The sequence below is a fragment of the Phocoena phocoena genome, chromosome X (genome assembly GCF_963924675.1).
Source record: "Phocoena phocoena chromosome X, mPhoPho1.1, whole genome shotgun sequence".
NCBI classification, from domain to species: domain Eukaryota; kingdom Metazoa; phylum Chordata; class Mammalia; order Artiodactyla; family Phocoenidae; genus Phocoena; species Phocoena phocoena.
This window is the reverse complement of record NC_089240.1, coordinates 128914414-129051060: the sequence shown is the minus strand read 5'-3', so window position 1 is coordinate 129051060 and position 136647 is coordinate 128914414. Positions and strand designations below refer to the sequence as shown.

The 136647-nt window shown below is 56.2% G+C and overlaps 8 protein-coding genes and 1 pseudogene across 16 annotated transcripts; 6 read left to right on the top strand and 3 right to left on the bottom strand.

The window, feature by feature from the left end:
* The first annotated feature begins 12249 nt into the window (after window positions 1-12249).
* Window positions 12250-14754, top strand: LOC136141987 (sodium- and chloride-dependent creatine transporter 1-like). Its single transcript, XM_065900110.1, has 8 exons — window positions 12250-12350; window positions 12439-12563; window positions 13196-13308; window positions 13440-13577; window positions 13657-13759; window positions 13851-13951; window positions 14041-14211; window positions 14614-14754. Exons 2-8 carry the CDS (start codon window positions 12518-12520, stop codon window positions 14752-14754), a joined length of 813 nt encoding a protein of 270 aa, XP_065756182.1. The 5' UTR covers window positions 12250-12350; window positions 12439-12517.
* A 371-nt stretch (window positions 14755-15125) lies between these two features.
* On the bottom strand, window positions 15126-18821 carry LOC136142323 (olfactory receptor 10V1-like; annotated as a pseudogene).
* Window positions 18822-55968: 37147 nt separating this feature from the next.
* Window positions 55969-73618, bottom strand: IKBKG (inhibitor of nuclear factor kappa B kinase regulatory subunit gamma). Of its 6 annotated transcripts, XM_065900470.1 has the most exons (10): window positions 73560-73618; window positions 69888-70089; window positions 66353-66564; window positions 61647-61765; window positions 59205-59357; window positions 58603-58699; window positions 57503-57646; window positions 57076-57218; window positions 56846-56907; window positions 55969-56557 (listed from the first exon to the last, which is right to left on the bottom strand). In XM_065900470.1, exons 2-10 carry the CDS (start codon window positions 70072-70074, stop codon window positions 56415-56417), a joined length of 1260 nt encoding a protein of 419 aa, XP_065756542.1. In that variant the 5' UTR covers window positions 70075-70089; window positions 73560-73618; the 3' UTR covers window positions 55969-56414. The 6 variants fall into 6 exon arrangements, with proteins under 6 accessions (XP_065756542.1, XP_065756543.1, XP_065756544.1 ...); XM_065900471.1 differs by lacking the exon at window positions 73560-73618 and having other exon boundaries at window positions 56415-56557; window positions 61647-61762; window positions 69888-70074; XM_065900472.1 differs by lacking the exon at window positions 73560-73618 and having other exon boundaries at window positions 56415-56557; window positions 58624-58699; window positions 61647-61762; window positions 69888-70074.
* An 837-nt stretch (window positions 73619-74455) lies between these two features.
* G6PD (glucose-6-phosphate dehydrogenase) lies at window positions 74456-86267 on the top strand. The gene is made up of 13 exons (XM_065900097.1): window positions 74456-74537; window positions 75104-75231; window positions 82467-82504; window positions 82585-82693; window positions 83217-83434; window positions 84238-84396; window positions 84484-84609; window positions 84862-84955; window positions 85234-85420; window positions 85508-85743; window positions 85832-85908; window positions 85988-86080; window positions 86177-86267. The coding sequence occupies exons 1-13, from the start codon at window positions 74456-74458 to the stop codon at window positions 86265-86267; spliced, it is 1638 nt and encodes a 545-aa protein (XP_065756169.1).
* A 5292-nt stretch (window positions 86268-91559) lies between these two features.
* FAM3A (FAM3 metabolism regulating signaling molecule A) lies at window positions 91560-99006 on the top strand. 3 transcript variants are annotated; one of them, XM_065900629.1, is made up of 10 exons: window positions 91560-91914; window positions 92032-92104; window positions 94185-94298; window positions 94900-94923; window positions 96900-97023; window positions 97127-97185; window positions 97530-97580; window positions 97902-97986; window positions 98063-98189; window positions 98911-99006. In XM_065900629.1, the coding sequence occupies exons 2-10, from the start codon at window positions 92092-92094 to the stop codon at window positions 99004-99006; spliced, it is 693 nt and encodes a 230-aa protein (XP_065756701.1). In that variant the 5' UTR covers window positions 91560-91914; window positions 92032-92091. The 3 variants fall into 3 exon arrangements, with proteins under 3 accessions (XP_065756701.1, XP_065756703.1, XP_065756702.1); XM_065900631.1 differs by lacking the exons at window positions 91560-91914; window positions 94185-94298 and having other exon boundaries at window positions 92092-92104; XM_065900630.1 differs by lacking the exons at window positions 91560-91914; window positions 97530-97580 and having other exon boundaries at window positions 92092-92104.
* Window positions 99007-103907: 4901 nt separating this feature from the next.
* SLC10A3 (solute carrier family 10 member 3) lies at window positions 103908-107292 on the top strand. Its single transcript, XM_065901171.1, has 2 exons — window positions 103908-104284; window positions 105506-107292. The coding sequence occupies exon 2, from the start codon at window positions 105644-105646 to the stop codon at window positions 107051-107053; it is 1410 nt and encodes a 469-aa protein (XP_065757243.1). The 5' UTR covers window positions 103908-104284; window positions 105506-105643; the 3' UTR covers window positions 107054-107292.
* Window positions 107293-107980: 688 nt separating this feature from the next.
* On the top strand, window positions 107981-110581 carry UBL4A (ubiquitin like 4A). 2 transcript variants are annotated; one of them, XM_065900899.1, is made up of 5 exons: window positions 107981-108077; window positions 108252-108357; window positions 108573-108787; window positions 108902-109008; window positions 110428-110581. In XM_065900899.1, exons 1-5 carry the CDS (start codon window positions 108030-108032, stop codon window positions 110537-110539), a joined length of 588 nt encoding a protein of 195 aa, XP_065756971.1. In that variant the 5' UTR covers window positions 107981-108029; the 3' UTR covers window positions 110540-110581. The 2 variants fall into 2 exon arrangements, with proteins under 2 accessions (XP_065756971.1, XP_065756972.1); XM_065900900.1 differs by lacking the exon at window positions 110428-110581 and having other exon boundaries at window positions 108030-108077; window positions 108902-109012.
* Window positions 110582-116133: 5552 nt separating this feature from the next.
* Window positions 116134-117191, top strand: LAGE3 (L antigen family member 3). The gene is made up of 3 exons (XM_065900314.1): window positions 116134-116342; window positions 116716-116844; window positions 117077-117191. Exons 1-3 carry the CDS (start codon window positions 116134-116136, stop codon window positions 117189-117191), a joined length of 453 nt encoding a protein of 150 aa, XP_065756386.1.
* Window positions 117192-123534: 6343 nt separating this feature from the next.
* Window positions 123535-135969, bottom strand: PLXNA3 (plexin A3). The gene is made up of 32 exons (XM_065901318.1): window positions 135373-135969; window positions 134498-135037; window positions 133913-134095; window positions 132812-132940; window positions 132642-132742; window positions 132252-132375; window positions 132010-132166; window positions 131833-131932; window positions 131539-131653; window positions 131199-131399; window positions 130899-130995; window positions 130581-130771; window positions 130356-130501; window positions 130149-130269; window positions 129897-130033; window positions 129644-129814; window positions 129346-129439; window positions 129021-129260; window positions 128799-128942; window positions 128487-128721; window positions 128258-128400; window positions 127911-128167; window positions 127677-127743; window positions 127435-127581; window positions 127190-127349; window positions 126925-127028; window positions 126604-126700; window positions 126118-126308; window positions 125641-125810; window positions 124908-125120; window positions 124605-124755; window positions 123535-123630 (listed from the first exon to the last, which is right to left on the bottom strand). The coding sequence occupies exons 1-32, from the start codon at window positions 135967-135969 to the stop codon at window positions 123535-123537; spliced, it is 5619 nt and encodes a 1872-aa protein (XP_065757390.1).
* Window positions 135970-136647: the final 678 nt, after the last annotated feature.

The window sequence follows — 136647 nt, the reverse complement described above, 5'->3', positions numbered from 1 at the left end:
AACTCTGACAGGGAGCCCCTTGGAGGGTTTGGAACCGAGTTGAACAGAAACAATCAAAAATATCCACATTGGCTTAAGCCAAAGGGAGAATTTCTGGGTCTGTGTAACTGAAATGTACAGAGGTAGTTCCTGTCTTCGAGCATGGCTGGATCCAGGACTCGGTTCTCTGAGATCTGTCTTCTTGCTCTAGCTTCCCCTCTGTCCATTGCCAGCCTGCCTCCCCTGCAGCCCCAAAAGTGTCACTGGTTGGATGGGATCACCGCGGCCAGAGGAAAGCAGTGCTCCGATTGGCCAGGCCTGAGCCACATGCCCACCCTTGGAATCAGAGGTGACGTCAACTCTATCAGAAGCATAATGGCCGAGAGAAAAAGAAAGGGGAGATTTTCGAGGGTGACATGAGGATACCAGTACCAAGAGAAGGGACACGGATGCTGGGTGACAAAACCCATAGATGTCCTCTACAGTGGTGCAGACTTTTCATCAAATTGAAAATCCATTTCTAATGTTTTTTTTTTTTTTAAAAAAAACCAAGACTACAAAACATTCTTCTCGTAATAGACCATGTGCCCTGTTACTGGCCCTCCCATCAGCTCCCATCCCCTGACTCTGGGCTTCCACATCCACTTCAGGGGGGTGTCCTCTGCCTAATCCTCCCACACAGAACTTTGCTGAATTTAAGTTTGTTAAGTAAGTGCTTTTAAAGGGAAAAGAATGGAGCAGACTATTGTTTTCCAAAGGAAAAACATTTCAAACCTAATAATTCCTTAGGAAAATACTTAAAGAACATGGAAATCTAAAATCTAAATAGTGAAAGCTTTCTTCCCTAATGCCCAGTGATGACATGGAAAGCAGGGTGGCTCATTCCAGGTGGTGACTCTGCCTTTCCCCACATGGTCATATGGTCAGAATGTATTCAAAAACAGGAATATGCCATACCCAGAATTCTGCAATTTGCTTTCATCTCTTTCCATATTAGTTCCCAGCTATCTACTTTGCTCTGACTGCCGTATGGTACTCCACCAGGACGGACTTGCTGTGATTTACTGAACGTTTCCCCTGTTGAGGTACATTCCACCAAATTTTCACAATGACAAACAATGCTGTAATTAACACTGTGGTCAATGCTGCCTTGTTCACATACACAAGAGTTTTTCTGTGATAGATTCCCAAAGGTGGGTCAAAGGATATTCATATCTTAATATTTAAGAGGAAATGCCAATCAAGTGTCCAGATAGATTTTACCACCACTCTGATAGTGTATGAGTCTTTGTTTCTCACTATAGCCTTCTCAAACACAGAAGATTTCAGTTAATTAAATTAATCTAAAATGTTGTGGCACATATATACAATGGAATATTACTCAGCCATAAAAAGAAATGAAACTGAGTTATTTGTAGTGAGGTGGATGGACCTAGACTCTGTCATACAGAGTGAAGTAAGTCAGAAAGAGAAAGACAAATACGGTTTGCTAAAACATATATATGGAATCTAAGGAAAAAAAACAGGTCATGAAGAACCTAGGGGTAAGACGGGAATAAAGACACAGACGTACTAGAGAATAGAATTGAGGATATGGGGAGGGGGAAGGATAAGCTGTGACAAAGTGAGAGAGTGGCATGCACATATATACACTACCAAACGTATAACAGATACCTAGTGGGAAGCAGCCACATAGCACACGGAGATCAGCTCAGTGCATTGTGACCACCTAGAGGGGTGGGATAGGGAGGGTGGGAGGGAGGGGGACGCAAGAGGGAAGAGATATGGGAACATATGTATATGTATAACTGATTCACTTGGTTATGAAGCAGAAACTAACACACCATTGTAAAGCAATTATACTTCAAAAAAGATGTTAAAATGTATTAATCCTACAGTGAGACCTGCTCTAGTCCCAAAAAGAAACTCTTATAAAACTAAGACTCAGGGGCTTCCCTGGTGGTGCAGTGGTTGAGAGTCCGCCTGCCGATGCAGGGGACACAGGTTCGGGACCCGGTATGGGAAGATCATACATGCCGGGGAGTGGCTGCCCTGTGAGCCATGGCCACTGAGCCTGCGCGTCCGGAGCGTGTGCTCCGCAACGGGAGAGGCCACAACAGTGAGAGGCCCGCGTAACGCAAAACAAACAAACAAACAATCAAAAAAACTAAGACTCAAGAGGTTCAAAGTGTTTCCAAGTCACTTAATAGGTTCCCAGAACAAAGCTTAAGAATAAGTTCAGGAATAGAAACACATCCAGCACCCAAGGGAAATCTTATAATGCCTAGCACCCAATCTAAACTTACCGGGCATGCAAAGAAGCAGGAACATCTAAACCGTTATGACAGAAATCAGTTACAATGCATCGATTGGGAAGGAAGAAATAAATGTGCCTTTATTTACAGACAAAATGACTGTATATGTAGAAAGGCCCATGGGATTTATAAAAAGAGCTTTTACTATCAACTGGTGAGTTTAGCAAGGTTGCAGAATACAAGCTGTCTTAGAGGGAGCTTATCTCCTCACACCAAACACTTAACCAACTGCCCCAGCACTCTTTTTTGCAGACCGGAAACACGGTCGGTAAGCCACAATCACTTATTTAGTATTCTGGCATTATACGTTAATATAAAAATGTAACTATAGAACTAAGAAAATATTCCAAAATTAACACTGAATGGCAGGACACAATTTTATTTTTGTTCCACTTCTGACATTGTCTTCAATTAGGTGTGCTCCTTGAATAGCTGAATCCCAGACCTCCCCTCCAACCTGAGCACAAATGCAAGAATATTAGGAGGTGCAGAAGCAAAAGCTAAACTCAGACACAAAACAGCAGCTCAGTTGTATTTTCTGCAGTTACCATTTAATCACCAAACAAAATACGTGGACCCTGAGCGCACAAGGGCCAGTACAGACAAAAGACGAGGCCGCAAGAAGTGGGGACCACTGAAGAACGCAATGCCCTAGGGAAGGACGCCAAGGACACGACACATAAGGTAGGGTTAGCGCCCTGGGGCCTGCTGACGCTAAACGAAAAACTGGGTAAAAATGTCCAGCAAGATGTGAACCACCGAGCAAAGCTGGTCCACACAGAACATGATGGAACTTCGGAGTTGGCCAAAGTCTTCAGCAGTCAATCGGCTAAAAGGCAGGGAAAAATAAAATTCAAGTATGAGGAGGCACACGTCCCTCCCTGTCCCCCAACACTGACAATCCCAGAGCAGCACACTTCTTCTTTAGGCTTAACCCTCGCTTACAGCTCCACCTGGCCTGAGCCTGGCTCTGGCCACCTGCCACCAGCCCCTCCCTTGACCCCTCTAGAACCCACATGACCAGGACGCGGCCCTCCACAATGAGCTCCTTCTGAATGGGCTCTGGGACTAGAAAGTATACACTCAGCAACTGGTGGGCGACCTCTGCGTCCATGGGCGATGGGAAATGCACAGTAAGTGTGCTGGAGGAGATATGGTTAAGGCACCACCAACACTACTGATTTCGCCTGTGCCTCAGGCTTCCTCCTCACTGAGACCAGCCCTTCACCCTCCCACCCACCGGCTTCCCCGCCAGACCACCCCTTAGGCCGTCCACAACCTCCCACCCTATACACTGAGGCCACCCTGGACATCACCACCCCTACCCTCTGGTTTCCCTCAGGTTGGTTTGCCCCACCACCATCCCGTCAGCCCAGACCACCCTTGGCCCATACCCTCCAGCCGCCCAGAGTTCCCTCCTTCTACACTTCAGGCCCCACCGCCTGCAGCCCCTCCCCACAAACCACCTGCAGCCCAGACCCTGGCCGCCCGGCCTACCGGGGCTCCTGCAAAAGGATACCACTGTAGCGCCTGCGGACCCGGACCTCCGGCCCCGGGTCCTGCGTCTCCACGTGGCCCTGCTGCGTGGGCTGCCCACTGGATCTGCACAAGGCCACCGGCTGCGCCACCTGCCTCTCCTGCGACACCAGGGTTGCCAGGGTTTCCAGGGTCGCCCGGATCAACCGGGTCACCGGGGTCACCCTGGCCACCACGTGCTGCTCCCACTGCAGCGGCCGCAGCACCTGCGCCTTCGTCTGCTGCCCTCACGGCTCCTTCACCATCTGCCTCAGACTCCATCTAGAACCGCTTCCACCCTCCCTACGAGCGGGGGAAGAAAAAAACGGTCCCTCACAAAACCGACCTTCTAACGGCCACTCAGGTGGGGATTCCCAGAGCGCCTGCGCAAACAGACCCTTGGTAATGCCTCCTGACTCGTGATTGGTTCCCACGACAGAGCCTGCAGGCTCTCCAGCCAATGGTCGCCCCCTTACGAAGCTTCTCACCGCAGAGAGCTTTGTAACCCCAAAGAGCCTTGGCAGACAGAAACCCACATCTTCCGGTCCCTCTAACCGGCCTACCTCGGGCCCAGGCTCCCCGTGAGCGGCTTAGCCATGAGGCCTCCACGTGACGCTCCTCGCAGTAGTGTGGCTGGAGCTCCCCAGTGCGCATGTGCAAACAGAGCCCCGCCCCACCTCCTAAGGCCTCTGAGAACGTAAGTTTCCCTGCCAAGCCTGCAAACCCCAGGCGAGCCCCGTGCACTTCGAAGTCTGTGTCAGTGCCAGCCTGGCCAACTTCACGTGTGACCAGCCTGCTGAGCGCAGGTCCCTGTCATCGAGGTCTGGAAGGGAGTCGGGCACCTGTGGGCCAGGCCCGGCCATCCCTCTGGTCTCCCACACGTAGCTCGAGTCTGCATGTGTGTTCGTGTGCACGCGTGCGTGTGTCGGGGCCCAGCCCTTTCGGGGATGAGGCCAGGGATGCAGAGCGGGCGGTGCCTGCCCGCCTGGGGAGGGAAGCGTGGGGCTGCTGCTGGGCCCGCTGGGGACGGCGTGGGGCCGGGCCGCCAGGGGCTCCAAGGCTCCAGGGACACAGACTGCAGGGGCTTCAGGCTGCAGGCTTGGCCCGGGCTGGCCAGGTGCATGGAGGAGACAGGCTGGACGGGACTCTTAGAAATCAGTACATAAAAGACAAACAATCCAATAGAGAATTGTACAAATGAGAAGAACATGGCATTCATGGAATAAGAATTATAAACAGCCAAATTGGTACTTGATATGATCTTATTAATGTCAAAAAATATTGTAAATGCAGGTTAGCATATCCTAGGAAAAAATCTGGACGAATACACATAAAACTGCTCCTAGTGGTTAGTGCAGACACATTATGAGAAAAAACTTTTATTTATTTATTTATGTATTTTTGGCTGCCTTTGGTCTTTGTTACTGCACTTGGCGCAAGCAGGGACCACTCTTCGTTGCGGTGCACGGGCTTATTGCGGTGGCTTCTCTTGTTGCAGAGCATGGGCTCTAGGTGCGTGGGCTCAGTACTTGTGGCTCGTGAGCTCTAGAGCGCAGGCTCAGCAGTTGTGGCACACGGGCTTAGTTGTTCCGCGGCTTGTGGGATCTTCCCATACCAGGACTCGAACCGGTGTCCCCTGCATTGGCAGGGGGACTCTCAACCACTGTGTCACCAGGGAAGCCCCCTATGAGAAATTTTAACTTTCTAAGAATGCACCTTTATGTAAAGCAGAAATGATTTTATTTCATTAAATTTTTTTTAACCATTTAAAAAATTGAAGTACAGTTCGTTTACAGTGTTGTCTTAGTTTCAGGTGTATAGCAAAGTGATTCCATTACACACACACAAACACACATATTGTTTTATATATATATATATATTCTTTTTCAGATTCTTTTCCACTATAGGTTATTACAAGATATTGAATATAGTTCCCTGTGCTATAGAGTAGGTCCTTGTTGTTTATCTATTTTATATATAGTAGTGTGTATGTGTTAATCCCAAACTCCTAACTTATCTCTCCCCCTCTCCCTCTGCTATCCTCTTTGGTAACCATAAGTTTGTTTTTTATGGCTGTGAGTCCATTTCCGTTTTCTAAATAAGTTCATTTATATCGTATTTTTAAAGACTCCACATATAACTGATATCATATGATATTTGTCTTTCTCTGTGTTACTTCACTTAGTATCCTAATCTGTAGGTCCTTCCATGTTGCTGCAAATGGCACTGTTTCATTTTTTATGGCTGAGTAATATTCCATTGTATATATTCCCACATCTTCTACATCTGTTTATCTGTCAATGGGCATTTAGGTTGTTTCCATGTCTTGGCTACTGTGAACAGTGCTGCTCTGAACATAGGGGTGCGTGTATCTTATTGAATCATAGTTTTGCCTGGACATATGCCCAGGAGTGGGATTGCTGGATCATATGGTAGTTCGATTTTTAGTTTTTTAAGGAACCTCCATACTGTTCTCCATAGTGGCTGTACCAATTTAAATGCCCACCAACAGTGTAGGAGGCTTCCTTTTTCTCCACACCCTCTCTAGCATTTATTATTTGCAGACTTTTTTTTCTTTTGCTGCGTTGGGTCTCCATTGATGTGCGCGGGCTTTCTCTGGTTGCGGTTGTCGGGGGCTATTCTTCGTTGCGGTGTGCAGGCTTCTCATTGCGGTGGCTTCTCTTGTTGCGGAGCACAGGCTCTAGGTGCACAGGCTTCAGTAGTTGTGGCGCGTGGGCTCAGTAGTTGTGGCTCGCAGGCTCTAGAGCCCAGCCTCAGTATTTGTGGTGCGTGGGCCCAGCTGCTCCACGGCCTGTGGGACATTCCCAGACCAGGGCTCGAACCCGCGTCCCCTGCACTGGCAGGCGGATTCTTAACCACTGCGCCCACAGGGAAGCTCCCCCAGCAATGCTTTAAATAGTCCCGCCCCTGCTTTCTTGTGGCTCTGTTTGAGAGAACCACTGGCTTCAAGTACGACCTATTCATTTCCTCGTGGTTTAAACTATTGCCCCAGAGGAGGAATGAGAGAAGCAGCAGACACAGACACTCTCCACACAGACCTTTGCTGAACTAAAGTTTGTAAAGTAAGTGGTTTTAAAGGGAATAAAATGGAGCAGACTATCGTTTTCCAAAGGAATATCATTTCAAAACTAATAATTCCTTATGAAAATATTTAAACAACATGGAAATCTAAAATCTAAATAGTGAAAGCTTTCTTCCCTAATGCCCAGTGATGATATTGAAAGCAGGGTGGCTCATTCCAGGTGGTGACTCTGCCTTTCCCCACATGGTCATATAGTCAGAATGTATTCAAAAACAGGAATATGCCATACCCAGAATTCTGCAATTTGCTTTCATCTCTTTCCATATTAGTTCCCAGCTATCTACTTTGCTCTGATTGCCGTATGGTACTCCACCAGGACGGACTTGCTGTGATTTACTGAACGTTTCCCCTGTTGATATACATTCTACCGATTTTTCACAATGACAAACAATGCTGTAAATAACACTGTGGTCAATGCTGCCTTGTTCACATACACAAGAGTTTTTCTGCGATTGATTCCCAAAGGTGGGTCAAAGGATATGCATATCTTAATATTTAAGAGGAAATGCCAATCAAGTGTCCAGATAGATTTTACCACCACTCTGATAGTGTATGAGACTTTGTTTCTAACTATAGCCTTCTCAAATACAGAAGATTTCAGTTAATTAAATTAATCCAAAGAAGATGTGGCACATATATACCATGGAATATTACTCAGCCATATAAGAAACGAAACTGAGTTATTTGTAGTGAGGTGGATGGATCTAGAGTCTGTCATATAGAGTGAAGTAAGTCAGAAAGAGAAAAACAAATACAGTATGCTAACACATAAATATGGAATCTAAGAAACAAAAAATGGTCATGAAGAACCTAGGGGTAACACGGGAATAAAGACACAGACCTACAAGAGAATGGACTTGAGGATATGGGAAGGGGAAAGGGTAAGCTGTGACAAAGTGAGAGAGTGGCATGCACATATATACACTACCAAACGTAAAACAGATAGCTAGTGGGAAGCAGCCGCATAGCACAGGGAGATCAGCTCAGTGCTTTGTGACCACCTAGAGGGGTGGGGTAGGGAGGGTGGTAGGGAGGGGGACGCAAGAGGGAAGAGATATGGGAACATATGTATATGTATAAATGATTTACTTGGTTATAAAGCAGAAAATAACACAGCATTGTAAAGCAATTATCCTCCAAAAAAGATGTTAAAAAATATTAATCCTGCAGTGAGAAATGCTCTGGTCCCAAAAGGCAACTCTTAAAAAACTAAGACACAGGGGCTTCCCTGGTGGCGCAGTGGTTGAGAGTCCGCCTGCCGATTCAGGGGACACGGGTCCGTGCCCCGGTCCGGGAGGATCCCACATGCCGCAGAGCGGCTAGGCCCGTGATCCGTGGCCGCTGAGCCTGCGCGTCTGGAGTGTGTGCTCCGCAACGGGAGAGGTAACAACAGTGACACGCCTTCGTAACGCAAAAAATCAAACAAACAAGAAAACAAAAAACTAAGACTCACGAGGTTCAAACTGTTTCCAAGTCACTTAATAGGATCCCAGAACAAAGCTTAAGAATAAGATCAGGAATAGAAACACATCCAGCACCCAAGGGAAATCTTATAATGCCTAGCACCCAATCTAAACTTACCGGGCATGCAAAGAAGCAGGAACATCCAAACCGTTATGACAGAAATCAGTTACAATGCATCGATTGGAAAGGAAGAAGTAAATGTGCCTTTATTTACAGACAAAATGACTGTATATGTAGAAAGACCCATGGGATTTATAAAAAGAGCTTTTACTATCAACTAGTGAGTTTAGCAAGGTTGCAGAATGCAAGCTGTTTTAGAGGGAGCTTATCACCTCACCCCAAACACTTAACCAACTGCCCCAGCACTTTTCTTTGCAGACCTGAAACAAGGTCGGTAAGCCACAAACTCTTACTTAGTATTCTGGCGTTATACGTTAATATAAAAATGTAACTATAGAACTAAGAAAACATTCGAAAATTAACACTGAATGGCAGTACACAATTTTCTTTTTGTTCCACTTCTGACATTGTCTTCAATTAGGCGTGCTACTTGAATAGCTGCATTCCAGACCTCCCCTCCAACCTGAGCACAAATGCAAGAATATTAGGAGGTGCAGAAGCTAAAGCTAAACTCAGACACAGAACAGCAGCTCAGTTGTATTTTCTGCAGTTACCATTTAATCACCAAACAAAAAACGTGGACCCTGAGCGCCCAAAGGCCAGTGTAGGCAAAAGACGAGGCCGCAACAAGTGGGGACCACTGAAGAAAGCAATGCCCTAGGGAAGGACACCAAGGGCACAACACATAAGTTAGGGTTAGCGCCCTGGGGTCTGCTGACGCTAAACGAAAAACTGGGTAAAAATGTTCTGCAAGATGAGAACCACCCAGGAAAGCTGCTCCACACAGAACATGATGGAACTTCGGAGTTGGCCAAAGTCTTCAGCAGTCAATTGGCTAAAAGGGAGGGAAAAATAAAATTCAAGTTCGTGGGGAGGCACACGTCCCTCCCTGTCCCCCCACACCGACAATCCCAGAGCAGCACACTTCTTCTTTAGGCTTAATCCTCACTTACAGCTCCACCTGGCCTGAGCCTGGCTCTGGCCACCTGCCACCAGCCCCTCCCTAGACCCTTCTAGAACCCACATGAACAGGACGCGGCCCTCCACAATGAGCTCCTTCTGAATAGGCTCTGGGACTAGAAAGTATACACTCAGCCACTGGTGGGCGATCTCCGCATCCATGCGCGATGGGAAATGCACAGTAAGGGTGCTGGAGGAGATATGGTTAAGGCACCACCAACACTACTGATTTCGCCTGTGCCTCAGGCTTCCTCCTCACTGAGACCCGCCTTCACACCCCCACATCCCGGCTTCCCCGCCAGACCACCCCTTAGGCCGTCCACAACCTCCCACCCTATACACTGAGGCCACCCTGGACATCACCACCCCTACCCTCTGGTTTCCCTCAGGTTGGTTTGCCCCACCACCATCCCGTCAGCCCAGACCACCCTTGGCCCATACCCTCCAGCCGCCCAGAGTTCCCTCCTTCTACACTTCAGGCCCCACCGCCTGCAGCCCCTCCCCACAAACCACCTGCAGCCCAGCCCCTGGCCGCCGGGCCTACGGGGGCTCCTGCAAAAGGATACCACTGTAGCGCCTGCGGACCCGGACCTCCGGCCCCGGGTCCTGCGTCTCCACGTGGCCCTGCTGCGTGGGCTGCCCACTGGATCTGCACAAGGCCACCGGCTGCGCCACCTGCCTGTCCTAAGACGCCAGGGTTGCCGGGGTTTCCAGGGTCGCCAGGAACAACCGGGTCACCGGGGTCACCCTGGCGCCCACGTGCTGCTCCCACTGCAGCGGCCGCGGCACCTGCGCCTTTGTCTGCTGCCCTCACGGCTCCTTCACCATCTGCCTCAGACTCCATCTAGAAGCGCTTCCACTCTCCCTACGAGCGGGGGAAGGAAAAAACGGTCCCTCACAAAACCAACCGTCTAATGGCCCTTGAGGTGGGGATTCCCAGAGCGCCTGCGCAAACAGACCCTTGGTAACGCCTCCTGACTCGTGATTGGTTCCCACCGAACAGAGCCTGCAGTCTCTCCAGCCAATGGTCGCCCCCTTACGAAGCTCCTCACCGCAGAGAGCTGTGTAACCCCAATGAGCCTGCGCAGACTGAAACCTACATCTTCCGGTCCCTCTAACTGGCCTACCACGGGCCCAGGCTCCCCGTGAGCGGCTTAGCCATGAGGCCTCCAGGTGACGCTCCTCGCAGTAGTGTGGCTGGAGCTCCCCAGTGCGCATGTGCAAACAGAGCCCCGCCCCACCTCCTAAGGCCTCTGAGAACGTAAGTTTCCCTGCCAAGCCTGCAAACCCCAGGCGAGCCCCGTGCACTTCGAAGTCTGTGTCAGTGCCAGCCTGGCCAAGTTCACGTGTGACCAGCCTGCTGTACGCAGGTCCCTGTCATCGAGGTCTGGAAGGGAGTCGGGCACCTGTGGGCCAGGCCCGGCCAGCCTTCTGGTCTCCCACACGTAGCTCGAGTCTGCATGTGTGTTCTTGTGCATGCGTGAGTGTGTCGGGGCCCAGCCCTGCGGGAATGAGACCAGGGATGCAGAGCGGGCGGTGCCTGCCTGCCTGGGGAGGGAAGCGTGGGGCTGCTGCTGGGCCCGCTGGGGACGGCGTGGGGCTGGGCCGCCAGGGGTTCCAAGGCTCCAGGGCCAAAGACTGCAGCGACTTCAGGCTGCAGGCTTGGCCCGGGCTGGCCAGGTGCATGGGGGAGACCGGCCGGCCGGAAGGGCTGTGGCGGTGGGGGGGTGGAGGTGGGAGGGGAGGGGAGGAGGGGCTGGGGGCGCCACCCCAGGACCACCGGCAGTCTCCTGGCCCTTTGCTGGCACAGCCCTCATTGGCATTCCCTCCCCCAGGAACAAAGTCTTGAGGCTCTCCGGGGCCCTAGAGGTTCCGGGGACCCTCAGCTGGGAGGTGACCCTGTGTCTGCTGGCCTGCTGAGTGCTGGTCTACGTCTTTGTCTTGAGAGGAGTCAAGTCAACAGAAAAGGTACAGCCGGGGTGACGGCAAGCCCGGTGTCAGCACTGCCTGTGGGGTGTGGGTGTCTGCCAGCAACCACTGCTGCCACGGGAGGAGACGGCACCAGGGCCAGAGCCCGAGGAGGGGCAGGGACTTCAGTCCGGACCACTTGATCCCCACCCCCTGGCTGGAGAGTCCTCTCCACCCTGCGCCTCCAGGCCCGGCAGCCTTCCCTCCCGAGTGGAGGTGGAGTGGGCCCGGCAGTGGCTGCCCCTTCCCTGGGGTGGGGGGCATCCCTGGCTCGCCTTCCCTGGCTCGCCTTCCCTCCCTTCCAGTTTCTCTCGGTTCTGGTTCTGCGTCAGCTTTTGACCTTCTCGGTCTGTCTCTCTCACCTGCCTGTCTGCCCTCGGGGACCCAGCGGGGAGCGTGGACCCATCCCTCCCTCAGGGGCTCCCTGTCAGGTTGTGGGGACAACTGTGTGAACAGACACACAATACGACAGCCTGCCGGTGGTTGCGGGACACGCGGGACACGGCCAGGTCTCTGGAGGGCGGGAGCGTTCCAGCAGGGTCCGCAGAGCAGCCGCTTGGCGCTGCTTGCGTGGGAGGCAGAGGCCTTTGCTGTCGTCTTGATCTTGCCTCTGTCTCTGGCTAGCTGAGTTCTAATCCCCGGCACCAAGGACCCCCGCCTCTCTGCAGACCAGGACCTGGAGTCGGCACGGGAGGCGTGGGACCTGCCTGCGGGCTGCGGCCTCGCTCCCTGCCAGGGGAGGGCCCTGCCTCTCCCTCCCTCTGCAGCTTACCTGTGCTCGCCGTGGCTCCTCACACCTGCTCTACCCTCGCTCATCTCCAGGTATGGATAGATGCCGGGACCCAGATTTTCTTTGCTTACGCCATTGGCCTGGGGGCCCTCACGGCCCTGGGCGGCTACAATCGCTTCAACAACAACTGCTACAAGTAGGCACTACAGCCCTGCCACCCCTGCCCTGCCTGCCCGTGGGCAGCAGGCAGTCTCACCAGCCCACACGGTCCCCTCTGCCCCCAGGGATGCCATCATCCTCGCACTCATCAACAGCGGGACCAGCTTCTTTGCTGGCTTCGTGGTCTTCTCCATCCTGGGCTTCATGGCCACAGAGCAGGGCGTGCACATCTCCAAGGTGGCGGAATCAGGTAAAGACGCCCCAAGCCCCAGCCCGGCCTCCGGAGCAGCGGCAGCTGTTGTCGTAACGGACCGTGTACGCGAACGCACACAGAATGACGTTCTGAGAAATGAGAACAATTCAAACTCAATTTGTCCCATCACTCTGGGCCAGGAGGCCTGGCTGAGCAGCTGCGAGGCACAGCTGTCCAGCCACCTCAGGCCAGGCCACGTGGAGCCCCGCGCCCCATCCGTCTGTATCCAGGGGCCTCGGGGTAGGCCCTCACACTTGCCTGAGTGTTGTAGAGGGAAAGGTCGGCCTTTTCTGGGTCAGTGGTGATCTGCGACCACAGTAGCTGCCGGAACCCAGGTACAGAAGGCTGAGCCAGACACGCCACTCTCATGGGTACAGGTCTACCAAGGGCTCGCGGGAACCTTCCAGCCCCTGGTATGGCGCGCACACGCGCGCGCACACCCACACACACACACACACACACACGAGGGCTCGAGTGGCCCGGCAGTGTCTTGACAGAAGTCGAAAGGCCCTTGGCCACAGGGTGCCCTGGCATCGTCCACTTCTCTGGTACCGTGGCGCAGGGTGGAGGGGGACAGGACGTGGGTGGGGGGGGCTCCAGGTGTCCACACCTTGCCCCTTCCCCCTCAGGGCCTGGCCTGGCTTTCATCGCCTATCCCCGGGCCGTCACGCTGATGCCTGTGGCCCCGCTCTGGGCTGCTCTGTTCTTCTTCATGCTGCTGCTGCTTGGCCTTGACAGCCAGGTTTGAGAGGGGGGACGCAAGAGAGGGGGCTGGGCGGTGGGGCGGAGGGGTGCTGGCGAGCAGAGGGCACACTGGGCGACGGGAGATGGCAGGTGGTGGGGAGGGGCACAGCCTGAGTTGCCCGGCCACAGTTTGTAGGTGTGGAAGTCTTCATCACCGGCCTGCTGGACCTCCTCCCGGCCTCCTATTACTTCCGTTTCCAAAGAGAGATCTCCGTGGTCCTCTGCTGTACCCTTTGCTTTGTCATTGATCTCTCCGTGGTGACTGATGTGAGTGGGGACAGAGTGAGGAATGCCCCTGGCCTCAGGCTGCCGGCTGCCACCTTCCCTGACCTGGCTCCATCCCCAGGGCGGGATGTATGTCTTCCAGCTGTTTGACTACTACTCAGCCAGCGGCACCACCCTGCTCTGGCAGGCCTTCTGGGAGTGCGTGGTGATCGCCTGGGTGTACGGTAGGTCTGGGCCGACAGGCAAGCCGGGGGTGCGGTGCGGTCAGGGGTGGTGCGTCTCTAGCCCTGGCCCTCTGGCCTCACGTGACCCCAGGAGCCGACCGCTTCATGGACGACGTGGCCTGCATGATCGGGTACCGACCTTGCCCCTGGATGAAATGGTGCTGGTCTTTCTTCACCCCGCTGGTGTGCATGGTAAGGGCCGGGGGAGGCTGGGCAGAGCGAGGGACACTGAGGGCTCGCAATGGTGGCTGCCGGCTGAGCGCGAGGCTTCTCGCCCGCAGGGCGTCTTCATCTTCAACACGGTCTACTACAAGCCGCTGGTCTACAACAACACCTACGTGTACCCGTGGTGGGGCGAGGCCATGGGCTGGGGCTTCGCGCTCTCCTCCATGCTGGGTGTGCCCCTCCACCTCCTGGGCTGCCTCCTCAGGGCCAAGGGGACCGTGGCTGAGGTCAGTTCCCCGCGCCCCGTCTCCCGCACACCATCCCTCCCTCCCGTTGGGTGGAGACGTGACCTCCAGAGCGCCCTGCCCCTTCTCCCACCCGCCAGGAGGGACAGACCGTTGTGCCAGAGCCTCTGGGCCAGCTCGGAGGGGGGTGTACGGGAGGAGAGTTGGCCCTCCAGGGCCTCGCTCAGGTGGTGGCGGCGGAGGAGAGGCCTGTCCCTGGCCTCTGTTCTAGCAGCCACTCGGCCCTCCACTGAACCCCTATTTCCCTAGCGTAGGGAGCGGGGCCTGCTCAGGAGGGGCGCGGCCCCGGGCCCCAAGTTGGTGGCAGGTGGCAGGAAGTGGAGAGAGGCCAGGGACAAGCAGGTGCCCCTCCCCAGGGACCCAACGTGTCCCTCTCTCCCGCAGCGCCGGCAGCACCTGACGCAGCCCGTCTGGGGCCTCCACCACTTGGAGTACAGAGCTCAGGACTCGGATGTCAGGGGCCTGACCACCCTGACCCCGGTGTCTGAGAGCAGCAAGGTGGTGGTGGTGGAGAGCGTCATGTGACAGGTGCCCCGGCTCACATCACCAGCTCACCCTCTCATAGCCATAGCAGCCCCTGCTCTAGCCCCCCACCCCCCCAGGGGGCTTGCCTTTCCCTGACACCTATGGGGGTCTGCCTGTGGGGGGGAGGGGAGGAAGCACCAGAGTGCTTATAACTAAAATAACTTTTTCCATTTTTAATAAAATGCCAAAAATATCACAACCCACCCAAAATAGATGCCTCCCCCACCCCCCTTAACCAAGCTGGTGCCCACGCTGCTTCCCAAGCCCTGCCGCCCGCCCTCCAGTGCCCGCTACCGTCACGTCTCACCCGACCCCACCAGGCCCTGCCTGCCTCTCTCCAGGCTCTGCCCAGCACACCCTTGGGTGGCCCCTCACCCCAGGGGCAGCAGTGGCAGCTCGGGGAACAGGGGGACTGGAGAGCAGAGGGGGCAGGCGGGGGGGGGGCAGCAGAACCAAGGCGAATATTTCAGCTGGGCTAGACCCCTCTCCCCGTCCCTACTCTAGAAGCTTAGAGAGCCAGCCAGCAAGGGAACCTTCAGTTCCTGAGCCAATTGCCACCAATAGCAGTTGTGTGAGCTTGAGTGCATGTGTGCGTGGGTACATAGGGTCTAGACATAGATCTCTATTTCTTAGCCAAGGGGGCGTCATCTCTTACCTGACAGACTGCTGTGCGCCTGCTCTCTGGGAACCCCTCCTCCCTGGGCAGGTCAGTGGGTTATCGTCATGTCACCCAGGATCACGCCCCAACCACACAGACCCACGTCCTGTCCCACGGCACCCAGGAGAGGGTCTCCCTCCTCCCTGGGGCCCCCTGTGGCGCCAGACTCCCACCCCACTGCCTGGGAGTGATGGACCCCCCTGTCTCTGCACCCCTGCCCACCCAGGGCCTTGTGTGTGTGCACGTTTGTGTGGGTGCACACGTGCACAGGAACACGTGGGTCGGTGCTGTGCACACACGGCAAGGCCGTGGTGGATGGGAACCCGAGGCTGCTCTCCTGTCAGCAGCATTCCCTTGCCTTAAGTGCGAACTCGACCGAGGCGGTCATTAAAAAGGGGTCGGGGGCTCAGAGGCATCTGAGCTGTGCCTTAAAGGAAGAGCGAAGTTTAGATAAATGCCGAGGGTGGGAGACCGGTCAGTACCTTGACTTTTCTAGCGTCTTTATTGTGGACATTTCACATGTACGCACAAGGAGAGAGGATAGTGTTTTTAAAAATCCGCCTACCTTTCACCCGGCTTCAACACTTGTCAACGTTTCACTAGTTTATTTTGAAAATAGGGAAGGGTTTAGGGGTGAGAGTAGTGAAAATAATATCTCTTGAAGAGATAAAAGAAGAGGCACCCCTCGAAGCTTGTCCAAATACAGGGGTGCCCGTGCACCCCTCTCGTAAGGGTATCGCATGGCCCTGAAGCACAGGGCCCGCGTAGGGTTGCAACGGGATGTGGTCGGCAACAAGCGGCTACTGGTGTTTCGGTCGCTGTCTCTCTGACTTTCACGTCAGTTCTCTCTCCACATACGCTGAAGCTAGCGATCACCCCACCTTCACTTTGATCAACCTGGAGTCGCCATCTGGGTTCCCTGCCAGGACCTCATGATGGCACCGCCTCCTGCCCCTCCAGGCTCTGCCCTTTCCTAGGTCTGAGGGCGCAGGCCAGAGAGCAAGTAGGGCTGGACACGAGGGAAAATTACCCACATGGTTCCTGCCCTCCAAGGTCTGCCACTCCCATTGAGGAGTGCCCCTCTGGTGGCTCTGAGGGCCCCTCTGTGGCAGGAGGTGGGGTCATCGTCTAGGAATGATGAGGGAGGTGGTAGGAGACATGAATTGAGGAGAGTAGGCAAGGTTGGGGTTTGGTGAGGAAGGTTTTGGGGGTTTGAACTATGAGGAAGTGTACTGTTGACCAAACACGAAGGCTAGAGGGAGGTGATGATGGTTGTGGTTGAGTTTTCCAATGAAGGGTCATCAAGGACCCAGACCCTTTCCTTCCTGACCCTTTTAAACAGCATGTGGGTGTTCTAGGCTTGGTGCTGGGTGAATGACTCCTGCCTATGAAAGAAGAGCTCGTAACCATTGTATATTTTCTAAATAATTCGTTTTATTTTAGTCTTTTAAATAAGGTGCTCAACTCGCCAGCCTCATTTGTGAGCTCTTTTGTGCCTTATGCTTTGTCGTATCCCCAGTGCCATGGGCAGTGCCTGGTACCCACAAGGTGCTCATTCACTCATTCAAGAATTATTTGCTGCTAAGTGCTAGGATGCAGGGATCCAGGGCACCTTGCCCAGCCTGTGGGGTGGACGTGGGGTCAGCAAACACTTCCTTGGGATCATAATGCCGGACCTGAGTCCCTGAATCTCGGAGGCTCAGCAGGATGTTGAAGGCTTCCCTTCCATTAGCAGCCAGGGTCTGAAGCTGTTCCTATGCCAGAGCTCACGGCGGCGGCGGGGGGCGGGGGGGGCGGGCGGGCGGGCGGGGGTGGTGGTCAGCGTCCGATTAGTGCTGATTGAACAACTGTTATGTGCCTGGTGCCGGGGCGGCAGGTTAATCACAGTTCTTGCCTTCAAGGAGCCTCTCGGCCAGTCAGGGAGAGAGCAAAGCACTTCAGCCCCAGGTAATGAGTGAGCGCACGGGCACTCCCCAAGGCCGCCAGGAGTGAGCGGTCCTGGAACCCATGGCACCATGAGGAGGGGCCAGCTGGCCCAGAGGCTGGAAGCGGGGTAGGTCGGGAAACACGGCGGAGAGGAGGGCGCGCAGGAGGAGGGTGGAGTGGGGTACAGCCCCTGGGCTGGCTCTGCCTTTGCCCCCTTGCCTTTACCTCATTTGGACTTGGGAGCTCGCTCCTTGTACTTCTAGCTCTTTGGCCGGAGAAGTGTCTGACGGTGCTCCAGAGTCTGGGTGTCATTGTCCGTGAAGGGGCCGTGAAACGTTCACTGACCCCCCAGAGCTGCTCCATCTCGGAAAGCGTCACGGTTTGTTCCACGTGTGACGGCGGGAAAGGGGGTTACCGGTAAGGTCCAGGCGCCCGCAGAACCACAGCACAGCCCTCAGGAGGAGGCGTGGGGCTGCGAGGGCTGCACGGACATGACCGACTGGGCTCTGGCACGTGGAGCCCCTCTTCCCCCTCCCCTTGCATTGGGCCGCCGGCCTCGTCTGCTCGTGGCTCTCCAGGAGTCTCTTGAGGGCCCCCTCGACTTCCTTGTTCCTCAGACTATAGATCATAGGGTGGAGCACGGGAGTGACACTGGTGTAGATTAAGGACACAGTTTTGTCCTGTTCTGGGGCGTAGCATGACTCGGGGCGCATGTAGATGAATGTCGTGCAGCCGTAGTGCAGAAGGGAGACCAGCAGGTGCCCAGCACAGGCGGAGAAGGCCTTGCCCCTGCCCTCAGCCACGTGGATTCTGAGGACGGCAGCGATAATGAACCCGCAGGAGAGCAGGGTCAGCAGGAAGGGAACCAACAGGATGAGCAGGCAGACGAGGAAGACCGCGACCTCACTGGCCCGCGTGCGTCCGCGCAGGCCTGGAGTAGCACAGCGGGGATGTCACAGAAGAAAGGACGGATCTCACGAGACTGACCAAAGGGGAAGAGGGATATCAGTGTGGGGAGGGTGAAGGAGAGCGCAAGTCCGCTGACTCACGCCAGACCCAGCATCTGCAGACACAGGGTCCTGGCTATGATGACTGTGTAACGCAGGGGCTTGCAGACGGCCACAAAGCGGTCGTAGGCCATCGCAGCCACGAGGAAACACTCTGCCCTGCCCAGGGCGCTGAAGAGATGCATTTGCAGGGCTCAGCCCAGGAAGGGCATCCGCTGGCTCCCGGACAGGAAACTGGCCAGCATGCTGGGGACGGTGACCCATATCTAGCCGATTTCAATGGTGGACAGGTTGCGAAGGAGGAAGTACGCGGAGTCAAAGAGGGTGATGAGCGCAAGAGTCGTGTGCCCTGCTAGGGTGACAAGATGCATGTTTAGAAACAGAGCAAACAGGGAGATTTGTAATTCAGCCAGGTCCCCAAAGCCCAAGACACTGAATTCAGAGCTCAAGGTGTGCTGCTTCTGCAGTGGGGCCATCCTGCGTTCTCCTCTGTCGAGCTCCTGGGCCGGAAAAGGCAGCTTTCTAGCAATTCTCTAAGTCATGGGAGACCCTGGAGCCCTCTCCACAGATGGCCGTTGTCCCCATTCTGTGAGCCTTTTGAATTCTGCCTTCTGTTCAGTGAGAGCGGCGGAGTGCTCGCTCTGATGGTGACGTCACTTTAGTTCACCTGTTGAGTTATTACAGAAACGAGCCGAGATGAGTGAAGTTGTCTTTGACAGACCCTAACGAAAGTCCTCCTTCTGACTACGTTTTGAAGAGCGGCCTCAGGGTAGGGGTAGGGTGCTGAGCGTGATGTTACTTAGGTTGGAACAGAGGCCGGGCCGGCGGGGTCATTGACGCCGTGGGGAATTCCCGTGGCATGGAAGGTCCGGCGAGTTGGTCTTAAGGACACTTTGACTCTGTGCGTTGGCTATGTTGTCCCTCCCTCGCCACCGCCCCTCCCCACCAAACTCCCAGGGTTCCTGCAGCCTCCCCTGTTTCAGCTCCGTTGAGTCACAGGGAGACCCCGGCTTACGTGTCACCCCGCTCTAGACACCTCTTCTGAGCCCTGGGCTGAGTCAGGCGGATTCTCTCTCTGGCTACCCCAAAAGCCTGTGGGCTCCATGATGGCAAGAATGATTTCTTATTTAGGCTCTCAAACAGTGGCTGGTACATATTAGTATTATTGGTGAAGATCTGTTGACTAAAAGTCTGTTGCTCGTTTCTGCATCCTCTGCAGTTAGGGCAGAGTCAGACATTGAGTAGGCGCCCAACACGTATGCTTGAGTTAATGGTTAAGTGAAAGCAGGGAACCTTTGACGTATTGGGGATGCTGAGGTCATGATCGTCCAGGGTGGGAGGAAGCAGGACAGAACTAGGACATAGTCGGCACCTTCCCAGACTTTGGGGGACACGTTTGCTTCTCTCTTCCCCGGTAGGACCAAAGATACAAGTAGGAGGCCTTATGCCTAGGCTTCGATTCCTTCCTGTGCATCCCTTTCTCACAGCAGAGGGGAGGAGAAGATTGCTAAAGAGCCTAGAGATCTAACACATCGAGACTCAACAGGAGTGACCTGTTGAGGTCACTGAGATGGGTTCTCTTCATTTTCAGCGCCTCGTGGAAATGGAGTTGTCACCTCAAGGACAGGAGCTCACTTAGGTACCATTTGGACCGGGGCCAAAGTGTGAGACTCGAAGTGTGTTCACTGAAACCTGAAAACCCCTTCTGCTGATGGTTTTGCTTGGCCCAGACGGAGTTTGTGCTTCCAGTTTTCCAGCCCCTTGCATGTTACACTGACTGTTCTTTGGGTGTTCACTGACCTAATGGGCGCCTAGAGTCTCTGAGCAGCACGGGTCCCTGGAGGGCCGTTTGCCCACTCGTTACCGCAGAGCCGATGGTCACGACGTCTTCCCCGGATGACGCCTTCCCTGCTCCCAGCCCTGCCACCAGCTCCGCCTGGAAATCACACTAAGTGCCCTGCTCTGCCAGCGGTCTGAGTGAGGCCATCCTTTCCGGGTTCTTGTTTCTCTTCCTTGGACTCGGACCCTCGGCTCTGGCTTGGCCACAGCTGATCACTTCCACTCTTTTTTCCCATGACGGGGCTGCGGGCATGTGGGGATTGCTTTGTTTCATTTGGGCCCTAAACCTTGAAAATACTGAAAACACAAAGATGAAAGTCAAAGACTTTCAAAGACACATGATCCAAACGGTTGAAAAGCGAGAAGTGAAAGTCAGTGTGACTTTCTCCCCCTGCTCTCCCAGAGAGCATCGCTCTCAGCCGGGGGGCTCACTTCCTTCCCTGCTTTGTCCGGTGCGTACAAACGCAAACACTTCACGCACACACTCACACGCATGGGCATACGCACACACACACACACACACACTCCCACACGTGTACACAGAAACAAGCATGCACACACCTTACACATGCAAGCATAAACACGATCACATGTACGCACGCATTTGCACACGTGTGTGGACACACACAGTACCCACCTGCGTGCATACATTAACACACACCTGCACGCATATATGCACATATTCCCACACTCACACGTGTATGTATATAAACATTCACCACAGTCACACATTAAAAAAGCTGAAATGGGATCATATTACACATATAAACTGACTGCCCTTAGTGTTTTCACCGCATAATGTGTCCGGGAGAGGTTTTCAGTCAGCACATAACTGGTTTACGTCAATCTTTTTCTCTTTTTCTTTTTTTTAACATCTTTATTGGAGTACAATTGCTTTACAATGGTGTGTTAGTTTCTGCTTTATAACAAAGGGAATCATACTTCAGTCTTTTAACTGCCGCATTCTACAGTATGGATACACTGTAATGTCATTAAGTATAATGAAATAATACAACAAACACACGATAACAGATAAAACCTATACACAAAAGTAAATAAAACATAATTAAAATAACTGAGACTTTAATCAGTCTTTCATTAGTTCGGTGTTGCAGTGGTTTCTATTTGTTTCTTACCACACGCCACGGTCCAAAGCATAGCCCCGAGTGGAGCGCGGAGCAGCGGCCCCGCGTGAGTACGGCTCGTGCATCCTTCCTGCTCTTTTCTCGCGTGCCTGGAACGGCCCCGGAGAAGAGATGTGGTTTTGTTACCTGGGAGGCACAGATCAGCGCGTGAAGCGGAAAACCGGGGAGAAGCCCGAGGAGGAGGAAAGCCCATCTTCACGGAAGCAGCGGCAGCGCCGAGTGGCCTGGACCCCGTGGCACAGCTTCCCGCAGCCTGGCCGGTGGCTTTCCCGCCTGTCCGGACCACGGGGAGCGAGCCCTCGGAAGCACTGTCTGATGGCTGGAAGGAAGGGAGTGTCCTTAGAGGAGCTGCTACGTTGGCCCTAGAGGAGAGCTGGGGAAGGAGGCCGTCCCTGTGGTCCACCCCACCGAGGGGAGGCCCTTCCCTAGGTCACACAGCTGAACCCAAGCCCAAACTCAATTACTCAGGTTTTCCTTGCCAAAAAGAAAAAGAAAAAGAACAGTCTAGATCTTGACAATGTTGTTTAACTCAGATCTGCTGAAATTGCGGGCCCACTGTGCCGTCACCAGTATGCGAATGGGCCTCAGGCTGATTTTAGAGGCAGAAAATGCACAGGTTTGCTTGGGTTTGAATCAAGCCATCAGGCCTTGCTAGAGAGGAGTGCAGAGTGGGCAGTGGAGCCCGAGATTGGTGAGCTTCTAAGCCCCCCAGCCCCCAAAGCTGAGAGTCTACAAGGGGACTTAATCAGGGCCATCGGGGATTCCATTTTTAATCTGCAAACTCTGAGTCATCAAAGTAGCTTCATTGCACGAAGTGGGGACTGAGGGTTATGGAAGCTTGAGAAAGCTACTACTCGGCTGACCCAGGCTTCTGTCTAATACTTTCATCTCCCCGGTTCTGGTCTAGGTGTAGCCCGATGTCCAACCTGCACCGTGCCCCGCATCCTCGTAAGGCAGGACCCCAACGACGCCTCGCCTACGTTCATAAAGCCAGTCTTCCCCCTGCAGCCACTCTGGGCCTTCCTTTGGTTTCACTTCCACGGCCCACAGGCTTGCTCAGAATAAACCTCCTTTCCACCGCCGTCCTTTGGAGGATAGCCCTGCCCGGGCCAAAGCCTCGGAGGGCTAGCTCGGTGCTGGCCTGCAGGCGGCAGTGGGACAAGGCCTGCCCCGCAGCATTCTGCCACACTCTGCAACCGGAAACAGGACCCCCAAGAGCCCTCTGGGTACTTAGAATTACACACAATTCCCCTTGAATCATTCCAGTCGTTTCTGCCTCTAATCATGACCCCAGAGGGGCTGCCAACAGTCCAAGGTGGGCCTACGGCACTTTTCCACCTTCTTCTCCCTCCTCCCTGGCCTGTTTCTCCTCTTGGCCCCAGTTTCTAATACAAAAGCTCTTCTGCCATCTAATGGAGAGAAGCACCGTGCAACTCTCCAGCGTCGATGAGTGACCCGATGTGGCGGCAGCGCGGGGCTGAGGACATGCTGTCTTCCTCCAGCTAATGCGCATGCCCACCTTAGTGCCAGCATTAGCGGCACGTGGGGTCCGAAGGGAGGGATGGCAAGTAAGAGGTTTTAAACATAAATTCAGCACTTTGGAAGAAAGGCACGTGAAAAGGGCCCTAAGTAACTGGGGCTGCCGCCTCTGCAAATTCCCAGATGTTCTAAGGCAGTGTCAGCGCAGCTGCCACACCACTCACAATCACAGACTCTGTGTGTCTCCCCTGGTTTCCTCGAGGAAAGAGATGCCACATGGAGATGCAGTGAAATACACTGTTGGTGAGCAGCGTCCAGAGGTCCACGTTTCCTCACCAGGGGGAATTTGTCAGAGGTTCTCAGTGTGGAGCATTTGGTCTCTTTCTCCTTCCCTTTCCACTCCCTCCAATGGGTTGTTCTGAGTCTAACTGTGTGGGGTATAGGGAATTAGCTGTATTCACAAGCCAGCCTTTACCAGTGTAGAGGCTTTGCTTCCCCATCTGCTGGGACTTTCCTTGTATTTCTCAAGTGGTTCAGAACTCCGGCAGGGAAGAGGTATGCTATTTATTGGCCCTTCTTCACTCCCCCAAACTCTCAACTTAAGTGCTAATATTTGTATTTAAGTTTCTTAGAAATTGTGCTGCCAAGGAGGCAGGCATGCAGTCCTGAGTGGGGAGCCTCAGAATTCCCTTCATTTCTCAGGGAGGGAACTCCGCTCCCGCTTCCTCACCTTACGGGCAGTGGGTCGGGACACTAGGCCTCTTCGTGGAACCACGTGCTTGTATTCGGTTAGGACGTGATGATGAAGCAATCTGGTTGATTGTTTTTCCCTTAACAGTCTCTTCATGGTTGTTTTGATTTACTGAGGTATAGTTGACGTACGTACAGTATTATATAAGTTTCAAGGTGCACAGCATAGTGATTCACGGTTTTTAAAGGTTATAATCCATCTATCGCTATTGTAAAATATTGGCTCTATTGCCTGTACTGTACAACATATCCTTGCAGCTTATTTATTTTGTACATACTCGTTTGTACCTCTTAATCTTCTTAGTGACAGATTGATGGGTTCTCTTTATTTTCCTGCCTGGTATTTTGGCAACCACAAAGAGTTCCACAGTTGAAATTACCTGTAGGTAGGTAAGCATCGGATTTCTAGGACCACCAGGCACCCCGTGCCCCTGATTTCCTCCCATCTGCTTCCTTCCCTCGGGGAATAAGCGTCCACAGACCTTGGAGCCGGGGTGGGTTGGTCTCAGCCAACCCAGATTTTGGAGTTTGTGGGAATACCTTGTCACCTAGTTTTGTTGCGGACGTTACCCTGGGTTTTTGGTTTTGCTATCGTTTCCTGTATCTCTTTCTCTCTCTCTTTCGGGGCTGGGAGAGTAGATGAGGATTTTGTGAAGATTCAAAAATGATGTTACCACCTCTGCTGCCACCTTCCCAGAATCGAGAAACTGCATGACTTCTGGGTCAGAACGATTAATAAAGATATCTTAACATCGATACAACAAAACACAGAAAAATTAGACGTTCTGGGCAAATCGTGACTTGACATGGATCTAAGTCCTCTGTCCATATTTCTCCTGGAACGACAAATGATGGGGGGCCGAGGGGCGCAGGAGAGCAGAGCTCCTTGGGGAATTGCACCCACTGACTGAGAAGGGTCAGGGCTGGAGGTTCGGCAGCCGGAGGAGGGGGACGCAGCCTTCTGGGGAGAAGTCCACCTGATACTGGTCGCATCTGATGATGTCAGGGCAAGAGCTGGGCACTGCCACGGAGTGGCTTTCTGAGGGGACTGTGCCCAACCGACCGACTGGCTACTGCCCTAGGATAGAAAAAGAACGTCTGTGCTGCAGTCGTCCTGGGCTCCAGCCTCACCACCCTCACTATCACTTGCTCCATGTTGAAGAGGACAAATCTAAAGCTGAGGGAGATGAAGCATCTTAGCTTCCCCGCAGCCACCCAGCCGGGAAGGGGTGGAGTTGAGTTGGGCCTCGGGTGGTCTGCCTGGCCCCAGCTCAGGTCCACCTCACAGTCAAGTCTGGCCTCAGTTTCCACTGTAAGCAGACTAATGCTTGACTCTTGTCTGCTTCACGTGTCTGTGTCTGGTCCCCTATTAGTCTCTAAATTCGTCCATACACCCTGGCACAGAGGAGGTATGCAGCAAATGATGGCTCTCAGTCTATTAATGCTGGTGTGTGGTCAAGGATCACAGAGGCTGCTCACGCCAGTAATGTGGTTGGCATACACCTCTAATTGTTTCCCCTGAGGTTCTCTTGCCAAGATCCTTTTGTGTTTCCTAAATCTCTCTCTGCTTAACAAGGGCCAGCACAGGTGACCCCCAACCCGGACTGCAGATCGGAAAGTTGGGATTCCTTTCCTGAGCCGTACTGTGAGCCATGTGACTCGGGGACGTGCCGCTCTCTCCCTAGAGGGTGGGTCTAGCTGAAGATGTGCCAGGTATGCTTGTCCTTTGTGTGTCCCAAGCAAGAGGACGGGACTTTCTTATGACCTATGCTGACTTCACTGCAGCCCTGAGCCGCTGGGCAATGGGAGGCCGGCCACAGGCTACAAGGGAACTCAGAGGCAGAGGACTCCAGAGTCCCTGGCAAGTTTGTGCCCAGAGGGACGTCCTTTGCCCCTGTCCCAGGTGGACCTCAGAATCTGGGGACCAACTAGTCAGGAAATGTTGATAGCTATGGAAAGAGTGAAAATTTAGACTACACCCCCGGGAAAGAAGGACTCACCTCTGCCCACATGTTCATTCTCTGCTGCGGTCGGTGCCTGCTCTGCAGAAGTGCAAGGGCGTTACTGATCAAGCGTCCTGTCCCGGAAGGACCTACCATTGACTCCTGATATATACAGCTCTTAGGTCCTCAAGGCTGTTTTAACACCTTTCTATCAAGCTCCTCAAGGCGCAGATGATTGAGCCTACCGGCTTTCGTCTAAAGGAAAGCACGCACAGAACAGAGACTACAGTTCTTTCCATTTCCCAGCTGAACTAGAAATCCAAGCTTCAGGTAAGTGAAGACATCGTGGTCGGCCAGAGCACTGTTGAAATCAGGCAAACAGGTTACGATTTGACAAGAGAGGGCTGGTGAAAATCTCACTGTGTTCATGCCGAAGCAGGTTTAATCTCAGGAAAACAAAGTTTGGCTCAAAGGCAGAGCAGGAAGGGGCTCTCCTTCTGATGTTCTCTACTCCCATCACTGAGCTGCTCAGCCCATCTCACAAAGGCAGTTCATGGCAATTCCGTCTCATGCCCTGGGGGCTGCAATGCCGTTTTTGGAAATAGATGCCGTCTATGGAGTTCTCAGTGAAGAGCATGTTGGGGCCTTTTCCCCGGGGACGATGTTGCCAGTATCTCAATGGTACAGGATACTTTTGCGTGCGTAGAGGCTGCTCTCCTTAGTCCTCCAGACGGCTCAGTCTGCTCACACAGCGCCACTCCATGAGGCCAGAGTCAGCCCCGTTGGCAACGAGAAGCCACCACTTTCTGTAAGGACTAGCCCGTTCCACGCCCCAGCACACGGCGCCAGCTTCCTGTGGAACCCGGCCCATCAGTGGCTTCTGAAAAGCTGCGTGGTCTTCATGACTGCCGTTCAAACCCTGGTAGGCAGGCACCCTGCTAGGGGTAAATGAAGGCTTCCCAAGGCACAGGCAGGGAGGGGTAGCTTTACATTGTGAATATTCACAGTAAGCCAGAAATCACATCTTTGCCACTATTTAAACTTATGAACAATTTCCGATGCTAGCTCAAAAATGTGTGTGTGTGTGTGTGTGTGTCTGTCATAGTTTCACAAAATTCTTTTGCAGGGAAGTGAGCAAAACTGTCTGGAGTCCACTGATTGGAGTCGATAGGACCTTGGCTGCAGCCTTCAAAGCCCTCGGTGGAGGTGGCCTCAGGCCTCTCGTGTGTCTGCTCTGTGACCGGAGCACAGCAAGCGTATGTCCTCACAGGAGCAGAGGTGGGCGCTGCTTCCAGGACCCCGCACTGTTTTTCGAATCGAACGGCATGAAGGCACGAAAACCCTCATGTGGGAAGTGAAAGTGCGAGTCACACGACAGAGATGTGACTTCAGCCTTGGGGACCAGCAAGGAGGGGGAGGGGAAGGCCTCTTTCCCTAGGACTGGAGTGAATCACTTTCTCTCTCATTCTCATGTTGGGACCCTACAGTCACGAAGCGTCTGAAAAGCTGTCTGTGTCTGTGTATGCTGCTTCTCTCATTCCTGCTCTGGGGCGAGAGTTGAAAGCCACTAGGAAATGAAGAGGTCGCACTTGAAGCCAGTGGTTCTCCCAAACAGAGACACCAGAAGGCAGGGGCGGGACTGGTTAAAACACTGCTGGGGGGACTTCCCTGGTGGCACAGTGGTTAAGAATCCGCCTGCCAGTCCAGGGGACGCGGGATCGAGCCCTGGTCCGGGAAGATCCCACAGGCCGTGGAGCAGCTGGGCCCACGCACCACAACTACTGAGCCTGGGCTCTAGAGCCTGCGAGCCACAACTACTGAGCCCACGCGCCACAACTACTGAAGCCTGTGCGCCTAGAGCCCGTGCTCCGCAACAAGAGAAGCCACCGCAATGAGAAGCCCGCGCACCACAACGAACAGTAGCCCCCGACAGCCGCAACTAGAGAAAGCCTGCGCACGGCAATGGAGACCCAATGCAGCAAAAAAAAAAAGTCTACAAATAATAAATGCTGGAGAGGGTGTGGAGAAAAAGGAAGCATGTAAATTGGTACAGCCACGATGGAGAACAGTATGGAGGTTCCTTAAAAAACTAAAAATCGAACTAACATATGATCCAGCAATCCCACTCCTGGGCATATGTCCAGGCAAAACTATGATTCAATAAGATACACGCACCCCTATGTTCAGAGCAGCACTGTTCACAGTAGCCAAGACATGGAAACAACCTAAATGCCCATTGACAGATAAACAGATGTAGAAGATGTGGGAATATATACAATGGAATATTACTCAGCCATAAAAAATGAAACAGTGCCATTTGCAGCAACATGGAAGGACCTACAGATTAGCATACTAAGTGAAGTAAAACAGAGAAAGACAAATATCATATGATATCACTTATATGTGGAGTCTTTAAAAAATGATATAAATGAACTTATTTAGAAAACAGAAATGGACTCACAGCCATAGAAAACAAACTTACGGTTACCAAAGAGGATAGCAGAGGGAGAGGGGGAGAGATAAATTAGGAGTTTGGCATTAACATATACACACTACTATATATAAAATAGATAAACAACAAGGACGTACTCTATAGCACAGGGAACTATATTCAATATCTTGTAATAACCTATAGTGGAAAAGAATCTGAAAAAGAATATATATATATATATATATATATATATATATATATAAAACACTATGTGTGTGTGTGTGTGTGTGTAATGGAATCACTTTGCTATACACCTGAAACTAACACAACACTGTAAACGAACTGTACTTCAATTCTTTAAATGGTTAAAAAAAATTTAATGAAATAAATAAAATCATTTATGCTTTACATAAAGGTGCACTCTTAGAAAGTTAAAATTTCTCATAGGGGGCTTCCCTGGTGACACAGTGGTTGAGAGTCCCCCTGCCAATGCAGGGGACACGGGTTCGAGTCCTGGTATGGGAAGATCACACAAGCCGCGGAACAACTAAGCCCGTGTGCCACAACTGCTGAGCCTGCGCTCTAGAGCTCACGAGCCACAAGTACTGAGCCCACGCACCTAGAGCCCATGCTCTGCAACAAGAGAAGCCACCGCAATAAGCCCGTGCACCGCAACGAAGAGTGGTCCCTGCTTGCGCAAAGTGCAGCAACAAAGACCAAAGGCAGCCAAAAATAAATAAATAAATAAATAAATGAATAAATACATTTTTTTTCTCATAATGTGTCTGCACTAACCACTACGAGCAGTTTTATGTGTATTCGTCCAGATTTATTCCTAGGATATGCTAACCTGCATTTACAATATTTTTTTTACATTAATAAGATCATATCAAGTACCAATTTGGCTGTTTATAATTCTTATTCCATGAATGCCATGGTCTAGTCATTTGTACAATTCCATATTGGATTGTTTGTCTTTTATTTACTTATTATTTATTTATTTATTTTTGGCTGTGTTGGGTCTTCGTTTCTGTGCAAGGGCTTTCTCTAGTTGTGGCGAGCGGGGGCCACTCTTCATTGCGGTGCGTGGGCCTCTCACTGTCGCGGCCTCTCTTGTTGCGGAGCACAAGCTCCAGACGCGCAGGCTCAGTAGTTGTGGCTCACGGGCCTAGTTGCTAGCGGCATGTGGGATCTTCCCGGACCAGGGCTCGAACCTGTGTCCCCTGTATCGGCAGGTGGACTCTCAACCGCTGCGCCACCAGGGAAGCCCACCTGCATTTTTTATTATCTGGTTGATAAAGAATTATCCCAATTGATTCCCAATTTGATGCTTTCACGGTGTTTTCTGCCATAAATACGTTTCACATTTCTTTGTGTTCAGACATTGATCCATATTTACTCATGCATGGCTTCCGGGTTTTGTATCATGCATAAATGTCTTCATCAATGTTTTCTCCTTTCATTTTTATGGTTTCATATTTTCTATTTAATTGTATGCTTTCATTTATTCCCATTTCAAGTTTAATCCTTTGGAAATTAATTTTTCTGTAAAAAGTAAAATCTAGACCAGCTTTCTTCGGACTTGTGTAATCCAAGTAATTTCACCATTGCTCTTTATGTACTCTTTCAATTTCGGTTTCACTCTGACTTCTGACTTAATTTTACATTTTCTCTCCAGTCACATCTCTGGCTTGCTCCCTTAGACACAACTGCTGGCATCCTGGCTGATAAACCCTACCTTCCCGTGAGAATATGAAACTTGTTTTTTATTTTGGACGTCAATTTTGCAGACACACATCTTGGCCTTTCTCCACCTATCCTTCACCCTACTACATGGTAGAGTAATGTTCCCTCATTCCCTAACCAGGTAATATGCTATAATTACAGAGACCTGGATAAATATGTCATGTGGGAATGCATAGTTCTTGCAAAATTATGAACTCCACCTGAAAACTCTCTCATCACTAAACCTCGGACTGTGTATATTTGCACATGTGTGTATGCAACCCTTTTAAACAAAATATTCACAACATTATTTATAATAGTAAAAAATAGAAAAACTCAAATGTTCAAGTATCCCCAACTCAACAGTCCTCTAATCCATTGATGCTTTAATCTCCTCTCTCTCATCCCCTTCTTGTCCTCACGTTATTCCCTGCATTCTTGGGAAGGCAACTTAAGCTGAACCAATCAAATGTCTGTCTGTCTTTCTCTGTCTCTTTCTTCTCCCTCCCCAATCCCAACTTTCTGTACTGAATCCTTCAGGTCACTTCCTCAGAGAGGCCATCCCAGATCACTCAAGCCAAATTAGCTAGAAGAACAAATTGCAAGAATAAACAAAGGTGGGGGTTAAACTTTGGTGACGATGACATTTCAACTCAGTCGAGAAATACGGATTATAAACGTTATAAATAGATAACGTTCCAGGGCTCCCCTGGTGGCGCAGTGGTTGAGAGTCCGCCCGCCGATGCAGGGGACACGGGTTCGTGCCCCGGTCCGGGAAGATCCCACATGCCGCGGAGCGGCTGGGCCCGTGAGCCATGGCCGCTGAGCCTGGGCGACCAGAGCCTGTGCTCCGCAACGGAGGAGGCCACAGCAGTGAGAGACCTGCATACTGCAAACACTAAAGATAAATAAATAAATAACGTTCCAACACCTGACTAACCTTTGGGGGCAAAACAAAATTAGATCAATGTCATTTTTTGCACCCTAATAAATTCCTAGTGGATGAAAATTTTAAAGTACTAGAAGACGTTATGAGTGACAAATTTTACAGTTTTACAGTGGGTAAGGCTTTCTATTGGACATAAACTACCGAAATCATAATGAAAAGATCCAGGACTTAAATACATTATAAAAGATTTTAAAAACCTTCTATATAGAAAAGAACTATGACCAAAGTTAAAATGAAGCAATGAGGAAGGAAAGCATTTTCAAATTACAGCAAAGATTTGATATCTTTAACATATAAAGAGCACTCTCAAATCAATAAGAGAAATATGACTATTACAATTAAAAAATAGAAAAAAAGGATATGAAAAGACAGTTCTCAGAAGAGGAGTTACCAGTGGCCAGGTGTCATATGAATATTGTTAAACCAGTTTAGAAATCAAAGAAAGTGAAACACTATTGAGATATGATTTTGCTTACTCTATGTGCAAAGATTTAAAGGATTGAAAATGTCCTGCTTGGTGTGCATTATGGGCTGAATTGTATCCCCCTTTAATTCGTATGTTGAAATCCTATTGTCTAATGTGACAGTATTTGGCGATAGGGACTTTAAAGAAGTAATTAAGGTTATATTTATCAGGTCATAAGTGTGGGTACCTAATCCAATAGGTCTGGTGTCCTTATAAGAAGAGGAACAAGACACCAAAGAGCTCCTTCTCTCACTACACACACACACACACACACACACACACACACAAAGGACATGTGAGGACACAGCGAGAAGGTGTCTGTCTATAACTCAAGGAGGAGGCCTCACCAGAAACCAACCTGCTGGCACCTTGATCTTGGACTTCAAGTCTCCAGAACTATGAGAAAATAAATTTCTGCTGTTTAAGACACCTAGTCTGTGGTATTTTATTATTATTGTATTATGGCGGGCTAAGCTGACAAATAGAGGGTAGGAAGTAAGAAAATGGACACTTTCATACACAGTTGGTTGGAGTTAAATTGATGCAAACGTTTTGGAGGGCAACTTGGTAATACATATCAAGCACTTTAAAAAGAGATTACTCTTTGACCCAACAAGCCTCCTTCTAAAATCCTATTGTACATAATGTGTTACACAAAAACAAATGTACCAGTGTATTAATTTCAGCATGGTTCATAATACTGAAAAATTATAAGTAGCCAAAAGGCCTATGTACAAGAGATTGGTTAAAATAACTATGGTATACACATTCTGTGGAATATTATACAGCTATTGAAAGTAATGTGGAAGGCACAGGCTTCTCCATATTCACTATGTGGCCCACGTCTGGGCCAATTTTGGGTGCCCTGTCTGGAAAGGGAAGGTCCTTCTCCTTGTCCCTTTCCTCCAGCTGCCCCTTGCAGTCCCTCCCCACCTTTGACTCATTTGTCTCCTTTTCTACCACAATATGAGTTGATCAGCAAGGAGCTAATCCCTTAAGAAGAAAAGAGGCCTATTTCTCCCTTGAAGTAATAAACGAGGGCCAAGTAATCAGACCACAGTAGTTAAATAAATAAAATTATGATTCCCTCAATTCATTAATAGTCAAGACTTTGCTATTGCAAGTGAAAAAAAGTAGAACAGAAACAATCAAAAATATTCCCTCAATTATAAATAAGTATGATTATAATTATGAAAATAAATTTATGATTAAATAAAATTATGATTCCCTCAATTCATTAATAGTCAAGACTTTGCTACTGCAAGTGAACAAAAGTAGAACAGAAACAATCTAAAATATTCCCATTGGCTTAAGCGAAACGGAGAATTTCTGGGTCTGTATAACCGAAAGGTACGGAGGTAGTTCCTGTCTTCAGGCATGGCTGGATCCAGGATTTGGTTCTCTGAGATGTGTCTTCTTCTTGCTCTAGCTTCCCCTCTGTCCATTAACCTTCTGCCCTCCTGCAGCCTCAAAAGTGTCACTGGTTGGGTGGGATCACCGCGGCCGGAGGACAGCAGTGCTCCGATTGGCCAGGCCTGAGCCACATGCCCACCCCTGGAATCAGAGGTGACGTCAACTCTACCAGATCCATAATGGCCGAGAGAAAAGGAAAGGGGAGAATTTCTAGCGTGACATGACGATACCAGTACCAAGAGAACGGACACGGATGCTGGGTGACAAAACCCATAGATGTCCTCTACAGTGGTGCAGACTTTTCATCAAATTCAAAATCAATGTCCAATGTTTTAAAGGAACAAGACTAGGAAAGATTATTCCTTAATCTAACAGAACAGTATTTGTACTTTCCCAAAATAAAAATACTTATGTCAGAAGGAATACATACGTGATGAAAATATTTAAACAATACGTACGTGTGAAACCTACCAGGTGGAGTTTCTTTCCCTAATGCTAATGTCTGGAGACGAGCATTCCTGATGGTGGAGGTGGCTCACTCTAGGTAGTTACTATGCATATCCCCACACATTCACATGGTGGCAGCACAGTGTGAGAACAGAACATACCATACAGAGAACACAGCATATACCACGCAGAGATTCTCAACTTGTTTTAATCTTTCTTAGTACCCAGCTATCTACCTTGCTCTTTCTCTAACTGCCACACGGCTTTCCAGTAGGATGGGCTTACTGTAATTTACTGAATCTTTACTCAGTTGAAGCTTTTTCACTCAATGCTATAATTAACATTCTGGTTAATTCTGCCTTGTTTGCATATGCAAGAGTTTCTCTCTGAAAGATTCCCAAAGGTAGGCCAAAGGGTAAGAACAGCTTAAACTTCAATATAAAATGCCAAATAAATGTCCCGATAGCTTTACTGACACTCCAACTGATAAAGTATAAAAGTCTTTGTTTGTAACAAATATTGGAGGTTGTTAATTAGTTAAATTATTCCTACACTGAAACCTGCCCTGTTCTCACCAAAAGGAAGACTTGAAAGGCTCAAATTGTTTCCAAGTAACTTAACAGAGTCCCAGAGAAGAGCTCAAGAATATGTTTGGGAACACCAATATCCAGCATCCAAGGTAAAATTTCACAATGTCTGGCATCCAATACAAAATCACCAGGCACGGAAAGCAGCAGGAAAATCCAATCCCATTAGGAGAGAAATCAATCACAAAGAGGCATCCCAAGTGGAACGGAAAAAGTAAAACTACCTCATCTGCAGACCACCTGATCATGTACGTAGAAAATATGATGTAATTCACAGAAGAGCTACTAAAACTATAAGGGAATTTAGCGAGGTTGCAGGAAACACTATACATTAGAGGGGGCTAACTCCTCCCCCAAAGACTTAACTAATTGTCCCAAAACTTTTCTTCACTCGTCTGAAACAAGGTCAGTAGACCACAAAGTTCCAGTTCCAGTGTTTCTGGGCTGTTTGATCTCCTGCAAACTAAGCTTTTTATGTTGGCAGGAATCAGACCTACTGGTACAAGGTGGTGGGCAAACTAGAATTCTGGTGGGAGGGCACACTTTCTGAGCAGCAACCATGTACTGTACACCAACAGCCTTAAAAAATCAATAGAAAAGTGAATTTTTACCTCAGCAAATCTACCCTTTGGAACCTACCTTGAGGACGTAACCAGTCAGGCAAATACTTACACAGAAGAATTCCACTGACTCGTTTCTTATAATAGGGAAAAATGGAAACGTATTAAATGTTAACGCTTATGGTACCTCTTTTATGCAACCAAGTACGTGTTTTTGAAGAAATTTTAGGGGAAAAAAAAGCTCATACGTTAAATGAAAATAATTCAGGAAGAAAATTAACCATGAACTTGCAAAAATTACACTATCTTCTTGCTATATATAAATGAAAGTATAAAACTAAGAAAATATTCCAAAATACTGATAGTAGCTAACGCTGAATGACACGACATAATGCATTTTACTTCTCTTCCAACTCCTACACCGTCTTCAATTACCTTGTACTACTAGAATACCTGAAGCCCAGAACCTTCCCTTGAAACCAAGGACAAAGCAAGGAACCGTGGAGGCGCAGTACCTAAAAATACACTCAGACACGGAGTAGTAGTTCAGTTTTATTTTCTGCCGTAACAAACGTTTCAGCACGTCCTCCTCCAGCAACAGGGAAACAACAGGGCCAAGCGGGCGCAAGACCAATGCAAGCAAACAATTAGGGCCCCAGAATAAAGTGGCAACTAGTGTAGGAATCAACGCACTGGGGAGGGACGCCCTGCCTAGGAAGAGACGCTAGGTTAGTCCTACGCCCCCTTTCCTGGCCCGGGCTTCGTGAAAACATGGAGCACAAAGTGCTGCATGGTCCGCAGCAACAGAGAAGGCTGGTTGAGACCGGAGGTGATGGAAATCTGGAGTCAGCCCGGGTCCTCAGCACTCACTGGGCTAAAAGGGAGAGCAAGAGAAAACCCAGTGAAATGTGGTAACTGTGAGCCTAATGCTCTGCCCCCTCAGCGCGCGGCAGGCTCGGCGCGCAGGTCTACGTCCTCAGACCCCGCCTCTGGGGGTCTCCAATTCACGCTTAGAACCAGCCCGGCCACCTGCCACCGCCCCCCACCGGGGCCCCTCGGAGAACTAACACGGCTAGGGTGCTGCCGCACACTGCGAGCTCCTTCCACACCGGCCCTCGGTGGCGCTGGGCGTGTGGCGCCGGGGCTGGCAGGCCCTCTCTGCCTCCACGGGCCATCGGAGGGGCACCGGGAAGGAGCCGGTGGCGGCACGGCCAAGGAACCGGCTCCCGACCTGGCCTGTGCCGCAGGCCTGCGTGCCCTCAGGCCGCTCTCACTTGTCTCGGCCCCCTCCAGGTCTGCTCCGCCCCCTTCTGCTCCCTCAGGCCGTCTCCCCCCGCGCCCCCCCCACCCCGCCGCCTCTCCCCGGCCCCGCTGACCCCTCCCCCACGAGGCCAGCGCCTCCAACGGTCTTGCTCCCCCTTCCCCCACCCCTCCACATCCCCGGGCTGACCCCCTTCTCCCCCTTCCACTGGCTCCCGAAGGCGCATCCCTCGGCCTCTCCTCAAACAGAATATAACTGGAGCAGTTGGCTTCCGGATCCTCTGCCCACGGGCCCGACAAACCCACCCAGCCCTGAGGCGGCGTGTCCACCTGGTCCCGGCGCGGCGTGTCCACCTGGTCCCGGCAAGGCGTGTCCACCTGGTCCCGGCACGGCGTGTCCGCCTGGTCCCGGCGCGGCGTGTCCAGCTGGTCCGTAGGCGGCGTCTCCACCTGATCCAGGCGCGCCTTGTCCCCCTGGTCCGGGCACGGCGTTTCCACCTGTTTATGTTGCGAGGTGGCACCCAGGCTGGTGGACGGCGTGGCCGTGGGAGGGCATGGCGACGGAGACGCCATAATCGGCGTCTGCCCGCCCCGGCCAAACCATCTCCTCTTGGCCCAGGAGCAGGCGGCAGCTGCAAGGCCTGTGGATTGCCAACCTCTTGTGCGACACCTCTGGGGCCATCTCGGCCGCCCTGGACTTCACCACCTCTCGCCATGGTGCCACCAGCGCCTCGGGATGCGGCCTCCATGCTGCCACAGGCTTCGCTTCTGCCCTCCACGCCCAGCACGAGCTTCTGAGGGAACGAGGCCCCCAGGAAGCTCCGCCCCTCGGCGGCTGACGTCACTGGGGCTCCCAGGGCGCCTGCGCAAACAGGCCCCGCTGCCATTCCCCGAATGTCACGCTTGCGAGGCCTCTGGGCACGTGACTGCTTCCCAGCAAACCGGCAAACCGCAGACGAGCCGCGTGCACATCAAAGTCTGTGCTGGGGCCAGCTGAGGCACCCTCACGTGTGACCAGCGTGCTGAACGCAGGTCCCTGTCATCGAGTTCTGCAAGGGATTCGGGCAGCTCTGGGCCAGGCCCGGCCAGCCCTCTGGTCTCCCACACGTAGCTCGAGTCTGCATGTGTGTGCGTGGGCACGACTGCGTGTGTCGGGGCCCGGCTCTGGGGGCATGATGCCAGGGATGCGTAGCGGGCGGTGCCTGCCCGCCTGGGGAGGGAAGCGGGGTCTGCTGCTGCGTCTGCTGGGGACGGCGTGGGGCCGGGCCGCCAGGGGCTCCAAGGCTCCGGGGACACAGACTGCAGCGACTCCAGGCTGCAGGCTTGGCCCGGGCCGGCCAGGTGCATGGGGGAGACCGGCTGGATGTAAGGGCTGCAGCGGCGGTGAGGTGGGGGGAGGGCCGGCGGGGGTTGGCGCCAGCCCAGGACCACCCCCAGTCTCCTGGCCGTTTTGTGGCACAGCCCTCATGGGCTTTCCCTCCCCCAGGAACAAAGTCTTGCCGCTCTCCGGGGGCCTGGAGGTTCCGGGGGCCCTCAGCTGGGAGGTGACCCTGTGTCTCCTGGCCTGCTGGGTGATGGTCTACTTCTGTGTCTGGAAGGGGGTCAAGACAACAGGAAAGGTACAGCCGGGGTGACGCCAGGGCTGGGGGCAGCACTGCCTGGGGGTTGTAGCTGTCTGCCAGCAACCACTGCTGCCAGGGGAGGAGACGGCATCAGGGCCAGAGCCCGAGGAGGGGCAGGGACTTCAGTCCGGGCCACTTGATCCCTACCACCTGGCTGGAATGTCCTCCCCACCCTGCGCCTCCAGGCCCGGCAGCCTTCTCTGCCAAGTAGAGGTGGAGTGGGCCAGGCAGCGGCTGCCCCTTGCCTGGGGTGGGGGGCATCCCTGGCTCGCCTTCCCTCCCTTCCAGTTCCTCTCGGTTCTGGCTCTGAGTCAGCTTTTGACCTTCTCAGTATGTCTCTCTCACCTGCCTGTCTGCCCTCGGGGACCCAGCGGGGAGCCTGGACACATCCCTCGCTCAGGGGCTTCCTGTCAGGTTGTGGGGACAACTGTGTGAACAGACACACAATAAGACAGCGTGCCGGCGGGAGGGAGGGAGGCACAAGAGGGAAGAGATATGGGAACATATGTATATGTCTAACTGATTCACCTTGTTATACAGCAGAAACTAACACACCATGGTAAAGCAATTATACTCCAATAAGATGTAAAAAAAAAAATACGCAAGGGGAAAGGGGAAGGGGAAGGGGAAGGATCGAAGCCAGAGAGGATACAGCCTGGATCACGTAGGACTTTTCAGGCCACCGTTAGGCTTTGTTTTCAATTCTGACACGGAGCCCCTTGGAGGGTTTGGAACCGAGTAGAACAGAAACAATCAAAAATATCCACATTGGGGCTTCCCTGGTGGCGCAGTGGTTGAGAATCCGCCTGCCGATGCAGGGGATACCGGTTCGTGCCCCGGTCCGGGAGGATCCCGCATGCCACGGAGCGGCTGGGCCCGTGAACCATGGCTGCTGAGCCTGCGCGTCCGGAGCCTGTGCTCCGCAATGGGAGAGGCCACAACAGTGAGAGGCCCGCATACCGCAAAAAAAAAAAAAAAAAAAAAATCCACATTGGCTTAAGCCAAAGGGAGAATTTCTGGGTCTGTGTAACTGAAATGTACAGAGGTAGTTCCTGTCTTCGGGCATGGCTGGATCCAGGACTCGGTTCTCTGAGATCTGTCTTCTTGCTCTAGCTTCCCCTCGGTCCATTGCCAGCCTGCCTCCCCTGCAGCCTCAAAAGTGTTACTGGTTGGATGGGATCACCGCGGCCGGAGAAAAGCAGTGCTCCGATTGGCCAGGCCTGAGCCACATGCCCACCCCTGGAATCAGAGGTGACGTCAACTCTATCAGAAGCATAATGGCCGAGAGAAAAGGAAAGGGGAGATTTTCGAGGGTGACATGAGGATACCAGTACCAAGACAAGGGACACGGATGCTGGGTGACAAAACCCATAGATGTCCTCTACAGTGGTGCAGACTTTTCATCAAATTGAAAATCCATTTCTAATGGTTTTTTTAAAAAAACAAAGACTAGGAAAGATTCTTCTCGTAATAGACCATGTGCCCTGTTACTGGCCCTCCCATCAGCTCCCATCCCCTGACTCTGGGCTTCCCCATCCATTTCAAGGGGGTGTCCTCTGCCTAATCCTCCCACACAGACCATTGCTGAATTTAAGTTTGTTAAGTAAGTGCTTTTAAAGGGAAAAGAATGGAGCAGACTACTGATTTCCAAAGGAAAAACATTTCAAAACTAATAATTCCTTAGGAAAATATTTAAACAACTTGGAAATCGAAAATCTAAATAGTGAAAGGTTTCTTCCCTAATGCCCAGTGACGACATTGAAAGCAGGGTGGCTCATTCCAGGTGGTGACTCTGCCTTTCCCCACATGGTCATATGGTCAGAATGTATTCAAAAACAGGAATATGCCATACCCAGAATTCTGCAATTTGCTTTCATCTCTTTCCATATTAGTTCCCAGCTATCTACTTTGCTCTGACTGCCGTATGGTACTCCACCAGGACGGACTTGCTGTGATATACTGAACGTTTCCCCTGTTGATGTACATTCTACCGATTTTTCACAATGACAAACAATGCTGTAAATAACACTGTGGCCAAAGCTGCCTTGTTCAGATGCACAAGAGTTTTTCTGTGATAGATTCCCAAAGGTGGGTCAAAGGATATGCATATCTTAATATTTAAGAGGAAATGCCAATCAAGTGTCCAGATAGATTTTACCACCACTCTGATAGTGTATGAGTCTTTGTTTCTAACTATAGCGTTCTCAAACACAGAAGATTTTAGTTAATTAAATTAATCCAAAGATGTGGCACATATATACAATGGAATATTACTCAGCCATAAAAAGAAACGAAACTGAGTTATTTGTAGTGAGGTGGATGGACCTAGGCTCTGTCATACAGAGTGAAGTAAGTCAGAAAGAGAAAAACAGGGCTGCCCTGGTGGTGCAGTGGTTGAGAGTCCGCCTGCTGATGCAGGGGACACGGGTTCGTGCCCCGGTCCAGGAAGATCCCACATGCTGCGGAGCGGCTGGGCCCGTGAGCCATGGCCGCTGAGTCTGCGAGTCCGGAGCCTGTGCTCCGCAGCCGGAGTGGCCACAACAGTAAGAGGCCCGCGAACCGCAGAAATAAATAAATAAATAAGGCATTCATATCCATATGACTTTAAAAGAAAAAAGAGAGAAAAAGAAATACGGTATGCTAACACATATATAGGGAATCTAAGAAAAAAAAAAAAGGTCATGAAGAACCTAGGGGTAAGACGGGAATAAAGACACAGACCTACAGGAGAATGGACTTGAGGATATGGGGAGGCGGAAGGATAAGATGTGACAAAGTGAGAGAGTGGCATGCACATGTATACACTACCAAACGTAAAACAGATACCTAGTGGGAAGCAGCCGCATAGCACAGGGAGATCAGCCCTGTGCTATGCGACCACCTAGAGGGGTGGCATAGGGAGCGTGGGAGGGAGGGAGACGCAAGAGGGAAGAGATATGGGAACATACGTATATGTATAACTGATTCACTTTGTTATAAAGCAGAAACTAACACACCATTGTAAAGCAATTATACCCCAATAAAGATGTTACCAAAAAAAATTAATCCTACAGTGAGACCTGCTCTGGTCCCAAAAACCAAATCTTAAAAAACTAAGGCACAGGGGCTTCCCTTTTGGCGCAGTGGTTGACAGTCCGCCTGCCGATGCAGGGGACGCGGGTTCGTGCCCCGGTCCAGGAGGATCCCACATGCCGCGGAGCGGCTGGGCCCGTGAGCCATGGCCGCGGAGCCTGCGCGTCCGGAGCGTGTGCTCCGCAACGGGAGAGGCCACAACAGTGAGAGGCCCGCGTAACGCAGAAAAACCGAAAAACTAAGACTCAAAAGGTTCAAACTGTTTCCAAGTCACTTAATAGGATCCCAGAACAAAGCTTAAGAATAAGTTCAGGAATAGAAACACATCCAGCACCCAAGGGAAATCTTATAATGCCTAGCACCCAATCTAAACTTACCGGGCATGCAAAGAAGCAGGAACATCCAAACCGTTATGACAGAAATCAGTTACAATGCATCGATTGGGAAGGAAGAAGTGAATGTGCCTTTATTTACAGACAAAATGACTGTATATGTAGAAAGGCCCATGGGATTTATAAAAAGAGCTTTTACTATCAACTGGTGAGTTTAGCAAGGTTGCAGAATACAAGCTGTTTTAGAGGGAGCTTACCACCTCACCCCAAACACTTAACCAACTGCCCCAGCACTTTTCTTTGCAGACCTGAAACAAGGTCGGTAAGCCACAAACTCTCACTTAGTATTCTGGCATTATACGTTAATATAAAAATGTAACTATAGAACTAAGAAAACATTCCAAAATTAACACTGAATGGCAGGACACAATTTTCTTTTTGTTCCACTTCTGACATTGTCTTCAATTAGGTGTGCTACTTGAATAGCTGAATCCCAGACCTCCCCTCCAACCTGAGCACAAATGCAAGAATATTAGGAGGTGCAGAAGCAAAAGCTAAACTCAGACACAGAACAGCAGCTCAGTTGTATTTTCTGCAGTTACCATTTAATCACCAAACAAAATACGTGGACCCTGAGCGCCCAAGGGCCAGTACAGGCAAAAGACGAGGCCGCAACAAGTGGTAACCACTGAAGAAAGCAATGCTCTAGGGAGGGACGCCAAGGACACGACACATAAGTTAGGGTTAGCGCCCTGGGGCCTGCTGACGCTAAACGAAAAAGCGGGTAAAAATGTACTGCAAGATGTGAACCACCCAGGAAAGCTGGTCCACACAGAACATGATGGAACTTCGGAGTTGGCCAAAGTCTTCAGCAGTCAATCGGCTAAAAGGGAGGGAAAAATAAAATTGAAGTTCGTGGGGAGGCACACGTCCCTCCCTGTCCCCCCACACTGACAATCCCAGAGCAGCACACTTCTTCTTTAGGCTTAACCCTCCCTTACAGCTCCACCTGGCCTGAGCCTGGCTCTGGCCACCTGCCACCAGCCCCTCCCTTGACCCCTCTAGAACCCACATGACCAGGACGCGGCCCTCCACAATGAGCTCCTTCTGAATGGGCTCCGGGACTAGAAAGTATACACTCAGCCACTGGTGGGCGATCTCCGCGTCCATGGGCGATGGGAAATGCACAGTAAGTGTGCTGGAGGAGATATGGTTAAGGCACCACCAACACTACTGATTTCGCCTGTGCCTCAGGCTTCCTCCTCACTGAGACCCGCCTTCACACCCCCACATCCCGGCTTCTCCACCAGACCACCCCTTAGGCCGTCCACAACCTCCCACCCTATACACTGAGGCCACCCTGGACATCACCAACCCTACCCTCTGGTTTCCCTCAGGTTGGTTTGCCCCACCACCATCCCGTCAGCCCAGACCACCCTTGGCCCACACCCTCCAGCCGCCCAGAGTTCCCTCCTTCTACACTTCAGGCCCCACCGCCTGCAGCCCCTCCCCACAAACCACCTGCAGCCCAGCCCCTGGCCGCCCGGCCTACGGGGGCTCCTGTAAAAGATACAACTGTAGTGCCTGCGGACCCGGACCTCCGGCCCCGGGTCCTGCGTCTCCACGTGGCCCTGCTGCGTGGGCTGCCCACTGGAACTGCACAAGGCCACCAGCTGCGCCACCTGCCTCTCCTGCGATGCCAGGGTTGCCAGGGTTTCCAGGGTCGCCCGGATCAACCGGGTCACCGGGGTCACCCTGGCCACCACGTGCTGCTCCCACTGCAGCGGCCGCGGCACCTGCGCCTTCGTCTGCTGCCCTCACGGCTCCTTCACCACCTGCCTCAGACTCCATCTAGAACCGCTTCCACTCTCCCTACGAGCAGGGGAAGGAAAAAACGGTCCCTCACAAAACCGACCTTCTAACGGCCACTCAGGTGGGGTTTCCTAGAGCGCCTGCGCAAACAGACCCTTGGTAACGCCTCCTGACTCGTGATTGGTTCCCACCGACAGAGTCTGCAGTCTCTCCAGCCAATGGTCGCCCCCTTACGAAGCTCCACACTGCAGAGCGCTGTGTAACCCCAATGAGCCTGCGCAAACAGACACCCGCATCTTCCGGTCCCTCTAACCGGCCTACCTCGGGCCCAGGCTCCCCGTGAGCGGCTTAGCCATGAGGCCTCCAGGTGACGCTCCTCGCAGTAGTGTGGCTGGAGCTCCCCAGTGCGCATGTGCAAACAGAGCCCCGCCCCACCTCCTAAGGCCTCTGAGAACGTTAGTTTCCCTGCCAAGCCTGCAAACCCCAGGCGAGCCCCGTGCACTTCGAAGTCTGTGTCAGTGCCAGCCTGGCCAACGTCACGTGTGACCAGCCTGCTGAGCGCAGGTCCCTGTCATCGAGGTCTGGAAGGGAGTCGGGCACCTGTGGGCCAGGCCCGGCCAGCCCTCTGGTCTCCCACACGTAGCTCGAGTCTGCATGTGTCTTCGTGTGCACGCGTGCGTGAGTCGGGGCCCAGCCCTGCGGGGATGAGGCCAGGGATGGAGAGCGGGCGGTGCCAGCCCGCCTGGGGAGGGAAGCAAGGGGCTGCTGCTGGGCCCGCTGGGGACTGCGTGGGGCCAGGTCGCTAGGGGCTCCAAGGCTCCAGGGACACAGACTGCAGGGACTTCAGGCTGCAGGCTTGGCCCTGGCTGGCCAGGTGCATGGGGGAGACCGGCTGGACGCAAGGGCTGCGGCAGCGGGGGGTGGGGGGGAGTGGGGGTAGGGGGGTGGGGTGGGAGGGGGCGGAGGGGGGGCGGGGGGGTGGTGCCACCCCAGGACCACCCCCAGTCTCCTGGCCGTTTGGTGGCACAGCCCTCATGGGCTTTCCCTGCTCTAGGAACAAAGTCTTGTGGCTCTCTCGGGGGCTGGAGGTTCCGGGGGCCCTCAGCTGGGAGGTGACCCTGTGTCTGCTGGCCTACTGGGTGCTGGTCTACTTCTGCGTCTTGAAGGGGGTCAATGCAACAGGAAAGGTACAGTCGGGGTGACGGCAGGCCTGGGGGCAGCACTGCCTGGGGTGGTGTGGGTGTCCGCCAGCGACCACTGCTGCCATGGGAGGAGATGGCACGAGGGCCAGAGCCCGAGGAGGGGTGGGGACTTCAGTCCGGGCCACTTGATCCCCACCCCCTGGCTGGAGAGTCCTCCCCGCCCTGCGCCCCCAGGCCTGGCAGCCTTCTTTCCCGAGTTGATGTGGAGGGGCCCAGGCAGCGGCTGCCCCTTCCGTGGGGTGGGGGGCATCCCTGGCTTGCCTTCCCTCCCTTCCAGTTCCTCTCGGTTCTGGCTCTGAGTCAGTTTTTGACCGTCTCGTTAGACCTGGTCTACGCCTGTCTCTCTCACCTGCCTGTCTGCCCTCGGGGACCCAGCGGGGAGCCTGGACACATGGCTCTCTCAGGGGCTTCCTGTCAGGTTGGGGAGACATATGTAAGAACGGTTGTGCCATAGAACAGGGCTCACCGGATGAAGGTTGCTGTAGATGGCGAGGGGCCAAGCCACAGAACTCAGCAGGGTCCACCCTCTGGCTACTGGACTCCGTAGTAATAGCTGGCACTTCCTATGTTCCATACACTGTTTCAGTTGCTTTGCGTGTATTAGTCCATCATGTAGGTTTTCAGACAATATTGCCAACGTCAGTCTCCTGTCTCCCATTTTGCAACTCTCCTCCAAACAGATAAAACACACCCACTCTCTCCCCAACACTAGCGATTCAAAGACTTACCCTTCTCCGGGGAGGTGTCCCTTCCATGTCTAATTTGAGCAGATACATGCACCCCAATGTTCATAGCAGCACTATTTACAATAGCCAAGACATGGAAGCAACCCAAACGTCCATCAACAGTTAATGGATAAAGAAGATGTGGTATATATATATATATATATATATATATATATATATATATATATATATACAATGGAATATTAATCAGCCCTAAAAAGGATGAAATAATGCCATTTGTAGCAACATGGATGGACCTAGATATTGTCATACTAAGTGAAGTAAGTGAGACACAGAAAGTCAAATATCATGATATCACTTATATGTGGAATGTTAAAAAAATGGTACAAATGAACTCATATACAAAACAGAAATAGAGTCACAGATGTAGAAAACAAACTACGGTTACCAGGGAGGTAAGCGGTGGGGGGAGGGATAAACTGGGAGATTGGGATTGACAGATACATGCTACTATATATAAAATAGATAAGTATTAAGGCAATAGCACAGGCAACTCTACTCCATACTCTGTAATGACCTATATGGGAAAAGAATCTAAAATGAGTGGATATATGTATACGTATAACTGATTCACTTTGCTGTACACCTGAAACTAACACAACATTGTAAATCAACTATACTCCAATAAAATTTTTTTGAAAAAACCATCATAGGACCTATCATTTGCAAATATTTTCTTCCATTCAGTAGGTGGCCTTTTGGTTTCGCTGATAGTTTTCTTTGCTGTGGAAAATCTTTTAAGTTTGAGTAGGTCCCATTTGTTTATTTTTGCTTTTATTTCAATTTCCTGAGGTGTCTCAGGGCACCTGTCCTGTTCAGGATGCCTTGTGTTATGGAGTGCCTGGTTGTTTTTGAACTGTGTACTGCTCATTGCCCTTAAGAAGCTTTTCTGTGGGGATTCTTTGGAGCCTAGGATGGCATTCTCCAGAAAAGAATTGATTGCTTTTGCTTGGCATCTAATGGTACTATTATGGGTTGAATTATGCCATAGAATGAATGTTTGTGTCCCCTCAAAATTCATGTGTTGAAATCCTAACCTGCAAAGTGGGGCCTTTGGGAGATGATTTAGGTCATGAGGGTGGAGCCCTCATGAATGGGATTAGTGCCCTTACAAAAGAGACCCCAAAGAGCTCAGTCACCCCTTCTGCCATGTGAGGACACAGTGAGAAGATGGCTGTCTACAAAGCACAAGTGGGCCCTCACCAGACACCAAATCTGCCGGTACCTTCATCTTGGACTTCCAACCTGTCTGTTGGCAGCAGACGTTCATCCACGTGGTTCTGAGAAATCAGTCCCCACCTCGCCCCCAGACCCACAATGCTCAGAACCAATGGAACCAGTGGAATTCTCAGAACGGTTCCATCCCTGGGTCTCCCTGCTTCCAGAGCCTCCAGGACCTACCACACTTGCCCTGCGCTCTGCTCCACCAAGGATGTGGTAGCGTCAGCTGCTGCCTGCCCACCCCCGACATGCACACCCCGCTCTGTGGGGGGTTCACCTCTGAATGACTCTAGAGAAAGCAGCCTCTAGGGAAAGGTCAGAGTGGGGTCATCTGCATCATGAGACCAAGGCAGACAGTCCCCTGTTCTCTTCTGCCCTGTGGTTAGTGCACATGGCACCACCTGTCCAATGGTCATCTGTCAAACAGAGCTTTGGGAAAGGTGTAAATGTTTTGCTGTATCTTCATTTGCATTTTCAAAGGAGCTTATAGGAAGCTGCACAGGGCTCTTGGACAACGTTTTTTTATAACGGCTTTATTGAGATAAACACACACCATACAATCCAGCCGTCTAAAGGGCACAGTCAAGCGGGTTTTAGTATATTCATAATTTTTGCAACCATCGCCACAACCAATTTTCAGAATCTTCTTATCATCCCTGTACCCGCCAGGCGACCCTGCTTAAAATTTAAACTTACATTCACAACAATTACAATCTAAAGGAAAATCCAGTTTTTTGGCATGGCCTGAACTGGAATTGCTTTCACGGTTTTCCCTTCCACCTTTGGTTTTTTTGTTCTTGTTTTGTCTCGTTTGGTTTTTTTGGCTGCGTTGGGTCTTCGTTGCTGCGCGCGGGCTTTCTCTAGTCGCGGCGAGCGGGGATGATTCTTCGTTGCGGTGCCCGGGCTTCTCATTGCGGTGGCTTCTCTTGTTGTGGAGCACGGGCTCTAGGCGCGAGGGCTTCAGTAGTTGTGGCACGTGGGCAAAGTAGTTGTGGCTCGTGGTCTCTAGAGCTCAGGCTCAGTAGTTGTGGCACACGGGCTCAGCTGCTCCGTGGCATGTGGAATCTTCCCAGACCAGGGATCAAACCCGTGTCCCCTGCGTTGGCAGGCGGATTCTTAACCACTGTGCCACCAGGGAAGTCCCTTGCCTTCTACCTTTGGTTGTGCACTACTCTAAGTGTGTTGCGTGCCTCATCTCATTAGTAACTCTGAAGTAACCAGATGGCATTCTGCCCTTTTTACAAATGGGGAAACTACAGCTCAGAGAGATTAAATAAGGGGCAGAGCTGTGACTTGTCCAGGTGACCCCAGGGTCTGTGTTCCTGCCTGTACATAGCCAACATGATCTACCCATTCGTGTTCCAGAGAAATATCAATAAAAAATACAGATGGTTATAAGAGGCCCCTCCCAAGTTAAGTCACATGCTCCCTAAAAGAGGTTTTCTGTGTGATCATCTCTAGCACATTAATACACATTTCTGTCAAGTACCATTTATCGGGATGGGGTGATGTCTGCAAAAATATGGACAGAGGGATCTTGATGGGGCTTCAAGGCAAGCTCACGCCTTCTATATGCACACTGTTCCAGGGGATTCTGCCCTCTAGTGGAGGGAGATGGAAAACAAACCAGAAAAGATGGGGAATTCAAACAGGGCAATGGATTTAGGATGGAGACTATAGATGAAGGAGGTGATGTTTCAACTTCGAGCTGAACAACAAAAGAGAAACCAGCCATGCAAAGATTTGGAAAAGGGCACTCCCCACAAGGGGGTGGGGAGGCCAGCTGGAACAAAGACCTAAAGACACAGTTGAGGAAGGGGAAGAGGGTGACATTGAGAACTACAAGAACTCTTGGCAGGAACATTCCATTCAACCCCTGGCACTCAGGGATGGCAAACACTGTCTGGCTTCTTGCAGCCTAAGGTCACGACCCTGGGCCGGCCCAGCCCCCTTTTGAGTTCCTGTCTGAGAAAAGAAGGCTGGCAAAAGAATGTACTGTTTGCTCCAGCCAACACCTGACCTAGACCCCCACCATCCTCAGAGCCTTTCCTAAGAGGGCTCCCAACATGTGAATCCTTCCTCTGTCCCTTTGAGGCAACCCAGGAGTCTTTCTCGGAGACCTGAGAGCCATTCCTCTGAAACGAAATCCTCAGGAAGGATAGGGGCTCAGTCTGCCTGTGTCTGCGTGGGATGGAATCCTAACTTCCAGAACTGACTCCCGGGGTGGACGCCGCTGACCTCACCGCACTGACACTGACCCACCCCGCGTGGGTTTCCACTTGAGCCCCTGCTCGCTGCCCCCACCTCACTCTCCCTTCAAATCGCCAGCAATTTTGTGCCCATCAGAAGGGTGCGCAGCACCTTCCCCTGCTGTCGGTAGTTACCAAACAAAACCTGTTTTTACCCCTTTACCTAATGGCCGGCTGAGCTGCTCTTTGCATGTCCTACGCTGCTGACACAGGAGAGAGATGAGGACTGAGAAGGTGGGAAATGGGGTTAGTGTCTCACAGGGAGAGAGCTGCAGTTTGGGAGAATGAAAAAAGTTCCGGGGATGGATGGTGGGGATGGTTGCACAACGCCGTGCAGGTGCTTCATGCCACTGAACTTAAGAATGGTTAAAAAAAAAAAAAAAAAAAAAAAATTTAAAAAAAAAAAAAAAAAAAAGAATGGTTAAGATGGTGAATCTTACGTGTATTCTACTACAGCTTATAAAAACACCCACATCACGAAGTGTTCGGAGAACACCTTTGAAAATAAAATTTTAAAATCAGCTTTTTAAGCCTCCGACAAAATTCAACACCCATTTATGATAAAAACCCTGCAGAAAGTCGGCACTCAACATAATAAAGGCCACATATGACAAGCCCACAGCCAACATTGTTCTCAAAGGTGAAAAACTGAAACCATTTCCTCTAAGATCAGGAACAAGACAAGGTTGCCCACTCTCACCACTATTACTCAACATAGTTTTGGAAGTTTTAGCCACAGCAATCAGAGAAGAAAAGGAATCCACATAGAAAAAGAAGAAATAAAGCTGTCACTGTTTGCAGATGAGTTGATACTATACATAGAGAATCCTAAAGATGCTACCAGAAAACGACTAGAGCTAATCAATCAATTTGGTAAAGTAGCAGGATACAAAATTAATGCACAGAAATCTCTGGCATTCCTATACACTAATGATGAAAAGTCTGAGAGAGAAATTAAGGAAACCCTCCCATTTACCATTGCAACAAAAAGAATAAAATACCTAGGAATAGACCTACCTAGGTAGACAGAAGACCTGTATGCAGAAAGGTATAAGACACTGATGAAAGAAATTAAAGTTGATACAAACAGATGGAGAGATATACCATGTTCTTGGATTGGAAGAATCAACATTGTGAAAATGACGCTACTACCCAAAGCAATCTACAGATTTAATGCAATCCCTATCAAACTACCAATGGCATTTTTCACAGAACTAGAACAAAAAAGTTCACAACTTGTATGGAAACACTAAAGACCCCGAATAACCAAAGCAATCTTGAGAAAGAAAAACAGAGCTGGAGGAATCAGGGTCCCTGACTTCAGACTATACTACAAAGCTACAGTCATCAAGACAGTATGGTACTGGCACAAAAACAGAAAGATAGATCAATGGAACAGTATAGAAAGCCCAGGGATAAACCCACACACTTATGGTCACCTTATCTTTGATAAAGGAGACAAGAACATACAATGGAGAAAAGTGGTGCTGGGAAAACTGGACAGCTACATGTAAAAGAATGAAATTAGAACACTCCCTAACACCACACATAAAAATAAACTCAAAATGGATTAAAGACCTAAATGTAAGGCCAGACACTATCAAACTCTTAGAGGAAAACATAGGCAGAACACTCTATGACATAAATCACAGCAAGATCCTTTTTGACCCACCTCTTAGAGAAATGGAAATAGAAACAAAAATAAACAAATGGGACTTAATGAAACTTAAAGGCTTTTGCACAACAAAGGAAACCATAAACAAGATGAGAAGACAACCCTCAGAATGGGAGAAAATATTTGCAAATGAAGCAACTGACAAAGGATTAAATTTCCAAAATATACAAGCAGCTCATGCAGCTCAATATCAAAAAAGCAAACAACCCAATCCAAAAATGGGCAGAAGACCTAAATAGACATTTTTCCAAAGAAGATATACAGATTGCCAACAAACACATGAAAGAATGCTCGACATCACTAATCATTAGAGAAATCCAAACCAAAACTGCAATGAGGTATCACCTCACACCAGTCAGAATGGCCATCATCAAAAAATCTACAAACAATAAATGCTGGAGAGGGTGTGGAGAAAAGGGAACCCTCTTGCACTGCTGGTGGGAATGTGAATTGGTACAGCCACTATGGAGAACAGTATGGAGGTTCCTTAAAAAACTACAAATAGAGCTACCATATGACCCAGCAATCTCACTACTGGGTATAATACCCTGAGAAAACCATAATTCAAACAGAGTCATGTACCACAATGTTCATTGCAGCTCTATTTACAATAACCAGGACATGGAGGCAACGTACGTGTCCATCGACAGGTGAATGGATAAAGAAGATGTGGCACATATATACAATGGAATATTAGTCAGCCATAAAAATAAACAAAATTGAGTTATTTGTACTGAGGTGGATGGACCTCGAGTCTGTCATACAGAGTGAAGTAAGTCAGAAAGAGAAAAACAAATACCATATGCTAACACATATATATGGAATGTAAAAAAAAAAGGTTCTGAAGAACCTAGGGGCAGGACAGGAATAAAGACGCAGGACTAGAGAATGGACTTGAGGACACAGGGAGGGGGAAGGGGAAGGTGGGACGAAGTGAGAGAGTGGCATGGACATATACACACTAACAAATGTAAAATAGATAGCTAGTGGGAGGCAGCCACATAGCCCAGTGCTTTGTGCTTTGTGACCACCTAGGGGGCGGGATGCGGGGGTGGGATAGGGAGGGTGGGAGGGAGATGCAAGAGGGAGGGGATATGGGAATATATGTGTACGTATACCTGATTCACTTTGTTATACAGCAGAAACTAACAACAAATGTAAAGCCATTATACTCCAATAAAGATGTTAAAAAAATTAGGGAACACGGGTTCGAGCCCTGGTCTGGGAAGATCCCACGTGCCGCGGAGCGACTGGGCCCGTGGGCCACAGCTACTGAGCCTGCGCGTCTGGAGCCTGTGCTCTGCAACAAGAGAGGCAGAGACAGTGAAAGGCCCGCGCACCGCGCACCGCGGTGAAGAGTGGACCCCGCTCGCCGCAACTGGAGAAAGCCCTCGCACAGAAACGACGACCCAACACTGCCAAAAATAAATAAATAAATTTAAAAATGACTGCAGATTTAAAAAAAAAAAAAAAAAAATTAGCTTTTTAAAAATGAATTACCAGTTTGGAATTATGTGCTCTTAGGTTTCCAGAATGAGTTGCATCATGTTTGAAGTTGCTTTGGGAGCACAAGTGGACAGCCGTGCAGACACCTCGATGTCTCACTTGGGCAGGCCAGGGATCAACAGAGAGTTAGCAGTCAGTGTGTGTGTGTGTGTGTGTGTGTGTGTGTGTCTGGTTTGTTGTGAGCAACACCATGCAGTTGCTGGGGACGTGCTCAGAGAATCCCAGCTGTTAGGAAGCCAGTGGTTGCCAACAACTGGGTAACAGAAGCACTTACGTAACAAACCCCCGGGTCTGTCAGAAGTTCATAAGCTGTGTTACCACACTCGAGAATAAGGCTTAGATGCATTGTTTACTGCTTCCTGGTTTCCTAAAGCAGCAGCTCCTCATGCCTGAGTGAAACATGGGGTTGGCCACCCCTGTGGTTAGCAGAGCAGCTAATCCAACCAAGAACACTGGAACATCTGCCGTGGAGCACCGTGTTTACAACATTTGTGTCAGCCCAACAGTCCCGCTACGTTCTTATGAAATCAGTTTTGCTTCCCACCCTATGTTCAGTTGGTTGCACTTAACTGCTTTCAGATGTCAGGGTCAGCGGGAAAGGTACAAGCACGGGTCAGTGTGCAGCTGTCTGTCCGAGCACGTTTTCTCATTCCATTTCTAAATATCTACACACTGGTTTACCTTGATGGGGCTAGAGAGGTCTTTTGCAAATAAATGAGGAAACACAGTGAAGGCTCATGACCATGCCCACCTGGCTGACCTCACAGACGCGGCAGTAACATGCTCCCCATTTTACACACCTGGATTTGGGGACATTCCCCTACCCACCCACCCACGGTGCAGTGCGCAGTTTGACTGTAGGTTGAGATGTCTGCTTCGGAGGCTTGTGGTTTGTACCTCAGCCACAGTTCAGCTCTGCCTTGGCCAAGGTTGTTCAAGACCCGCCCTTGCCATGGCTTCACCGCCACTAAGGCATGAGACACTCCAGAAAGTAAGGGAGGAGGTCGCAGAAACCATGAAGCAGCCACACCCCACACTGCCCACCCGGAAAGTGCTGCTACTGCAGTGCTATTTCGTTTCCTCTTCTCCATCCACCATGTACGAACAGTGTGCGAAGGACAACCTGCTCAAATGGAAGCCAATACCTGGATGGTCCCATTTCATGGCTGAGGAGCCTGAGGCTCAGAAAGGCAAAATCACCAGGCCGCCATCAAACAGCAGACGGGCCCAGGGAGACGCCGTCTGGGCCCATCTCCTCCCCAAGGAGCCGCTGCTGCTCTCTGCTCCTAGCAAAGCCCGCACAGTGACGTGTCTGCTCTGTCTGTTCAGACGGGCAATGTCCTGCCACGGCCAAGGGAACCTGCTCAGCCCCGTCCCCTTTCTAATGTGTCAGTGGTTGGCTGGCAACCAAAGGCATCCAACTCGCAGTGCAGGCAGAGCTGTGTTTTCTAACAGAAAATAGCAGACTCGTTGCTGTCTCGGGCCTCCTATAAAACAGGGCTGAGAGCCCCACGTGCTATGGGTGAAATGTGTGCCCCCAAAGAAGACACATGGGAGTCCTCACCCGCAGGACATGAGAATGCCACTGCATTTGGAGACAGGGTCTTTACAGAGGTGATCGAGTAAAGTGAGTCACGGGGGTGCGTCCTCATCCGATGGGACTGGTGTCCTTATAAAAAGGGGACATTTGGAGACGCAGACACGCACAGAAGAGAGACGGCGTGAAGACACAAGGAGCAGACGGCAACTACAAGCCCAGGAGAGAGGCCTGGAACAGACCGTCCCTCGCGGTCCCCAGAAGGAACTGCCCCTGCCCACAGCCCTGGATCTTGGCCTCCCGGCCTGCACAACTGGGAGACGATACGTCTCTGTCGTTTGCCCCATGCACTGTGCGCACGCAGCGTGGAAGCGTCGAGTCGGCCCTCGCACCATCTGCTGTCAGCCACCTGGTGTCAAAGCCCCCTGCTGCATCCACCCCAGGGCAGTAACATACATCCCCTATGTATCAAACTCATACCTGCAAATGATAGGCACCTAGGAAATACATACGTGAGGAAAGCTTAATCACTGGTAATCCTACCACCACATCCATCCAAGTGGCAGCAGGGTGTGCACAGCAGCTTTTGCTCTTTTATTGGGGGTCGCACTTTATACATAACTGTGTCTATTGATTTTTCACACCAAGGTGCTACAGAGTGCATTCCAGGTGATGAGGTGTCCGCAGTGCTGGCTGCACAGGCGCAAGTCGTCACCCTGCCTGACCGGCCCCCACGGAAGGGGGTCCCTGCGCCTTGTCAGCAGAGCACTGGAAGTCTTCATTTGTTGCTATTTTGACATCACTTTTTGTGTAGTCTGAGTCTGTGTTGTTTTAGTCTTTCGTGAGGGAGAAAACCTTTCATATGGTGCTTATCTTATGGCTCATCTGGATTCCTCTTAAGCAGGTAATGGAGTGGGGCGTGTGGGAATGACAACAGGGATGTGCTTCTGTCTGTCTGTCTCTACCTCCCAAACCCAGGGTCACGAGTATCAAGGGGCCACAGCTAAACCTACAGGCAGGCTGCTTCTCTCACGGGAGGAATCCAGCCACTTGTTCGCGAAGCCAGAGAGTGGAAGCCCTGGTTTAAAACCCTCAGTCTCTCGGGTCCAGTCGGCCCTACAGGAGGAATCAGGCTCCCTAACTCCAGACTATACTCCAAAGTTACAGTAATCAAGACAGCCTCCAGGAAGAGAAGGTTCCAAAGAGCAGTGGTTCTCGGCCAGCGCCTGGTCCCATCCCAGCCCCCACTCAGCTGGTCCGGGGTGTGGGCAGCATGTGTGTCAAGCTCTCACCGCTGCCGCCGTGCGGCCTGCGTGGGGGTCACCGCCGAGGCGCTGGCGCACTCCTGGGGGGGCGGAGAACGTCCGCCTCGCACCACTCCAGGGTCTCCCCTTCTTTCAACCCCCTTTCAGAAAAGGGAGCTGATCAGAGAAGGGCTCCTGTGCGCCCGCCACCCTGTTAGAAGCACGAAGCCAATCCCAACACAGCCAGGAGCCAGCACAGGTTGCAGGTGGTCCAACGGCACTGACCCCTTTTCCCGACCACGTCCACTGGCCGCAGCAGCAATGTCCAGCTGGAGACAAGACGTCCTAAGGATCGACAGTCCCCAAGCCTGCAAGGGCCCACCCACCGCCAACTCCAGCTTTCCTCACCACCATCACCCTGGGGAACAAGCCCTCCCACAGAGCTGCAGCTCCTGGAGACGCCTGCCTTTGGCTGCGTTTGTCCTAATCTGTGGGCTCCAGAAAATGCCCCTGTGCTGGGCTGAATGGTGGCCAAGAGAGAGATACGTGTCCTGACCCCCAGAACTTGTGGCAGTGATCTTATTTGGAAAAAGGTTTTTGGGGATGTGATGAAAGTTAAGGGTCTACAGGTGAGGCCATCCTGGATGACACAGGTGGGCCCCAAATCCAACGACAAGTATCCTTAGAAGAGAAGAAAGAGGACACAGACAGAAGCAGAGAAGCCCACGTCAAGACGGAGGCAGATGCCGGAGAGACGCATCTACCAGCCAAGGAGCACCGAGGACAGCCACCAGGAGCTGGAAGACAGGCCCAGAACTGAGGCTCCCTCAGAGGTGCCAGGAGCCAAGCCTGCCCGCACCTGAACCTCAGACTTTGGCCTCCAGAACTGGCAAAGAATGAATTCCTGTTGTTTTAAGCCACCAAGTTTGCAGCCATTTGTTACAGCAGCAACAGGAAACTAACACATTCCCCCCAAAACACAAAGTGCTCTTGTCGAAAAATTGCAGGATGTGGACTGAAACGCAGCACCCATGAGCAGAGAACCTATCTGTGCCTTTAACGTGCTCCCGAAGGACCATCTGCAACTACATACTTGGGCTTCAGGAGTGGGTCAGCCCCTCCCACCCCTGCAGATGCCAAGAAAGCCCCCAGCCAAGGCTTGTTTTCGGAACAGCATGCTGGCTGGGCCGTCTTCCTGCGGGAGACTTATGCCCCGATCCTAGCCCACCCTGTCACTGCCACATAGCAGGGAGGCCTGGACAAAACCCAGGGACAGACCTGTGACATCCCATTCCCAACCAGAGCAGCCCACGGGGTGCAGGAAGAGGCTGGGCACTGAGGAGTAAACCACAGTTGCAGGGGTAATGCCCACAGCTTTGACATCCTCGGAAATATCCAGAATCTTGCAAAACAACAAGGAAGAGTCCTCTGGTGCTGGTAATCTGCCAAAGATTGCTGAGTGGCTTCTGCTGGCCAGGCCGGGGCATTTGTGGCTGGTGTGGGGAACGGCATCACCAACTTCTGGAATGTGATGACATACGGCCGCCACTGCTCACGCTGGGTGGCAACGCACTTGGGGAGGACAAGAGCGCACTGCAGTGTCAGGGCAAGGACAGGGCAAGTGTACGTGTGGGACGCACCCCTCGCCAGACCAAGAGGTGGTCGCAACAACTCCAAACCCAAAGCCGTGAAGGAACAGTGGATAAACGTGACTACAAAGACTACAAGCTCCAGGGCTTCCCTGGTGACGCAGTGGTTGAAAGTCCGCCTGCCGATGCGGGGGACACGGGTTCGTGCCCCAGTCCGGGAAGATCCCACATGCCGCGGAGCGGCTGGGCCTGTGAGCCACGGCCGCGGAGCCTGCGCGTCCGGAGCCTGTTGCTCCGCAACGGGAGAGGCCACGACAGTAAGAGGCCCGCGTACCACAAAAAAAAAAAAAAAAAAGATGACAAGCTCCAGTCCAAACACACCAGTACCAAGTCAGGAGGAAAAGATAACCGAAATTTCTATCACACACAAGAGCTGATCCCACTAATGACCAAAGAGCTGCTGTAAGTCAAGGAACAAAAGACTAACAGCCCAATAGAGAAATGGGCAAAAAATACAAACAAGCTGTCTACGCCAGAAGAACTGAAAAGGACCCTTCAAGCTCTCAAGAGATGCTCAAGCTCTCTCTTAACAGAGAACGGCTCGCCTGGTGGATGGCACAAGCCCACGGGCCGGACACCCATCATCTGCGGCAGGGCTATGGGGGGTGAGGGAGGAGTGGGAAAGCACGCCCAGGGTAGGGGAGCGCCGGCACTGTCTACCCCCTGCTCAATGGTGCCGCTTCTGCGGGATCCAATCCAAAGGTACATATGATGGACGCACAAGGATTTTCAGCGTGGTGTTGTTTATGACAGTAAAAAGACCAGTAACAACCCAAACGTCCGCTAGCAGCAGACAAGTTCGATCCACAGTGGTGCAGCCGCCAGTGGAACAGCACACGGCCCATGAGAGCAGCACCACACTGTGCCAGGCGGCCGGGACGAAGGGTCCTGCCCGTCTCAGCCTGGGAATCGCTTGTCTGGGAGCCCTGGCCTGGGCTCTTGGCTTCCCCAGCACAGGTGAAAGAAGAGCGAACCCCGGAGTCAAGCAGACAGAACGAACAGAAAAAGCAGAGCATCGCGCCTATCTGGGGCTCTGTGTGCCCTAAAAGAGGTGAACCAGCGGACGGGGACGTAAGGCCCTGCGGCTAGGTCTCGGGGCTCAGAGAAGGGGCCCAACCTCTGTCACCCAGCCCCTAATTCAGGACCAGGCAGACAGGAGAGGAAAGCAACAGATTGCACTGTCCTGGGCTGGGTGTCGGTAAGCAGCGCTACTCGATGCACTCCATGACGTGTATCTGCAGGGTGTCCATGTCAGGAGCCTGATACTGGCACTTGGGGCAGCAGAAGTTGGGCGGCTCTTCAGGGGGGCTTCTCCTCTGGCTGGGCAGGGCCACGTGAAAGGAGTGATGAGCTGGGGAAAGAGGATAGGCACTGGTGGGGGCGGGCTTCTTGTGTGTCCCCTTGCACACACTGCAGGGAAGGGCCAAGGCAGAAAGTGCCGAGATACCTTGGCTCCAGTGACCTGGGTCCCCACCGCTAGCGCCTCCCCTTTAGCCCCGCCCCCAGGGGCGGTACCGCTGGGGAGGAGGGGCCAGGGGCCGGTGCGAGCTCCCTGGAGCTCTCTCGCTGGGTTCCAGGATCCTCAGCACCTCCTCCCAGCACCCTGCCCTCCCCAGCCCTCCCCCTGCAGCTCCCTCACCTGGGGCAGGGGCTAAGGGGGTCTGGGAGACCTCTACATGCCGCTTCCTCATGTCTTCGATCCTTTGAGAAAAGAAACCATCCGATCAGTACGTATGAGTCAATCTCCAGCACGTACAAAGCTGATGGAAGGACGAGGCACGAGGCGGGGAGAGGGAGGCCAGCTCCCCCTAACCTGACAGGCCCGGTACCCGCTGCCACTCCCCGTGGGTCCCGCGCTCCGAGGCCCACCTGGCCGACTCCTGACAGCTGGTCTTCAGCCTGTTGTGCTCCCTCTGCAACTGCTCCAGCTGCGCCTGCAGGAACTCCTTCTTCTCAGCCAGCTTCTCCCGGGCCTGCCTCTCAGCCTGGAAATCCGCCTTGTAGATATCCGCCTGGCAAAGCCAAGACAGGGGCAGTGCCCACTCTCCGTCAGCCACGCGCTGGACACTCCACGGCAGCCACGGGGGCCGGGGGAAGGCAGAGCCCGCTCCTGTTCTCCCAGAGCCCACGGCACGAAGACAGTCACCCCAGAGGCATCGAGGGTTCAAGGAACACTGCGAGGGACTCAAAGAGCTTCCGAGAGGCCAGTGCAAAGCGCCGCCAGAGGCATGCCAGGTCCCAGCGCCAGTGGCCCAGTCTGCTCACCCGCACGCAGGCCGCAGAGGAGAGCCCTCACCTGGGCTTTCAGCACCGGAACCGTCTCCATCACAGTCTTGTGTTGCTCAGCCTCTTCCTTCAGTTTGTCGATCAGCTCCTGTTTAGCCACCAGGGCCTCCTCCGCCTGCTTGAGCTGCTGCTTGAGGTCTTCCAGCTGCAATCCCTAGATGTGGGTGGCGGGGAGCTGACAGAGCCTGATCTGGCTCAGCCTTGCGGCAGGGCTGCCCCCAGGCTGGCTGCCGCTCCAGGAAAGCAGAACCAAGAGGAACGAGAGATCGGGCCCAGGAAAGGCAGAGGCTGGAGGGGACCTCAGATCATCTGGCACAACCGCCCCCCAGGCCGACATTCCCTTCCCAGCTGGACAGTCCCCCGACCCCTCAAAGGACGGGGGCCACACTCCCTCCTGAGGCCAAGTGCTGCACACTGAGCCAGTCTCATGCACTAATGCTCCACCACGTGCCCGCTAAGCCGAGGCCCGTCGGTCCTTCCGCTCTGCCACCTGGTCGAGGGTCTGCTGGTCCCTCACGGATGCCCCGCCCCCCCCCACAGCCCCACACACAGACGCACACACACACCACCAAGCCTTCCCTCTGGAGATCAAAGGGACACGCTTTCCTAACTAACTCTTCCTCATGGGACCCACTTTTCAGGCTTTACCCTTATAAGTCTCTTCCAGGTATGTTCAGGTTTGACTACATCCTTCTTAAAATGTGATCGCTAGAAGCCGCACTCGGTATAAGTCTGACGAGGACAAACTAGAAAAGGGGTATCAGCCACCTTCAACACTGGTATGGAAACATTCCCAGGGAAATCTGGGGACGCCTGGCAGGAGGGACCAGCTGCAGAGACAAGCGTGGTCCTGCCCACAGGCGGAGCATCTGGAGGCGCCGCCTAGTCCAACATGGGCTGCAAACAACACAGCCCAAGCGTCCCCGCCTCCCCACTGCCTGTCCTGAGCCATCACCCCAGAGCCCTGACAAAGCTCTAGGTCGAATCGAGGATCCCTCTCCAAAGCCAGCTGTGTGAGTCTGTTAAGGTAGGGCCTTGAGTTCCAGTATCCCTGAGCTGAGGGAGTCAGCCCCAGGCCGGCAGCCCAGGAGACGCCGCCACCGTGTCCACTCGGCTCCACTCACTGCTCACCATGCTGCTCTTGATGTGGCTGTCATACTCTTGGAAGAGCTGGTGATAGGCCACCTGCAGCTGGGCCAGCTTCCTCCTACGGAAAAGGAGCTGAGGCTGGAGAACCACCTTGTGCTGACCCAGCCACAGCTTACTGCTTCCAACTCCACCCTCCTCCTTGTCGTCACGGCCACAGACCAGATGTGGCTTTCAGGGTGCCTGTGTGCCTGGAAGGCCGTCAGCTCTGAGGTAAGCTTTGCTACCTATTTCATATCATTTTCCGTCAATCTGGCATTTCAAAATGTACACAAAGAAATGTTTATAATAAAACAGAGCTGTCCTGTACTGTTCAAAAGAGTCAAGTTCAAGAAAAACAGAGAAAAGCAGGAGGACTGTTCTAGATTAAAGAAGACTCAAAAGACACGCCAACAAGGAGAAGGTAGGATCCCAGACGGGACGCTGTTGACATGTGGACCGGAGAGCGAACAATGTCACCCTCTGAAAGCCGGATCGTTGGGGTGTGACAACGGTAAGGGACAGCACTGGGCCCTCCCCACCGGCCGGGCCCTGGAAGGGCTCCCAGGAGGCAGCGGCCCACTCACTTCTCCTCCGAGGCAGCCTGGCGCTCCATGCGCAGGGCGGCGTCCATGCTCTGGTTCTGCAGGCGCAGCTGGTCCACCTGCACGCTGTGCTGCTGCTGCAGCGCCTCGCGCTCGCTCTCCAGCTGCCGGGCCTGCTCGCTGGCGGCCCGGACCCTGGCGAGGGCATGGGCGGTCACAGAGGGCCCGTAGCAGGACCCTCCTGTGCTCCCAGCATCCCCGCCACGCCGCACAGGGGCAGGGACAAGTCACGGCACAGTGGGGCCAAGGCGGGGGAACAAGTCACAGAGAGGTGGGACCAAGGGGGTCCTCCAGGCATCACAGTGGACACACTATCACTGGAAACAGGGACAACTGCAGGGCAGCCGAATGGGGGCAGGGTCGGGCTGATGGCGGCCCCCAGAGAAGCCCTTTGGAAGGCGAAGGAGGTGGTCCCAGGGGAGAGGAGCCCCAGGGAACTGCCCATTGGGTTGCGACATGTGGGCGCTGGGGGCCCTGGCCAGAGCCATCTCGGTGGATGGGCTGGGAGGGACTGGGAGGAAAGCAGGTGGAGACAGCCAGCAAAGAGAGCCTTTCTGGAAGCCGGAGAGGGAGAAGGTGAGAAATGGGGCAGGGCGGGGGGAGGTGGAGGGGAGGCAGGGTCAGTGCTCAGAGGCTCTCTGCCGACCAGTCACAGCTCCAGAAGTGGTGAGGGGGCGCAGGCCCGTCTGGGCCCCGGGGTCCGCACCTGCACGAAGAGCCTTGCGCCTGCCCACCCAGGAGACAGCAGCAGCCTCAGCAGAGAATTCCCGGTGCCCTGTCCCATGGCGCAGTGACAGCTCAGCTCTCCTCAGCTACCTCCAGCCCGCCATCTCCCTGCTCCACATCCCTACGTCCACACAGCTCCCTGCGCGACGACAGTGGCTGCTTCTCGGTGGGGGAGGCTACTGGGGATGCTCTCTGGTCTCACCGTGTGCACACGCCCATCCATATCTACTGAACACAGGGCCCCATCTGGGAGCCGACAAAAGCTAGTGGCTGCCACTGTCATCAGCAGATGGAAGCGCCGCCTGCCAGGGGCCCGATGTGACAGGCCAGGGCTCAAAGGGCAGCCATGTGCATTAAGTCTGAGGCCACTTAAATGGCCACGCCGAATGATGGGAGATGCGGGCAGGCTTCCTGCCCCGAGCCGTCCAGCTCAGCACGTACATGCTCAGCCATGGAGACGGGGGCGGGGGACAGGAAAGGAGGGTGCCCAAGAGCCTACAATTGCTGGAGTAACGCCCTTGCAGGGTCATTAAGTGACCAAAGTTGGCTTCTTTCATGTGCATAGAAAAAAGATAGGCGGGGAAGACCCAAACGCGCCCTAAAAATTACACGTGCCTTTTTGAAACCCGGAGAGACAGAAGCATGTACGGGAAACAGCAGAATGCGAAGAGCCAGGGGCCAGCAGGCTCAGCCTTCCGCGGCCTCCCTTTCGCCGTCTTCTTTCTAGAGGGCAGCGCGCTCACACGCTGTCACCCCTGCCTGCTCCTCCAGCCTCCTTCACAAAGGCGCCCCCGACACCGCCCAGGGCACCCCGATCACCTCCCGCGCTGGGAGAGCTGGGGCCACCTCGGTCGCCTGGACCCATCTTTCCGGACGGCGGCAGCCAGGCGGCGTGAGAACCACTGAAACATCCGTGCCCTTTGACCCAATGACCTCACTTACAGGAACCTCCCTCTGCAGGAGAGAGCGACTGGTGGACCTGAGGCTGCCAGCTTTGTAAGGGCCGGCTTGCAAGGCTGGCCCTGGGGTGGTGCCCGGGCAGCGGGCTGGTGCGAGTGCCCTGCATCAACAAGACACTTTCCCTACTGATAAGGGTGGTCCCTGTGCCTGGACTCTGGCACCACAGGGTCGTTTAGGAGGCGCACCTGCTTTCCTCTGGGAATCGGGAAGTTTGGCACGTGCCGGGCAGCGACCAGCCCTCAATGAAACCCGGGGCGCTGAGTCTCGAGTGGGCTCCCTGGGTCTCCAGGGAGGCATCTGCCACTGCCGGAGAAGGGAGAGTGCTCGGCTGGCCCCTCATGGGAGGGAGAGGGGAAGCCGAAGGTGTGGGGTTCTCTACCCCCGACCCGCGTCTTCTGTCCTTGGGGGTGCTGGCGCGTGCCCTGTCCCTGTCATCAACCTCAGCCGGGAGGGCACTGGAGTGCTTTCCTGCAGGTCACGGGGGTGCTCTTCCCCACTGCCCAGCAAATGCCCCCTCAGGAAATAATCCAAACTCCAGCAAAAGGTCAGAGAGGCCGGAAGTGCCACTGGGACTCAGGTCCTGGACACCCAGTCCACAGCCCCACCACACACCTGCCCCACGCCCGTGTGCTCCCACCCATCCTGTCACAGAGGAACTCTCTGGAAGCCCCTGAATGGCCTCATTCTTCTCGGGCACCCTGACAACGGCCTCCAGGCTGGTTTTCCCTCCCTACTCACCTGCTCTCCAAAGCCTGCAGCTCCTTGCTGGCGGCCTCCAAGCGACTCTGGCTCTCCTGCAGCTCCCCCAGCAAGGATGTCACCTGGGCTTTCACTGAGGCCTTGTCCTCGGCCATCTGCTGCATGAAAAAAAGCCACCTCCTGTCGGCGATGCTTCCCTACCAGCTGCTCACCCCTGGCAGCCCCAAGCCCCAGGGCAGCTGAAAGCACTGAGATGGGTCCCCCGAGGGCTCCCCTCGCACCCTCAGCACCCCTACTCATCTCACCTCTCACCTCTGGAAGCTTCTCCCCCCCAGCGAGGCAACTGAAGCGGTGGAAAAAGATCAAGTCCCATGAGCCCCCACTCCAAGCCCCTCCTCATCCCTGCAGATGGGGCAACAGGAGACCCAGGGACACGGGAGCACAGAGGTGCCTCGAGTCTCACGAGGCTGACAACCAGGCCACGAGGGCTGAGCCCAGCAGGAGTCTGTGTGCCTCCGTCATCAAACTGTCCAGATCCCGGTCCCCTGAGACCTCGGGCTGCTCAAGCCAAGGGTGCAGCCCCGGTCTTCTCCATACCCGGCCCCTCCGCAGTAACCCCTCGGTAGGAACCAGCACCCCTGTGCTCCCGGCCGCACACACGGCCCCACCCACCATCCTTCTCAAGGGCAGTCTCAGGGCTGCGTCTCCTCTCCAGCTATACGCGCACGATGATGACCTGCTCCGTCTCAAGGCTTTCAGTACCCTCCACGGACTGAGGGCTTCCAGATTCCTCCCTCCAGGACAGACTTCCCTCCGGCACCCCAGCTTAGCTACCCAACTGCCTGCCCAGCTTCTCCACATTGAGGCCCGGAGGCTGCAGTAAGCTTTCCCCAAAAGGACCACAAAGCAGGGGGCTTAAGACAACAGAAACGGATTGCCTTCTAGAGGCCGGGAGTCCAAGAGTAAGGTGTCGGCGGGGCTGGTTCCTCCTGAGGGCCCTTGGCTGTAGCAGCCTCCATTGTCACGTGACCATCTTCCCTAGGTGTCTGTTTCTCTTCTTTGAAACATACCAGTCATTGGATTTAGGCCCATCCTAAGCCAGTGTGACCTCACCTTAACTTGATTACATCTGCAAACACCCCATTTCTAAATAAGGTCACATTCTGAGGTCCCAGGGGTTAGGATATGGGCATTTCTTTTGGGGGAACATAATTCAACCCATAACACCCCTACACTAGACAGGAATCCAGATAATGTCTCACACTAGCACAGCACCTTCCCACGGGTCCTGTCACACTCAGGATCAAAGCCCAAATCCTTCACTGGCTTACTAATCCCACATGATTAGCCCCACCATGACTCTGCCCTCCTCAGCCCCTATCCACTCTGCCCCAGCCATGTTTGCCTCTTCGGTCTTCCCTGAACATCACAGACATGCTCCTGCCTCAGGACCTTTGCACATGCTTTCTCCACCTCTAAAACAGTCTTTCCCCAGATACCCACATGTATTCCAGTCCTGACTAGATGGCACCCCGGTGAGGCCTTCCCCATCTAGTCCATCCTCCAGTTAGTGGCACAAAACCTTGGAGTCTTCTCTGCCTCTCACAGCTCACATCGGATCCACCAGGAAATCCTGTCAAAATGTTTCTCAGAATCTATTTGATGACACTAAGCAGGTAACGGTAACTACTTTAGGTGTGATGGTGGTATTGTTCTTATGTTTCTTAGAGATGCACACTGAAATATTTACAGACGAAACTATGAGGTGTCTGGAATTTGGTTCAAAATAATGGGGGAACTCCTAGGTATCTACCTGAAAGAAATGAAAACCCATGTCCACACAGGGATGTTCACAGCAGCATTACTCCTAACAGCCAGAGTGGAAACGACCCAAATGTCCATCAAATGACGACTGGATAAACAAAACGTAGTCTCTCCATACACTGGAATATCATCCAGCCATAAAGTGAAATGAGGTACTTGGACAGACTACAGCGTGGATGAACCTCAAAAAATATGATGCTGGGACTTCCCTGGTGACGCAGTGGTTAGGACTCTGAGGTCCAATGCAGGGGGCCCAGGTTCGATCCCTGGTCAGGGAACTAGATCCCACAGGCATGTTGCAAGTAAGAATTCGCATGTCAACAGGGAGCGTGGGAGGGAGGGAGACGCAAGAGGGAAGAGATATGGGAACATATGTATACATATAGCTGATTCACTGTGTTATAAAGCAGAAACTAACACACCATCATAAGGCAATTATACTCCAATAAAGATGTTAAAAAAATTAAAAAAAGAATTCGCATGCCATGACTAAGGAGCCCACCTGCCACAACTAAGACCTGGTGCAACCAAATAAATAAATAAGTAAATATTATTTAAAAAAAAAAAAAAACGTGATGCTGAGTGAAAGCTGCCAGACATGAGAGCCACACGGTGGATCCTACTCACAGGAGACGCCCAGAGCAGGCAAACACAGACAGGAAGGTGAGCGTGTACCCGGGGCTGGGGAGTGACTGCGCGTGGGGACGGGCTTTCTCCTTGGGATGGTGACAATGTTTTGGAAGCAGATGGAGGTGATGGTTGGACAACTCTGTGACTATACTAAAAACTACTGAATTCTACACTTTCAAGGGGTGAATTTCATGGTATGTTGAGTTTTATCCTGGAAGAGCTGTTGGAAAAAACTCCAGCCCATGGCTCTACCACTTTCTCCAGGGACGGGCACTCAGCTATGCCCAGGTTTTTGCTGGGGTCACCGTCTTATCCCCATCATCTGTTGTCCATGTGCAGGAGTTTCTCTTACGTATACCAGGGGTGCAACTGATGAGTTGGGGGTGACCTAAATTTTCAACTTGAAGAGAAAAATGCCAAATAGTTTTTCAAAGCAGCGGCACTAGGGCTTCCCTGGTGGCGCAGTGGTTGAGAGGCCGCCTGCCGATGCAGGGGACATGGGTTCGTGCCCCGGTCCGGGAGGGTCCCACATGCCGCGGAGCGGCTGGGCCCGTGAGCCGTGGCCGCTGAGCCTGCGCGTCCGGAGCCTGTGCTCCGCAACGGGAGAGGCCACAGCAGTGAGAGGCCCACGCACCGCAAAAAAAAAAAAAAAAAAAAAAAAGCAGTGGCACCAACTGATGCTGCCACCAGCAACATGAAGCCATGGCCCCTCCAATACCCGCTACTGTGAGACTTGTCAGCTAGAAATAGGGCTTTGGCAGTGGCTCTGATCGCGACCGTGAAGCCAGCATCCCATCATGTGAGCACGGGGCAGGCGGACGCTCTGAAGGCATCCTGAGAACAGCAGCCTTCTCCTTCTCGCTTCTGCGCCGAGTACACCAGTTCAGGATTATAGCGGCTTTACCGATGGCCCCAAAGTGACATGGCCACGGCCTAACCCCAGTACCTGTAAATGGGACCTGATTTAGAGACAGGGTCTCTCCAGATGTGACCAACTTAAGATGACATCGTACTGGAGGAGGGTGGGCCCCCGATCCAGTGACTGCTGAGAACTACAAAAGACTCGGACACTCGAGCAACTCTACAGTGGCTTCTTGCAGCCTAAGGTCACGACCCTGGGCCGGCCCAGCCCCCTTTTGAGTTCCTGTCTGAGAAAAGAGGGCTGGCAAAAGAATGTACTGTTTGCTCCAGCCAACACCTGACCTGGACCCCCACCATCCTCAGAGCCTTTCCTAAGAGGGCTCCCAACATGTGAATCCTTCCTCTGTCCCTTTGAGGCAACCCAGGAGTCTTTCTCGGAGACCTGAGAGCCATTCCTCTGAAACGAAATCCTCAGGAAGGATAGGGGCTCAGTCTGCCTGTGTCTGCGTGGGATGGAATCCTAACTTCCAGAACTGACTCCCGGGGTGGACGCCGCTGACCTCACCGCACTGACACTGACCCACCCCGCGTGGGTTTCCACTTGAGCCCCTGCTCGCTGCCCCCACCTCACTCTCCCTTCAAATCGCCAGCAATTTTGTGCCCATCAGAAGGGTGCGCAGCACCTTCCCCTGCTGTCGGTAGTTACCAAACAAAACCTGTTTTTACCCCTTTACCTAATGGCCGGCTGAGCTGCTCTTTGACACCAGTGTCTTCATAAGAGGAGGAGAGATGCCCAGACACGTGGGGAGAAGGCCCCATGACACTGTGTTTGCAAACCAAGGGACGCCAAGTCCTGCCAGCCAGCACCCGAGGCTGGGAGAGAGGCCTTGGCCAGATCCTGCCCTCATCTTGATCTTGGACTTCCGGCCTCCAGAACTGGGAGACAATACGTTTCTGTGGCTTAAAACTACCCAGTTTGTGGTACTTTGTTACAGCAGCTCCAGGAACCTAACACACCTCCCCGAGGGCCCCCACCAGGCAGTCTACACCACCAGGGTGATTTGGGGCGGGGCCCCAGGCCACATGTATCACCTTGACCTGCGGGGCACAGAGACCCGGTAACTCAGGTCAGTCACGTGGGTGCCCCAGGCCTCCAGGACCGACCCCCACCCAAGTCCCCGGACCGCACCACTCACGGGAGCTTCCCTGGTGGTGGTACCCGTGCGTGCCATCACACGTGGCCCAGCCTCTCCTGGACCTGCCCTCTGTTCCTTTTATCTGTGCTGATTCCAACCTGCATCCCTCCTGGGTGACTAACCCTAACGCCATGGCCACGAGGACAATGGCTTTTCCCGACTCCAGGAGCCCCCCCACCCACGACCCCGAGCACAGTCCCTGCGGGTCCGGGGCGGGCAGCGGTGGCCCGCTACCTGCTGGCATGTCTTGAGGCGCTCCACCTCCTGCAGGGCCTGCTCCCTCTGCCGGTGCAGCTCCCGCTTCTCCAGGCTCAGCCTCTCCACCAGGTCCCGGGCCTCCTGGAACTTCTGCATGAGGAAGGCCTTCTCCTCCCTCTGGCTGCCCTGGAAACGCTGCAGCTCCTCGCAGCGCTCCCGCAGCATCTGGTTGCTCTGGCGGATGGCATCTGCAGAGGTGGCAGGGGGCAGGTGAGCCCGGTGGCCGCGGCCTCTCCCACCCTGACAACTTCCAAACACTCCCTTCACTTCGCCAAGCGCTTTCGAAGTCAACTACGCAAATGACGTGCCCCCAGTGTCTCCAAGATATTAACCACGTCAGCTTCACTTGAAAGCATGTGTCCGGGAGTTCCCTGGTGGCCTAGTGGTTAGGATTCCAGGCTTTCGCTGCCAGGGAGTGGGTTCAATCCCTGGTTGGGGAACTGAGATCCCACCGGCCGCACATGGCAGCCAAAAAAAAAAAGAAAAAAGCACGTTGTCAAATGCCACTTTCTTAGCAAGTGACTCTGGAACTCATCTGCCCTCCGTGTGGGTCAGAGGTGGGCCGCCCTGGGGCCCTGGGTCACTGCCTTCGGGATCAGACTCGGGGGCACAGCCACCAGAACAAACTTGCCCGTGGCACTGCTGGCCACAGACCGGGGGGGGGGGCGGGTGAGAAGCCTTGGAGCAGGCCACTTAGCCACCTCTCTGAGCCTCACCATCCTCATGTCCATGTTCAATGGGGACAAGCACACCCATCTCACAGGATGAGGAAAGGTAAACAAAAAAGCAGCCAAAGTGCCTGGTTTTCAAGACAACCTCAAGAACCAGTCCATCCTCCTTTCCCCGGGCAGTCAGCAGGGCCTAAGGAAAGGACAGCCACACACCTGGGGACACCCCAGGCAGCAGAAATCCATTGGGAGTGACAGAACTGATCCGTGGCATGCAAAGGTTCTAGCCACCACAGAGCTGGACAAGAGGGGGACAGGCAGTAGCTTCAGGCCCCCCTCTAGTCAAAACCCCCAACGAGCTAACTGGTGCCTGCTGATGGAACATTCTTTCGCCAGAACCACAGTGGCTCCTGAGCCTGGCTCCAAAGCCACCTTCTGCGCCCCACTGTCCCCTGCCTCAGGTTCCTCACCAGCCCCCACCAAGGCTCAGCTCAGCTCACACACAACTTCTGTTTTTAACTGAGGTACAATTCACAGAACACCAAATTCACCACTTGAACTATTTTAAAGTATACAGTCATTCAGTGGCTATAGTATATTCACCAAGCTGTGCACCCATCACCTCTATCTAGCTCCAGAACATTTCCATCTTCCAAAAGAAACCTCATACCCACTGGCAGTCACTTCCCCTCTGGCCCCAGACACCGGCGCCCCCTCATTCTTCTCACTGGACTCGCCACATCAATGGACTCCTACACCAGGTAGAAACGACTTCTACCATGAAGCCTACCCACAAATACTCCAAACAAATCCGACGTCCTCCCTCCTGCCCCCTCCTCCATGGACACAATCACAAGCGTCACAGGGGCAGACACCTCAGGCCCCGGGGGTTTGGACCAGGGCCTGATACACTGCAGCCGTATAAGCAGAAAGGTGCAGAGCCCGAGCTCCCTGGGGGGCAGCTGGGGGTCCATGGTGCCTGTCTGGCCAGCCTGCCACACTCTCACCCCCGGGTCCCCTTTGCCAGAGCGCTGTCCTCGGGATGAGCAGAGACTACGCACATGGCTATGGAGGGTGAGCTGTCTCCCCACCCCTCAACCTGGCTGCCAGCTCTATGTGGCCCCAACACAGTAGGACATTTGATGACATCTGGGGATACCGATGGCTGTCTTAACTGAAGGGGTGCTATTGGCACCTCGTGGGTAGAGGCCAGGGATGCTGCTCAACACGCCACAGTGCTCAGAACAACCTCTAGATATCTGAGCGCTGAGGGGGAGGACTCTGTCCTCAAGCAGGTAGGTCCCAGCCCTCTGTGCGTGAATCAGGGCTGTCTCCAAAGCAGGCCAGCGCTCCAAAAGACCAAGCAGCCCCTAAGTGGCCGGCTGACCACGCTGGACCCTTTCCATCCTGCAAGAGAAGGCGACTCATCTCCACAGAAAAAGAGACACATATTCTGGGCACAAGTTTGGTGCCTGCCTGCAGGGCCTCAGCCAGCACCAGTCTCTGAGGCCTACAGGGCACGTGACCCAGCAGCACAGGGCCCCACGTGACATCCCATCACACCAGAGGATGCACTGTCCAGCAGAGGGATGGGGGAGTGGTCCCATGACTGTGGCCTCCACTGCTTATGTCACACGCCAACCTGCCCGCCAGCTTGGACAGTGGACGGCTGAGTGAAAATAACCAAGGCCCTGTCCTCTGGGATATGGTGTACACAAAGACTGCGACCTTTATAAGCCCTGAGTTGCCAACAGGAACCAGGATGAAGCAAAAGTGGCCATGTGCCCCATCACTCCCCGTGACCCACCCGGGGAGTCTGTGCCGCCCATCTCCACCTGCAGCTCTGGGCTCGGCAGTGTAGAAGGTCCTCACAGCACAAAACACAAGAGTCTCACTGAGTGAGAAGCAGGGGCGCCGCCTGGGCACCTGGTGCTACCGTACCCAAGGAGCGGCACGCCAGACGAGGAGCCCCCGGGGCACGACCACCAAGGGGGGAGGGCTGTCTCACGCGAAGCAGGCAGGAGTGGGTCACACCCCAGGGCAGCCACACCAGGCGAGGGGCGCGATGAGACGGCCCCTGGGGCCTGGAGAAGCTGTCCCCGATGCAGGTGAGGACATGGACAGTGAGTGAGTGGGGGTTGTGATGGCGATGGGGAGGGGGCGGCCCGGAAGGTACTCGAACCCGGCCACCTACGGGGTGGGTGCTGCTGGAGGACAGCCCTCAGCTCCGGTATCTTCGAGGAGCGGCCCGCCGGGCTCATGTCCCGCCCACAGGGCCTGGACGCCCCTTTTCCAAAGCAGCCCACTGGTCCTTCTCAGGGACGTCACGCCCATTCCCAGAGCGGACCACAGCCCCTTTCTGGAGCAGGTCACGCCCCCTCCCCAGGATAGCCACGCCCCTCCCGGAATAACCTCGCTCCTTCCCAGGAAAGCCTCGCCCCTTCCCACGAGAGCCAGTTCTTAATGACTGATCAGTACGGAGACACAGGGGCCTGGCCGTGTTGGCCCAAGTGGGACAACGCAGAAGGGTCATTCCCGCTCCAGAGCTCCTTGTAGGGCTGGCCTGCACTGCGGCCCAGCTTCTCCCTCCGCCCTTCCCCTCCCCTCCCCAGTGTTACTCCTAAGAGGACTCTAAATAAATGTCCTGCATGCCACTCTGTATCTCAAAGTCCACTTCCGGGGATTCCCACCTGAAACAAAGAGGAAGGGTGGCTGAGCTTCAGTCTCTAACTGGCCCACCCCAGTCCCAGTCAATGCAGAGGGGCAGGTGAGTGGGATAATCCTTCCCCCAGCAGTGTCGGGTCCCTGGACATTTTACTCCACACACCCGCTGTCTCCCTCACCTCGGAGCTCTTGATTCTCCTCCAGACAGCGCTGGAAGGTCTCAGGAGCAGCCTGCTCTGAAGGCAGGTGGAGCATGGCTGGCTTCCCCAGAGAAGACTCTTCACCCAGCACGTCCTGGTCCCCTGCCGGGCCGCCGCTGGGTTGCACCATCTCACACAGTGGACTCTTCCAAGGGGGCCTGCTCATCCAATACGTCAGGGTCTGAAACAGAGAGCCAGCAGAGGCATCACGTGAGGAGGCCTATGCAGAATTCTGCCACCCTGCAGGCCGGGGAGGAGTTCGGGCGCCACACTTTAAGCAGAATGACAAGCACTGTGCCAAGCGGAAAAGGATGCTAAGAGGTGGCACATACTCCCATTCCAAAGGGAGGTACAGGGATTTATGTGGCGCTTGGAAAGGTCACGGTTCAGCACTGGTTGTAAACTGTGCCTAGCACTATCTCCAGGCTGTGACCTGAGGAACTTCACCAGAGAGGAGAAATCACGGAGATTATTTCTGGAGGGAGGTGCCAGTGTGCCGGGAATCCTACCCCGACACCTACACCTCCAAGCACGAGTGGAGGGTGCTGGCCCCTCACCTAGTGTACTGAGTGGAATGATGGCCCCCAATAAGGTATGTCCACGCCCTGACCCCCAGAACCTGTGACTGTGACCTGACTTGGCAAAAGGGTCTTTGCAGATGTAATAAAGTTAAGGATCTGCAGATGAGATCATCCTGGATGACAGTGGCCCTAAATCCAATGGCAGGGTCCTTATAAGACACAGAAGAGCAGATACAGACGCAGAGCAGAAGCCACGTGAAGATGGAGGCAGAGATGGGAGAGATGCGGCCACAAGCCAAGTGGCACCTGGAGCCCCCAGAAGCTGGAAGAGGCAGGAGGGACCCTCCCCTGGAACCTCCAAAGGAAGCACGGCCCTGCCAACAACTCGATCTCAGGCTTCTGGTCTCCAGAGCTGGGAGAGGATAAATTTCTGTTGTTTTCAGCCCCCTGGTTTGTGGAAATTTCCCACAGCCGCCCTAGGAAGTCCATACACCAAGTAAGAGGGGCTTCACTCAGAGCCTGATGAGTGTTCCCTGGACCTGAGGGGCCGAGGTGGACATCTAGCATCTGACGTGTACTGAAGCATCTGAAAGTGGGAGCTGGGCTCACAGCCGAAGAGAGAGTGGCAGACACAGGCTGAGCTGTTTGCGTTCTCTTGTGAACTAGAGTATAGAGAGGGAGGCTATGCTAGACAGCAGCAGCCTGGAGCCCTTTTAAGTCCTGACCAAGAAGACTGACTACATGGAGGAGGAGGCCAATCCCAACAGAAGTTTCCAGGAGTAGGGCCTGAGCTTCAGCCAGAGACTCGAACACCAAGTGAGCCTGGACGTTTCACTATTACACTGATACTTACCTGAACACCCTCCTGACCCACCAGCAGTATCTGACGGATCGCTGGTCCCTGATTCCAGAACAGCCCACTCTCCTGGTTCTCCTCCTGCCTCACGGGCTGCCCCTGCTCTGGCTCTTTCACTGGACCATCCTCGTCAGCCCAGCCCTTCACATGGTGGTGCCCAGGGCTCTGTTCTGGGATCTTTTCTCTAACTCCAGTCACTCCAATACTAATTCCATCGAGACTCAAAGCTGTAACCCTCATCTTAATGCTGATGATACCCCAAATCAGAACTCCTTCCTGAACTCCAAACTAACCCATCAAACTCCACATCTCCACTTGGGTATCTAGTCATCCTCTCAAAACTAATGTCTCGGGCTTCCCTGGTGGCGCAGTGGTTGGGAGTCCGCCTGCCGATGCAGGGTTCGTGCCCTGGTCCGGGAAGATCCCACGTGCCGCGGCGCGGCTGGGCCCGTGAGCCATGGTCACTGAGCCTGCGCGTCCGGAGCCTGTGCTCCGCAAGGGAGAGGCCACAACAGTGAGAGGCCCGCGTACCGCAAAAAAAAAAAAAAAAAAAAAAAAAACTAACGTCTCTAAAACTGCACTCCTGACAGTTCCCAGAAGCCAGCTCACCCACGGCCTTCCTTATTAGCAGTTGGTGGCAAATCCATCCTCCAGTTAGCAGGACAAAACCTAGGAGTCCTTCTTGAGTCCTCTCTGCTGCTCACAGCTCACGTCAGATCCATCAGGAAATCCTGTCAAAATGTATCTTAGAATTTATTTGATGATGCTAAGCAAATACTGGTAACTATTTTAGGTGTGATAGTGGTATTGTGGTTATGTTTCTTTCAAAGTCATTTCTTAGAGATGCACACTGAAATATTTGTGGACGAAATTACACTGTCTGGAATTTGGTTCAAAATAATGGGGCAACTCCTAGGTATCTACCTGAAAGAAATGAAAACCTGTGTCCACACAGGGATGTTCACAGCAGCATTACTCCTAACAGCCAAAGAGTGGAAATGACCGAAATGTCCATCAGCTGATGAATAAACAAAATCTAGTACGTTCCCACACTACAACATTACGCTAAGAGAAAGAAACAAGTCACAAAAGACCACATGTTATATGATTCCATTTATGTGAAATGTCCAGAATAGGCAAATACATAGAGACTAGTGGATGCTTAGAGCTGGGGTAGATGGGGTGATGGGGGTGATGGCTAAAGTTTATGGGATTTCTTTTTGGAGTGATGAAAATGTTCTGGAATTAATGGTGATGGTCGTGCAAGTCTGTGAATATACCAGCAAATTGTACACTTTAAATGGGTGAATTGTAAGGTATATGAATTATATGTCAATAAAGCTATTTTTGAAAATAATAGAATACTGTGAGGGGTATAAATTAAACAAAAGTAGCCACGAGTTGGTAACTGTTGAAGCTGGGAAGTGGATACATTGGATTTACCAGACTATTCTTTCTACTTTTGAACATCTTTGAAATTTTACATAATAAAATGATCAGAGCAGCATCGTCTCTCACCTGGATTACTACAATAACCTCCTAACAGGTCACCCTGCTCCTACCCTTGCCCCCTACAGTCTGTTCTCCCCACCGCGCCAATCAGCGAACAATCAGCTGAACAATCAGCCTAAAAGGTGACTCTGATCACATTCCTCTTCTACTCGGATCCCTACCATGGTGTCTCATTGCCCATCGCGTAAAACTCAAAGACCCTACAACCCGCCTACAAGGCCGTGCACTATCTGGTCCCCCATGGCTTCCACTCTAAGTACTCTCCCCTCGCTCACTCTACTCCAGGTATAGTGGCCGCCTTAATGAGTTCCTCGAACATGCCAGGATGGCCCATTCATCCTCAAGTCACAGAAATGTTGAGGTCCGGGAGACAGTCACCTTTTGCAAATGGAGCAAAACGAGGCACATGAGTTAAGATACTTAGCTGCCAAGTTATATTTGAGGCCTTTTTAAAGAACTTAACCTCAAATGCAGTCAAGTTTGATGAACAGAAAATGTCTCCGAACTAGAAGAGTCATTCACAAACTAGGGGTGTGGTCAGACTCCGCCGTGGTGGAGGAAGAAGAGGCAGGAACAGTCCCGCTCGCCGCTAAAGTAACCTGAGTCCTAAATCGGCTGGGCTCGGCCCCTGGTCTAGAAGCTGGCGGCAGAACCTGGCTGGGGCCCAACAGGAGGGGGAAGCCTGGTCGTCCGGGGGGGGGGGTCTCGGAGGCAGCGGAACACCCACCGATGGTAACCTGTCTTCAGAAAAGAGGACCACACCTGTCAGCAGAGTCGGTCCGACGTGAGAAAGGCGGGAGTGGCGGGCCCCGAGCGCTCCTCGGACCCCGATGCTCCGAGAAAGCCTGGGCTCCGCGGTAGCCCTTCCCTTCTCCCGCTGCCAAATTCCCACTTCCGGCTTCCGGTGTCGTAGCTGTGGGATCCGGAAGTAAAACACTCAGGCCCCGACCCCGGCCGGCCGGCGAGAGGTGTGAGGGAGGCTGCCTCAGACCGAAACCCGAGCCCGGGAGCCTCGACTGGCCCTCAGGACGTTCCCCAGTAATATGCGTCGCGACCCGCATTCCCCCTTGTCTCTCCGTCGGCTGCATCCAGCCTCGGGGCGTTTGGCCGCCCCGCCCCCGTTAGGGGAGGAGCCACGACGAGGCTATCATCTAATAGGGCCGGTTTGACCTGATCCAGCGACCGGTCCAGCGAGGGGACGGGGCTGCTGAAGGCCCCGCCCACAAACAAGGTCGAGGGGCGTGACCACGCGGCCGGCGGAAGTGGAGCCCTTCGCGAGGGCGCGGGACCTCCCAGGGCACGCGAGAAAGCCGGACTATAGGGGCGGGGTCGGGCCGGGGATGGGCACGCGGGCGAGCAGCAGAGAGCAGCACGCGGACTCTCGAAGCATCGGGGACACGGTGCAGCGGCGGCGGGTAAAGGAGGCAGCTCGTAGCCCGACGGCCAGCGCAGGTGCTCAAAGGGCAGGGTGGGCCAGGGCTGGGCCCTCGCACAGGGTCTGCTTGGGGGGGGGGGCCGGGGGGGGGCCTGGAATGCGCGCGCACCTGCCCGCCCCTTGGCCCTCCCTGCCCCTCGAGGGAGGGGCCTGCAGAGGCCCCACCCGCGCGTCTCGCCTGAGGCTGGTCAGCTCAGACCAGGTGCCCGCCCCCGCCGGTTAAATGGGCCGGCGGGGAGCAGACCCCGGAAACTGCTGGGAACTCCGGGGCTGCGAGCGCGACGGGCGGCAGCGTCGAAGCACAGGTAACTGAGTGGGCGGTCGCGGCGCTGCGAGGCACTTTGATTTCCCGTACTTGGGAACGGGGCAAAATCGAGAGGGTCTTAGCCGATCTCACAGTCCCCTGCATCCCCGCCCCCCCGCCACACTGGACACGGGGCTTGCCGGTGTCTCGCAGTGTGGCAGGAGGAGGGCTGGAGCTACACTCCATCAGCTGCACAATCTAGCATGCTCCAGCTCATTGTGGAGTTTCCGCCTGAACCCCGGGTGAGATAGTCTTAAGCCGGTCGCACAATGCTACAGTAGGGTTTTATTCAGTCCCCCAGAGAGGAGGCCGTAGTAGGAATTCACTAATGCTTTGGGTAATTTTGTAACATACACCATGAAAGAAGGTTGCCCAGAGAGTATGGCCAGAGCCCAGGGCCAGCAGTTTCTAACCTCCCAAACGTCCTGCTCCCCAGCCATTCACAGTGAGTGGTTTCAGTAATCAGGCACCAGCTGGGTGAGAGCCCAAAGGACCCCTCCAGAAAGGGGCCAGCTTCTCAATGCTCTTCTGTTCTCCTGCCTTGTTAACCAGTATTTCTTCCACCAGAGAGCATCATGGCAGGGCAGGTGGCTCTGAGCCGGACCCAGGTGTGCGGGATCCTGCGGGAAGAGCTGTACCAGGGCGATGCCTTCCATCAGGCTGATACACATATCTTTATCATCATGGGTGCATCGGTGAGTCTCCCCCAGGCCCCACATCGTAGAAGCAGCAGACTTAGAGCGTGACGTTGCTTCAGTTCGCTTCCCTTTAGGTACCTGGGCTTTCCCAACTGATTGTCGTCGGGACCCTCGGGCTCTGCTCGGTTGGGCTCTCGCTGTTGCCCTTGCTCATGTGCCACTCCTCCTGCCACCACCCAGTATACACACGCCGCGAGGCATTTCTGAAGTCCGTGTGCAGCCATTGACTGTAGACCTACGTCCTGGAGCTGGGAGGTCCTTAGAGACTGTCTGGTTGGACTTCCTCCTCCACAGGGAAAACCGAGATGCAAACAGGGGAAGCGATTCATTCTGGGAGTATGTTTTCCAAACCTGTTTCTGACTTGACAGATGTCACACAGTTAGATCCAGAGGTAGGATTCAAGGCTGGATCTCTGCCTTATCTCTCTACCGTCAAGTTCCCTGAGGAAAAACACTCAACCTTTCTTGAAATACCATCTCTTTGCCCCAGCTTCCAAGGCCTGCTGAGGAACTGAGACCAGCCCCATTGTCTAGCCAGTGGAACTGCCACTTTTCTCTGATCAGAAAGGCCAAGGAGTAGAAGCAAAGTCAGAAGTAAAGCACGCTGACCATACGTGATGAGGGTGGGGGAACAGGAGAGGGAGGGTGGGTCCTCAGAGAGCCATGACCCCTGACTGAAGCACTCTCCCCACGTGCCGTGTGGAAACAAGATCTACCCAGTGGTAAGACATGAGCAGGGGCTGGGGAGCTGTCAGGGTTTCATCTCAAAGTGAAAGTGGTCTCTTTTCTCTTTTCACTTTTCACCGTGGACTTGACCAAGAATCTGCTACCCATGATATGAGCATCTTTGCTGGTAACTTATTCTATAAACCTCAAGTGAGAGTTCTACCCAAACTAGTCAGCTCTTGACGGGGCAGACATTGTCTCTCTGTGACTTCCACACCGCTGTCCCCTCAGCTCTGGAGGAACTCGGCTCTTCGTTCATGTGTCGTAACACACCACCGTGCTTTGCAGAGCCTGCCTCCTGCCAGTTCTGTGATTCTCTTCAGAACTTGGAAAAGCGAGCCAGAATGCAGTACTCTGCCAGTGGGAGGCAAGGAAGGTCACCCCAAACACTGTCCCCTGACCCCCTGTCACCCAGGGCTGGGGGGTGCCCAGGAGGAGCACACGGAGCAGGCCTGGCCCCCACCCTGGCCCCGGCCTCATCCCCTTTAGAGGAGCCAGAAACCTTAACACCTGGGACCTTGTCTAAGAAATAGGTTGGGGGAGAAAGTAACTCAGGATTATTTTTCCTCCTTCCCCCCCCCCTCCGTCCCCATACCGGCCTGTCACAGGATGCTCCAACAGAGGGTCCCAGGCCTCAGTAAATGGCATATGACCCCAGGCCCTCAACACTTAGATACCTCATTGAGAGCATCCAAGTTTGCTCTGTGGCCTGGGGCAGGTGTCTTTCCTTCTCTGAACCTCATTGTCTCCACTTAGCAACTGAGGTCTTCTGAAGCAAGTGTGGAGGGCCCTGGGGCTCTGCTGAGCTGATTCTGTGACTCCACTGCCTTCATGTGGGATGGGCTTGGGCTTAGGCAACTTTGTTTCTTTGCCAACAGTAGGGTTCCCCTTTGCTCTCCTCTGCTGTGGGAGCAATAACCAGAGGCTTCTAGAGCAGAAGTGGGAAGTGCCGCTCCAGCAGGGTGGAGTGGGGGAGGAGGAGGGTCCTTGAGGAAGAGCCCTTGTGTATTTCTCCCTCCTCCTGTTCCGGGTGCGGGGTGGGGGGGGGGGGCGTGTCCCTGCAAGGGCAGCACCTAGAAGAGTTCCCACCTAGCCCAGCTGGGAGGCTTCCTCCCTCCTCCCTCCCCCCTCCCTCCCCCTCCTCATGGGAACTGTGCTGGGGGCCGGAACCCAAGGTGAGTGCATGTGACAGCAGACACTGCCAGGCCTTCATGTTCCCAGGGCCATGGAACAGAGCCTTCCTCTCAGAAGGACGAGCAGACGCAGAGCCCCTGGGGCAGGCTGGGCTGCGGGGCCGTCCTCTGCCCCCTCTCCTCCCTGGGCCGCTTACCCAACCGTCGCCCGCATGCCCAGCTTCCTTCCTGGGCGTGTCCTGAGGCTGGCTCGTGGACTTACCGATGGGCTTTCGGCCACTCTCTTCTCCCTGCTCTGAGACCACTATCTCCCTTCTCAGGACTCCCACCCTCGGCTGCAAAGGGAGTGGAGGTACTTACTGTCCCAGTCCAGAGAGCTCTGGAATGAAAGAGCTCAGTTTCTCCTTATAGACCAGCATTGGGAGAGGAACCTGGGGCCTGACAGATCGCATGTGTCCTCTCCCAGGCTGGAGCCACTTTACCCCCACAGTGGACGGAGAGAGCAATCGGGGCGAGAGAGAAAGAGAACAGGACTGGGAGCCCCCTCGGGCAAGATTGGCTCACTGCATGGTCCTCAGCACATCCCTCGCCTCTCTGGGCCTCGGTTTCCCCACCTGGACCACGAGGGCTGTGGCTCGATCGGTGCTCAGGTCCCATCCCAGTGATGGGCCCGTGCGTGGCATGATCTGGCAGCCTCAGCCCTCCCTCTCCTCAGGGTGTTTCTGGGCTGCCTCCCCTCTTAGGGCGATAAGATTCTTGCTGTGTCATGATGACTCTGGCACTCCCCCAAAGGCCTGATGATTCATGAGCCCCAGGGAGTAGGAGGGAGGCCCTTTTGTTGGTTTTGCAGCCCAGCCTGCCTCAGCAGCCCCAGGGTCTCACTCCGGTGGCTGGGATCCAGCTGGGCCCCAGCAGAGCTGCGCTCCACCCCAGGACCTGGGCGATCCTTGACCCGGGTGGCCCTAGTGGGGCAGGGATAGCCCACCCCTTCCTGGCCTCCAGCTGGCAGCCAGCCTCTGCATTCTCTGCCGCGCCCCTCCACCCTTTTAAAAGCCTCTGAGGCCGAGACCGAGGGTTTATAAAACTGGAGACTGAGGTCAGACCTGGGCGGTGACACGCAGGCAGCGGCCCACGGCCCTTGGCCGGCAGCTGGGAATGTGAATCAGGTACTGCTTCTGCTACATCACCATGTGTCCCCAGGCACGTCCCTCCCTGCTGTGGTCCTCGGGGGGGCCCCATCATTGCCCCCACCGTGTACAGCATGCTCTCTTCCCACAGTGGCTCTGGTAGAGGAGTCCAGCCCAGGCTGGTGGGGAGGGTGGGCCTCCCCGGGCCCCTGCCCCCACTGTCCTGGGTCCTACCTCGTCTTTCCATCGGGTGACTCGGAGCCCAGCAGGCCACTGGTTGCAGGGCTGAGCTGAACAAGGCGAGCAGGTTCTATCGCTAGTTAATCCCAAAGGGACCAGCGAGAGCAGTGGGGTGTGGGGCGCCGTGAGTCAGGCAGGACGCTGGGCCCGCTGGGCCCGCTGGGCCCGGCGGGCAGCCTGCTGGAATTTGATCGGAAGCCGGCGGGCAGCCTGCTGGAATTTGATCGGAAGCAAACATTCCACTTGGCCAGGAAGGCGGGACGTGGCTGTGGGCCGTGGTGCTGGTCGTTTCTCCTGGCCAGTCCCCAACAAGCCCGGGAGGAGACGGGGCCCACCGAGCCCCAGGGACCAGAGTGGAGTCTCCCACCGGCCTGGTCCCAGTGATGGAGAAGCAGGAAGCAGGCGCCAATGGGCCCTGGGAGGAGGGGGCCGCAGCTGGGGGCTACTGGGCTCGGGGGCAGCTCGAGGCCCCGACTGGGGGTCGGAGCCGGACCTTGATGCACTGCTGTCTCCGTGGCTCCCATGGAAGGTGGCAGGCACATGGGGGATCAGTTCTGAGCAGTTGCCAAACATGGGCAGGGGCAGCAGCATGGGGAACCCTGGCTTGGGAACCGTCCACTTCGGGCCATCGGGGTCCCAGTGGAGCCTGGAGGTGGTGACCTGGGGTGGAACAGACACCTGGGCTTGTCTGCATGCAGAGGTCGGCTCAGCCCGGGAGTTGGAGGCTGAAGCCAAGGACAGGATGAACGCGAACGTTTGAGTCTCATAAGTGGCCCGCCCCAACCTCCACCGCCACCCAGGAGACCCCCAAGTGCCTTCCTAACTGCCTGTCTAGGGGGCAGGGATTTTAATCAGGTTGGAATTGCTTCGCTTCTAGTCACGCGGCTTCCATTCTGCAGTGGTTCATAGAACCCGTCCAGTGGTTACGTGGCTCCTAAGGTCATTTTGCCGTGAAGATTTGGGTTCTTATCCCTGGAGGTGGTTTTCCTGCCCAGGGTGAGTCCAGCGCCTCCGCCCAGCGGCTCTCCCTGATTACAGGGCGGGCGCATGAAAGGGTGGCCTGCTGTGCCCCGCAGGCTTCCTCTGCCCCCCACCCCACCCACCCCCACCCCCACCCCCGGCCATGCCCTCGCTCGAAGCCTCTTCCACCCGAGTGGAGAATTCCTCTGTCAGGTCACCAATACCAAATTAACGCATGTTGCCGTGGCCACGGCGACTGAACTGGAGTGGAGAGAAGGGACTTTTTAGTGACATTTTAGTGAGTCTTCTGTCACCTTCGTGGGATGACCATATTGTTGCCCACAGTTACTGTGTGTTCATACCCTTGCTCTTACTTTGGAAAGTTTCACGGCACACAAGTCAACAGCTAAGCGCTCAGGCTACCTGGGCCCCACCCTCTGCTCGGTTATATTCTTTTCAGTCTTTTTATTTTTAGGTAAAACTTGTACACGTTGAAAGGCACCCATTTTCACTGTAAAGGTTTACACACCTTTATTAGCAAAGAGGATGTTCCCACCTCCCCAGGAAGTCCTTGGGCGGTGGTCCACCTCCTGCTCTGGAACACCGCGGCTGTCACTTCCTCACCGTGCAACCATTTTGCCTTTTCTAAAGCTTCCCTTAAATGAACTCAGGGTATTTAGTCTTGTGTCTGGGTCTGGGGCTTAGCGTTATGATTTTGAGATTCACATGTGCTGGGTGGGTCACTGGCTCATCCCTTTTTTGTTTGTTTTTGTTTTTGTTTTGGCCTCCTGCACAGCTTGCAGGATCTTAGTTCCCCGACCAGGAATTGAACCCAGGCCCCCTGAAATGGAAGCAGGAGCCCTAACCCTAACCACTGGCCCACCAGGGAACCCGTCAGCTCCCCCCTTGACGCTGCGTGTCCACCCCCTGTTGATGGATTTGAGCCTTTGGGTGGATTCATCTTCTTTTTTTTCTTTCTTTCTATTCACCTTCTTGGTAGTGTATTATGGTGAACAGGAGTTTCTAATTTTGCTGAAACCTTCATTTACCCGTTTTTCTGATTACTGCTTTCTGTGTCATAAGAAATGTTTCTACTCCCATCTGTTGATTTTTTTAAATCTATCAACCTTGCTAAAATCTCATTAATTGTAATAATTTGCCTGTAGCTTGCTTTGAGGTGGTTTTCTTTTAATGGACAGACTGTCAGCTACAAAGAGGGCCAGCGTGGCTCTTCGTTTCCCGTCCTCACGTCTTGTCTGCTCTCCACCTGCCGCTGTCAGGGCTTCTGGTGGAGCATTGAATAAACAGCCAATGGCAGGCGCTCTTTTCTTGCTCCTGGCTGTTTAAAGGGGATTATTTCAACATTTCCCCACAATATATGATGTTTGTGAGGGTTTTTATAGGTGCTGTTTATCAAGATAAGGAAGTTCCCTTTTATTCCTAGTTTGGTAAGAGGTCCTATTGTGATAGATGTTGATGTCTGGAACACTTTATCTACATCTGGTGAGTTTAGCAAGGTTGCTAGATTGAAAAATCAAAAGGAGTAGACAGATTTCTTACAGCTTTTTTTCCTTTAATCTGTTAATGTGGTGAATTTCAGTGATTTTTTTTTTTTCTGCTTTTCAGCATCAAACCAACCTTTCGTTTGCAGGATGACCCCAACTTGATTCTGACATACTCCATTTTTGACGTTGCATGATTGGGTTTGCTGGTACCTTCTGCAGAAATTTTGCATCTGTATCTGTGTACATGGATGAGATGGGCTTGGGGCCTCCTGTGTGCATTTCTCAGAGGTTCCAGCCGCAGGGTTCTGGGGCCCCATCACGTGGCTCAGCAGGTGCTTCCCAGGCAGGCTTTGCCTCAGACTGGTGTTCTCTCTTCCTGGGAGACCCGCTGGCAGAGCTTTCTGTGCCAGGATCAGGGCCAGGCTTGTCTCGTTGGGAAGGCTGTGGCTGCAATCCTGTCTCCTTTATAACCATTGCCTGCTCAGGTCCCTTGCTCCGTTTTGGTATGTTGGATTTTTCTAGAAATGTGTCCATTTCATGTAAGTTGTCAGACATGCAGTAAGGTTGTTCTCTTCTGTCTTTCCCATCGGTAGTTTTGTCCCACTGCACTCCTAATTCTTGGTGCCTGTTTAAAAAGCAGTCTTGGGACTTCCCTGGTGGCGCAGTGTTTAAGAATCCACCTGCCAATGCAGGGGACACGGGTTTGAGCCCTGGTCCGGGAAGGTCCCACATGCCTCAGAGCAACTAAGCCCTTGCGCCACAACTACTGAAGCCTGTGCTCCACAACAAGAGAAGCCACTGCAATGAGAAGCCCACGCACAGCAACCAAGAGTAGCCCCCGCTCGCTGCAACTAGAGAAAGCCCACGCACAGCAACGAAGACCCAACGCAGCCAATAATTAATTAATTAATTAATTAATTTAAAAAACCAGTCTTGCCAGAAGGCTGTCTGTTTTGATTAGTCTTTTTCAAGCACCAACTTTCGGCTTTTTGATCTTTTCTTTTGGTTTGTTTTCTGTTTTATTCATTTTTATTTTTCATTGTTCTCTGCCTTGTAATTTGTTTGGGTTTAAAATTCTGCTGTCCTTTTTCTAACTTCTTCAGTTGAATTCTGAGCTCAGCAGCTCCCAGCCGTTCTTTTTTGCTAACCTAAGCATTTAAGGTCATGTCTCATTTGATGTGTGCTACTTCCATTGCCATTCGGTTCCAGGGAATTTAGGGTTTTCTTTAGCCCGTGAGCTGTTTAGAAGCGGGCATCTTGTGTTGGCTTTGGTTCTGCCTGCTCGACCAGAGACTGGGGTCTGTGGATCGTGGAACCAGCGGGTTGGTGGTTGCCTCCTGGCCAGCACGAGGTCTCTTTGCCTCGAAGTGCCCCCGGCAATGTGCGAGCACTGTCGGGTCAGGGTCAAGGGCTAGGCTGGGCTCTAGTTCAAGCTGCTCAGGCTGTACACAGGGCCAGGACAAGGGTACCCGGGTGTCCTGCGGGGAGATGATCTAGGGCATGTCCTCAGCTCCTAACCATGCCTGTTTTCTCTGCCACAGGGTGACCTGGCCAAGAAGAAGATCTACCCCACCATCTGGTAAGCTTGTTCCCCCACTGCTCACTGCCCCCCACGGTCCTCTTGCCCCCGCCCTCGCCACAGCCGTGCTCTGCCCTCAGGTGGCTGTTCCGGGATGGCCTTTTGCCCGAAGACACCTACATCGTGGGCTATGCCCGCTCCCGCCTCACGGTGGCTGACATCCGCAAGCAGAGCGAGCCCTTCTTCAAAGTGAGTGGCTTCTGGGGTCTCCATACGTGCCATACCCGCCTCCCATCGCAGATGCCCTTCCTCCCTCCCCCCCAGGCTCAGCCTTTCCCCCCTGTGCCAGGGCCACTTCCTCCCTAGCGATCCTCAGCCTGGCACTCCTCCCCACCTGCTCCCACTGCTTCCTTGATGCCAGCCTGAGACCCCTGTTTCCCAGCCCCCTCTGACTTGGGCTCACCAGTTCCTTCCCACTGTACCCTGCGGCCCCTCCGCCATGGAAATGCTGCAAGCCTGACTTTTCTCAACATACCATACTTTGGTGGAATGACTTTGGAGAGAGATCTTTCTCCCAGGTCAAAGTTTCCTGAACTCTGGCTTCCGTCTTAGGTCACACGGCCCCCGCCCCCATGGGTGTGCAAAGCCGACGAGATGGGAGTGAGCCCAGTGCAGGGCTAGGATGGCTGACTTCTCAGGAAGCCCACCCTGCCTGTGGGATCAGGGAGGGAGGGAGGGGCCGGTCCGACATCCTTGTGTCCGTATTTTCTAGGCTGCCCCGGAGGAGAAGCCCAAACTGGAGGAGTTCTTTGCCCGCAACTCCTATGTGGCTGGCCAGTACAACGATGCAGCCTCCTACGAGCGCCTCAACAGCCACATGAACGCTCTCCACCAGGGGCCACAGGCCAACCGCCTCTTCTACCTGGCCCTGCCCCCCACTGTCTATGAGGCTGTCACCAAGAACATCCACGAAACCTGCATGAGCCAGACGTAAGGCTGCTCTTTCACCCTCCCTTCCTGCCTCCTGGGCCGACCGATCTAGGGAGTCTGAAAAAGACAGATGTCCCGTGTTTGTTCTTGCCATGAATTACCTCTCCAAAGAAGGCAATAGGAGTAAGAGTTCTCTAACAGCCTTTACTGAAAATGCTACCACCCGTGTTTACCTTCCAAATCCCCCGTATGAAATCCCGTTGTCCCTGGCAGCAGTCCCGCCTAGCACCACAAGGTGGCAGTGTTGCTCCACGAAACTCTTGCTGCCGGTCGCTTACTCTAGCTTTCGGCGTTTCTCAGGGTCCCTTCGACCACCACCAGAGGGCGGCGTTGGTCCACGGGAACCCTGCTGCCTGTGCCGCAGCAGCTCAGCGCTCTGTCGTTTTTCCAAAGCCACGGCCATGTCGGTTTCACTTTGTCCCATATTAACTCTCCGTGAGGAATAAGGGATCTTTCTCCACATTAAAACCCATGGAGGTGGCTCTGCCTTTGGCATCCCCTCCCCGTTTTCTCACTAGCTCGGGGCCCGGGAGGGAGCAGAGCCAGCCAGTGGCGCTCCTTCCAGCCACCAGCCAGTCAGCTTTGAGCGTGGCGCTGAGGGCTGGGAAGGAAAGGAGGTGTTCTCCTTGCCGAGGCCGGGGGAGGGCCGGCCCGGCAGAGCTTTGCTGGCTCATCTCACTGCAGAGCGGCGGCAGGGAGGCTCTGCCCTCACTCCCTGGGGAAGGGGCTTTGGAGGGGGATGAGGGGCTCAGCCCCGGTCCCCAGGGAGGGTGTGGGAGTGACGCAGCTCTGGCCTCCCGCAGAGGCTGGAATCGCATCATCGTGGAGAAGCCCTTCGGGAGGGACCTAGAGAGCTCCAACCGGCTGTCCAACCACATCGCCTCCCTGTTCCGCGAGGACCAGATCTACCGCATCGACCACTACCTGGGCAAGGAGATGGTCCAGAACCTTATGGTGCTGAGGTGCGACCGGGGCCAGGACTGGGCGCTGGGGGGCCCTGCTGCTGCCCCCTCGGACGCCCACCAGCCTTCACCCTGCCCCTCCTGCAGGTTTGCCAACAGGATCTTCGGCCCCATCTGGAACCGGGACAACATCGCCTGCGTCATTCTCACCTTCAAAGAGCCCTTTGGCACTGAGGGTCGTGGGGGCTACTTCGATGAATTTGGGATCATCCGGTGAGAGCCTGGTTCCCGTTCCTGGGAGATGCGGGGGGCGGGCATCCCGCCACCCTGCAGGGTCGCCTCTTCCTGTTTTGGCAGCAGGAGTGTCTGAGCCGTCGGGAGCGGTCACGGTCTTCTTCCTTTGCCTTAAGGGGACCTGGCAGACACGGGGCATCAGGACACAAGCCCAGTTTAAGGCCCTGAGCCCCCAGCACCTGGCCAACGAGGAGAGGCCTTAGCTCACTGTCCGTCCCTTCCTCCCGCCAGGGATGTGATGCAGAACCACCTCCTGCAGATGCTGTGTCTGGTGGCCATGGAGAAGCCCGCCTCCACCCACTCCGACGACGTCCGCGATGAGAAGGTGGGTGGGGCTGTGCCCTCCCAGGCCCCTCCCCCTCCTGCAGCAACCAGCCCTGAGCCCGAGGTGTCCTGTCCCAGAACTGACCTTCTAGGCCTCAGCTTCTCCTTCGGAAACAGTGAGGGTGGGCTGAGGTGGCCCCAGAGGGCCCTTGCAAGACGGAGCCTCCTGACTATCTGGGCCACTCACCCGTCCAGGAAGACCGCCCCTCGGAGTCACATGGTTCCCGGCACCTGCTGTCCTTGTTACCCAAGGGGCCCCTCTCCCTGGCTCCTCTCCAGGTCAAGGTGTTGAAATGTATCTCAGAGGTGCAGGCGAGCAACGTGGTCCTGGGCCAGTATGTGGGGAACCCCAACGGAGAGGGAGAGGCCACCAAAGGGTACCTGGATGACCCCACAGTGCCCCAGGGGTCCACCACAGCCACCTTTGCGGCCGTCGTCCTCTACGTGGAGAACGAGCGGTGGGATGGTAGGTGATGCCGCTGGGCCCGCGCTGGTGGGACCTGGCCCCCTCATCCGCCCGAACGGCCCCCCAAGGCTGGCCTTGTCCCCGCAGGGGTGCCCTTCATCCTGCGCTGCGGCAAAGCCCTGAACGAGCGCAAGGCTGAGGTGCGCCTGCAGTTCTGCGACGTGGCCGGGGACATCTTCCGACAGCAGTGCAAGCGCAATGAGCTGGTGATCCGCGTGCAACCCAATGAGGCCGTGTACACCAAAATGATGACCAAGAAGCCTGGCATGTTCTTCAACCCCGAGGAGTCGGAGCTGGACCTGACCTACGGCAACAGATACAAGGTGGGCGCCCGCCTGTGGGGACGGGGTGGCGTCCAGGGCTCCAAGGGGCGCGTGCCTCGGTGACTCCCTCCCGCCTGTCCGCTGGCAGAACGTGAAGCTCCCCGACGCCTACGAGCGCCTCATTCTGGACGTCTTCTGTGGGAGCCAGATGCACTTCGTGCGCAGGTGACGGTTGGCCCCTCCCCCCTCCCCCTCCCTCCCTCTGGGCCGCCGCCCACCCCATCACCACCCCCTGTCCCCTCAGTGACGAGCTGCGGGAGGCCTGGCGGATCTTCACTCCCCTGCTGCACCACATCGAACTCGAGAAGGCCCAGCCCATCCCCTACGTCTACGGCAGGTGCGGGGGCGGGCAGGGGGAGGCGACGGGGGTGATGGGGGAGGGGGACTCGGGGGCTCAGGGTTTCCTCACCTCTCCCCGCCGTGCCCCTCCCAGCCGTGGCCCCGTGGAAGCGGACGAGCTGATGAAGAGAGTGGGCTTCCAGTACGAGGGCACCTACAAGTGGGTGAACCCGCACAAGCTCTGACCCTGTGCCGGGCCCACCCCTGCCCCGCCTCTCCGTGCTCCCCCGCCGCCACCACCCCCTCCCCGCCCCCGCCTGCCCTACCTCGGGAGGACCCGCCTCTGGAGGACTCGGGACCACAGCCCTTAGCCTCACATTCCCACCCGGGCTCGGGCCACGCCACCCGCCCCTGGGCCCAGTCTCATTCCTCTGCCACCCAGCACTGTGACCATCCCCACCCGAGCCAGCCCCTGTCCCCCAGACTGAGCCCTCCTGGAGGAAGGAGAAGGAGGGCTGCAGTTGTGGGCAGCAGGGGGGCAAGGTCCTCGGAGCGCAGGGGAAGGGGGCAGGCGCGGCCCAGTCTCGGCGCCACTTGACATTCCTGGCTCCCCACTGGAAGGGACCTCTGTGCTGGAAGGGCCCAGCAGCGCACCTGTGTCGGGCCTCCCGAGTGGCCTTCTGCCCCCCACAGCTCCCGCGGCCACCCTGACTCAGCACTCCACGGCCGCCCCATCTCACCCCGCCCTCAGGTGGTGCTCTCGCCACCAGAAAAGCAGAAGCGGCAGGTGGGATGCCCCGGCTCAGTCCCCTGCCATTAAATCCGCAGACAGGCCTGCCTGTCCCCTGGTTGTTTCTTTTCCTGCCACCTGCGACCATGGGCCCCAGCCCTCGCCTCTCCCTGCCACCCACTTCCCTCCACCGCTGGCTCGGGCGGGAACGTGGGTATCCTTCAGTCCTGACCAAGCCCGGCCTTCCCCTCCTCTCTGCCCCGCACCCTAGAACTTCGTCACGAGACCACCTAGGGCACAAGAACAAGTCACGTTCATTTCCCCTTCCCTCCCCAGGCCGTGCTCCTGCCCCAGCCAGGGCACTCAGGGGCACTGCCGGCCCACTGAGGCGACAAGTATTTAGGAAGGAGTGGCTAAGGGATTTGGGAACAGATGCCAGGGGGGAGGGGCGAGTCCAGGGCACACCCTGGGCACCGTGGAGAGGTGCACAGCTGGCCTCACCAGCCTCCCTTGCCTGTTTCCTGGGGCCCCTGTTAGCAAAGCGCCACACGCAGGGAAGCTTAAGGCAACAGAAAGGTATCCTCTCCCAGTGCCGGAGGCCGGAAGGCTGAGCTCTAGGACCAGCGCCCTCCAGGGGCTCAGCTGGCCACGTAGACCCGTCACTCCGGTCTCTCTGTGTCTTCATATGACATTCTCCTCCGTGTGTCTGTCTCGCTCTGTTTTCCCTTTACAAGAACCAGTCATATTAGATTTGGGGCCCAGTCTCCTCCAGGATGACCTCACCTTGACCTGATTACGTCTGCACACACCCCACTTCTGAATAAGAGCACACTCCCTGGGCGTCTGTCCTGCCCCTGCCACCAGCTCAGCTCTTCACTGAGCTCCGGGGAGAGCAGCAGGCTGACCCAAACCAAACGAACAGACGAAAGACTCAGATGCTGGTACGGAAAGAGCCAGCAGTCCGATCCGTGCCCCAGGCAGGCAGACTCCATGCCTCAGGGCCTCACAGCTGGCAGGGCTCAGGGCTCCCGCGGGGACGCTCTGTGGCAGCGGGGCCAGGCCCTCAGGCCGTTGGCAAGAACCTGGCCAGTGGCTCCTCCCTTCAGCTGGGCCAGTGGCCCGTCTGTCCCCACCCCCACTGTTGAAGGCAACTGTCCAGGGCTTTTCGCTCCCATCACGGAGGCCTCTCAGCCTGATGCTGACCACCAGCTCTCCTTAACCCCGGCACGGCCCCCGGGGCTGGGGGCAGAGCTGAGGCCCCCACCCAGGACTCTGCAGGAACGGTAAGTAGACGAGCAGGAACTCAAGTGGGGGCTGGCCGCCTCCTGTCCTACAAGCCAGGGTGGTGAGTCACACCCTGCACACGGCTGCATCCTCAGGTGCCATCCCCGCTCTCCCCGACCCCTCCTGTAACCAGAGGACGTGCCGCTTCCATCCAGCTTCTGCAGGAGGGAGACCACAGAGTTCACGTAGACCTCGGTGGATGGGGAAGGGAGGGGCTTTCTGGGACAGGGGCGGCTGGAATCCGGATCCTGCAGTGCCTCCTGGCCCAGGTCCATGCAGAGCAGCTGAGAAAGCCCCACGTGGACAGGACTACAGGCCAGGCTTCAGCCTGGGGGCGGGGGGACGGGCAGTGGCCTTGGTCCTCCCGATGCCTGTGGCCTGGAGAAGGGGCCGTAAGTCGCCCGGGTTCGCCAGGAGCTGATGGTGTGGGCCTAGGGACTCACGCGCCCACCTGTAACGCTTTGGCTCCAGCGTGGCTACAGAGGGTCCTGCCCTTGACTCTCTGTGGTGCAGCCACGTGCCCGTGAGGGGCAAATGAGGCTTTGCAAAAGGCCCAGGATGGCACGAGAGCGCCAGACCCCGAGATGGTGGCCCAGAATGCGGTGGAGCGGGTCCTCGGAGCCGCAGCCTGGCCTTCTGCTAGCCGCCAGGGGGCGCTGTGCTGCTCCCGGGGAAGGGACAGCCGCGTCCCTGGCCCAGTCCCGGGACTTCAAACCCTCAAAATCCGGGCCTGAGGATGACCACAAACGCCTACAGCCTTTTGGGGGACCCAGTAGAGCTGTGTGCTGGGGGTAGTCCTCCCAAGACCCAGGCCCCTTGGGCAACCTTCTGGCATGGCGTCACCGAGGGGGACTCTTAGCAACACAGAAGATCCATGTAGGGGCAGGAGCCTGAAGTGGAGGAGGGACCCAGCTCCTCCTGGGCCCCCAAAATGTGATAACCACCTGTGAGAAGGGAGGGAGGGAGGGGTGGGGACCCTACCCTCCCCATCTGTCTGAGTGTCCCCACCATGACAGAGGGCCCAGGTCAGGGCAATCAATGGACACCTCCGATCTGAGTGCTACCCTGTGGCAGTGATGAGAGGGCTCTGGTGAGGGTGCTCCACTATCACCTGACACCGGGTGCCTGTGAGTGACAGAGATGAGAGACCCGAGAGGGACAGTAGCTGTGATCTCAGCTCTAGGAGCCTGAAGTGAGGAAGAAGCATGAGGTCCCGGGTAAGGACGTTCAGCTGTCACCTCCATTCTGGAGCCACAAGCATGAGGGACCCCGTGAGGACAGTCACTGGTCACCTCATCTCTGACATAGTCCTTAGGGCCTCGCTGAATTGAGACAAATGTCACAGCTCTGGGGCCCTAGGATGGGGAACAGACACAACGGACTAGTGAGGAAAGACACCTGTCACCTAAGCTCTGGGTGGCAACATTGGCGCTGAGGGCTTTCAACTGGCACTGAATCTTTGCAGTGGGACACAGCAGGAGGGCCCAGGCGAGGACAGCCAACAGTCCACTTAGCTCTGGGCGCCTACACTGAGTGAGAGGCGTTGGGCCCAGGTTTCAACGTTCAACTCACATTTAACTGTGGGATGCCTGGACCAGGGCGAGGCTTAGAGGCCCAACCTCAGGTAAAGGCATGAGGGGCAGGCAAGGGCACACAGGTAGCCCTTCAGCGATGGCAGCCACCCTGGGGCAGAGACATGAGGCCCAGCAGGGGACACTCAAATGCCACTTCACCTCCGTACAGCTCCACACCACAGAGACGTGAGGGCCCAGGTGAGGTGAGTTGACTACAGGCACAAATCTTGGTAGCTACACTGGAACGGAGAGTGAGGGACCATGGAGGTCATTTAACTGTCACCTCAGCTCTGGATTCCTACACTGTGGCATAGGTGGCCTCAGGTGAGGGCATTCAACTGTCACCGGAGATCCGATTGCCTAATCTAAGGTAGAGGCAAAAGGTCCTGCAATAAGACAGTCGCCCATCACCTCAGCTCTGGGTGCCTACTCGGGGGTAGAGGCGGGAGGTGCCGGCACGGGGGCGTCAGCATGCAGGCCCACGTGAGCACTGTCAAGTGACAACTCCGTGCTCGATGTCTACACTGAGAGGGGAACGAGGGATCAGCCGAGCACGCGGGCTCTGGGTGCCTACACTCAGGCAGGGACACGAGGAGCCAAGGAAACACGGTGAACTGGTGCCGCAGCTGTGGGAACTACATTCTCTGCCATCTCCCGCTGGGTACCCACACTGGGGCAGGGCCATGAGGGTCTATGACAAGAGGGTCTCATGCTCTCCAAGTCCCCATCGAAAAACATTCCTGGAGAAACAAAGCTGCCCCTTGAGGCACAGAAGGCTTGGGATGAGTCCCAGGCCTCTGGCCCTCTCGAGGGTGGTGCCCTTGGGGTTGGTGAATGTGCCTCTGGGCCCTCAGGGGGTCTCATTAAACCAGCCTTTCCAAAATGCCTGCTCTGAGCAAGGTGTAAACACTGTCCTCTAAGAACCAGCCGTCTGGCCGCTGCCCTGTGCCTGGCAGGAGCTTCGTCTACTGGGCACCACGACTGCCAGCATTACAGGGAAGAGTGCTAAGGAGGGCACGGTGCCCAGGGCTTGGTACTCACAGATATGTGAGAGTTTGGCAAATGGTCAGTGCTATTTCTGGTCCCAAATTCCATGACAAAACTCAAATACCAACCCGTGACAGCAGCACAGGGGCCTGAAACTTATCACCTTGATCTTGTTAGGGAGAACGAGGGAGTGTTGTGAATGCCAGTGGAGAAACTCCTGGATGCTAACCAGAGCTCTGTCACTGCCTGGCTCTATCACCTTTCTCTGTATTTTGGGTTCTTTCCTTAGGAAGGTTTCCAGAAAGCGGTGACATTGGGTCAAAGGGCACGGGTGTTTCAGTGGTTCTCACGCCGCCCGGCTGCTGCCGTCCAGAAAGATGGGTCCAGGCGACAGAGGTGGCCCCAGCTCTCCCAGCGCGGAAGGTGATCGGGGTGCCCTGGGCGGTGTCGGGGGCGCCTTTGTGAAGGAGGCTGGAGGAGCAGGCAGGGGTGACAGCGTGTGAGCGCGCTGCCCTCTAGAAAGAAGACGGCGAAAGGGAGGCCGCGGAAGGCTGAGCCTGCTGGCCCCTGGCTCTTCGCATTCTGCTGTTTCCCGTACACGCTTCTGTCCCTCCGGGTTTCGAAAAGGCACACATTTGAACTTTTAAACAATGTCTAATTACGCCCCCAGATCCATCCGCCCCTTCCTAAACTTCAGAAATCCGAGCGCGGGGCACGACCACAGCCCCGCCCTCAAAGCCTGGGAAAGCGGCGCTCTCCCTCCTGAACGAAGCCTCAGAGGAGACCTCGGGGGCGGGGCTGAGTAGGGCCCCTCCCCTTGGCAGCCTGGCAGCCGGGCCCCGCGGCTCCGCCGGAGCGTGCGTCAGGGGCGGGGCGGGGCGGGGCGGGGCCGGCCCAGGCCCCTCCCACCCGGTGGCCGGTCGCCCAGCCCCGACCGATGGCGGGGTGGCGCCTGCGGGCCGTGCTACCGCCCTGGGCCGCCATTACCGGGCCTCTCGCTCCGCGCTGCGGAGCTCCCTCGCTTCGCCTCGTCGAGCAGAGCGGGGCGGCCGGCCTGACGGGGCTGCCCCTGACCGAGCTCGCATCCCCCCCACCGCCAGGCAAGTCTCTGGCCGGCCCGGCCCGCGTCGCCGACCTCCAGGCCCGGGGGGCCGTGTGGGGGGCCTGAGCTGGGGCCTCCCACTCCCGCGTCCGGGAGAACCACTTCCACTTCCCAGGCCCAGAGGCTCCCGTGGGCACGATCGTGAGCCTCCAGGTTCCCGAGGCCCCTCCGGTCCCAGCCGGGCTTCTCTCCGCCTTCCCGAGGAGCCTGGCCATGTAGTTGGCCGAGCAAGTCGGTGCACCGACCGCGCCCGCCCCACAGCTGGGACCCAGCACGGCCTCATCATCCCTGACCCCCACCCAAACCTGCTCTTCTGCTTTGTTGCCCCCCAGAGCGCACGGTCCACAAACGCTGCACCTGACGGCTGCCCCACCCCAGCGGGAGAAGTGGACATGAGGTTGGCAGGTGGGTGGCTTCCACAGTGAACCGGAGAGAGTTGGAAAGGAGACTTGGCTGGACGCCCAGGTGTCCAGAGGTCTGTCTGGAAGGGCCAGGGGTGGTGGCACCACTGGGTTGGGGGGGGAGGGTTTATACTTTTTTTTTTTTTTTTTTTTGGTTATGTTGGGTCTTCCTTGCGGTGCACGGGCTTCTCATTGCAGTGGCTTCTCTTGTTGCAGAGCACAGGCTCTAGGCACGCGGGCTTCAGGAGTTGTGGCACGTGGGCTCAGTAGTTGTGGCTCGCAGGCTCTAGAGCACAGGCTCAGTAGCTGTGGTGCACGGGCTTAGTTGCTCTGCGGCATGTGGGATCTTCCCGGACCAGGGCTCAAGCCCGTGTCCCCTGCGTTGGCAGGCGGATTCTTAACCACTGCGCCACCAGGGAAGTCCCTGGGTTTGGTTTTTGAAACAGAGGACTCTGCACAAACACTCATTCTATGACCTTGAGCAAATCCTTTCACCTCTGAGGACTTCAGTTCCCAGCTCTCTCTTTTCAGCTGTGAGATGAGGATTATAATAGGTTTCTCCCAAATGGGATAACTGGCCGCTGTTTGGAAAAAGTTGTGGGAGAGAGCTCCAGGGAGCACGGCGGCTGGGTGGACAGGGAGAGGCAGTGGTCTTAGATGAGAAGCTGACCATAGTGGCCCTGAGGTTGGATGTGAACCCAGTGCCAGCCCTACTGTCGCCTGGACAGCTAAGATGAAGGGGGCTTGGGGATGGATAGGTTGGGGGTGGACTTCATACCTTCTAAAATTGAAGCATTATGCATGTATCCCGGGGAAGCTGACCCATGAGGAGCTGGCTGGGAGAGTGGGGCCTCAAGAGTGGTCAGGACTGGAGTGGTAAAATACAGTCAGTGCCCGTGAGGGTTAGTTCAAGGCTGGGAGCAGAGCAGGGCACCTCTAGGTAGAGTCGAGGCAGGAGGGGAGACGGAGAGTAGGGTAGAGGCAGAGAGGACACTGGGACAGGAGCTGGGGAAAGTCCAGCTTTTCAGGGGAGGGTCAAGGAGGACGATCTAAGCCAGAAGGACGAGGAGCATCCAGGTGGGGCTCAAGGGCGCCGTCCCAGAAGCCAGCCGAGCAGGGTTTCCGCGGGAGGGCCGCAGCCTGTGCGGCCACCTGAGGGGTCAAGGGACATTAGGGCCAACAGGTAACCCGGGGCGCTGGCATCAAGAAGGTCCCAGGCGGCCTTGGCCGCAAGCCGTCCTGCGGGGGTAATGGAGGCAAGGGCAGAGTGGAGCAGGTTGCGAGATGGGGAGGGAAGTCTGTGGAAGAAGCCAGCGCACAGGACTTTGGAGGAGCCGGCAGGGAGAGGAAGGGAGGGCGCAGAGCCCCACCGCTGGCTGCGGATGTGATTCCGAAGGAGGCCTTTCCTCCCGCGTTTTCTGAGGACGGGAGGTGTTGAAAGTAGAGGGGAAAGGGCCTCCCTGGTGGCGCAGTGGTTGAGAGTCCGCCTGCCGATGCAGGGGACGCGGGTTCGTGCTCCAGTCCGGGAAGATCCCGCATGCCGCGGAGCGGCTGGGCCCGTGAGCCATGGCCGCTGAGCCTGCGCGTCCGGAGCCTGTGCTCCGCAGCGGGAGAGGCCACGACAGTGAGAGGCCCGCGTACCGCAAAAAAAAAAAATAAAAAAAAAAAATAAAGGGGAAAGAGGGAGACAAAGGGACCGCTATGTTAAGAAAGCCGAGCAGGGAGGAGAGCTCGGCGCCCAGCTCACAGCAGGAGGACTGCCTGGCCTTCCAAAGGAGTAGGAACCTCCACCGTCACCGTCACAGGAGAAAGGAGGGCAGGATGACAGGGACTCAAAGAGGCTACTCATTGGTAGCCTCAGAAGCAGGAGATTAGGAGGCCCCTCCACACCTCCATGGAGAGCCAAGCTGAGCCTTGGGGTTGGAGCTCAGCTTCCTCCTTCACCCGCCAGGAGCTCCCACCTTCCTGGTCTCCACTCGCTTCTGCCCAAGTGCCTGGGGAGATCCGATCATGAGAGGCCCTGGGGTCGTTCGGGAGCTCGCTGGCATCTGAGGAGGCTTTGCCCGTGTCTGTCATGCCTCTAGGTCCCCTCCGCATCATGGCCCTGGTCATCTCCGTGGGCCTCACCTGGCTCGTAGCCAGCATCCTCCTCGGTGGGCCTGGCGGCGGCTTTCCTCGCATCCAGCAACTCTTCGCCGGTGAGTGTGGGACTCTCCCTCGCCCCGCTACGAGGTCCCCGGCGCGGCCACCTGGGCCTGCGGCCTGAGGCTCGGGGTGGAGGTGGCGGTGGCCTGGGTTTGCTGTCTCTTCCTGGCAGGGCACCTGTAGCTGCCCTCGGTCCGCCTCCTGGCATCCGGCACAGCCTTCCCCCTACCACCCAGTTGCTTCGGCTGGAAACGCCAATCCCCGCTAATTAGAATCCTTTGTTCACTGGGGCCCATGTGAGGGGCAGGGGGGCTTTTGCTGAACACTGGGGATGACTCCCAAGTTGTTCCCTGCAGGCTTTCCGCTGGGTTCTGAGATGGGGAGGGGACTCGACACCTCGTTACTGGTGACACATCACCTAAGTACTTTTTGCAATTCCGATCTACCCTTTTCCTGGAGCAGAGAGCTTTGCATCTGAACATCATTTAGACTTGAGCGGGAACGTACGTGCCAAGGTCAGCCTGGCTTAGCCCTTGGCCCCTGAACCTGACTGCCCCTCCACCTTGACTTCACATCACAGTATAGGAGCAGGCTTCCCTGCTACAGGCCCTAGGAAAGGTCCACACTAACAGAAACAACTCTCTGTACCCACAGGCCCAGAGAACTCAGTGACTGCAGGTAAGGCTCCTGTCACCTCCCTGCTCCTCCCCTGTGCCCACCCCTCTTACCACTTTTGTGACACTCGTGCCTGTCCCCAGCCCTCCAGGGTTTCTCTTCTCCATTCATCCCTCCCCAAACTAGCTGTCACAGCCCACTGGAGCTGCTTGCATGCTGTGAGCCTAGAAAACAAGTTACCTGCTTCCAGAATACACTAGGGGGACAGGGATAGGATAGACATTCCCATTCCAAAAGGGAGAAATTGGAAGGTATAAAGGGCTCATCAGTCTCAAGCAAGTCCCAAACCCAGCAGGGCAAATCCATTCGATTTCAAAGCATAAGAAGAATCCCTGGGCCTTTGGTGGGGGTAGGGGGGATCTGGAGCGTAGGGGACGATCCTACCCTCCCTCTGGACCTGAGCCAACTCTGGCCTCTGCAGCCATTGCTCTGCCCTTGGAATCATCCTTCCTCCCTTCTGGCCTTTCTCTGTCCCTTTCGGTCCAGGCTGGCAGTGTTTCCACTGGTATAACATTCTCAGAAACTTTGTTGATCTCCTGTGCAATTCATGAGGGTCTAAGCTGTAAGACAAGAGAATCCTCCAGATCTTTCCTGGATAACCTCATCTCTCCATTCCCAGCTTCCGCTGCCATGCTTGAGTGGGTCCACAGGTCACGCGGCCCAGCTCTTCATGAACGGTTGTCCAGCCACACCCTTGGTGTTCTCTCCCAAGCCTGCTTTCTCATATTTTGCAATATGATTAGCCTGAGAATCTTCTAGATCTTCACATTCTGGTTCCTTCATACTTAACAGTTACATCCTCAATTTATCTCTCTTCCCTTAACATGTTACTTTGAGCAACAAGGAGAAACCCTCAACACTTTGCTTGGAAATCTCCTCAGCTCAGTCTCCAAGTTCAGCATTTACAAGTTCTACCTTCCACAAAACAGTAGAAAATAACTTGGCCAAGTTCTTTGCCACTTTATGACAAGGATGGCCTTTTCTCCAGTGTCCCATAACATGTTCCTCATTTGTGTCTGAGAGCTCACCAGAAGCACTGTTAGCATTCACATTTCTATCGACAGTCTGGTCGCGATGATATGTGCCTTATCTCAGACCATAGAAGCTCTCTCTACTGCTCTTCTCTCTTCTTTCTGAGCCCTCACCAGAATCACCTATAATATCCATATTTCTACCAACAGTCTCTTCAAGGCAATCTAGGCCTTTCCTAATATGCACCTCAAAATTCTGCAGCCTCTACCCATTACCCAATTGCAAAGCCATTTCCACATTTTTTAGGCTATACTCCCTCCAGAGGCTCCAGGGAGGACCCTTACTCACCTCTGCCAGCTTCTGGTGGCCTCAGGTGTCCCTGGACTTGTGGCCGCCTCCCTCCCATCTCCGCCTCCATCTTCACAAGGACTTCTCCTCCATGTGTGTGGGTCTTCTCTTCTGTCTTTTATAAGAACATGTGTCATTAGATTTAGGTCCCACCCTATTCCAGGATGACCTCATCTTAATGAATTATAACTTCAATGACCTTATTTCCACGGAGGATCACGTTCTGAGGTCCTGGGAGTTGGGACTTGAGAACATCTTTTGTGGGGACACAGGTCACCTCGTAATAGAGACCAACCTCCTTGTGCCTTCTCCATGGGGTCCTTGCACCTGCCCTCCCAGCAGCTTTCCTTCCCTCCTGTCCTCTGTTCCCGGTGGGGCCACAGCCCAGGCCAGCCCTCCTGCCTCCTTTCTCTTCTCCCACCAGTGACCGAAGAGCCTCCCTGGGGTCCCTGTCACTTTGCCCTGAGGCCAGCCCCAGTGGGATACAGAGTGTCCGTGGAAGTGTCCCTTCCTTGGCCTGAGCCACGTCCCCACCCCACGCCAGTCCCTTGGTCTGTGGTCACTCATTCCTCCCTATGGGCTGGTCCTGACCTCCCCCTCTCAGACCTCGGGTGCCCCCAGGGCCAGGCCCATGGGTCACCCCTGTTGTCCCTACCCAGAGCCGAGGGCCAGGAAGTACAAATGCGGCCTGCCTCAGCCGTGTCCCGAGGAGCACCTGGCCTTCCGCGTGGTCAGCGGGGCTGCCAACGTCATTGGACCCAAGATCTGCCTGGAGGACAGGATGTGAGCCCCTCAGGCGGGTGGGGGCGAGGAGGGGAGCTGGGTCTGCGAGGACCGGGGCCGAGCAGGGTAGACGTGCCACTGGAAGGCTCTGTCCCCCTGCTAGGCTCATGAGCAGTGTCAAGGACAACGTGGGCCGGGGACTGAACATCGCCCTGGTGAACGGTGAGTTGCCCACGGAGCAGAGAGGCAAAGCTGAGCCGTGACCTGCTGCCCTCCTTCCACCCCACCACCAGGGATTCGCAGGGGGGCCTGGGAAAGGGTCTGTGCGAGCTGAAGACTCCACAGAAGAGGTGACCCAATGGAGGAGAGCGTGGCAGCAGTGAAGAACTGGAAGTTTCCAGGAAGTGGGGGGCTGCTTCATGGGGAGCCCCTGGAGGGCCCCCGATACTGAGCAGAAGCTCCACAGCCTCGGGTGGGTCCCAGCAGTCTGAACGAGGGGCACGGTGGGCGTGAAGATGGGGGGAGGTGAAAAGCTTCCAGCAGCACCCATCCTTCCCTCTGACCAGGGGTAAGCGGAGAGCTCATCGAGGCCCGTGCCTTCGACATGTGGGCGGGAGGTGAGTCAGGCCGCGGCCTCCGACTTCTGACTGTGGGCGGAATGACGGCTTCTTCCCCCTGAAAGCTGCTCCTTCTGTCTGCTTGCTGGGGAGTCTTGAGCACTTCCTTGGGTTCAGAAAAGCCAGGGAGAAGGACAGGTGTATGGTCAGGGCTTCAGCCCTGGCTTCTTATACCATTTGGTCCCTGCACTCACTCAGCAGCCCTGGCCGGGGTGTGTCCCTGGCCTGATCACTACTTTAGTTTCCTCATCTGGAGAACAGGGGTTGGTGAGGGAGGGGTGCTCAGTGGTGCCTGATGCTCCATGGGAACTGTCCCCCTAGATGTCAATGATCTACTGAAGTTTATCCGGCCGCTGCATGAAGGCACCCTGGTGTTTGTGGCTTCCTACGATGACCCAGCCACCAAGTAAGTAATGGCCGAGGCTGGCCGAGGCCTCACCCTTCCGTGGTCATGGCTCATATCTCTTTCTTCTGTGGGGCAGGATGAATGAAGAGACCAGGAAGCTTTTCAGCGATCTGGGCAGCAAGAATGTCAAGGACCTGGCCTTCCGGGACAGCTGGGTGTTTGTAGGGGCCAAGGGTGTGCAGAACAAGAGCCCCTTTGAGCAGGTATGGGCGCAGGCTCTGGGACCCCCACTGCCCGGCGCAGGCCAGTCTGCCCTCCCCTCCTGCCTGCATCCTCTGGGGTCGCCTCTGTTCACGCCCAGCACCCACACACACAGCAGGCCACACGTCTTTAAGATGCTCCTGGGACTTCTCCGGCGGTCCAGTGTTTGGGACTCTGCGCTTCCACTGCAAGGGGCACGGCTTCAATCCCTGGTCGGGGAACTAAGATCCTGCATGCCAGGCTGCTCAGTCCTGTCCCATCCCCCCAAAACCCAGCACCCCAGTTCACACTGCACACCCTGCTCCCCACAGCAGAACAAGGCAAACAGGCTGTTCCGCCAGTTTCTGGAAGGCTCCAGCTGCCGAAAGAGCAGCTCAGCCCCCAGAGAAGAAACGCCCTCTCTGGCCTCGCTCTTCCCGGAGCTTCCAGCGGCTCCCTGAGGGCTGGGTGAGGGCAGGGACACACTCCCCCTCCTTCCCTTCCTAGCGTGTGCCAGGCCCACCTAAGTTCAAAGAAGGTGATCCCCCCCTCCACCTGCGAGAGGGCAGGTCCAGGGCAGCTGCTGCCATCTTTAGATGAGAACGCTGAGGCGCTGGGACAGACAGGTGGCGGGTGCCCGAGGCTGCACGCTTGGTTGACCCTGGCACAGGGGGACAGAGAGTTCTGTCTGGCCCTGGTGCCCGAGGGCTGAGCCCGTGCCTTCCTGCCCCCACCGACCCGCAGCACGTGAAGAACAGTAAGCACAGCAATAAGTACGAAGGCTGGCCCGAGGCGCTGGAGATGGAGGGCTGCATCCCCAAGAGGACCACAGCCAGCTAGCGGCCGAGCTCGACGACCAGACTAAGCGAGGCTGTGTGTACCCAGCCAGGAGGGGGCGCCGGCGCAGCGCTGAGGCCCGACCCCACGCCCAGCCAGGGGCACTCCTGCCCCAGCACGGCAGGGCTCCGAGGCGGTGACCGGTGACCGGACCGTGCCCGGTGGTGGGGCTGCGCTGCGGCCCCATGGTGCTTTGTCCGGGGACCCCAGGTACCCGTCTCCTTTTCCTAAAGCGCTCTGCTGGCCGACACCCACCCAAGTCCCAAGCGCCTGCGGCCCCCAGTCTGGTAGCAGCTGCCTGGCAGGTCGGGGCATCTTCCGGAGCCTCTCCGTCCCAGAGTGGCTCGCTGCTCTGCAGGCCAGTCCTGTTTCCAGTGTGATTCGTTCTGCTGAGCCGAACGTGGTGGCCACTCCCAGCGCCTGGCTGCCTCCTGCCTTGCTCTCGCGGGAAGGGGTGCCCGCCTGGGAGCCAGGCCGGCCGGGCAGTGAGGTCGCCGGCCCGATGGCGGTTCCCAGCGTGGCGGGTGGCAGCTCCTGCGGTTTGTCTGTCAGAGGGCCTGCTTTCTAAATGACGTCTTAATAAACTGGTGGCCCCCGAAGGAATGAGATGCATTCAGAGGGGAGTCCGGGTGGTGTTGTCCTTGAGATGTGATTCAGGTGGTGAGCAGAGGGGCTCCCCTGTGGGCATCCCTGTAGCCTTGCCCTTAGACACGGCACAGGCCTATAGGGACAGGGATGGGGATTAAAACCAACCCAGGAGCTTCCCCCCTCCCTGCAGCCTCCCGCGAGAGCTAGTGTGTCTCCCCCACAGTGCTCAGCGTTAGATGCCTTTGAAATCAGGCCAGCAAGAGGCCGAGTCACGTGGACTATTTGGCATTTCTCACAGATTGCAGTTATATTTCCCTGCAAGGGGTGAGAACCAGCAAGAAACTATAAGGAGTTTTCTGGAAAAGTACGTGAGGGTGCAGAAATGGTCTGGGGTCACAAAAAGGAGAGAAGGCGGTTGGGACTTCCCAGATGGAGGAATCGGGGCGCCAGCCAGGTAGGGTCAAGGGGGCCGTGGCCGGGGCAGTGGACCTGCGAGTCCCCCCTCTAGGGGTTAGGTGCTGCGAGAGTGTGAACACGGCATCAGGAAATGAAAGTATTTAAGGAGGTGGCAGAAGAGGAGAGAGAGGCGAGGGACGGCCCCCAGGACGAGAAGCTGTGGTTGTGAGGCCATAGCCACGACTGCAAAGGACCAGGAAGTGGAGACGTGAGGACGGCCCGGGTCGCTTACCTGGGAGACGGTGTTCACAGAAGCTGAAACGCAGCGTGACCCTGTTCCGAGAGCTTTATGTGTCTTCATTTTTAAGCAGACTTCCTGTTTTAGAGCAGTTTTAGGTTCCCAGCAAAGTTGAGCAGAAAGTCCAGAGTTCCCACATACCCAGCCTCCACTGACACGTCATCACCACCCAAAGCCCAGGGTGGACATCAGGGTTCCCTCTTGGTGTCGTACAGTCTGTGCGTTTGACAGTGTTTATAATGACGAGTACTTACCACTAGAGTATCATACGTGTATTCATTTTTCAAACCTTCTATTATGGACATTTTCAACATCCTCCAAAGTAGAGAGACTAGTCTGATGAATCTACATGAACCCAGCGGGGCTGCCAAAGTGATCACCGTGTGGCCAGTGTCTCATCTGCACACCCTAGCGAGCAATGCTGCTGGTTGCTGGTGAGCCCCGTTTACGGAAGATAAATGGTCCCTGGTGTGCCCAGGAAAGTTTCCCTGGAGCTGGGAGGTTAGAAGCCAGATAAATGGGGCCCCACAAGGTTAGTCGCTTGCCCCAAATGAAACGCATCTCAGCGAAGGGCCGCACCGCAAGGCTGGGAGGTGCCTCTGTATTATACAACTGCTGAGCCAGCTGACCTGCCCCAGACCTTCACTGCGTGCGCCAGAGCCACACAGATGGAAACGGTGGGCCAGCTTTATCCCCCATGTGGCCCAACACAGGTAGGATGCTGACAGTGGTGTGCAGTGCACCCCGCCCGACCTTCCAAAGCGGAGGTACATCTTTACATCCTGCGGTCCTCTCCCGCCAGGGTTTTGTCCCCCAGGCCTACCCTCAGGAGTTAAGACATCGTCAGTTACAAGTGACAGGGTCCCAGCCCAACTGGCATATGCAAAAATAAATACATAATGACAGGGGAGGGAGGCTTAATGTTCCTGTAACAGACCCCAACGCCCATGGGTGATTCCAGCTCCAGTAACGTCCTTGGGATACAGGCTCTCCATCTCTTGGCTCCGCTTTTCTTTGTGTTTGCATCCTTTTCAAACATGCTGTCTTCCCCAGGCAGGGGGAGTGACAGTAGATGTCCCAGGTTAGCAACCCCGGCAAGAAAAGAGCTCCCACCTTCCCAGTCGTTCCAGCCCAAGTCCTCGGGCACTACCTCTCATAGGTCCAGATTGGATTATGGGTTTATCCTTGTCTCAATCTGTGTGGCTCTGATTGGCTACCTCTGGGCCTGTGCCCACCCTAGAGGCCAGTGTTGGGGTCATCCTCATGCAAACCTTGTGTACCAAGAATGGAGGAGGGATGGCCCCCCCAAAGAAAACTCGGGGGCCGTGACCTGTTGCTGGGCATGCAAAAACGCCAGTTGTCACTACATTTCCCGGTAAATACCAAATGCATCCCATACTTGTGCTTGTATAGAATACGCCTTCCATGCGTGCTGATTTATCACACGGTCTACTTGGAGACCCCTGCCTGGAGAGCAGGAGGTAGGCACACTTTTCAGGGTCATCACTGTGGCCCTGTTAGCAGGACTGTGGCAGGTCTCCCATCTGAAGTGCACGGATGTTGTTTCAGCTGTCACTATCGTTTGTGCCATCTATTCTGTCGGTCCAGCTGACTTCTCTTTTGGAACTAGATATCCTTGACTGATTCGTAGAGACCTTCCTTCTCCTCTGGGGTAAATTATTAATCCCCTAAGCTAACTACAAACATTCTCTTGTCTTTAATTTAGCCACGCCTTTTTTCCTGCAGGGAAGGCCTCTAAACTCCCTCCTGTCGAACAGCCCACCAGCCCGCTCTGGCTATTCAGGGAAGACTGAAAGGACTGATGGTAGAGCGGGGAGCAGCCTTCTTACTACATTTGCTCTCCTTGACCCCTGGCACCAATTCCCGTGCAGCTGGAAAATAAAAACACAGGTTTCCTCAAGAGCTAACACATCTTTTAGGTTTTCCATCCCCAGTTCTTCCAGCTGACCCATCCCCCTTCTCCCTCTGGCCAGTTTTACCCCATCCTCAGGCAGCGACAGCACCACCGCTCTTTTGCAAACTGCAGTCTTCAACACAGCATGTGCCAAGTTCAGCCCTCTCACCCGTGCCAGGCTGCTTGCATCAGGACAGCTCAACCCATTTGAGAGGGACAGTACAGACTTTCTGGGACACCAAGTCCACACACACAAATGGCTTATGAACTGAGGCTAAAGAACAGCCTAGAGCTATGGCCTCTGAATGTTTCTGGATCATTGACATAAATCAAACCCAGAGTGCGTACCCTCACCATGTTTGTGTCTGCTTACATGTCACACGCATGTACTAACCTGAACTTTATAGCACACACAACTAGAATTTTTAAACAAGTAAAATATTTAAATAAGGCTAAATGAAAATAGGTTTTTATTTAAATGATTACAATTATTTATTGGAAAAATTAAATAGAAGAGATGCTACAGGTCTTTTTGGACATTCTCTACGAGGTGTGTTATGAACCTCCTGGGGGCAAGAACCTGCAAGTCTGGGCACCACTGGCCTCCGTCACAGCCCTGACAAGAGGTCTTCCAGAGCAGTGGGTAGCCCTCGTCCCGCTGCCTGACCGCAGTTGCCCAGCAGCCTCTGGGAACATGCAAATCCCCGTGATTCTACACTTGCTTGCTTACTGTCTTCCCATGTCCACATTCTACGTCCTCACCACCTTTTTGCCCTTCCTTATGCCATGTGTGTGCGTTCCTTTTCCGTGAAGCCTCCGGACCTTGCTGGTGGCCCCAAATAGTTTTGAGAGGTTGAAAAGTTCACTGATGCTACACAGTGTGGAAATAGGCGCTCGGTCGACGTTTGGACGAAGGAAGGTGGAACAAGGCCGAGCCTGGGCCCCGGAGTCTGGGTCGGTCGGACCCGGCTCTCGGGCTACAGGACTGGGCGCCCTGAGCAGGACCGTGGGCGAAACCCTGACCCCAGTCTCCCGCCACCAGCAGCAGCCCTCGGGCGTCCTAGCTCAGCTAACGTCTAAGCCTGTGTCCCAGTGCCCCCAGAGGTCACAGCGTGTTTGGGAATGACTGGGGTGCCTACGCGGAGCGAGTCGCCCCGGCGGCGACCGCAGAAGGCTGGGACCCGCGGCTCGGTGGCCACACGAGTCCGCAACCAGAGCCGACCAACCGCCACCCGGAAACCTGACAAGCCGGCCCGCGCGCGCCACCTCGTCGCTCCCAGGCACGCCACATCCGGTCGGGACCCGCCCCGGCCGCCAGAGGTGAGGAGGCCGCCGCGGCGTAGGCGGGGCGGGGCCTCGTCGGCTCGGGGCGGGGCCCCGGCGGGCCGAGCTCGCTGGCGTCCGCCCGCCCGGCAGGGCCTGGCACCGGCGCCGAGCTTCGGGGCCGCGGAGGCAGGTGAGAGCCTCGGTCTGGGAAGGGCGGTTGGAAGGCGGCTTCTGGCCCCGGCCGGGGAAGGGCCACCACCGCGCGTTCGTGAGGCCTGGCGCGGCCGTGGGGACCGGGAGTGGCGTGAGAGACCCCGGGACTGCCCGGGCGGGTCGCCGGCCTGCAGGCTGCGGGGCTGCAGCGCGAACCCGGCGGCGGCGCGCTCCTCCTCCCCTCCCTCCCTGATTCCTGCCCGAGCTCTGATTGTGCCCCATCCGACAACTTCTGGACTCCCAGGTAGGGAGGAGACCCGGGTCAGCACTGCCAACTGCCCCGACACCGAACGCTTGGCCCGTGTGGAAAAAGCCACCGGCCCGGGGTTCCCTCGCCTGCCTAGGGGCGCATCTGCCCAAACTCTAACGGTACCTCAAGCAGAAATAGTGGGGATCCGGGCCAGACCCCTCACGCAGTGACTCAAAGCCGCCAGCGGTACTGGAAGGACGGGGTGGATAGCCCTTCGCCTCCTCTCCCTCTGAGCTGGCTCACAGCACCCGGTGCCTTCAGTACCGGGTACCTTCATCCTTTCCCTGTGACTCCCTCTGGTTTTCCTGCCTCCCTCTTCAGTGGTGGGACTCAAGGCTGGATCAGGGCCTCCAGGGTAAGTGACGCAAACCCCAAGCCAGGAGAGGCCATGGCATCCCAGGGTGGCACAGCGGAACTTCACCACCTACTTCCCCTGCTCCCCCGGCATCGGTTGGGGGGGGAGGGGGCAGGACCCAGCCCTGATAGGATCTAGAGAAGCAGGGGCCTCTTCCACGATTGGGGCAGCGCAGGATGTGACTCAGTCAGCAGTAATGATGAAAAATCACTGTGCCCTCATCCTGGTTGCTCCAGTTCCTGCAGGTGATGTGGCAATCGGCTGCTGGCTGCCCTAACTGAGAAGTGGAAGGAGACAAACGTACTCCTTTCCCCCTGAGGCGCCCTGCCCTCCTAGAACTAGAAGCACTCGTCCTGTCACTGGTAGCTCCAGGCTCTGCTAGGGCCATGTGTGGGCAGGGGAGGAGTCCCTGGACTTTGGCACAGTGGCTCTAGGAGCTCAAATTCTGGGACCGCCAGGGGAGTGGGAGCTCTGACAGAAGGAGGAGAACCCCCGGTGGACACGTGGCCCTATCTGATCCCTTCCTGCTGCCCCTTCCGGCAGCTCCCCTGGGGAGAGGGGACCTGTGCCCTCCCAGAACCCCCATCGCACCCCTGTCAGCAGGAAGGGTAGGCCAGGTGGCCATGCACAGCAACGCCGTTCACGTGCCAATGGTGAACATCAGCCCCTGGGGCCTTTGGCCTGGTGGCCACCCACTGCCCCACACTTTGCCGGCTGCTCTCTGCCTGGCAGATGACACTCAAATGCCCTAACCTGCTCTCAGCGGGCTGGCTTCCTTGGCATCCCTGGGCAGTCCTTCAGAGATTTCGTCCCAGTGGTGGTACTGCTGCAGCTGCGTCTCAAAGCAGGTGGGGCACAGGCTAGTGGTGACAGGACCGAGGGTGGCTCTCCCAGATCCTCTGGTATCGGGACATCTCCAGATGGTCACTGTGGTGGGCAAACCCAGGGAAATCAGCGCGTATCAGCGGGCTGAAGGTGAACTCCGACCTGTAGGTGGCCCCTCTGGGTGAGGGATGGGAAGCTTGAGGCAGTTGTGACTGGGATGGGGGCAGCCGAATGGCACTCAAGGGCCAACGCTAGGCCTTCCGTTTCCATCCCCAGGCTTGCGGCAAGGGGCGCTGCCAAGTCTCCGAACAGTGGGCTTCCAGATCCTGCGCTCCTGGGCTCACAGCTGCTCACCTTCACCAGCCACCTACCTCTCTGTGTCCCTTCTCTCCTCAGGAAGAGCTCTGCCATCAAGGAAGGCAGCACAGGGCCAGGCCTTGCCCATGGACCCTTCTCAGGACAACCCGACGGCACCCGCAGAGCTGCTCTCCTAAGCCGCAGGGGGCCCGGGCTCCCCACCTTTTGGGAGGAGCCATGGTGTTTAGAAGGTGGCTGGGCCTGGGGGGTGGCAGTGTCTGCACGGGCCCCCGAGGCATGCTCAGGGCCAGCCTGCTGCTTCTCAGCCTGCTCTGTGGGGCACGGGGCACAGCCAGCGCCAGTCTCAGCGCGGCTGTGGGCCGTACCGTGCCCCTGACAGGGCGCCGCTACCTGAGCATTGGGGATGGCTCCGTGACGGAGTTTGAGTTCCCAGAGGAGAGCGAGGGCATCATCGTGGTCTCAAGCCAGTACCCGGGCCAGGGCAACGGGACGGGGCCCAGCCCCGTGCTGAGGGTCACCTCCCTGGACACAGAGCTGCTGACCATCAAGAACGTGAGTGCCATAGCCTGGGCTGGTGGGGGCGGCTTCGTGGTGAGCATCCACTCGGGCCTGCCTGGGCTAGCGCCACTCCACCTCCAGCTCCTGGACCCCTGTGAGGCCCCACCCACGCTGGTTGAGGAGCGGAGAGATTTCTGCATCAAGGTCTCACGTGCTGAAGACCCTGCCGCCCTTGGCACTGACTTGGCCCACTTCTCAGAGAACCCAGTACTCTACCTGCTCCTGCCTCTTATCTTTGTCAACAAGTGTTCATTTGGGTGCAAAGTAGAGCTCGAAGTTCTGAAGGGGCTCCTGCAGAGCCCCCAGCCCATGCTGCTGGGCCTCCTGGGCCAGTTTCTGGTTATGCCCTTCTATGCTTTCCTGATGGCTAAGGTCTTCATGCTGCCCAAGGCCCTGGCTCTGGGCCTCATCATCACTTGCTCGTCGCCCGGCGGCGGGGGGGGCTACCTCTTCAGCCTCCTCCTTGGGGGGGATGTCACCCTGGCCATCTCCATGACCTTCATCTCAACGGTGGCTGCCACCGGCTTCCTGCCGCTGTCCTCGGCCATCTACAGCCGCCTGCTGAGCAGCCACGAAACACTCCACGTGCCCATTTCCAAGATCCTGGGGACCCTGCTGTTCATCGCCACCCCCATAGCAGCGGGCGTGCTGATCAGGTCGAAGCTCCCCAGGTTCTCGCAGCTGCTGCTGCAGGTCATCAAGCCCTTCAGCTTCGTGCTGCTCCTGGGCGGCCTCTTCCTGGCCTGCCACATGGGGGTCTTCATCCTGGCGGGCGTCAGGCTGCCCATTGTGCTGGTGGGCCTCACAGTGCCCCCGGTCGGCCTCCTGGTGGGTTACTGCCTGGCCACGTGCCTGAAGCTGCCAGTGGCCCAGCGTCGGACTGTCAGCATCGAGGTCGGGGTGCAGAACAGCCTGCTGGCCTTGGCCATGCTGCAGCTGTCCCTCCGCCGCCTTCAGGCTGACTATGCCTCCCAGGCCCCCTTCCTTGTGGCACTGAGTGGCACCTCAGAGATGCTGGCCTTAGTCACTGGCCACTTCATCTATAGCAGTGTGTGTGCAGTTCCCTGAGGCCCCCCGGGTCAAGCTTTCGCCACCCCTAGCCCCCAGCCTCCACCCGCGGCCCCCACAGTTCTGTGTACCAAAGGCCTTTGGTTCTCATGCACTCTGTGCACTCAGAAAAATCCAGGCTTATTTTTTCTACTCGTTTTTTATTCTCCAGCTTTCAGTGCCAAAGAGGCCATGCTGAGTTCAGGAGGTGGGCACTGCCTAGAAAATATATTTCAATAAAAGAGAGAAGCAAGCTTGGGTCCCTTCCAGTCTTTGCCCTCTGAGGCCTGCGGGCCGGTGGGGGGGGGGGGTGAGGGGGCGGAGGGTGTGGCTGGGTGAGTGTGGGCCAGGGTGGAGGGCTGGCTTGGGTGACGTGGTGACCTCTGCCCAGACTTTCTCTCTCAGCCCTCCTTCCCCATGCATCCCCTCTGAGAGTTGGGTCTCTCTGTTCCAGAAGGAGCGGTGGGAAGAGGAGAGCGGAGGACTGGCTCCCCCGCCCGCTCCCAAGCTCAGCTGATTTTCCATAGGCCGACTAGAAAGGAGGCAGCACGAGGGCCGCGGGGCGAGCTCTGCAGGGCCGGGTCATCAGCGGACTCCTGAGAGGCAGGGAATCGGCCTCGGCGCCGACCTGTTCCGCCCTCGGGCAGTGAGCGGGGGCGAGCGAACCCCTGGCCCGCCTTCTCCCCCGAGTCCCAGCTCCCCGACTCCGCCGACCGGGCCCGACTAGTTCCTCTGCCCCTTCTCATCCCCGCGGGCTTCCCGGCTCAGTCGCCGCGGGGCCCGGATCCGGGCCGGTCCCCGTGCTCCGGGGTGCGGGGCGAGGGTGTTGCGGGGTTGCTGGGGAACGCGACACGGGGGGCGGGGCCGCGACGCCGGGCGCGCCCCTCGCGCGACTTCCGGCAGCGGCAGCTGGTTCTGGCGCGCGCCCGGGGCGGCGGCGCGCGGCGGGGGGCTGTAGGGCTTCGCGCCGGCCGGAGTGGACGCCGCTGCGGCCGCCATGCAGCTAACAGTGAAGGCGCTCCAGGGCCGCGAGTGCAACCTGCAGGTAGCGCCGCCGGTCCCCGCCGCCGTGCCGACTCACGCGGTTGGCCCCTGGGCGCAGGGCCGGGCCGAGGGCGGGGACGAACCGGGCGGGCTGGCCGCTCAGGGGAAGCCAGGAGAGCCGCCCTCCGCGGGGGCTGCGGCCTCACCGCCTGCCTCTCACCCTCGGCCCGGCCAGGTGTCGGAGGACGAGCTGGTGTCCACGCTGAAACATCTGGTCTCCGAGAGGCTGAACGTCCCCGTCCGCCAGCAGCGGCTGCTGTTCAAGGGCAAGGCCCTGGCAGGTAACCGGGGAGAGGAGACGCCCGGGGAGCCCCGCGGGAAGTCAGGGGACGGGGCGTCCGGGCCGACCCCGGGCAGCAGTGGAGTGGAGGGGGCTCTGGCCACTTGACCCCCGGGGAGGCTGCATCCTCAGCCGGACGCCGCGGCGCTCCGCCTGGCCTCCCCGAGGCCTTTCCCACCACCGTGGGCCACAGCTCCATCAATCTCTCTCGGGCAGATGGGAAAAGACTCTCCGATTACAGCATTGGGCCCAATTCCAAGCTCAACCTAGTGGTCAAACCTCTGGAGAAGGTGTTACTGGAAGAAAGCAGCGCGCGGACAGTGGCCGAGGCCCCGCCCCCACCCCCGGCCACCTGGCCTCTAATCTCCAAAGTCCTGGCCCGTCACTTCAGCGCCGCAGATGCCAGCAGAGTCCTGGACCAACTCCAGAGGGTGAGCAGGGTCGCCCGGGACTTCCACGTCCCACCCAGCCGCTCGCAGCCCCTGCCCCTATCCCAGCGTCCCCCCGACCCGCGCCGCTGAATCCTCCTGGCCTTCTCTCCTCAGGATTATGAGAGGTCCCTGAGCCGCCTGACGCTGGACGACATCGAACGCTTGGCTGGCCGCTTCCTGCACCCTGAAGTGACTGAAGCTATGGAGAAGGGGTTCTCCAAGTAGGATTCTCGGAGTGTGGGGAGGAGCCGGGCCAGGCCACAAGCTGCATGTAGCATTAAATGTGTTCTCATGTTGCAGTTCGGCTCATAATACTAGCTGGCGGGTACGCGGGTACCTGTATCCGGCTCTTGACCTGGGTTTGCTCCCACGTTTGGCGCTAGTGCTGAAGTGGGAGAGCCACAATCTGAGTCCAGCCAGCTTCTAGAAGTGCCTCAGGGTGAGAGGGTTGTTTAGGAGGGTTCTGAGGGGTGGGCTTTGGCATTCCGTGTTCAGCCCACGGAGGATAAACCCTCGAGCAATACCTTTCCAGGCCTGAAAGGGGAAGCAGCTGGCCCCTGCTGCCCAGTCGTGTCACCTCGCCTCTGGCAGGTCTGACACTGGCAGGTCAAGTGATAGCCAGCCTTGGGCCCCCTCAAGCTGCCGCCACCAGTGTGCACTCGATGAAGGGAGAGCGTGTTGGGGGGTCTGGGACGTCACCCAGCTCTGGAGTGTTACCTTAGGCAAGTCCCTGTGCCATGTTGGTCCCCAGCCATTGACTCTGCACAGTGAGGGCCACTCCTTAGACCTCAGTCAGTTTCCTTTACCCCCAGCCCCCCCGGGGTCGGGAGTCTGCAGCCATCCTCCCCCTTGTGTCCCAGATACAAAGTGAGGCCAAAAGCTGAGTGATGGCCAAGCGTGGCCCAGAGATGGGGTGCCCTGGCCCTTAGTGTCACAGCTTTTGTCTGGGCACCCCCTCTGCTTGTCTCCTCCTGGACACGGGCGGTCCTCGACCCTTAGAGATGACAGGTGATGGGCTTGAGGTTACTCAGCCAGGCCCCTACACCCTGCGCTCACCCACAGCCTGAGAGTAGACCCTTCCCCTGCCGCGTGTGTACAGGGACTTTCACTGTGCACACCACTCACTGCCTGACAAGGAACCTTGGGGGGTCAGGGAGGGGCAGAAGCCGCTGGCGGGTGGGCCCTAGAGATCATCGAGGCACCTGCTCCTTGGAGGCGGGCGCCTGGGCCGCCCTCCTGCCTGGGCCTCGTGGGGTAAGCGCCGGGTCCCCGGGCTGGGAGGACGGGGCAGAGGCCTGACGGGCAAAGGCTTTGAAGAACAGATGGAAGGCCCTGGCCCCGCCCCGCAGCAGGGCCCGTGTGACAGACTTGCCTGCACTCTCATTTCGCTTCCGTAAGGAAGGTTTATACTGACACTTCCAGTCGCACTAGAGGTGAATGTGAGACTTTGATCTGAAAGGAACTGTATTAGCTGGGCGGCTTTTGGTTTCCAGTAATTGATTTAACCGTAGAGGAAGTTGGTTTAAGCAATAAAAGAAATGTGTTGGTTTACGAAACTGAGAAGTCCAGGGGTATTGGCAGCAGATAAACAGTTTCACCAAATACCCAGTTTCTTCCTACCTCCCCTCTGCACTCTGCAGCGTCTGCTTCATCCCAGGCCTCTGCCTCAGGATCAGAAGATGGTTGCCTGCAGCTTCCACCAAATCCCTCGATCACAGCCAGCAAGGAGCACCTTCCCGACCTGTAGCGTAGCTTCTTTCTCAGACGCCCCCAGCAAATAAACGCTGTCCTTTCGCTGGTCAGAACCGGGTGGTGCCTCCATCATTTTGGCAGGGGGTGGGGCGGGCGTGGGCGGGAGAGGGAGATTCTCAGCGAAAGCCAGGTCCTCGGGGAGGGCTGACCGGTGCAGTGCAGGGGAGTGACACACGCAGACGCATGCTGCAGACAGACCCTAGAGGCGGTTGTTGAGTCCCTTGTGCCAGTGCCTCCCGGCTTGGGGGTGACAAAGCCATCTGCTGGGCAGTTGGACAGGGGGGTCAGGAAGTCGGCGGCGGGTAGATCAGGCTGGACAGGGAGACAGGAGTGGCGTCTTCACGGTGTATAGTAGGCGCCTCGCTGACAGAACTGACTGGGATCTGGACCCGGTCTGATTCCACAGCCCCGAGCAGCCTTCCATGACGTTCGGGAGCAGCCTGTGGACACGATGGCCTAGATGCCGTAAGGACTGATGAGACGGCTTCCCTGGGAGCATGGCGTAAAAAGAGGGGAGAGGACTGGGCCATGAGGGACTTCACCAACTGGAGACGCTGTGGAGGCCGCAGGGAGAGCTCGGTGTCAGAGGCCAAGAACGCCCCTCCAGGAAGACGTGGTGGGGGGGAGTTGTCTAGTGGTGCCGAGAAGCACAGGGAGGGCATGGCAGAGCCTCCCTTCGCCTCGGTAGCAAGAAGGTCGTCGGCAGCGCCGTGGGGAAGGGGCCGTGACGGTGACCGCGGACCCCTGCTTCCGGAAGCTTGTCTGCGCAGCCGGGTGTAGCTGTGGAGGGGCAGGGCCGGGGCGGGAACATGGAGAGGGAGGAGATGCTGCCGGCCCGAGAGATGGGAGGCCCGGGTGGGAAGGCCCATGCCATCGTGAGAGGAGACGGGCGACCGCACGTGAAGACAGAATGGCCGCAGGCTGCATCCCGCCTTTGCCCTTAGATTCTCGGGGTGGCCCCATGTACACCGCAGGCTCCGAATGCTGAGATTCTTCCACAGGGGCCGGAATGTCTATCGTGGGCACTGTACCCCTTGGGCCAAGTGTCCGCCCCGGAGGTGGGTGCTGACCCACCTGTTACCCCCTGGCCCCTGGCCGCTGTGGGGCCCCGAGACCCGCTGTCCGCTCCTCACGGAGGGACCTCGAGCCAGTCGCTGATCCCCAGGGCTGTGGAGACGGCAGGAGACGGCAGGATGAGTGAAGGGCCCAGCTGAAGTGGCCTCGCAGACAGAAATGGGCTGTGGCACCTGGAATGAGATGCCTGTGGTGCCATTTCCCACGGGCACACAGGAGGAGGGGCAGACTCAGAGGAAAGCAGCGTTTCTTTGGGGGTGGGGCTCATGGAGTTGGAAGCACCCAGGTGACAGATCAGCCGTGCCCACAATTTGCTGGCGCCTTGCAGGCTTTCCCCACAGACCTGGATGAGACCGGGCCTCACCAGCTCCAGTAGGTGGGACAGGAGCTGTTCAGCCGTGCCAGGCCCTGCCAGCAGCAGACGCGACAGCCGTGGCAGCCTCAGCCCTCCGGGCCTTGAAAAGCCTGCAGGAGAGACAGTCGCCCCTGTCCCCCTCCAGGGCCCAGCCAGAGCAGCCTCCCCTAGTTCCTGGGGACCTGCCCCTGGCCACCTCTGCTGCCGCCCTCTCTGCTTTTCCTTCCACTTGGTGGCTCACTCCTCTGGCTCCTTTGCTGGTTCTCCCCCCACACCCCCATCTCTTACTGTCGGGGGGCCCCGAGACTCTGTCCCCGGACCCCTTCTCCATGTCACTCCCTGGGGAGCCTGTCCACCTTCATCACCATTTCTGTGTTTTGCACCCGTGTCTGTGGCTCATCCCAGCCCTGTCTCTGAGCTTCAGGCCACAGCTCTGGGCTGTGACTCCCTTGTAAAGTTGCATTTTCCCTCCCCAGTGCACAAGTAATCTGGGTGACACCTTGAGACCCAGTGGCTATCTTTTCCCCAGCAAGCTTTATCTAATGGTTTTACCATCCAAGGATGATCCCCAGCTGGATGAATTGCATTGGTGGCTGCAAAATGGTGGTTTTCTCATGCTTTCCTTCTTTCTACAATTTTTAGTTGGCATTTCTCTATAAAGAGCTTTCCCTTTCCACAATTGTCATGGTGGACGCATCGTTTCTTTGTTTTTTAAATAAATAAATTTATTGATTTATTTATTTTTGGCTGCGTTGGGTCTTCGTTGCTGCGCGCGGGCTTTCTCCAGTTGTGGCGAGTGGTGGCTGCTCTTCACTGCGGTGCGCGGCCTTCTCACCGCGGTGGCTTCTCTTGTTGCGGAGCACAGGCTCTAGGCGCGTGGGCTTCAGTAGTTGCAATGTGCGGCCCCAGTAGTTGTGGCACACAGGCTTAGTTGCTCCGCAGCATGTGGGATCTTCCCGGACCAGGGCTCAAACCCGTGTCCCCTGCGTTGGCAGGCGGATTCTTAACCACTGCGCCACCAGGGAAGTCCCTGCATTGTTTTTTTTTTTTTTTGGACTATAGCATGCATAGAGCAATGTGCATAAATCGTCAATGTACAGCTCAATGGAATTTTAAAGTGAATACACATATGCTACCTTCCCTGGTGCCTCCTCCAAAAGGTTTAATAGCCTTTTGGATGCTCAGATATTCTAGCTTTGGTTCTTTCTGGTTGGCTCCCATGTCCTTTTGACATGCCTCTTCCTTCTGCTTTTCAAGCATGTCCTTACTTTCTGGCACCACAAGGTGCTCCAGGCTCATCTTGTATTTTTTCCTGCCCCATACCTAGAATCTTCCACCTCTCCAAGGACCTCTGGTTCCTTTTAGTGGAGAATGGTATTGAGAAACCAAGGTCTGGGTACAGGGTGTGTTCATTGCTACTGGAGTTTCACTGCTTCTAGACTCTTTCACTGGACAAAAGTAGGAAATCTATTTTTTAAGAGTTCATACCGCAGTCCCCAATTCCAATCTGGCAGTACAGTTCTTTTCCCTCATTCCACAGCGATGCTCCTGTCAACATCCATGTATGGATATATTTACTCATGTCCTCTACCAGATACAGTCTACCTTAGGCTCCACAATCACCTCGACACCATCATTGCCAACAACATACATACTGGGAATAAAGCGGAGTCTTTCTGTCCTTAGAATATATCCCATGAAGGGAGCACAGTCAGAGGGCTGAATTTGGAAGGTACCTGACTTATTTTCTCTGTGTGGTTCTGTTATCAACTGGATATGCAGTTAGGCTTATTTGCTTTTGTTTATATTCAATTTTGGCTTTTTTTTCACTCTTTCAAATATATATATTTTATTTATTTATTTATTTATTTATTTATTTATTTGGCTGTGCTGGGTCTCAGCTGCAGCGTGCAGGATCCTAGTTCCCTGACCAGGGATCGAACCCCGGCTCCCTGCATTGGGAGCGCAGAGTCTTAACCACTGGACCACCAGAGAAGTCCCTCAAATGTATTTTTGAACATATAAAATATTTGCATGGTTCAAAGTCAAAGCTATACAAAAGGATATATTACAAGAAATCTCATACCCATCTCAACCCCCTATAGGTGATAATTTTCACTAGTTTCAGGGTTTTCCATCCTCCTTATATTTTTTTTCCCCAATAAGCATGTGTGTCTGTGAGCGTGTGTGCAGTTGTCATTTGCACCCTGCTTTTTACATATTTTCATATAACAATATATCCTGGAAATCATTTCATTTTTCATTAGAGATTTTCATTCTTTTTACTGCTGCTTAGGACTATTGTGTGAAGACCTAGGGTTAAGACGGGAATAAAGACACAGACCTACTAGAGAATGGACTTGAGGATACGGGGAGGGGGAAGGGTAAGCTGTGACAAAGCGAGAGAGTGGCGTGGACATATATACACTACCAAACATAAAATAGATAGCTAGTGGGAAGCAGCCGCATGGCACAGGGAGGTCAGACCGGTGCTTTGTGACCACCTAGAGGGGTGGGACAGGGAGGGTGGGAGGGAGGGAGACGCAAGAGGGAAGAGATATGGGAACATATGTATATGTATAACTGATTCACTTTGTTATAAAGCAGAAACTAACACACCATTGTAAAGCAATTATACTCCAATAAAGATGTTAAAAATAAATAAATAAAATTAAATTAGAAACAAAACAAACAGAAAAAAGGCCTATTGTATGAATGAACCACAATTGATTTCACCAGTTCCCTGCTGATGGATATGTGCGTTGTGTCCAATAGTTTTCTATTACCAGTTATATTACAGTGAGTAATTTTATAAATATGTTGTTTCATATTTGTGAAGTAACTTCCTACATGTGGCATTGCTAGGCCCAAGACACTGAGTTTTGTACTTGTTTAAATACACTGTTTCATCCGACAAGCAGCAAAGCACCTACTGCATAAACTGCAGTGAAAGGGTACCAGAGACAGTACATCAACAGAAGTGAACAAAACAAAGTTACGATTTCAGATTATTAGAAAGGCAACGGACTGAAATGGGCAAATGTGATGAAGGGTGCCTGGAGGTAGTATGTTAGATTGGTGATCCCGAAGGCCTCTCAGAGGTGACACTGGAGCGAAGATCTTAACATCTTAACGACAAGAAGGAGCCAGCCACGGGAGTCTGGGGACAGAGTCTTCCAAAGAGGAAGAGTAAGTGCAAAGGGGGACGGGGGCAGGCCACCCTTGGTCAGGAGCAGAGAAAAGAAAGACCCTAGAGGCTGCACAGAGTGAGGAAGTGGGCAGGTGGGGGCAGAGAGTGGAGGAGCCGGGAGCCAGGTCACACAGGAAGGAGTTTGGTTTTGATTCCAAAGGCAATGGGAAACTGTTTCAGGATTTTAAGCAAGGACATGATATGATGTGATTTATATCAAAAATTAAGAACTGATTCTACTGTGTGGAGAGAAGTGGGGTGATTTAGGATTTATTTTCGGGGAGATCCAACAGGCTTCGGTGATCCAGTTCAGCTTTTTGCCCTTCCTTATGATTACAAAGTAGGAAAATAGAAAACTAACAGGACTATCACCATCGGAAATTTCACGTCAGTTTAAAAACTTATTTTTGATTAAAAATGTCGTATAAGGGCTTCACTGGTGGCGCAGCGGCTGAGAGTCCACCTGCCGATGCAGGGGACACGGGTTCGTGCCCCGGTCCGGGAAGATCCCACGTGCCGCGGAGCGGCTGGGCCCGTGAGCCGTGGCCGCTGAGCCTGCGCGTCCGGAGCCTGTGCTCCGCAACGGGAGAGGCCGCGACAGAGAGAGGCCCGCGTACCGCAAAAAAAAAAAAAAAAAGTCGTATAAGGGCACTGTCAAAAACTTGCAGGAAAACAGAAAAAGGAAGTTAAAATCGCGTCACACAGTTTGCGAAGGGCCAGGGCTTTGGGAGGGAGCCTCAGTTTCTCTGCGGCCAAGGGAGCCTTGGAGAACGCCCAGCCAGGCCGGTTCCGCGGGAAGCCACCACGCACCCCGTCGGCCTCAGCGGGGCCTGTTTGCGCAGGCGCACGGGGCGGAGTCAGCGCGAGGGGGCGGAGCTTCAGGAAGGAGCCCTTGTCTCTCAGCCGACAGCGGAGAGAGCGGATGGGGAGACCAGCGGCCCGAAGACAGAGTCGGAGGCAGAGCGCGCTGCAGCCATGCAGGCGGCAGAGGCGGACGCAGGCGCAGGCAGGATGGCGGGCGGCGCTGAAGGCCTGGACAGCCAGGGGGGCAGCGGGGGCAGGGGGGGCCGGGGCGGCCCTCGCAGCGGGGGTGCTGCTGCCGCTGCAAACGACGGAGCTCTGTGTGCCGCGCCGGCACAGCACTCTCCGGCGCCGGGCGGACACCCCGCGTCCACAGCCAGAAGGCCGGGAAGCCGGCCACACGTATTGTATCCTACCCGAGGGCGGAGTGGGGAATAGGCTGCAGGCTGCGTGCGGTGGGAGGTGGGACAGAGTCACGAGTCAGGGGCAGCCTGGGAGCGAAGGGGAGAAGGGGGAGTCAGGGGCTGCAGCGGGGTGGTCTTGAGGGGGAGAAATAAGAGCAGAAGGAAACCCGGGGCGCCTGGGGGCGAAGAAATGAGAGCACGGGGCAGCGGGGCGGCTGGGGTGGATTAGGGCCGGGCGTGGTCTGGGGGGCTGGAAGCAGTTCTGAAAGGGGTGAGGCTGGTCAGGGTGCCCTGAGACAGGGCCCAAAGCACCAGATCCGTGTGAATGTTGCCTTAACCGAATCTCCATCAGCGCCCTAAGTGTGCCTTTCCCGTCCACCTTGGAGGCGGAGATCGCCCGTGGGTCCCTGGCCCCAGATGCCGAACTGCACCATGGGGCTGTTGGGAAGGAGCTCACAGTAAGCGGCAGCGTCCTGGCGGTGTAAGTTCTAGAAGGGGCTGCTTGGGAGTGGCAGCAGGTGGCCGGGCCAGACTCCCCCAAGGGCGCTCTATTGGAGACTCGGAGATACTCCAGGGTTGGATCTAGGGAGGTGACGCGGTGCACTGGACCCGATGGAGATGGCAGCGGCTTCGGTGTCACAGAGGGGCAGAGCCAGAGAGGGACTGGAGGGGTTGCTACCATCACCTTGATTTTCTTTTTCCATCACTTTTAGCCACTGGAGAGCTGAAGATTCCCACCTCCTCCAAATTTCCATCGTCAACTTTCTTGACCAGCTTTCTCTGGTGATACGGACCATGCAGCGCTTTGGGCCCCCCGTTGCACGCTAAGCCAGGGCTAGAGAAGGGGATTAAGGTCTAAACTTGTGCCCCTTCCTAGACAGTGCATCCCTCCTAGGGCAGTGACTTCTGTAGTAGTTGCCACTTTATTATGGGGGCCTCATCTTTTGCCTCTACTGGCCCTTGGGTGCTGAGGGTTCACTTACTTTGTTTGGTGCTTAAATGTTTCTTAACTACTGGAAATAAAACTGAGCTATGGGGCTTCCCTGGTGGCGCAGTGGTTGAGAATCTGCCTGCTAATGCAGGGGACACGGATTCCAGCCCTGGTCTGGGAAGATCCCACATGCCGCGGAGCGACTGGGCCCGTGAGCCACAACTACTGAGCCTGCACGTCTGGAGCCTGTGCTCCGCAACAAGAGAGGCCGCGATAGTGAGAGGCCCGCGCACCGCGTTGAAGAGTGGCCCCCGCTCGCCACAACTAGAGAAAGCCCTGGCACAGAAACGAAGACCCAACAAAGCAAAAATAAATTAATTAATTAATAAAACTCCTACCCCCAACATCTTTAAAAAACAAAAACAAAAACTGAGCTACGATGCTATGTCTGACTTGATTTTCAACTACAGCACCTTTAAATCTTCTTGCCTCTGTCCTTAAATTGGAGGGGAGGTTCTGTGATGCAGATATTCAAGTAGTACAACGCAACTGAAGACAGTTTAAGAAATGGAAGAGGATAGGTCCTGTCTGTCATTCAGTATTAACTACTGTCAACATTTTGGAATATTTTCTTAGTTTTATAGTGGTATTTATGTAGTAAATGTGTAACAGTAATAATATTTTGCAAGTTTAGCATTTTTCCTCATATTTTTCATCTAACATGAACCTTTTTCTAAAAATTCTCCAAAAGCATTATTGAATGGATGCATAAAAGATACATTATTGAATGTTTAAATTCTTTTCAATTTTTGCCTTATTATATAGGTAATGATTCAGTGGAATGCTTGTACGTAGAGCTTTGCCTGAGTGATTGTTTTCTTAAGATAGACTACAAGAGGTAAATTGGTTAAATATGTAAAGCTCTCACACTGCAGTGTGTGAAATTGCTCTCCAAATTGTACAGAAAGTGTACCCTCCCACCAGAATGCTGGCTTCTCACATCCTTGTCACTACTGGGTCTCCTCGGTAAAATTTTTTTAAAAACTGGGTTTGTATGACAAGAGCAGACAACCGAGAAACACTCGAATAGGAGCTTTGTGGCTTACTGGCCTTGTCTCAGATCAGTGAAGAAAAAGTGCTAGGACAGTCATTTGAGCCTTCAGTTAGAAGGAGTTAGCTTCCTGTAAAAGGTGTTGTATCCTGCAGCCTTTCAAATAAGCTCACTTATATTCTAGTAGCTCTTTGGTAGATGCCGTTGGATTTTCATCATTGATCACGTTTTCTCAGAATAAAGGCAGTTTTGCTTCTTCCTTTCCAATCTGCGTGCCTTCCAGTGATGAATTTTTCTCCTGGTTAAGGATTGGATTTGGCTGCTCTGTATCCCTGGTAGTTTCTTCTTCAGTGTCAGACGTTGGGCCTTTTTTTCCCTGGGTGCTGGGTATCTTTGTATTCCTAGACATATTTTTTGAGTTCTGTTCTGGGATGCTGTCAGGTTACTGGGGACAGATCCTTTTGAGTCTTGCTTTGAAGATTTGCTGTGTGGGACCAGAGCAGCTTTCAGTGTAGGGTTCACTTTTTTTTTTTTTTTTAAGTTTTTGGCCACACCCCGTGGCATGTGGAATCTCAGTTCCCCGACCAGGGGTCGAACCCGCACCTCCTGCATTGGAAGTGCGGAGTCCTAACCACCGGACCGCCGGGCAAGTCCCATAGGATTCATTTTTTTCCCACACTACTGAGGCGCGGGCCTTCTGAGCCCCCTTCAGGATGCCTCCCCAGTTACGAGGTTTGCATTCTGGCCGGTGCGGACAGCCCCCAGTCCCTGTCCTGCTCGAGCGCTGGGCAGACTTACCTTCCATCCTTTGGGTGGCCCTGTCCCCCGCCTCGCAGAGTTCCCTTCCACACTGATGCCGCTCAGTGGTCCTCGGCGCACTCCAATGGACCCTGCGCCCTTGGGCACGGTTCTCTCCCTGTGCCGCTGTGTCCCCTCGGGTCCTCCACCCGCCAACTCCGGCTGCGTGCGCTCTGCGATCCACCCCCGAGACCCGGGGAGGCGGCTGGAGTCGGTCCGGACAGTCCGTGTAGACAGCAAGCTGGGGCAGCTGCACGGCTCACCTCTTCGGGGTCTCAGCTCCCAGAGATCCCTGACGGTCCTCCCTCACCTGAGGCCCAGTTTCTTCACAGCCTGTGTTTCATATATTTTGGCTGCATTTAGGGGATTCTTTCAAGCCAGTGCGGGGGAGATCCGGTCCCTGTTCCTGCATGTGCGTGAACGGAGTCTGCCGGCACAGAACCCAGAGAGCTCTGGCAGTGTGGGCTGGAGGGAGGGAGATGCTGGTGCTGGGGATGGTGGCGGTGGGCGTGGCGAAGACGGTGACGATGGAGCATCTCCCCCGCCAGCACGCAGCAGCTCTGGTGGCTACAGCAAGGGTCTTTTTCTTTCTTCCCTTTTTAAAAACCGTTTTTAAGACTTTAATTATCGATGGGGAGATGAGAATTGAGCACTTTCACGCCACTGTCCCTCTGCCTCCTCCCCAAATGGTTCTATTCTACTCACTCCAGAAACAGTGCCCTCCCACCACAATTCTGGTTTCCCCACATCTATGTCACCATTAGGTTAGTGTCCCGCAAAAATAAAAAACTGAGTGTGTGTGAAAAGAGCAAACAACCCAGAAGCACTAGGCTAGGAATTTTGTAGTTTACTGGCTTTGTTCCAGATCAGTGAAGAAAACTGCTGGCGCACCTGGCTCAGGGTCTGGGCAGGGGCAGTTAGCTCCCTCTAAAATACCCTGCGATCATGGAAGTTTTACTTCTTCCTCTCCAATCTGGTTGCCTTTTATTGATTGCTCTATCTATCCCCTTCTAGTGGGCTGGTCTTTACTTACTATTTTCATGCCCAGTGTTTTTGCTTGGATAGCAGACCTTGTATGTTTTCCCTTGGGTGCTGGCTACTTTTGTGTCCGTAAACATACTCGAACTTTGTTCTTAGGTGCTGCGGTTACTTGGAGACAATTTGATTCTTTAGAATCTTGCTTCTAAGATTTGCTACATGGCGCTAGAGCAGCTTCTACTGTAGAATTAATTATTTTCCCGCTACTGAGGCAAGACCCTTCTGAGTGCCCTCCCTCAGGCCTCTTGAATTCCGAGGTTTCCATTCTGGCCAGTGGGGACAGGTGCTCATCTAGGGCCTGCTTGAGCCCTGAGCATAGTTCCCTGTAATCCTTCCTGGCAGCCCTTTCCCAGGCCCGGGGCGGTTTCCTCACACACTTGTGCCGATCAGCACCCCGTGATACTCCAGGGGGACCCTCTGCAGATCCCCAGGATCCTCTCTGCCGGCAGCTCCCGAGCTACAGTACCCCAGGCTCCAGGGCCCGACGTCAATCTGATTCTCCCTCACTCACCCAGCAAAGCCCAGAATCAGCCTACTGCCTTGGCCTGACAGGTGAACTGGTGAAGCTGCCAGGTTGGTTTAAAACATAAGTCAGATTGCGTCACTCTTCTGTTAGAAAGAATCTCCAAAAGGGACTCTTAGGGACAAAGCCAAAGAACTTACAGTGGCCTGAAAAGCCAGATGTGAGGGACTTCCCTGGTGGCGCAGTGGTTGAGAATCCACCTGCCAATGCAGGGGACACGGGTTCGATCCGTGGTCCGGGAACATCCCGCATACCACGGAGCAGCTAAGCCCATGTGCCACAACTACTGAGCCCGCGCGCCACAACTACTGAAGTCTGCGCGCCTAGAGCCCAAGCTCTGCAAGAGAAGCCACCGCAATGAAAAGCCCATGCACTGCAACGAAGAGTAGTTTCCGCTCGCCACAACTAGAGAAAGCCTGCGCGCAGCAACGAAGATCCAACAATGAGGACCCAGTGCAGCCAAAAAAAAAAAAAGCCAGATGTGATCCAGCCCGTTTCCTCTCCAATATTCTCCACTCCCACCCTTTCGCTTGCTCATCGTGGTTCAGCCCCACTGGCTTCCTTAGCCGTTCAAAAATGCCAGGCCGGGGGCTTCCCTGGTGGCTCAGTGGTTAAGAATCCGCCTGCCAATGCCGGGGACATGGGTTCGAGCCCTGGTCCGGGAAGATCGCACGTGCCGCGGAGCAACTAAGCCCGTGCGCCGCAGCTACTGAGCCTGCGCTCTAGAGCCTGCGAGCCACAACTACTGAAGCCCGTGTGCCTAGAGCCCGTGCTCCGCAACAAGAGAAGCCACCGCAATGAGAAGCCTGCACACCGCAAGGAAGAGGAGCCCCCACTCGCCGCAACTAGAGAACGCCCGTGCGCAGCAACAAAGACCCAACGCAGCCAAAAATATAAATAAATAAGTTTATTTAAAAAAAAAAAAAAGCATGCCAGGCTGGCTCCTGCCTCAAGTAAGTTTATTGGGGTTTTTTTTTTTTTTTTGCGGTTCGCGGGCCTCTTTCTGTTGCGGCCTCTCCCGTTGCGGAGCACAGGCTCCGGACGCGCAGGCTCAGCGGCCATGGCTCACGGGCCCAGCCGCTCCGCGGCACGTGGGATCTTCCCGGACCGGGGCGCGAACCCGTGTCCCCTGCATCGGCAGGCGGACGCTCAGCCGCTGCACCACCAGGGAAGCCCTCAAGTAAGTTTATTAAAAAAAAAAAAAAACATGCCAGGCTGGCTACTGCCTCAAGGCCTTTGCACTGGTTCTCTTCAGTCCGGAACCCTCTTCCTCTGCGGATCCCTCTGGCTCGATTTAAAATCGCATCCTGCTTTCTCCCCACCCGGCTTACCTGAACAGGTGTGTGGCCTAAGAGGTAGGAGGTAGGTAGGAGCACAGTGATTGCAGTGCACTTGGGACAGCAAAGAGCTGTCAGATACGAAGGCGTTCGGGGGCCATGAAGCCCTGGATGGTTTTGAACAGAGTGGGGACAAGGTCCACCGTGTATGTTAAGAGGGAGGGTCCCAGTGCCTCCCAAGCTGAGAAGAGGCTGAGGGCGGCCAGGGCAGAAATGGGTACCCTGGCATCCAGGCAAGCGACAAGGGCGGCTTGGACCAGTTGGGGGCAGTGGAGGTGGGGAGAAGGGGGCGGATTCTGCATGTGTCTTGAAGGCGGAGCCACCAGGACTCACTGATGGATTGGACGTCGCCCTAGAGCACCTCAAGTCCTCAGAAACCCTGCAACGGGTCACCCTTCCCCCCATCAAGGGCGAGCAGCTCATGCAGAGTCCGACAGCCTCCCCACCTGCTTCCACGTCCTGGGAGCAGCCACCTGCCCCGAGGACAAAGCCACACACTGCATCCATTTCTCAACATTTAATTAGGAAAAAAAATTACAGGGACAAAGAAAACCTCATGCAAAAAAGAGAAAAAGGGGCCAATTGGGTTTCCAGGAGCACGGGCCGGGGCCAGATTCCTCTGAGGAGGCAGAAGGACAAAGGAGTAAGGCACTGCCGCCTCTGCCCCTCGGGGCGGGTGCAGGACAGGGCAGCGGATGAGGGGTCTGGACGCGCAGACCACACTGAGGGGGTTTAGCAGCAGGGCCCGGAGAAGGGAGGTTTGGTGCTCCCAGGCCCAGCTCACGCCCTGGCAGGAGCCTGGTTCGAGCTCTCCAGGCGCTCAGAGAGAACGGGGCCCCGGGAGGGGGTACAGTCCCGGCCCGAGAAGTCTGGAGGGGCTGCTGCAGTGGCCGCAGGGGGACCCCTTGGCCGAGCCACCGTCCGAGGGCAACTTCGGTGCCTCACCGGCCCCAAGGACTGCTGGTGCCGAGGCCCGTCCTCGGCATGGGTGGGGCCAGCCAGGGCAAGGGGGCGGGGCCAGAGGCTAGGCCAAGGCTGACCATGTCACAGGGGAGCCGGGAGGGCTCAAGGAGAGAAGGTGAGTGAGGCTGGCAACCTCGGGGGTGGGAGGGGGTAGGGGGGCCGGGGGAGGAGGGGGCGCGTATTTACAGATGGAGACGACGACGGTGAGGTGGAGATAAATTAAATAAATAGGTGGTTGGGGTATAAATAGCAAGGAGGGCAGGGGCAACCACAACCCCCGGCACGAGGGCAGGAGGGCAGGGGTATTGCTGCTGCCGGGGTGGGGGGCTTGGTCCGGTCACCCCCTCCCCACGCAGGGCCCAAAGCAAGGCACTAGTGACGGGGGCCCGGCTGTGCCAGGGCAATCTTGGCCCGGTGACCTCATGCCACCCGATCCAGGGCTCAGCCCCGGGACCCAGGCGGGAGACGCCCCTCTGCACGGGAGTACGGCTCAGGACTGAGAAGCCCCCTCCTCACGGGGTCCACCTCCCTTAGCTGTTGCTGGATGCGAGGCCGATGATATGTTCCAACTTCTGGCGCAGCTTCTGCTTCCGGCAAGAGGCATCTCGGTCCAGAGCGGTGAGAACCTGCGGGAAGAGGCCCAGAGCCGGGCTCTTGAGGGGCGGGCTCCTCCTGGCCAAGCCCCACCCCCGATGCCCCCCCGCCCCTCCCACGTGGGAGGGGCCCAGTGTCTGGCCTCCGAAAGGGCCTGCAGCTCCTCCTTGACCCCAACCCCTCCTCCGACTGCACAACCTCTTCCCGCCTTCCAACAGCCAGCACACAGCCCCTCCCACAGGGTGGTCTGGACTGGAGGCCCCCCTTTCCCGTCCCTCCTAACCCCCACCCCACCCCACCCTACCCCAGACCTCTCTCACCCAGGTCTCCGCGATCTCGGGCCTCACCTTCCGTGACCGTGGGCAGCACCCGACAGAGCCCATCGCTCCCTCCTCCCTGACGCCCAGGGCGGGGTTGGGGGGGGGTCCTCACGCGTGTTCCGGGACCCGTCTGGCACTCGGGGGCCCCTCCCGAGCCTCCTCAGACTCTGCAGCCGGTCCCCCCTCTTCTCTGCCACCTCTTGAATGTCCCAGGGCCACTCAAGTTCTTGGGCCACGTCTCCCTCTCCAGCTGCCCATGGCCCCCGCCTCGGGGAGCTCATCCAGGCTCGGGGCCCTGTCCGGGCCCACCCATTCTCATCTCCAGCCAGCAATCCAACCCTGGAGCCGGCGCATCTGTCTTCCCTGACTCTCCAGCCACAAACCGGGCAGGCGGGCTGACCGCGCCTACCTTTGGCCCCAGCCCGTCAACCCAGCCCTCCGTGTGCTCCCAGCCCCTAACTTCTGCCGGACCAGAACTTTGCGCTCCAGCCAGTGGCTTCTCTACTGGGTCCCTCGAATCCCAGCATCTACAGAGCGTGTCACCTGTGCCACCTTAAGGGCCTGGCTGGGGGAGGAACTGTGAGGAGTCCAAGAGCTGGGCTCGCTGGCCCCCACCACGCCCCTGCCTCTGCCACCAGCTGTACCCTCAGAGCCAAAGAGCAGGGGCCCGAGGGGGTGGCACGCACCTCCTGGCGGTACTTGGTAACGTAGAAATAGAGCTCACTGAGCGCGCTCAGGACGTTGAAGTCACTGGCATGGAGACGGGACTGCTCCACCAGGTACGCGTCCATGTCCTGGTCACTGATGGACGCCATCTTGGCGATGTCCCGGTAGTACCTGTTGGGGCCCCGAGGAGGTCGTGCCAGCAGGCGCCACAGAAGCCAAAGCCCCTGCCCCGGCTGCCAGGCCAGCCTCCGGGCCTTCTTCCCTCGCCCAGCAGCCGCGTCCCCTGGGGTCCCAGCCCCGCCTCCCCACACACTGGGGCCCACCTCTCCACCCAGCTCTTGTAGCTGGGGATGTCCTTGGCGTAGAGCAGCTTGTTGGAGGGCGAGTCCTTGCCCAGGCGGTGCTCGGACGTCGAGCAGGAGTCCATGAAGGTCTGGGCCACCACCGACAGGCAGGCGTCCGTGATGCTGCTCTTGTGGATGTCGAAGACGAACTGCGGGTTCTTGATCACGTTCACCCAGAAGCGCAGGGGCAGGCTGGACAGAGGGACAAAGGCCCGCAGCTCCGCGATCTCCCTGCACACACCCTCCCATCCGCGCTCACCTCCGCAGGCCCACAGGCGGCGAGAGTGACACACTGAGAGCTAGCAGCCTCTTCTTTAATTTTCTGCCTGACTTCAAGCAGTGAGAAGTCAGGGTGGACGGTCTTCCGTCCTCAGTGAGTTTCAACGCGCCCCCCTCGCAAGGCTAACCCCGGGACCGGGCTTCTGGTTACCTCTGCCCTGTGTCAGCGGTATCACCAGGTGAGCAGCAGGGCCAAGGGCACCTCTGGGCGCTGGCCACACTACCCACATCCCAGACGCCCAAAGCCCTGGCAGAGCCTGCCTGCGGAATCACACGCACTTGCTCTCTGTGCTCGGCGGCACCATCAGTGCCAGGCCGTTGTCCTCTCCTGCCAGGGTGACCAGCCAAGCCCCCGCCGGCATCCTGACCGTGGTCCCCGAGCCCCAGCCAAGCCTCCTCACGCCCCCGCCCGCGGGCCGGTGCACGGCAGTACCAGTTGCTCTTCCAGGTGTGGCGCACGTCGGGATCGCCGATCTGCCGCTGGTCGGCCTGCTCGTCCAGGAAGTCGAACATGTACTTGATGGCCAGGGGCAGGGCCGAGCCCCGGTGCGCCGTGCTGAACACGGTCTCGAAGAGGTCGTCCACAAACTTCTGCAGTGTGCCCTGCGGGGGCGCAGCAAGGACACCGGCTGACGGGGAGCCAGGGCGGGACGTCCCCACGGCAGGACAGATGGGGACGGAGAGGCTTGACAACGAGCAGGGCTTCCCTGCTCAGCCACCACCCCTCAGACAAGCTTGGCCTCGACCTCAGGGTGGCAGTTCCCGTGGCAAAAGCGTTGAGCAAGTAAGTCCCTTGGGATCAGAACAATCCAGTGGCCCCTTCCCCAGGCAGCCCAGGCCAACCCCAGGGCCAAGGCCAGGCTACAAGGCACGTGCACTAAGGCCAGGGTGGCGCAGGGCAGGCCCACACCTTGGTGGCCAGCAGCCGCGTCAGGTAGATCTCTGAGACCATCTTGCTGCCTCGGTCTCCCTCTCGGTGGTCGGCGTGGTCGTGGTTCTTCACCAGGTGCCACAGCTTGGTGCCCGTCTCCTGGTCGGGCGTGATCATGGGTGCCCGAGAGCGGAGGCTGTCAGGGCTGCTGGCCGTGCGGAGCAAGCTCTCTGGGGCAGAGGGTGGTGTGCCCCTTAGGCCAGTGGGGCCGCACCAGCCATCGCCGTGGCTCTCGCTCCCCTCCATCCCGGGAGCCCTGCAGGCCGAGGGGGCCCGTCTGCTCTCACGGGCCCACTGCACTTCTAGGCTCTAAGGAACTAGAGACCTCCTGAGAGCAGGGTCCAGGGGGAACCGCCAGAGCCAGGCTGGCTGCTCAGACGGGGTGGGGCTGCGGGTTCCCCACGATGGCCGACACAGCCTTGCAGGGCACGGGGCCAGCAGAGACCCCACACCGAGGACGCCTACCATAACGGCTGAGAGAGCGGGTGAAGGTGAAGGAGTTGGCCATGTTGTAGGCTGACACTTGTTTGGGCACCAGTGCCACCAAGGAACCATCTGTCACCTGCAAATCCCAGAGACAGAGAAGGGGGCGATGCAGGAGGCCGAGAAGCCAAGGGGCCCGAGCCACCGCCTACCCTGGCCTGGCAGGGCACGTGTGGGGCGGCTACCCAAGGGGGGCCTGTGGCGCGGGGGCCAGAGAGGGGAGGGGACCCCTACTCCTGTGGCCTCGGGGCAGGGCCATGGCTCACAAGGGCCCTGGGCGTGAGGGGACCTCCGGCTCCTCACCTGGTAGTGGGCCAGTGAGTTGACCCTCTTCCAGTCACACTCGATTTTGGTGGTGACATCCTCGTCCTGGAGAATGATGCGGGCCATGCGGCCCTGGCGCCACTCTGCGGGCCACAGGCAGCTCTGAGGTCCTGCTCCACGAGCCCTGGGACCCTGGGCCCACTGCCCTCAGAGGACAGAGCTCAGGTGGGGAGAGTGAACGCCAGCCAAGGTAACGTGGCCACAGGAGGTGGGGGGGCCCAGGAGGAGAGGGCAGGGGCCTCACCTAGGTCCATGTCTTCAGCTCTGGGACGCTGAGAGTAGGGGATGCCCTTGTACACAGCATCTAGCAGCTTGTCTTTGGCCTGGGTGATACTGTCACAATTGAGAACCTTCACCGGGACCTGAGCGCTGCCCTCGCTCTCCGGGCACACGCAGTGCAGGGTCTGAGGGCGAGGGGGACCACAGGGTGGGTCCTGGGTGAGGCTTCCCCTCAGGCCCGATACCCTGCGCACCTGGACCCCCACTCACCAGCGTCTTGTAGTCGATCTGCTGGCGGATGAGCTTGTCCTCGCTCAGGGAGTAGCGCGCCTCGCCTGTGATGGCGTCGATGGGGCCCTTCTCCATCTGCTGCTTGATGGCGCAGTAGAGCAGGAAAAGCGGCTCCCCGGCGCACTCCTGCAGCCAGGGCCGGGACACAGCTTGCCGCCCGCCTGCGGCCGGCTGCTTCCTCACGTCCCCTCGCCCCCCACCTGCCCTTCGAGCGCACGCACCTTCAGAAACTTGTGCAGCAGGAAGGTGAACCAGTTGGTGAGCATCTTCTCAGCCACGGACTCGGTCCTAGGGTGAAAGGGGTGCTGGGGCCGCGGCCGGGCAGGGCAGGGCTGGACTTCCGGGGAGGGCGGGGCGGGGCGGGCGGAGGGGCGGGGCGGGCGGAGGGGCGGGGCGGGCGGAGGGGCGGGGCTGGACTTCCGGGGCGGGGCGGGGCGGGCGGAGGGCCCAAGTACCTGCGCAGGAGGAGCTTTGGGTGGTTCTTGCTCTCGAGGTTCTTCTCGATGAGGTCCGCCAGCAGTTGCTTGAGCAGCCCCGTGGCATAATCGAGGCGGCTCTGCAGGGCCACCATAGTGAGCGAGGCCACAGTGCCACGGTCGCGCATGGAGAAGCTGCTCTGAGCCTCCAGGGTGTGGATAAAGGTGAGCACGAAGGCGCGGCTGTGCAGCAGCTGCCCAAAAAGACGCAGGGCCTTCTCGACATTGGGGGGTGTCTGGGGGCGGGTGGGGGGGACAGGGCATCTCAGACGGCGGAGGTGGCCCTGGGGGTGACAGGGCATAGGCAGGCAACAGGGGGCACTCACATCCAGCTCCTTGAGCACCGGGTGGGCCTCGATGCCCGGGAAGAGCACACGCACGGCGTAGGTCCGGTAGTCCAGGAAGGGGATCTGCACGCCATCCATGTGGTTTGTCAGCTCGTTGATGTCTGTCTGCAGCTCAGCGAAGGCTGGGGAGGGCCGGTGAGAGGCGGTGAGCAGAGAGGGAGGAGGGAGCCCCTGCCACCTGCCCCACCCCCCACCCTCACGCAGGCACCTTCCTTGCATTCCAGGGCCACCCGGGACTCCAAGTTGTCCATCTGGAGCTGGAGGCGCTTGAGGGTGCGGTCGGCGTCCTGAGTCTTGCGTTTGTAGGCGACCAGCACGGCGGTGATGGCCAACAGCAGGAGCGCGCCCCCCGCCGCCAGCCCCACCACGGCCGGCAGGCTCAGCGCCCGGTCGGCCGTGATGTGCAGGGTGCCCAGCCAGAACTCCAGGCCGCCCACCAGCACCTGCAGAGACAGGCGCCGTAAGCTGACCCGCACCCCCGCCCCAGGCTGCTCCGGCAGCCTCCCTGCCCCCTACCCACCATGACCGGCTGCCGGCCCGTCTGGCTGGGGGAGTCGCACAGGAGTTGCGTGTCCGAGACGGTGAGCGTGCACGGCTGGCCCCCGATCAGCACCGTGTAGTTGAGGCGGGAGCTGCCGGCCGCCGCAGGGATCAGATTCTTGCCCTGCAGACGGAGAGCGCTGCTGGCCAGGGCTCCCCACCGCCCTGCCCCTCCCGCCCTAGGCGCCCACCACACTGGCACCTTCAGCACTACGTGGGAGCCGGGTTTCACGTCCAGGACCCCAGAGGGCCCCAGTGGCTCGAAGCTGGGGTCGGGGTAGTAGGTGAAGGAGGACCGGTTGAGGGAACGGGCCGTCTGCACGTGGTCCAGCAGGAAGCCGAACTCGTCAGGGTGCTCACCCTGGGCCTGCGGCTGGGGCCGCCCCAGGAAGATGCCAGGGGCCTTACACAGCATGGCGGTGTCATTGATCACCTGGCACGTCTGTGGGGACAAAGGCGGGCAGCCCAGCACGTGAGGCCACAGCGGGCAGAGGGTCAGGGGTGGGATGGCAGCAGCTGGCACTCACGTTGGTGGTCTCGATGCCTCGGTACTTGGCCCGGACCCGGGGCTCCTGGACCGTCAGCAGGTGGGTCCCACTCACGGTGATGGAGGTGCTTCCACTAGGTATGGGGGTGAGGGGCCTCAGGCTTCCTCCCCACCACCCTGAGCCCAGCCCTGGAGCGTTATCGAGGCTGCCACGGGAGCCCAGGGCCTCCCCAACCCTAGGTCACCTGGTCACCAGGCAAGGCCCGGGCCGGGCACTCAAGGACCTGGCCCCCAGCCTCCCCTCTGCCAGCCAGGCCCCATTCTCCCGAGGGCGTTACTTGATGATGCTCCAGGTGGGCTCGAGGTGAGTGACGGTGGGGTCCTGGGTGTAGGTGTAGAGGACACCGGGACTGGAGATGTTGGCGCGGTCGATGGCCAGGGTGATGGAGGCCTGGCTCGGACCCAGGGTGGAGACAGGCGAGACGCACACGATCGCTTCAGCATCCCTCCTACGCCAGCAAGCGGGGACTTGGAGCAGGCTGCCCAGGGCTGCCACCTGCCGGCCCCACGGCCCCCACCTGCAACACTCACCTCACGAACTGGCACTCGCCGTCTCTCACGGTCACTGTGACTCTGCTGCCGGCGTCCAGAGAATGACCGGAAATGGTGATCCGCGTGCCCCCCGAGGCCGGGCCCCGACTGGGACTCACGCGGTCGAACGTGGGCGTCTACGGGAGAAGCAGCCCTGAGGGGAGTGGGGAGACGGCGGGCGCCCAACAGGGCCAGGACACAGCCCCCGCCAGGAAGGAGTGGGAGAGGGAAGGGGGCGGGCAGCCCACGTACCACGAAACTGTAGAGCTGCTCAGAATGCGTGCGGAAGTCAGCCGAGCAGTCGCCGATGCAGAGCTCCGCAGGCCCTGGTGGCGGGCTGGGCACCAGCGACTCCTCCATCTCACACACGATCCTAGGGGTCGGGTCAGGTCGGAGGTCAGGCCCGGGCGCCCGGCCACAGGCTGCGGGGAGGCCCGGCGCCCGCACAGCCGCACTCACCTCTCGGCACTGACGTACTCGGCGGGGATGGAGTTGCAGCGCACGCCAGCCACCCGCAGGCCCACGTCTCGGGAGGTGAGGCCCAGGTTCTCGCCCACGATGGTGATCCGGGTGCCTCCCTCCTTGGGCCCCATGAGCGGGTGGATCTGCGGAGCGGGAGGGGAGGCGGGAGGGTGAGCCGAGGCAGTGGGTACCCAGAGGGCGGCGGGTGGTGGGGAGGCCGACCTGGGCAATGCGGGGGTGGCTGCAGCGAGCGCCCTTCTGGTTTGGGTGCATCCAGTTGGTCTTGGGGGCCGGGCAGTGGGCCCGCAGCTGGCACCTATGCTCCGAGATGCACCAGCCACAGTTGAAGCGAGGGTCAGCCTTGAGGCAGAGGCCACAGCTGGGCCGCTGCGCCCAGCACTTGTACAGGAGGGCTGTGGGCACATAAGGCGCCGCTGGGGAGCAGCTACGGGCCCCGACGAAGGGTGCCCCTGTGGGCCCGGCCCCAGCACGTGCCTTCACCCCAGGAGGCGAGCTCCTCAGCCCCATCCCGCCGGTCACCTCGGAAGGTAGCGGGCTTGTCGATGGGGAAATCTCCATCCCAGACCACGGAGAAGTCCAGCTCGGTGTCACCGTGCTCATCACCTTCATAGGAGTACTGGGGGAGAGGGACCCGCGTGACCCCAGGGAAGGTGCACAGACCGCCCCTCCCCCAGCTCAGAAATCCCCAGCAGGAGACTCAGAAGGTCCCTGGCCACTGTCAGCTGAGGCTTCTAGAAGAGTCTGCTGGGCACAGATCTGCACCACGCCCAGCCCCGCACGGCCTGGACCCCCGAGGGAGGCGGGGCGGGTGGGCCTCACCGAGGCGTTCTGGCATTGCACGCTGCTGCTGTTGAAGCGGACGGCGGGCACCCGCTGCTGCCGCCCCTGCACCCGGACCACACACTCGTAGTTCTTCTGGCCCGACTGGGGCTGCGGCAGGTTCTTGGCCCGCAGGGTGAGAGGCTGCATGACGCCTGCTGGGATCAGGAGGTCCCCACTGGGCAGGATCTCAGGGCAGCCCTGAGAGGAAAACGCCCATCAGCCAGCTGGGCTGGCCCCCGGTTAAGGGGGCTCCAGGAAAACCCCAAGACCGAAGGCTGAAAAGCCGGGGGTCGGCCGGCGCAGAGCCCAGCCCCCTCGCGTGTGGCGCCCGCCTCACCTCGGGGCTGTGGACCCTGCCCTCCTGGAAGGAGCACTCGTGGGGGTGGCTGGTACACACGTGGCGGTACTTACACCAGTGGCAGGGGTAAGGGCTGCCGACGCAGGACGTGCACCTAGAGGGGAGAGGCTTCAGAAATCACGGAGAAGACCGGGCCTGGCCCCTCACCGTCCCACCTGCGGGACACACGGGGAACCAAAGGCAAAAGGCACCGGGGCCCGCCTGAGGCCTACACGACACCGCGAGCAACAGAGACACGGGAACAGGTGTCGGGGGCGGGGGGCCAGTACTCACGACTGGAGGGCGCTGCAGTCGTAGAAGACGAAGTCAGCCCCAGCAAAGCTCACGCCGCTCTCCTTGGAGAGCAGCTGCAGCTGCACGGTGCGCGCGGCCCCTGCAGCGAGCCCAGGGGAGCCACACGTGAGCCGTGGACGGAGAGCAGCCCTGCCCCCCCGCGGCCCAGCCACTGACCATGCCCCCGGGTGAGAGCCCGGAGCTCCTGCAGGGAAGGCGAGGAACAGTGTAACTCTCCAGAGGGCAGCAGGACGGCCTCGCTCTCGGTCACCTCCTCAAAGGCACAGCTCACGCCCGCACTGAGGTCCGGCACGTTGCTTACGGCCACGGTCAGCTGGGGGAAGCAGAGGGCCCAGGGCTGGGAACGCCCCCAACACGTACGCACGGGCCTCTACACCCGCACGCTCCGCACCACTCACCTGCACCCCAGGCGATGTCACCGACACGTTGTTGGGCCGGACCCGCACCTGGACACACTTGCTCAGCTCCTTGGCGAAGCCACGCGGGGCTGAGGCGCCTGGACAGGCCCCGTGGCGGCAGCATCTGCGCGGGGTCAGGCCAGGCCCATCCCACAGCTGCCCCGGCAAGGCCCGGAGCGGGAGTGCAGCGGGGGCCTGGGGGGGACGGAGGGGACAGCCGGCCCAGCCCACGGCACCAGGCAACCACATGCCTCGGCCTCATCCCCTGGGGTCCGAGGGATGTCACTCGGGGTAGAGGTTCCACCCGCTAGCTGGAGAAAGTAGGAGGGCAGGGAGGGGGAGGCCACAGGGGCACAGCTCGGGGGAGCGGGCACTTGGGCGGCTCCTCACCTGTGATGCAGCACGCACCACCCACAGTGCGGGTCCCCCGAGCCCAGGCAGGCGGCGCAGCTTGGGTACCGCTCGCAGGTCTCCACCGGGAGCTGGCTCACCTGGGGGCAGCCGTGTCAGCACCCGCCCCACCCCCGTCCCACCCCTGCCGCACCACCTGCCGGGCCCACCTGCTTCTCGCTCAGGAGGTAGACGTGCCGGTGGTCCGGGCTGAAGAGCAGGTCGCGGAGTATGGGGCTGCCGTCCACCACAGGCACCGTCTCGTACAGGTGGGCCTCCTGAGAGCCGTCGACCCGTACCTGGGCCACGAGACCAGCCACCTGACGCCACAGCAGCACCCCACGCGCCCAGGCGTCCTATTCCCGAGCCAGGGACCCAGCCTGCCCGCCGCCCCCTTTCTCACAGACCAGGGAAGGAGGACGCCAAGGCTGCCCCCTGGAGGCCCTTGGGTGTGACACAGCCAATCCAAAAAGGCTCCCAGGACATAGAGAGAGAGATGAGCGTTGCCTAGAGTTGGGGGACAGGGAAAGTGTGAAAGCTAAAAGGGAAGGGATTTTTAGGATCATGGCAACATCCTGGAATGAGATAGCGGTTATGCTTGAGTAACTCCGCAGACTTACTGAAATCACTGAGATGTATGCTCTAAACGGGGGGAGGGGGGGTTGTGACACGGCACTTACACCCCAATAAAGCTGTGACAAATGCAAGACGGGGACCAGGAGGGAAGCAGACCAGGCCCCGAAAGCTCGGTGGCTCCCTTCACAAACCTTCCCCCGGCCACCCCAGACCTCCCCCAGGGACAGCAGGAAGGGAATGTGGCAGCTGTCCTGACTCCTGTCCCTTCAGAACACCCTGGAACAGGAGCAGCTGCGGCCCTGCCGGCACTGCAGCCCCCGTGCCCATGAGGGGACAAGAGAGCAAGGAGGGTTAGGTCCACATCTGTCTCCTCGTTCATTCGACTGAGGACCCAGCAACGGCGGCTCCTGCTCTCCCAGCAGGGAGGACCGGAGGTGGGCCCGGTCTGCCCGCAGAGCCACAGGAAGCCAGTGATTCAGGCCACGGCGGGCGGTGGCACTGCAAGCATGGGTGGCTGAGAGGCCACCCGCGGAGCACAGCTGGGCTCCTGGGTCCCAGCCTGGGAAGTCCCCTTTCCCCCAGGGGCCAGGCCCCATCCAAGGTGCTGCAGGGCTCAGCCGCACGTTCTTGACCCCAGCCCTCGTCTGCATCTCAGTGCGCCCTGACGCCCACATGCCGAGCGTTCCGGGGCTCACCTTCTTCAGACTGCCGCTGCGGGTGCCGATGAAGACCACGGAGTGCTGCTGGTAGGGGTAGGCGGCCACACTGGCCATGCCATCAGTACTGTCGGCTAGCAGGGGCAGCCCCTCGATCACGTGCAGGCCGCCCAGCGGCTGGTTCAACACCAGCCCGCAGAAGTTTCCATTTATCTGCATGGGCTGGTGAAACAGGAGGAGGACGCATGAGTAAGAGCTTGGGGGCACCAGCTGGACAGAGGCCATTAATGAGAGCCCACGTTCTAGGAGGGAGCAGAATCTGGAGCTCGCTCCTTAGCAGCTAAGACCAACCGTTTGCCCCAGGACCCCACAGGAAATCGGGGGCTGAGGAGGGAGGCGAGCAGGCGGCAGCAGGGAGAGGTGGTGGGTAGGCAGGCCGGGGAGGAAAGACAAGCAGCAGGGGCAGGGGGGGGAGGACGGGGGCGGGGGACCCCGGGCTAAGCTGTCGTTCCCAAGACCGAGCCCAGGCTGGCACACGTGGCGGCCCATCAGCTGCCGTACGACACCCAGGAAGGGGCAGAGGGCCCGGCCCGGGGGCGGGGGTGGGGGCGGGTGAGGGCTCACGGTGTTGATACAGGGCAGCTCCTTGTTCAGAAGCCAAGGCAGGGCCAGCGTGCCCTCCCCACGGTAGCAGGACTGGATGCGGCGCCGGATGTGGGCGTTGATGCTGCTGAGGGTAAAGAGGCAGAGGATGGTCTGCCGCGGCGGGCTGGCCCGGTTCTTCTGGCCCTGAGAGAAGATGGTGAAGAGGACGTCCTCGTCGGCCGGCACACCCAGGGCCTGGGCCAGCAGCAGGCCGGGCTTGGCCAGGTGGGCGCTCTGCACCAGGCGGTACTCCACGCCGCGCCAGGAGCAGCCGATGGGGAACTCCACGTACGAGTAGAACTCCAAGTCCCCCGAGCACATGCGCACGATCTTGGACGTGAAGAATTTCTCGCCTGCCGTGTCCAGCAGTGTCTGCTGGGTATCCAGCTGCAGTGTCAGGAAGTACACGAAGGAGGCGCTCACAAAGCCGTAGACGTAGTAGATGTCGAAGGCTGGGTACAAGGACAGCGTGTCTGAGGGGATCTTGATCTGGGAGGAGACGAACTCGTCCTGGTACACCTGGGGAGCAGGTGGAGGACACAGCCTGGGACGAGGCCTAGGTCCACCCTCGACCTCCCCAACCATGGCCCCTGGGCCCCCGCCACCCAGCCTGGCCCTGCGCCCACAACATGGCCCCCGGGGGTCTTCCCTCACAGTCTCCCTGCCCCTGACCCACGTGGTCACAGGACCCCAGGCCAGAAAGGCTCCAGAGGCAGAGCCAGGACAGAGTGAAGGCAGGAGGGCACGGGAGCTGGCTCTTCAGAGGGGCGAGAAGGGAGGGGAGGGGAGGGGAGGGGAGGGGTTGGGGGCCGGACAGCGGGCGAGAGCCCGGGCAGGTGGGCGGGCTCACCCACCAGACTGAACATGTCGGCACCGTCCTCGTCGCCGATGAGCTTTCGGGAGCTCAGGGTGGGGAAGTACTCAGACTTGCCATCCACGGCGGTGCCCACGAACAGCTTGCTGGGCCCCTGGCCCTGCTCCACGATGACGCCCGCCATGGAGTCCGGCTCCTGGGCCCCCGACAGGTAGTGCTCCTTGCGGTGGTGCGGCTCGCCCAGCTTGAAGAGGTCGTCCAGGCGCAGGAACTGGCAGATGCCCTGCCAGATGCTGCCGCAGGCCACCAGGCGGCGGGCTGCGTAGTCTATGAGCAGCAGCTTGTTCACGTTGTCCACAGGCGCCAGGCGGTGGGCACAGACACGCATGCTGGGGGGTGGGTAGCAGCGAGCGTTGTCCTCGATGGGCCCCGTGACGTGGACCCGCAGCTCGGTCAGGTTGGGGGCCAGCTTGAAGACGCGATTCACCGCACCCACAAACACCTCCCCGGTCACCCGGTGCACGGCCAGATGGGTGAGCGAGGTGTCCGTCACTGAGAAGGCAGGGAAGGGCGTGCTGCCACCCAGGGCCCGCCCCACGGCAAGGAGGAACAGCAGGAGGAGGCCGACGGCGGGCATGGCCAGCAGCCGCCCCGGGGGTGGGCCTGAGGAGAGACGGGGAGTGCCGGTCAGAGGCCCCCCGGCCCGGGGCGCCCAGCCTGGCCTAGGGCCCCCAGCAGGCCGAGAGCCACGCCACAGAGGGTGGAGGCCAGTCGCCCACCACCATACCAGAGCCCCAGATGGCGACCACGGCTGGGAGAGAGGAGGGGCCTCCGCCAGGGCGCACAAGTGAGCAGCGAGCACAGGCAGACTTGGGGGCCATCAATCATCCCCCCACCCACTGCTGGAAAGGAGCCAGGAGGCCTCGCCTCAGCTGGGCCACACCCAAGGGGGCAGCAGAGCCAGATGCTAGGAAAGGCAGGGTGGGGGGCCCTCCAGGAAGGAGAAGCCAAACACCAGATCCCAGAGCTGAGGGTGGCCAGCCGCACACAAGAGCAACCCAACCGTGGGCAAGCCAAGGCCACAGACGTGCCTCACACCCTAGCTGGGGAAAGGATGAAAAGGTAGGGAGAGAACAGTCGCAAATTGGTGTCAGGACACCACCCCAGGACAGAGGTCTGAGGCATCAAAGCCTGAGGCCAGATGGGAACCAGGGCTGCCACTTCCACCTTCCTGGCCCCGGCTGCCTCCTCGCCCCAGGGGCCTCCGTCTGCTGGCTGTCCAGGAGGAGCCTGCCATCTAGCCTACCGGCTGGAA

Excerpts from the sequence above, each read along its gene's own strand:
- LOC136141987 (XM_065900110.1), top strand. The coding sequence starts at position 12,518 with ATGGCCACAGAGCAGGGCGTGCACATCTCCAAGGTGGCGGAATCAG. Across the intron at positions 13,578-13,656 it reads ATCTCTCCGTGGTGACTGAT|GGCGGGATGTATGTCTTCCA; the intron begins GTGAGTGGGGAC and ends CTCCATCCCCAG. Across the intron at positions 14,212-14,613 it reads CCAAGGGGACCGTGGCTGAG|CGCCGGCAGCACCTGACGCA; the intron begins GTCAGTTCCCCG and ends TCTCTCCCGCAG.
- IKBKG (XM_065900470.1), bottom strand. The coding sequence starts at position 70,074 with ATGAGCAGGCCCCCTTGGAAGAGTCCACTGTGTGAGATGGTGCAACCC. Across the intron at positions 61,766-66,352 it reads GCCTCAAGACATGCCAGCAG|CAGATGGCCGAGGACAAGGC; the intron begins GTAGCGGGCCAC and ends TTTTTCATGCAG. Across the intron at positions 56,558-56,845 it reads CCCCTTAGCCCCTGCCCCAG|CTCATCACTCCTTTCACGTG; the intron begins GTGAGGGAGCTG and ends CTCTTTCCCCAG.
- G6PD (XM_065900097.1), top strand. The coding sequence starts at position 74,456 with ATGGGCCGGCGGGGAGCAGACCCCGGAAACTGCTGGGAACTCCGGGGC. Across the intron at positions 84,610-84,861 it reads GATGAATTTGGGATCATCCG|GGATGTGATGCAGAACCACC; the intron begins GTGAGAGCCTGG and ends TCCTCCCGCCAG. Across the intron at positions 85,744-85,831 it reads CCTACGGCAACAGATACAAG|AACGTGAAGCTCCCCGACGC; the intron begins GTGGGCGCCCGC and ends GTCCGCTGGCAG.
- FAM3A (XM_065900629.1), top strand. Across the intron at positions 97,186-97,529 it reads GAACATCGCCCTGGTGAACG|GGGTAAGCGGAGAGCTCATC; the intron begins GTGAGTTGCCCA and ends CCCTCTGACCAG. Across the intron at positions 97,581-97,901 it reads CTTCGACATGTGGGCGGGAG|ATGTCAATGATCTACTGAAG; the intron begins GTGAGTCAGGCC and ends CTGTCCCCCTAG.
- SLC10A3 (XM_065901171.1), top strand. The coding sequence starts at position 105,644 with ATGGTGTTTAGAAGGTGGCTGGGCCTGGGGGGTGGCAGTGTCTGCACG.
- UBL4A (XM_065900899.1), top strand. The coding sequence starts at position 108,030 with ATGCAGCTAACAGTGAAGGCGCTCCAGGGCCGCGAGTGCAACCTGCAG. Across the intron at positions 108,078-108,251 it reads GCCGCGAGTGCAACCTGCAG|GTGTCGGAGGACGAGCTGGT; the intron begins GTAGCGCCGCCG and ends CGGCCCGGCCAG. Across the intron at positions 108,358-108,572 it reads CAAGGGCAAGGCCCTGGCAG|ATGGGAAAAGACTCTCCGAT; the intron begins GTAACCGGGGAG and ends TCTCTCGGGCAG.
- LAGE3 (XM_065900314.1), top strand. The coding sequence starts at position 116,134 with ATGCAGGCGGCAGAGGCGGACGCAGGCGCAGGCAGGATGGCGGGCGGC. Across the intron at positions 116,343-116,715 it reads CCCGCGTCCACAGCCAGAAG|CGCCCTAAGTGTGCCTTTCC; the intron begins GCCGGGAAGCCG and ends AATCTCCATCAG. Across the intron at positions 116,845-117,076 it reads AGCGGCAGCGTCCTGGCGGT|CCACTGGAGAGCTGAAGATT; the intron begins GTAAGTTCTAGA and ends CATCACTTTTAG.
- PLXNA3 (XM_065901318.1), bottom strand. The coding sequence starts at position 135,969 with ATGCCCGCCGTCGGCCTCCTCCTGCTGTTCCTCCTTGCCGTGGGGCGG. Across the intron at positions 132,167-132,251 it reads TGACATCGCCTGGGGTGCAG|CTGACCGTGGCCGTAAGCAA; the intron begins GTGAGTGGTGCG and ends TGCTTCCCCCAG. Across the intron at positions 125,121-125,640 it reads CACACCTGGAAGAGCAACTG|CCTGCCCCTGCGCTTCTGGG; the intron begins GTACTGCCGTGC and ends CCCTCTGTCCAG.